At 36.7% G+C, this 144179-nt stretch overlaps 10 protein-coding genes across 15 annotated transcripts; 5 read left to right on the top strand and 5 right to left on the bottom strand.

Moving 5' to 3' along the window:
• Positions 1-21324: 21324 nt before the first annotated feature.
• On the bottom strand, positions 21325-22716 carry LOC110805422 (protein FAR1-RELATED SEQUENCE 5-like). The gene is made up of 3 exons (XM_056841612.1): positions 22346-22716; positions 21498-21987; positions 21325-21408 (listed from the first exon to the last, which is right to left on the bottom strand). The coding sequence occupies exons 1-3, from the start codon at positions 22714-22716 to the stop codon at positions 21325-21327; spliced, it is 945 nt and encodes a 314-aa protein (XP_056697590.1).
• Positions 22717-37151: 14435 nt separating this feature from the next.
• LOC110805426 (uncharacterized) lies at positions 37152-42394 on the top strand. Of its 4 annotated transcripts, none has more exons than XM_056842995.1 (3): positions 37152-38449; positions 41231-41541; positions 41673-42394. In XM_056842995.1, the coding sequence occupies exons 2-3, from the start codon at positions 41358-41360 to the stop codon at positions 42227-42229; spliced, it is 741 nt and encodes a 246-aa protein (XP_056698973.1). In that variant the 5' UTR covers positions 37152-38449; positions 41231-41357; the 3' UTR covers positions 42230-42394. The 4 variants fall into 4 exon arrangements, 3 of the variants coding, with proteins under 3 accessions (XP_056698973.1, XP_056698971.1, XP_056698972.1); XR_008932440.1 differs by having other exon boundaries at positions 37160-38449; XM_056842993.1 differs by having other exon boundaries at positions 37160-38449; positions 41231-42394.
• Positions 42395-43389: 995 nt separating this feature from the next.
• On the bottom strand, positions 43390-46496 carry LOC110805427 (uncharacterized protein At1g65710). Of its 2 annotated transcripts, none has more exons than XM_022011031.2 (2): positions 45115-46496; positions 43390-44593 (listed from the first exon to the last, which is right to left on the bottom strand). In XM_022011031.2, exons 1-2 carry the CDS (start codon positions 46351-46353, stop codon positions 43634-43636), a joined length of 2199 nt encoding a protein of 732 aa, XP_021866723.2. In that variant the 5' UTR covers positions 46354-46496; the 3' UTR covers positions 43390-43633. The 2 variants fall into 2 exon arrangements, with proteins under 2 accessions (XP_021866723.2, XP_021866722.2); XM_022011030.2 differs by having other exon boundaries at positions 43390-44596; positions 45115-46495.
• Positions 46497-50769: 4273 nt separating this feature from the next.
• On the bottom strand, positions 50770-66720 carry LOC110805428 (homeobox-DDT domain protein RLT3). 2 transcript variants are annotated; one of them, XM_022011032.2, is made up of 18 exons: positions 66358-66720; positions 65330-65704; positions 63592-63650; positions 62819-62974; positions 62589-62711; positions 62380-62442; positions 62087-62300; positions 61404-61504; positions 60699-60785; positions 60402-60533; positions 60143-60283; positions 58052-58174; positions 57494-57934; positions 55662-56066; positions 54927-55544; positions 52764-52868; positions 52423-52627; positions 50770-51317 (listed from the first exon to the last, which is right to left on the bottom strand). In XM_022011032.2, the coding sequence occupies exons 1-18, from the start codon at positions 66533-66535 to the stop codon at positions 51265-51267; spliced, it is 3579 nt and encodes a 1192-aa protein (XP_021866724.1). In that variant the 5' UTR covers positions 66536-66720; the 3' UTR covers positions 50770-51264. The 2 variants fall into 2 exon arrangements, with proteins under 2 accessions (XP_021866724.1, XP_021866725.1); XM_022011033.2 differs by having other exon boundaries at positions 62380-62439; positions 66358-66719.
• A 17482-nt stretch (positions 66721-84202) lies between these two features.
• LOC130459801 (uncharacterized) lies at positions 84203-109017 on the top strand. Its single transcript, XM_056827354.1, has 10 exons — positions 84203-84591; positions 87026-87071; positions 87165-87247; positions 107264-107353; positions 107511-107564; positions 107706-107789; positions 107894-108010; positions 108102-108164; positions 108295-108381; positions 108687-109017. Exons 6-10 carry the CDS (start codon positions 107716-107718, stop codon positions 109015-109017), a joined length of 672 nt encoding a protein of 223 aa, XP_056683332.1. The 5' UTR covers positions 84203-84591; positions 87026-87071; positions 87165-87247; positions 107264-107353; positions 107511-107564; positions 107706-107715.
• A 24-nt stretch (positions 109018-109041) lies between these two features.
• On the top strand, positions 109042-113350 carry LOC130471468 (uncharacterized). The gene is made up of 9 exons (XM_056841611.1): positions 109042-109175; positions 109272-109435; positions 109523-109702; positions 109861-109867; positions 110030-110369; positions 110455-110607; positions 111054-111812; positions 111902-112162; positions 112957-113350. Exons 1-9 carry the CDS (start codon positions 109126-109128, stop codon positions 113341-113343), a joined length of 2301 nt encoding a protein of 766 aa, XP_056697589.1. The 5' UTR covers positions 109042-109125; the 3' UTR covers positions 113344-113350.
• Positions 113351-114126: 776 nt separating this feature from the next.
• Positions 114127-115899, top strand: LOC130459800 (uncharacterized). Its single transcript, XM_056827353.1, has 5 exons — positions 114127-114260; positions 114346-114523; positions 114610-114738; positions 115153-115356; positions 115614-115899. Exons 1-5 carry the CDS (start codon positions 114175-114177, stop codon positions 115737-115739), a joined length of 723 nt encoding a protein of 240 aa, XP_056683331.1. The 5' UTR covers positions 114127-114174; the 3' UTR covers positions 115740-115899.
• Positions 115900-116733: 834 nt separating this feature from the next.
• On the bottom strand, positions 116734-117933 carry LOC110798054 (protein FAR-RED IMPAIRED RESPONSE 1-like). The gene has a single exon (XM_022003183.1). The coding sequence runs from the start codon at positions 117931-117933 to the stop codon at positions 116734-116736; it is 1200 nt and encodes a 399-aa protein (XP_021858875.1).
• A 1305-nt stretch (positions 117934-119238) lies between these two features.
• LOC110805425 (protein FAR1-RELATED SEQUENCE 5-like) lies at positions 119239-126081 on the bottom strand. The gene is made up of 11 exons (XM_056841610.1): positions 126043-126081; positions 124066-124153; positions 123210-123742; positions 122804-123117; positions 122506-122727; positions 121463-121547; positions 120149-120240; positions 119911-119924; positions 119812-119835; positions 119379-119455; positions 119239-119286 (listed from the first exon to the last, which is right to left on the bottom strand). The coding sequence occupies exons 1-11, from the start codon at positions 126079-126081 to the stop codon at positions 119239-119241; spliced, it is 1536 nt and encodes a 511-aa protein (XP_056697588.1).
• A 6896-nt stretch (positions 126082-132977) lies between these two features.
• On the top strand, positions 132978-134624 carry LOC130471467 (uncharacterized). The gene has a single exon (XM_056841608.1). It carries the CDS (start codon positions 132978-132980, stop codon positions 134622-134624), a length of 1647 nt encoding a protein of 548 aa, XP_056697586.1.
• Positions 134625-144179: the final 9555 nt, after the last annotated feature.

Here is a 144179-nt window from a genome sequence, read left to right as displayed (position 1 = left end):
ATAACGTATTTTCCTTGTACATCTTCTTCAATTGCAGAGATGTACTCTTTGTTGATTGGCGTGGGTACTTTAGGGTACAACCCGATCTCAATCTGAGAACCTTAGTTACAAGTGCTTCATCTATCTTGACCTTGTAATTGGGCCTTATTTCTAATTCTAGAGTCTCATGGTCCAACTTAGAAGTTATCCAATACCCAAATTTTGGATCAATGTTTCTAATTCTCATGAACAAGAGCTCCTCTAATCCCATATCAACAACCCACATTTTTTGTTTCCCTGTTAAATTTGATACCAGATTTGCAAAATGACTCAATCCAAAACCCATTCCTAGGATCTGAACAGATACAAGTAAGTTCGGTCATAATATATACAAAACACTTTATATCCAAAATAGAATTAGATCAAGTAATTTGACTTAAAGGACAAAGTAAATTATACATGGCCTAATTTTGTTAGTCATCTAAATCCTTAATCCATTTACACCTCCCCCTATATGGATCTGCTTTATATCCCGCACTAATGCTTGACTAATAATTTGTGTAGGTATGGTAATTAATTGTTATTCAATTTTGTTGTTATTAATAAATTAAATATAGAAGTACCAAATTTAAATAACAATTACCCTAGGTTTTTTCTGTGTTGGATTCGTCTGCGCCGTCGACTTCCTTTTTGGGGTGTCCTTTGGTTCGTCTTCTCCGTTTTTATGTTGAACAATTAGATGAATTACTGGATTCGTCATAGTCAGTTCGACTAGATTGTAGAAGTCGTCCGGTTCTTCAATGCACTGGCCGTCCTCCTCGAGTCTTTCAATCTCCGCAACAAACCAGATCGTATAATCACCACTGCAACCCAACTTTGTGATGATGTTCTTCAGAGTTGGTAGGTTCAATCGTTTCTTAGGCACTGCGTACATCTCCGATAATCCATTTTCGTATTCCTTAATTGGGTGGAAAACGAATTTGCCGTTGTACCAGAAGTTTATACAAACAATTGGAGACTCACTGCAGATCTTGTTTCAGTAAATTGTACTAATTAAACACCAAGTATTGATTGTAAATTAAACTCAAAATAAAATTGTTCATTGATAAAAATCTGGAAAACAAATACCTGATTTTCTCCGCCTTTGTGAGAGGCCTTGTGGTCATTCTTATTTTCTTATGTGCAAAGGACAAAAATTTGTTTAGTGCGATCTTGTTTTTGTGATAAAGTTGTTGTAAGCCCAGACACAAATGCGCAAATATGCTAATGTAAAGAAAATGGTGACTCAAAAAGCAACAAATATTAAAATTCAATAATGTAGAAACGTGAACCGATTTCATTTAGATTCGAATACCAAATAACTAAACCGTCATACAGGAATTTTAAAAAAACACACGTAAGGTTTACAACGACTAGGAATCTTTTACTCTACTACATGAGAACATTGAGTTTCAAATCGTAGAAATCTTAGCCACTTCGACACCTCAAACATCGTCGGTGAGGTCAATCAAGTCAATCTTCTTTTGCTTCCCTTCTTTAATCAAGTAGTCAATTTCCTCAATAGGTTCTCGCTTTAGAAGTCTGTTATCCGCTTTAGCAGTGTGTATTATTCTATCTCCGTTATTATTTGGTTCAATGTTTCTCCAATCGAAGTGCTCTAATAGATAAGAATCCCTTTCTTCCATAAAAACTTCACTGACCTTTGGAACGTAGTAAAGGTCACTCATCACCTTAGACGTCTCGGAAGGCCCAAGGCGATCAATGACGGCCCTCATGAACATCCTCCATTCGATCTTGAACCTTTCCTGTTCAATTTCGACAGCCATATATTTGGACCAACGTCTTGTTGCTGGGACGACTACAAAAGTAAACGTGATCTGTTAGTTAAAATCATAATGAACACGAATTCACATCAAGTTACTGAAGAAATGAAACTCATACCTTTCCCATTCACTTTGATTGATGTCTGAACGTCTGCCTTTCCCTTTCCCTTGGGTGTGTTAGACACTTTACGCACTCCTTTAGCCATTACTAACTTGTATGATTAATGAACTATGTGTGGTTAGGTTTTGCTTTGCTCTTTTGTTGATTGCTCTTGTGGAATATGATTATATTTTTGTAAAGGTCTACTTATAAGTAGTGTATAAAATGGGAGGTGAATGTCAGACATTGTATCTCCAAAACGGCGGGAAACTTTATACAGAGTTGTTGGTTTACTTATATTCATTATCCTTGATTAAAATTATATTTTGTGTGTGAAAGGTTAAAGAACGGTTTTTTCCTGGTTTATACTAATTAAATCTACGTTTTATCACAATATTGCCATAACCATTATAGATGGTTTTGTTTCCCGCCATTATTCCTACACACATTACTTCTAAAAGGAGGTAGTTGTACTAGTTAATGATAAATAATTAAAAACGAAAACATCAAATATTTAATTTAAGTACTTACTTAATTATTACGGTATAATAATTAATTAGTATCTTTAATTCATCTTTATGCCTCAGAAAAAATTGATATGGAACACAAATACGAGATTGACGAAAAAGACTCGTGAGCTTGAAATAGACTTGTGTTCTAACAACATTCACGGTCTAGTTTGCAAAGCCTCGTGTCATTGAAATAGAGTTATGTTCTAACGTATTAGGGTTACATGGTGGATCGGCAAATGCGACATTGACGTTCAAGTTCGCAAAGACTCGTGTGTGGGAAATGGTGTTAGGTTCTAACGTATTAGGGTTACATGGTCGATCCCCAAGACATACATGTACGGTCTATTTTGCAAAGACTTGTGTTCTTGAAATAGACTTGTGTGTTCTAACAACATTGACGGTCTAGTTTGCAAATCCTAGTGTGCTTGAAATAGAGTTATCTTCTAACGAATTAGGGTTACATGGTCGATCCCCGACACATACGTGTAGGGTCTATTTTGCAAAGACATGTCTTCTTGGAATAGACTAAGGTTTTAGCGACAATGACGGTGTACTGTGCTAAGATTCGTGTGTGGGAAATGGTGGTAGGTCCTAACGAATTAGGGTTACATGGTGGATCGGCAAATGCGACATTCACGATCTACTTTGCAAAGACTTGTGTTCTTGAAATAGACTTGTGTGTTCTAACAACATTGACGGTCTAGTTTGCAAAGCCTAGTGTGCTTGAAATAGAGTTATCTTCTAACGAATTAGGGTTACATGGTCGATCCCCGACACATACGTGTAGGATCTATTTTGCAAAGACATGTGTTTAATTAAACGGGGGTAGGTTATTACCAACGACTGTTACAAGGTAGACTAATGTTATTGATTAACATATTTAATTAATGGGGGGAAATGACGCTGTTAATTTATTAATAATACATATATTTATTTCAAATTATACAGATTTGAGTTTAACATACCACTAAAACTATCTCTAAATTATAAAAAAAAAATTAAAAAAAATTTCCACCTACCAACTAGATTACTCATTTCTTACTTTTCGTAAAGTTTTGTTGGGAAGAACCGAAGTTTTGACCCCCAAACCTCATTTGGGTTAAAACTTTTGGCAACTTTACTCAAATTCATTTTCAAAATTCTAGTTCTCAAAATAATTAAACTCCTTCTATCACAAATTGCTGAGGTTTGGGCTAATTTCGTGGGCATACAAACATGTAAGTTCGGTAATTTAACATTTAATTCTGCAGTTGTGGCATTGTTTTCATAGTTTTGTCAATTTGTTCCTCTGTAGTAGTTCCTCGGATGTTAGATGTTGAATGTTAAACAATTGACAGGGAAGACCACCCAGATTTAACAGCCGGAGTGAACTCCACGTTTGGGTTGGTCGAAAAAAAGGCTGTGGAAGTTGTGGCAGCTCTACCAGCAGCTCAGCCCGGTAAAGGGCCCGCAGGCCCGAGATCCGATACTTCCAAGGACCATTCCACTTCAAATTTGGTGCCCAACTCCGACGAAATATCAAACACAAATTCACAATGCGAGCTAGATAAAGATCAACAAAACACTGACGTATTGCATGAACCCAACAAGGAGCCCGAACCTGACCCAGTTGAAAGAAACTCCGAAAATAATGTTGACACAAATTCAAACAAGACCCAAATTCATGAGGAAAACAATGTGATAAAGGAAGTTGAAAGAAGATCAGACTGTAATCCGGCCGATGCGACCCAGGAAAGACTTCCCAACGAAGAGCTCAGAAGCGAAACAGGAGAAACACCCAAGGTACAATACCAAATTTACTCTAATTTGTACTGAAATAAGTTTAAATTCGTTTAAATTCGTATGTTAATGTAGCGTAGTTAACTGTAGTTTATTCTTGGATTGTGATGTATTATTAGCTAATTTATAACAACATTTGAACAACATAATGAAGGTAGTGGACAATATTTCTATCGTAGCTGACGAAGTAGATCAGGTAATTCGGTTAGACCCTTACCAAATTTAATTTTTATTACAGTATAAAAACACCTGGACATAGTTCTTTTTGCCCTGTAATAACCCCAAGTCTATACTTGCTTCCATTCAATTCCTTCTTCCTTATAGGACATCATTTGGGAAGATATCGGACAATTTGAGGAAAATGAGTTAGATATGAAAATCAAGAACATAAGCAACTACCTTTTGAACGAGGATGATGTGGTTAGTTGTTTATGAACTTAGTTGTAATGGTAGATTAAACACATAGATAACTGGAATTTATCATTACAAACATAATTACTATAGTTTTTTGGTAAACACGTAGGAGTACAACCAACCTGAACGAACAACACAATCTACAACAAATGTTAATCCATATAGTGCTGACTCGAACACCCAATCAAGCAAAGGTGAACGTAGTGATCAATTGCAAGACAGTGTTGACAATCAAAATGATAAGCCAACGAGGAAAAAAAGGGGACGACCACCATTGACCGCAGAGGAAAGAGCAATTAGGCCAAAGCCTAGTGGAACATGGAAGCCAGGGGGACCTGGACGACCACCTTTAGGAGAGGGTCAAAGTAAAGCAAGTAAACAGGTATATTTGCTGGAACAAAGTTTATTTTAATTTCATTGTTTATAAACTACATATACTGACCATGTACGGATACAAATTGCAGAATACATCACTAAGGGTCTACCCGTCCCTTGTGACAGACATGGTTCTGTCGTTGTGCCCCATTCGACGGGACTGGGTAGAGGATGCTGGGTTTGGGTCAATTTTGGATTTGAAAATCAATAAAGTAGATAGGAATTTCATTACTTGGTTAGAATCTAGATGGGATTGGAAGAAGCAGGTGTTACGAATACGTGACGATTATGAGTTGATTATAGATGAGGAGATGATATCATGGATTACGGGACTACCAATAGGGGAGGATGACTTCCCGTTAATGAAACTGGATGAGGATCTGGTGAAAGAGTTTGAAACTATTTATGACATGAGGAAAGGTATACAGTACACCAAAGTGTACAACTTATGTGTGACTGAAGTTAATGATAAATTTTTGTTCTTGCGACATTTTTTGTTGCTTACCTTTGGATGTCTTTTCTGCATGACTAAGTACAATTTCATTAGTCCAAAATTACTACCCATACTACAAAAAACTTATGTTCGTGATCCAAACGCGTGGAATTGGTGTGGGTTTCTATACCGTTGGTTAACTGGGCGTGGTAAGGAGCAAGGACGTGCCTCCGCATTCATTTTGATGGTACGTACTTAGTGACACATTAATTGGTGTGCGTTCTGAATATAAATAATGCTACATTCATTTATGAGATGTTTTTCGTTTGGTAGATTGCATACCTGGACAGAATTAAATATTCAAAAACTGCAAAGGCATGGAAGACTGATAGTCCAAGACTTGGGGCATGGAATACGGACGATGTTAAAGCCGTAATGAACCTTGACAGGGGTACATATGGTAAATTTGGGTATGCACAGGTAATAACAATTACATTTCAAGTTTATATATTACGTGCTACATAATTCAACAATGAATGACATACAGTACTGTAGGTAGTTCGTGATGTGGTATACGGCGAAGAGTATCCGGGAGGAAAACCTTTGACCCGTCGTCCTTGGGATGACCGTAAGGGTAAAAACAATGCCGGAAAGCCAAGACCGCCCCCAACCGAATTGTTGAGAGTATGTCAATCTCAATGCAAAGATGGTGCGAGGCAGAGCATCCCTAGGAAGGTAATAATTTATTCGACTGTGTACCAGGGTTCAAGGGTTGTGCTAGTTATTCATATGGTAAACATGATTGCCTTTCTGTATCCTTTCAGGCAAAGAATGGATCCGCAGGTGACTTAAATGAGAAAGTCATGGCAAGTCAGAATACGGGTTTGAGGGAAAATGTAGAGCAAGAACATGTTGGACAAAACGTAAGAGACGTTGAAGTAGAGGTAAATCAACCAGATGAAAACCCTGTTGCGCACGATGTGAGTGCGAGGCAACACACTGATGAAGATGCAACCGAATCGGATGATGACTTGGTCTCGAAATCTGGTGTTCAACCGACAAGGCGATTTGATCCGATTCAGAAATCCATTGCAGCTATTATATTAGATCGTAAAAAGTTCAGTGAGCAAGTGTTGTTCAAGTACAACAACGTAGCACTAACACGTGGATTATTGTATGATTCTTTTAAGAGCAAGGGAGAAATAGGACGTGAGGTAATCACTTATTTTTCATACGAAATTCCTGTGTTGTGTATTGCAAAACACATGTTATAAACCTACCAACTATACTTTTTGTTTGTTAGGTCATGTCTGCATGGTGTGCTTGTCTGAACAAAGACATCGCAGAAATGGTGTTTATGAATTCGTACGTGGTCAGCCCGGTAGAATTGGTAAGCCTAAGCCTAATCGACTACTGAGTTTTGTTTTGGGACTGATGTTAAACAACTAAGAAAATTTTCTATTGATGTATTAGTGTGCATTATATGAAAGCTGCGACCAACCATCAATGAAATTTAATCCGTTGCATTTGAAGAACATGGTGGACAAGGTCATGGTTGACATGGCTTTGGGATTTAATTTAGAAAAGATCAATGAGGTAATAGAAATTACTATTCACTTATTCTTCGTGGGCAAAAAGTTAGAATGTCAATTAATCTGATTAATTTCCCGCAGCTTTATCTACCCATAAACACGGCTGGCCGATGGTACACGGTGAGGGTAAACAAGAAATCCTCACCAGATGCAGACGATGGTCGAATTTGCGTTTATGACACGGGCAAGAAATCACACACAATGTGCAGTGTGTCCGCGACTATAGTACATATTTTGCTGAAATTATTCGCTACCGTGCAAGTACCTTTGGGATTCCACAACAACGAATGGGATATATCGACATATGTTGTAAAATTGGTAAAGAAGCCGGTGGAAAAAACTCCCTTCGACAAGGGGCTACTGTGTATGGTTCGTTTGTTCTCGGTCGTGGAAAGTGTAGCGGATATGATAAAGGTAACAGGTTACACTACATTTCTATTCAAACTTAACTTTTTTTTGGCAAGTAAGAGAGCAATATATTAATAGAGCTCCAAGGTTACACCCAAACTTGGAAGGCAAGACACCTCCAAGAAAACAGAAAAGGCAGCAGCCTGATAAAACCTAATACATCACACCTAGGAGAAACAAAAAAGAATTACAAGGAAGAAAATCAATCCCTATCTGATTGCTTTACCCTCTTACTTATTAGGTTCTGAACTCTACATTTCACATCAGACTGAACTCTTTGCACTGTGGACTGAAAAGTAGGCACTGTCATATCCCAAACAGCTGTATTCCTGGCTCTCCAGATGTGATAGACCAAAGCAGCCATAGTGGTATAGGCCACCTTCCTTCTGAAGTCCCCTTTGCAGGATCTTCTTATCCAGATCATAATCTGTCCCATGTCAGATTTGGTACAATGCAACCCCAACCAATGCAACAAGGAAGCAGCACAGCTAGCACTAAAAGTGCAATCACAGAAGAGATGTTTTACAGTTTCATCATTGTTGCCACAAACAGGGCAAAGCTGATCACACAAACTTAACTTTTACTTGTACTAATACGAGTGCATTTTTTCACATGCGCAGCTATACGAAACAAATGCTAAACAAGTGAAGAACTACATACTCGGCCGTCTTGTGGGGAGTTTCTACAACGAGGTTAACTCCAATCAAGTGTTGGACATATTAACCAACAAGATCGGATAAATGGCGTTATGTATTACGAAACTATTTTCCGTTGGTGTTTACATTCATTACTCTCTTGTGAGCCTAAACTCAATACAAATTTGTAGACATTAATTTTATTTAACTTTGATAATTCTATGTGGACCCGATTGATACATTTAGGCGAATTACTGCAGGTTTCTATTGTTTACTTAAAAGCCTTTTCCATTTTTTAACTTCTATTAACGAGGAAGTATTTAACTAAATACCATCTTATTAATAGTTGAGTAATTGATTAAATATAACGTGTGTGTAAATAAATGACTAGTGTATGACTAGTGTATGAAATTGTGACCTATATTTTTATTTTGGGGACCATTATACAGTGTGACATAAAAAAATCGGTTTTTTCATGAAATGCCCCCGAGGTTTAAAGAAATTCACCAAATACCCCTGCACTTTTCATAATACACCAAATACCCCTAATTCAAAACTTAATACACCAAATACCCTTGATGATGTCATCAACTCCTAATCAACCCAATTAACATATAATTAACCCGTTAAACTCCAATTAGCACATGTCTTTTTCCTTTTTCTCTTCCTATTCTCTTTTCTTTCTTTCCTACTTGCTTCTTCCACCTCTGTATCTTCTCTCTCCTTCCCACATTACCACCAATCCACCATAGAAACCACCCGACACCATTTCTCGCCTACTGCTGCCCGCCGACCTCGCTCCAACCACCATCCCATCTCCATCTCGTTTCTCATCTCACCCATTCCCTTCTATTTCTCTCCCCACTGCCATGGAACCACCATTGGAGTTAGTTTAAGCTTTCTCTCTCCTCCATGTTGAACCTTCAAAATTCCCCAATTAAAATTCACAATTCTCCAATTGGATTCCTCAATTCTCCAATTAAATTCCCTAATTTCTATAAGAATTAAATAAACTCAATTCTAGAAAAAAAAAATTGGTAGATAAACAAAAGTAAAAATCTGGACCTAATTAAAGAGACAAGATGAACAAAAGATTCTGATTATAAGATGATGATTCCAAGAATTCAAGATGATGATCCTAATTATAAGATTGTTGTTGACCTTGCCGTAAACAAGCTAAAAAAGTTATCTTCCCTCCTTGACCACACTGTTAGGTTATGATACATATGACAATACATAAATCATGCGGAAAAAACCATAAAGCCAGGAAAGCATATTATTTACACATAATCATTTAGCATAGTATAGATGCATACACTTTGTAGCGTGCCTTCCCTAGCTGCGCCCGAACCGAACAAGAACAAGTCTTTAGGACTCCAAGTGTCGTCCCTCCGTAGATAGTCCACAGTACGTCCGGATCCGCCTCAAGATTGACCAACTAGAATCGCCCTTAAGGTGCTTAGGAATTTTCGGCTATTAGTGCAAGAGAGTGGCTGAATTTTCTTTCAAAAACTTACCCTTTGAATACTTCAATCGTACCCATAAATTGTGACCCTAGGCACTTATTTATAGGAGTATGGAAAAGGAATTGTAATCCTACTAGGATGTGGATTTGCTAATTAGAACTTTATTAGGACTCTAAATAACAAAGCATATCTAATAGGATTAGAATTTTAATCTTTGCACAAATCCTAATAGGATTAGGATTTCCCGCACACGCATCGTACAAGCCGTGCACCCGCGCAGGCCTTGCGGCCCACGACAGACGCACAGCCCATGTGCGGTGCTGCGCGCGCGCGCCCTTGGCTGGGCCTGGCCTTGCACTGGGCCTGGTCGAGGCGTGCGGCTCGTTGGGCGATGGCCTGGCTTCGTGCTGGGCCTTCGTCTAGCGGGCCTCGTCCGATGCTAATTCGTACGATACGCTTCCGATTAAATTCCCGATTCCGGAATTCATTTCCGATACGAACAATATTTAATATTTCCGATTCCGGAATTAATTTCCGTTTCGAACAAATATTTAATATTTCCGTTTTCGGAATTATTTTCCGATTCCGATAATATTTCCGATTCTGACAATATTTCCGTTTCCGGCAATATTTCCGATTCCGGCAATATTTCCATTTCCGATAATATTTTCCGATACGTACCATGTTTCCGTTTCCGGCAACATCTACGACTTGGATAATATTTATATTTCCGATACGATCCATATTTCCGTTTCCGGCAATATCATCGTTTCCGGAGTATTCATTTCTTGCTTGTGACGATCTCAGCTCCCACTGAAACCAAGATCCGTCGATTCCGAATATCCATAGATAGAGTATTTAATGCCATTAAATACTTGATCCGTTTACGTACTATTTGTGTGACCCTACGGGTTCAGTCAAGAGTAAGTTGTGGATTAATATCATTAATTCCACTTGAACTGAAGCGGCCTCTAGCTAGGCATTCAACTCACTTGATCTCACTGAATTATTAACTTGTTAATTAATACTGAACCGCATTTATTAGACTTAACATAGAATGCATACTTGGACCAAGGGCATTATTTCCTTCAGTCTCCCACTTGTCCTTAGGGACAAGTGTGCATTTCCTAATTCCTTTGTCGCTCGATGCTTGCTCTTGAACATAAGGTAAGAGTTGTCATCCTTATTATGTCCAGAGGTGTTTCTCGGTTTCAGAGTTCAACTGATCAAATAAACAGATAATCATAGCCTATGATTCATCCGAGCACGGCCATGCATTTCACAGTTTCTAGCTCTCCGAGTGGCCTTGTACAACTTTTAAGCATCTCATCCCGATTTATGGGAGGACAATCCCAATCTTGCGATCTTGAGATTAGACTTCGTTTGATAGGTGATTACCTGAGCGTTGCCTTTAAAGCCTCCTTTTACGGTGCGACGGTTGGTCAACGTCAAAGCAACCAGTTCTCAAACAAGTAATCTCAAATCACTCAGGTATTGAGGATTTAGTGTCTAATAATTTTAATGAAATTTACTTATGACAGATTTTCATCTCTTACAGTAAAGTTTCATAGGTCTTGTCCGATACTAGTCTTCCCAAAGTAAGTATCTATGCAAATGATTATGACATTGCCATGTCCACATAGTTCAAGAAACAGAACTACTAGTCATCTTGCATTCTAATCGTCTAACGTTTTCTATGCGTCCAATTTTATAGAAAACTCCGACTAGGGACCATTTTCAACCTTTGACATTCAAGTTCACTTGATAGACATTTCTTAGTCACAGGACTGGTCCTGACAGTCTATCTTGAATATATCGTCAAATTGAAGGGACTCATCATTTAATACTAAACCAAGATTAAATGGAATATGAAAATACATTTCATATATGATAAATGTTCAACCCCATTGTTTTACAACCATGGGCCTCAAACCCATCTTTAAAACAGTTCATGGAATTCAAAGCTATGCTTGATTTCCAGTGCTACAACGTGAGTGTTGCTTCTCACTTGTTGCATAGGTTTAGTTATCACGCTTTACCAATCTTAACATCCTTTTCATCGAATGTTCTTCGAGATATGATGATAAGAACTTTTGAGTATGTTTATTTTGTGATCTAGTCTTTCTTGCTACATTAGTGGTTCTAGGCATTTTGCAATGAAGAACCATTAAGTCAACAGACATGTGATCTTCCCATGTTCAATGAAGAACTCATATAAACAACTCTATTTTATTGCTTCTTAGGCAATAATTACTTTTACTTCAACTGTATAGGTTGCTAGTGATGCTTTGTTTGGATCTACTTATCCAAGCAGTTCACAGATATGTGGAAGACTCTCCAACTATATCTTAGAACATAGAAATTATTATTTTAATTTCCCACGCAACAACTCATGGTCTTCAATCCATGTTTCCATTTCAAAACACGATGCTCTTTAGCTCTTCCTTGTCAATGGTTAACTCCAAAGGGTCTTGCTTGATCCTTTGCCAGTGTTTATGCGTGTAACATCAATATTTAGCATATCTTTATTTCCTTGAATCAAGAACTATTCCTATGTACCTTTTCAAGTACCATAAGTGTTCTTGATCTCAATCTAGTTGATCTTCACTTAGATCAATAGAGATTGATATATGTTCGTCATGCCTAAAGTCATACGATACGATTTTGGCGATCCTCATATTATATTATATACATGATAAATTCTTTTGCAGAATAATTCCCAATTGAATTCTATTCATGTAACTTTAGCTTATTCAGTTACAGTAGATACTGAATCCAACTAAATTCTTTGACATATAATATAGGTGAAGAATCTCATTAGATTCTTTGATGTTTAACTTAGTAAATGCTTATACATAGTTCAAACATTCATTACTTAGATTTATTCATATGGATCGAATATCTCCAATGGAGTCGTTCGTGTTTGATTTAGTAAATGCCATTACTAAACAATATCAAAAGATCTTTGTAAATAGATCTTAATACCCAGTATGTACTAAGTTTCGCCTTGGTCCATCATTGATGAATAATTTCAAACCTAAGTCATTAGAATTTGAATGTTATTTCACAATAGAGAGATATGTGTGATACACATAGGACCAAATAAGTTTTACGTACTCCCACTAAACTTCTTATATATCTATAAGAATCATGTATATTTTATGAAACTAAAATGCTTATTAGCTTCACTAAAATACAGTTCCAATTCCCAATTGCTTGCTTAAATCTGTACTTAGATTTCATAAGTTAGCATTCCTTTTCAAGCATTTATTTGGATCCACAAATCCTATGACATGCCATGTACATAGTTTTCTTCCAACATTTGATTGAGGAATACGTTTTGTCATCCAATTGTCATATGTACCAATATGCAATCATTGCTTGAGTTATAGACTTGAGCATTACGATTATGCATGAGGTTTCAACACAATCCATGCCATGAATTTGCTTGTAACCTTTAGCAACTAATCTAGCTTTGTGTGTGAACACAATTCCATGTTTGATGGTTTTTATCCTTAAAACAAACTTGCAACCAATAGGTGTGAAACTATTCTTGCAAATCAACAAAATTTCAATTTTGTCATCAAAACATTGGTTATGTTTTATGGCCTTTAACCATCTAAAACATTTGAGTCTATATATGGCCTCTAACCATTTTAGGGAATCTGGGTTTCGTCATAGCTTTCTTACAGGTCACAAACTCATTAATAGTTTGACTGCAAGTTGTAGGTTTCTTCACTATTAATAGAAGAATCTCATAGTTTCATTGACCTGAACTCTATGCCTACTTGGGTATCAAACAATAGAATATCAACAGGCACTTTGAGAGTCCTTTGAATATTCTGTTCTCCTAGAAGCACTTGTAAAGTCTTCTAAGAGATGTCTATTCTTTAAAGCCACTTCTAAAGTCCTTAAAGAATACGTGTTCGGATTTTCTAAAGAACTTCGAAAATCCTCCGGAATGTCCGTCTATGTTTGTTGTTCGCCTCGAAGACTTTCGAGGTCTATTTTCTCCCACTTGTCATTTTGGAAACGAATCTCCAAAAGGACATCATTTCGAGCAAACAAACATTATGTTCTCAAAAATTCGTGGTAGAAACAATACCCTTGTGTCTCATTTGAATAAATCACAATGAAACATATATCTATACTTGGGGCCTTAGTTTGTTGAATAACAAACACTAAGCTCCCACTGAGTTTAGGAACTCTTTAGATATATTATGAAAAGATATTTTGAAATTACTTTTCAATAGCTTTGACGAATTTGGTTTAGTTTGGTGGTAGTTGAGCATTTTGTTTTAGAAATTATAGGAAAAGTCTTTATGATCCATCATTGATCAAATCAAGTACTAATTGACTTCGATTATTCCAACTAAGATATGCCATATCTTATGGACCTAGATTGTGAAATTACAACACACAATCATTGATGATCATATTTGGTCTCAAGTAATCATCAACATGATCTAACCTAGATCTTTATGATTTCTTGCCAAGTGGATTTTATACTTCTGAATCTTTGAACTAGCCAAACAGATTCAACTTATATCACATTTGAGTAAATAAACCTATATTCACTCAAATCCATGTGAAATAATAAAGTCATAAAACCTTTCTTTAGCTTTGAACTCTATCGTCTAGGCGTTCTAACAATAGTTCATATTCTTTGTTACTTTCAACAAGTAAGACTAGCTTGTCTTAGTTGATCTAGAAATCAACCAACTTTCAAAAGTCCATTAAAATAGAGCTTGTGAATGTTAACTTGTTGACATGGTCTAAGCAACAATGCCAAAGATTAGTGGAACTCAAATCAAGGGTTTGATTTGAACCTAGTAAAGTTTTTATTGTTAAAGAGTTGTTTGTTTTAATCAAGCAAATTGACTCAACCCGTAAATGACCATTTCATTCAAATAAACAAACAAACAAGAATTGTTTTTGTTCTTCTGAATGTGAGTCTTTCTGTGTTTGAAGCAGAAATTTAGGTATGTTGATTATGGAACAAAATAGCCATTTAGTTCCAGCCTTGAAAGGACTTAAAACAACCTAGATGACCCTACAGCTAATGTAGCATTACCATGCTTCATTTCCCACTTGTAGGCCATTAGTGTAGCCTAGCTTCCATTATTTGAGTTATTACCGAAGTAAGAACCTCAAGCGGTATATGATACCAAGGAAGTTTGATTCCTAGGTCACTTCTCTTTAAACATAAACTTATAGGTAGAAACGGAATTGTAAATTCCTGTCATCTGTTCCTTTGTTTTCCTATTTCTTGTACCCTTTCTTATAGTCTTAAGAATTGAATTCTTTAGTGTTGACTTTTATACTTTGTTAGACATGTCCAATGTCACCAACAAGGTTCTTTACCATTTTAATTTATGTTGAATATTTTGTTTCAACTAGATGATCTTACTAGAAGCTTCTAAAGTTCTCTAAGCATCGATCTACTCGAATGTCTAGGGACTAGACTCATTCGAGAATTAAATGGAAAAAATATTTTAGGTTGTTAACCATTGGTAAAGCTGAGCGTTTAAACTCAATGCTTTATGATCTCAAAACTACATTGTATTTTGAATTCACAAGCACCAATTGGTTTGCCATTCGATTTTGATATTCGAAAACAACCATAAAAGTCGCTAAAAGAAACGTACATTTTAAATTGCTCATTTTCTCTCATTTCCGTGAATCGTTCTTGGATTCACTACCAATCGAGGAAATTTACTGTTACCTTTCTAAAAGGATTTACTGCAGTGCAAGATATTTAATTATAAACAATAATTAAAACATACATTGAAGCATGCAAAGTCTAAACATTTATCATGAGTAATAACTTGAAAATTAAAGCAATCATGCAATTTCAACAAGTTATTAGCATTTTATTCGAATTTATTGTTCCGGCAGGTGTGAATAAAATGATTCCAAGATCCTAAAATCATTGAAGAATTAAGCACAGTTTGTCGAATTAATCCTAAAACATCTTAGGTAAGCAAAAGCCTTTTGCTAATAGTCTAGAAACTATTCTTGGTTGATAGGTACGTCTAAGAACTTATTAGGTAAACCTATCGATTTTGCCACGACATAAAAGGACTCCTTACTTATATCGTTGAGTTTCACCAAAACTTACATGTACTCACAATTATTTGTGTACCTTGCCCCTTTAGGACCAATAAGTAACACCTCGCTGAGCGAAAACTATTACTAGATTGATGTAAAGGATATCCAAGCAAGTGTATATTTTGGCATGGCACCTTTTAACTCAATTTTTAAGTTTGGAACTTAAGGCTCTTACTATGTTGGTTAGATTTTAAGTGAACTAAAATCCTTAATCATGCAACATAATCAAGCTTTGATCTCATGCATATTTAAGACATATTTAAAGCAATAAATAACTTAAAGCATGCATAAGATAAATGTGATCTAGTATGGCCCGACTTCATCTTGAAATTTTAACTTCAAAGTCCGTCTTGAAAATCTCCGTGGGAGGCACCATTTTCTTCAAATAGGATAAGCTATAATTAAAACTAATTACAACTATTTGATGGTACGCAGACCATATTTGAATTGAAAAACAACTTTGGTACTTTAGACCAATTACATTCAAATTAATGGTACGCAGACCATATTTTCTATCCTATTTGGGCCATACTAGTCATTTCATAACCTGCAAAACAGTACATATACAATATATACCATTCACCCATTCATTAACATGAATGGCCCACATAGCTGGTTAGTAAAACACATTATGCATCACGTAAATATTTGCAGCAATTAATCAAGGGCACCAATAATCTACCAATTATTCAGTCCTTATTAATTCTAATCAAGTTGTTTTAACCTTAAGGATTTGTAGACCTAATCAAGAGTTTATGACTAAAAGGGCTCCCACTTAAACCAATAAATTCATATGCTTTACTAATTTTAAACATAAAAATGTATTTCTAGTCTAACCGGAAACATACAAATTTAATTAAAATTTAAAGCTCATATAAATTTATAATTGAATCCATAAATTTAATTTAATTTCAGTCGTATTTAAATTAATTCATGATTTTAATTTTAGTAAAATAATTAGAATAAATAAAATTTATTATAATTATAATATTCAAAATTAAAATCCAAGAAAACAATTTAAATTATTAATTTTAAAATTAATTAAAATTACGAAAACTGAAAATTTCAAATTAAAATTTTAAAACGATCTAATCGTAACGCAACAACCCCACGCAACGCACAGCTATAGGCCACACGCACGCAGCCGTCGCTGGCCATGTGCGCGCAGCCCATGCGCTGCGTCGCATTGCAGCTGCATTCCATTGCAAGGCATCCGAGGCATGCTTGGCCTCTGGCTCGCTGCGCGCCTGTCGTCGTCGCACGCGAGCTTGCGCACATCGCACGAGGCAGTGGCATGCGAGCTGGCGCTCGCTGCGCGCGAGCGATCGATGCTGGGCGTAGCACTCGTGGCACGCGAGCTTGCGCTCGCTGCGCGCTAGGCAGTGCGCGTTGTGGCGCAGCTTGCTTGCTGCCCACACGCGACTGCTCGTGCCTTGCTCTGGCCCTCGCCCATTCGCCCATCGCACACAGCCCACGACACAAGGCAGGGCTGCTGCCTTGTGCTCGTGCACTATGGCCTTGCTCATTGCATTCGTACCGCATGGGCGACGAGCTCCCTTGCTCGTCGTCACATGCCCGCACTATACAACACCCCTTAAGGGTAACACGTAGTGTCCATTGCTTTGTGCGTGCAAGTTATATGAGCGAATCGCATAAAAATTTAAAATTTATATTCAAAATTAATGACAAATTAATAAATAATATTAATTTCATAATTTTAGGGCGAAAAATCGAAAATTTATTATTTAATTGATTTCCGATTAACATGGATTCAAGTCTAGGTCATAAAAATTTAAAATTTAACATAAATTTACAATTTTATTGGTGGTTTTTAATCATAGGTATCTAATTAAATTATAACTAATTATGAAAATCAAATTAATTCTAAATTATTCCAATTTTCAACAAATTAATCATAATTACAAATTAGATTGCATAATTAACAAGGCTAGGCATTCAAACTTGTTAAACATATACAGTAGGTCAATCAAAAATTCAAGATTAATCAACAAAAATCGCAAATATTTAATTTAACATCTTAAATTTACGAAATTTTGCATTCGAAAAACTAAAACCTCCGAAAAGTCATAGTTAGGCTTCGAATTTGAGAATTCTGGGTTCGGCCGAAAAACACTAATTTTGTCAAAATTTTAGAATGCCTTTTACATGCGGAATTGACACAAAAATCACTCGATTTGGATGAGTAACGAAGAAACTGACGAAAAACTGCGTACGTATAATTAAATAAACGCAATTTGCAATTAATTAACAATTACGAAAATTAATCACCCCTTTTAATTCTTGCAAATTTGTAATATTTAACCATGTTCATGCAATTTAGATTATGAAAATAATAAGAGGCTCGTGATACCACTGTTAGGTTATGATACATATGACAATACATAAATCATGCGGAAAAACCATAAAGCCAGGAAAGCATATTATTTACACATAATCATTTAGCATAGTATAGATGCATACACTTTGTAGCGTGCCTTCCCTAGCTGCGCCCGAACCGAACAAGAACAAGTCTTTAGGACTCCAAGTGTCGTCCCTCCGTAGATAGTCCACAGTACGTCCGGATCCGCCTCAAGATTGACCAACTAGAATCGCCCTTAAGGTGCTTAGGAATTTTCGGCTATTAGTGCAAGAGAGTGGCTGAATTTTCTTTCAAAAACTTACCCTTTGAATACTTCAATCGTACCCATAAATTGTGACCCTAGGCACTTATTTATAGGAGTATGGAAAAGGAATTGTAATCCTACTAGGATGTAGATTTGCTAATTAGAACTTTATTAGGACTCTAAATAACAAAGCATATCTAATAGGATTAGAATTTTAATCTTTGCACAAATCCTAATAGGATTAGGATTTCCCGCATACGCATCGTACAAGCCGTGCACCCGCGCAGGCCTTGCGGCCCACGACAGACGCACAACCCATGTGCGGTGCTGCGCGCGCGCGCGCCCTTGGCTGGGCCTGGCCTTGCACTGGGCCTGGTCGAGGCGTGCGTTGCTGCGTGCGGCTCGTTGGGCGATGGCCTGGCTTCGTGCTGGGCCTTCGTCTAGCGGGCCTCGTCCGATGCTTATTCGTACGATACGCTTCTGATTAAATTCCCGATTCCGGAATTCATTTCCGATACGAACAATATTTAATATTTCCGATTCCGGAATGAATTTCCGTTTCGAACAAATATTTAATATTTCCGTTTTCGGAATTATTTTCCGATTCCGATAATATTTCCGATTCTGACAATATTTCCGTTTCCGGCAATATTTCCGATTCCGGCAATATTTCCATTTCCGATAATATTTTCCGATACGTACCATGTTTCCGTTTCCGGCAACATCTACGACTTGGATAATATTTATATTTCCAATACGATCCATATTTCCGTTTCCGGCAATATCATCGTTTCCGGAGTATTCATTTCTTGCTTGTGACGATCTCAGCTCCCACTGAAACCAAGATCCGTCGATTCCGAATATCCATAGATAGAGTATTTAATGCCACTAAATACTTGATCCGTTTACGTACTATTTGTGTGACCCTACGGGTTCAGTCAAGAGTAAGCTGTGGATTAATATCATTAATTCCACTTGAACTGAAGCGGCCTCTAGCTAGGCATTCAACTCACTTGATCTCACTGAATTATTAACTTGTTAATTAATACTGAACCGCATTTATTAGACTTAACATAGAATGCATACTTGGACCAAGGGCATTATTTCCTTCACACACTAGTACACCAATTGAGCGCAAAGACTCATCCACGACCATAAACTTCTCATCTTCACCAGCGATTTCAGCGACTAACTCATCTCATCTCTAACCGGTGTTATCGACGACGTACAACCGTCGATGTATTCGGGATTTCAAATTACCCATTTGTCTTGTGTCGACCCAATTTGAAGCTAACAGCAATCTCAACATCATCCCTTGTTGCACCAACTTCTCGGTGAGCGGTGGTGCAGTAAACGGTGGAATACAGAGGAGAAAAAAAGGGGAGGAGAGAGGAAGAGGGATGACCGGGTTTTTCTTCGATTGAGCTGAGCTGCGAGACAAGGAAGGAAGCAGAAGGAGGGAGCTGACAATGAAGGCGGTGGTGGTTAATGGCAGAAGGGAGGGAAGAGAGAAAATAAATGGGTGGGTTATTGGGTTATTGGATAGGTTAATTAGGTTTGTTAATGGGTGGGTTGAGTATAGGAGTTAATTAGGGATTAATTGAGTTAATTATATGTTAATTGGGTTGATTAGGAGTTGATGAAGTCATCAAGGGTATTTGGTGTATTAAGTTTTGAATTAGGGGTATTTGGTGTATTATGAAAAGTGCAGGGGTATTTGGTGAATTTCTTCAAACCTCGAGGGCATTTCATGAAAAAACCGTAAAAAAATGTGTGTGAAATTTTTTTTAGACAATTCTTCAATGATAGCGAAAAAGGATACGAGTTCATGAACTCAAAACAGTGCAAAATGGATTAGGATTAACATCACAAAATACACTGCCCAACAAATGGGTTTAATGGAAAAACAAAAACTATTATTTTCCCAGCGGCTACAACAACTAAACCTCCAAAACATATACGTAGCAATCTCAATCAATTACAACATAAGAGCAGCTACAATGTCATTCGACCTCCAAGTCGTGTACGCCATTCGTATGTATCGTAATCAAAAGTTTGAGATATATCTTCAGATAAATTAATTTGAGAACTTTCGGGAATGTCTTCTAGCACAGGTCCATTGTAGTAAGGATGCACACGTTCATCGTTGACGTTATTTGCATGTTCTTGCCTAGCCCAGTAGCTAGGAATATGCTCATACATTGACCCGATAAGTTCCTACAATGAGCGTAAACCTGATTAACTTATAGTGGTTCAAATAATAACCTAATAAAGTACTTATTAAACGACATAAAAGTACCTCATTGGCTGCAATCTCAGCGTGCGTACATGCTTGTTTCTTCTTAGATTTGTCGTAAATTGAACAAGGTCCTTTCTTTGGCCTACCAACATGCCTCTTATCAACCGGGGTTTTGATAACATCAGCTTGAACCGGTTGAACCGTCCTTTTTAGAGCGCGCTCGTTACACTCTCTTGGCCTTAACCTACGACGACCAAACACATTACGTGCTTCTGGATCCCACCACATAATAGACGTATCACCTTGGTCACCCGTTTTTCGAATACCCACCGCATCCTCCATTTTGAGCCTAACAATATCAGTAGCTTCCGTATACAGCTTGTATGCAACATCATTATGCATGGCCAATTCTTTCAAATAATTGTGCCTTAAAGATAGCTCTTTAGCTTTTTCTAGCCGTCTTGATTCCTCCGGATCATAGAATGAAACCCTCAAGCTCTCATAAGACCTAACTTGCTTCCTCCATCTATCTAGCATATATTTTTCCGGTATAAATTGAAAATCCTCCACATCCATGGCTTTCAGTATATGCCTACATAGAATACCTCTAAATTCAAACAACTGACATGAACAACTTAGCTCTCCTTTAACCTTATCAACTCTAACACTGTAGCTTTTGAACCGTTTCCTCCAATGAGGGGAGGTCAGTTTCTCGTCAGCTCTATACAACAAAAGTGATCTTGCATCAATTTTGGTAACATTTGTGTGGGTTAAACCTTTACGCTCACACACAATATCAGCAAACATCTCGTTGGTGTACACCTTATGGAAAACTTACTCGGCTAACACACTCTTGTCAACATCAATTTGTGGAGGCTTATCTATACAATCAAAATTATCCTCCTTTTCTTCCTCTGCCTTTATATTCATACAAAACTCATAGTTTTTAATGAACTGCAATAAACCACATTCTAGGTCTACTTGAGTTTTGAAGTAACGATTCATACCTTCACTTCGCTGTGTAGATGACATTGCATTCCGGCCCAAAATTGGCCTCTATTGTAGGCTGGTGCCCAATGTCGACGGTTTTCGTACGCATCCAACATCCACCCCTTACGTTGATTATATGTGTCCATCACAAGACACCATGCCTCGTCAAACTCCGCGGGATCGAGCATATCATGAACGGCCGTTCTAATAAGTGTATCAATGCTTTTCCATTCAGCAAGCTTGCCAAGGTTCCGAGAGGCATTCTGTAGCACGTGCCACAAACAAAGCCGGTGTGGAACACCTGGGAAAACTTTGCTTATTGCCTTACCGATTGCCTTGTCTTGATCGGTTAAAATGCCCTTCGAAGGCTTTCCCATGCACTTCAACCATTCCTCAAAAACCCAAACAAAAGTTTCAGTATCTTCATGTGAGATTAAAGCGGCAACGAATACAATCGACTTCCCATGGTGGTTGACGCCAACAAATGGGGCAAATGGCATGCGATACCTGCTTGATTGAAAAACTTAATTAATGTAATATAATCATCATGAATACACTACCACATAAACAATTATATAAGAAATGATAATAAAAATGAACACATATTTGATTAACGTTAGTGATAATCAGCATGCAAACAAACATGCATAAATATAAACAAAATAGAAACACACGTACTTATAACAACACAACCAACACATTAACCATTAACACATCCTAATTTCGGCTAACCTAGCCTCCTCCGTCCCTCGGGACCAACAAGGGGTAGTACAGGAATATGTAGGGCTGGTGCCAACAGTTCATCACGTATATTACAAAAAAAGTTAGAGTATACCAAATTAACAAAACCATTATGCTTGCGTACCTATTGCTAGAAAAGGTGGTGTCGAAACTAATCACATCCCCGAAGTATTTGCAAGTTCCTCTGCTACGCGCGTCGGACCAGAATGCATTCTTTAAAATGCCTTCTTCATCTTGTTGCATAGAGCTATAAAAATCGCTATTCAATTCTCGTTGTGATTTGAAATACTTTTCAAGACTGGCAGCATCTCCTTCCTCGAACATTGTTTTACGGCGTTCAACAGCTATGGCGTTCCTAACATCCCTTTTGTTAAACGTAATATTATCAAAACCACCTTTTTCAATAAGCTGAGTACCAAAGTTTCTACTCAAGCTCACACCCCCCTTATCATTTATCATTAGCCTATCAAAGGCAATGCTCCTGTAATTAACCATCATTCGGCTACATTCGGGGCTAAGAGGGTGATTATGCTGCAAAAAACAATTAACTACTACAAACTCTCCATTTTTAAATGAACCATATGAAGGAAATAATGCCCTTGGTCCAAGTATGCATTCTATGTTAAGTCTAATAAATGCGGTTCAGTATTAATTAACAAGTTAATAATTCAGTGAGATCAAGTGAGCTGAATGCCTAGCTAGAGGCCGCTTCAGTTCAAGTGGAATTAATGATATTAATCCACAGCTTACTCTTGACTGAACCCGTAGGGTCACACAAATAGTACGTAAACGGATCAAGTATTTAATGGCATTAAATACTCCATCTATGAATATTCGGAACCGACGGATCTTGGTTTCAGTGGGAGCTAAGATCGTCACAGGCAAGAAATGAATACTCCGGAAACGATGATATTGCCGGAAACGGAAATATGGATCGTATCGGAAATATGAATATTATCCAAGTCGTAGATGTTGCCGGAAACGGAAACATGGTACGTATCGGAAAATATTATTGGAAATGGAAATATTACCAGAATCGGAAATATTGCCGGAAACGGAAATATTGTCAGAATCGGAAATATTACCGGAATCGGAAAATAATTCCGGAAACGGAAATATTAAATATTTGTTCGAAACGGAAATTAATTCCGGAATCGGAAATATTAAATATTGTTCGTATCGGAAATAAATTCCGGAACTGGAAATTTAATCGGAAGCGTATCGTACGAATTAGCATCGGACGAGGCCTGCCGGACGAAGGCCCAGCACGAAGCCGGGCCATCGCCCAGCAAGCACGCGCGCAGCCAAGGCAGCGCCCAGGCCTACCGCAAGGCAGGCCCAGCGCGCGCCAAGGCCACGGATGCGTGGGCCGCGCTGCGTGGGCTGCTGCTCGCACGCGCATGGGCAGCCCTTGTGGCTGCCGTGTGTGTGTGAGTTTGTGCTCATGCGTGATTCCTAAATCTACAAGAGTCAGTGTATGATTAAATTTCTATTCCTATTGGATAAATTAATTAAATAGAATTCATGTAGGATTCTAATTTCAATTAATTCGTATCCTACTAGGATTACGATTCCTTTTCCATAACTCTATAAATAAAGGCCTAGGGGTCATTATTTATACAACAAGTTTTAAGTATTCAAAACTAAGATTTTTAAGCAGAAAAATCAGCCAATATTCTTGCCTACCTAACCGAAAATATTAGAACCTTAAGGGCGATTCTAGTTGGTCAATCTTAAGGCGGATCCGGACGTGCTGTGGACTATCTACGGAGGGACGACACTTGGAGTCCTAAAGACTTGTTCTTGTTCGGTTCGGGCGCAGCTAGGGAAGGCACGCAACAAAGAGTATGCATCTAAACTATGCTAAATGATTATGTGTAAATAATATGTTTCCTGGCTTTATGGTTTTTCCGCATGATTTATGAACTGTCATATGAATCATAACCTAACAGTGGTATCAGAGCCCCTTATTATTTTCATAATCTAAATTGCATGAACATGGTTAAATATTACAAATTTGCAAGAATTAAAAGGGGTGATTAATTTTCGTAATTGTTAATTAATTGCAAATTGCGTTTATTTAATTATACGTACGCAGTTTTTCGGCAGTTTCTTCGTTACTCATCCGAATTGAGTGATTTTTGTGTCAATTCCGCATGTAAAAGGCATTCTAAAATTTTGACAAAATTAGTGTTTTTCTGCCGAACCCAGAATTCTCAAATTCGAAGCCTAACTATGACTTTTCGAAGGTTTTAGTTTTTCGAATGCAAAATTTCGTAAATTTAAGATGTTAAATTAAATATTTGCGATTCTTGTTGATAAATCTTGAATTTTTGATTGACCTACTGCATATGTTTAACAAGTTTGAATGCCTAGTCTTGTTAATTATGCAATCTAATTTGTAATTATGATTAATTTGTTGAAAATTAGAATAATTTAGAATTAATTTGATTTTCATAATTAATTGTAATTTAATTAGAAACCTATGATTAAAAACCACCATAAAAATTGTAAATTTACGATAAATTTTAAATTTTTATGACCTAGACTTGAATCCATAACAATCGGAAATCAATTGGATAATAAATTTTCGATTTTTCGCCCTAAAATTATGAAATTAATATTATTTATTAATTTGTCATTAATTTTAAATATAAATTTTAAATTTTTATGCGATTCGTTCATAAAACTTGCACGCACGAAGCAATGGACGCTTCGTGTTACCCTTAAGGGGTGTTGTATAATGCGGGCATGCGACGACGAGCAAGGGAGCTCGTCGCCCGTGCGGCACGAATGCAATGAGCAAGGGCGTAGTGCACGAGCACAAGGCAGCAGCCCTGCCTTGTGTCGTGTGCCACAAGCAATGAACGAATGGGCATGGGCGAAGGGCGAGCCAAGGCAGTCGCGTGTGGGCAGCAAGCGAGCTGCGCCACAACGCGCGCTGCCTCGCACAAGGGCGCGCAGCCTCGCGCGCAGCGAGCGCAAGCTCGCGTGCCACGAGCGCTGCGCCCAGCATTACTCGGGCGCACAGCGCGCGATGTCGCCCGCCCAGCGAGCGATGTCGCGCCCCAGCGAGCGATGGCTCGCGCGCCCAGCGAGCGATGTCGCGCGCCCAGCGAGCGATGTCGCGCGCACGCACTGCGAGCGATAGCTCGCGTGCGATGAGCGCTGGCGCGCGCAGCGAGCATCAGTGCGTGCGGAGGCTTGCGATAGGGAAGCAGCAGCTATGCGACGAGCGCATGGGCTGCGCGCACATGGCCAGCAATGGCTGTGTGCGTACGGCCCATGGGCGTGCAACGCGTAGGGTGTTTGCGTTACGATTAGATCGTTTTGAATGTTTAATTTGAAAATTTCAGTTCACGTAATTTTAATTAATTTTAAAATTAATAATTTGAATTATTTTCTTGGATTTTAATTTTGAATATTATAATTATAATAAATGTTATTTATTCTAATTATTTTACTAAAATTAAAATCATGAATTAATTTAAATACGACTGAAATTGAATTAAATTTTTGGATTCAATTATAAATTGATATGAGCTTTAAATTTTAATTAAATTTGTATGTTTCCGGTTAGACTAGAAATACATTTTTATGTTTAAAATTGGTAAAGCATATGAATTTATTGGTTTAAGTGGGAGCGCTTTTTAGTCATAAACTCTTGATTAGGTCTACAAATCCTTAAGGTTAAAACAACTTGATTAGAATTAATAAGGACTGAATAATTGGTAGATTATTGGTGCCCTTGATTAATTGCTGCAAATGTTTACGTGATGCATAATGTGTTTTACTAACCAGCTATGTGGGCCATTCATGATAATGAATGGGTGAATGGTATATATTGTATATGTACTGTTTTGCAGGTTATGAAGTGACTAGTATGGCCCAAATAGGATAGAAAATATGGTCTGCGTACCATTAATTTGAATGTAATTGGTCTAAAGTACCAAAGTTATTTTTCAATTCAAATATGGTCTGCGAACCATCAAATAGTTGTAATTAGTTATAGCTTATCCTATTTGAAGAAAATGGTGCCTCCCACGGAGATTTTCAAGACGGACTTTGAAGTCAAAGCTTCAAGATGAAGTCGTGCCATACTAGATCACAAATATCTTATGCATGTTTTAAGTTATTTATTGTTTTAAATATGTCTTAAAATGCATGAGATCAAAAGCTTGATTATGTTGCATGATTAAGGATTTTAGTTCACTTAAAATCTAACCAACATAGTAAGAGCCTTAAGTTCCAAACTTAAAAATTGAGTTAAAAGGTGCCATGCCAAAATATACACTTGCTTGGATATCCTTTACATCAATCTAGTAATAGTTTTCGCTCAGCGAGGTGTTACTTATTGGTCCTAAAGGGGCAAGGTACACAAATAATTGTGAGTACATGTTAGTTTTGGTGAAACTCAACGATATAAGTAAGGAGTCCTTTTATGTCGTGGCAAATTCGATAGGTTTACCTAATAAGTTCTTAGACGTACCTATCAACCAAGAATAGTTTCTAGACTATTAGCAAAAGGCTTTTGCTTACCTAAGATGTTCTAGGATTAAGTCGACAAACTGTGCTTAGTTCTTCAATGATTTTAGGATCTTGGAATCATTTTATTCACACCTGCCGGAACACATAACTTGAATAAAATGCTTAATAAACATTGAATTATGCATGTATGCTAGAATTTAAGTTTATTAAGAGAAACTGTGAATGGTTATTTATTTGTTTATTCTTTTCAATTGTAGTTTTAATATGGCAAACAACAATCAAAACATCATCATGGGTTCTGAGCTTATGGTCAAGCTGAACCTGACAAATTTTCTTGAATGGGAAGCTAAGCTAGTTGAAATAGTCAAACTCAATGGACTTGAGTATGTACTATCACATCCCATGCCAAGCTACTATGCCAGAGACATGACCCCTGAGAGATTTTACGCCTGGGATGCGGATCTCAAAAAGGTTATGAGTCTCATGCTGAACAATATCCCTGATGATTGGGCTAGAAGGTTTGTAGCCTATGAACCTTTTACGCTCATCAAGAATCTGAGGGATATCTGTCGTGGAAGTACGGAGGACAGGGACCTGAACGTCCATGAGTTGATTGAATCAATGTCTGGTCTAAAGGTTAGTTCTCCCAACAGGTGTTATAGGATGGAGGTCCAAGAAACACATGTTCAGCTCCTTCGCACTAAACAGAGGGTAGGCGTCCCACTGAGGTTCCATGTGGAACTTATGTGTTCATATTTTGATCGCCTAAGTCTACTAGGAACACCAATAAGCGAAAGGATGGCAGTCTCTGTCTTGCTCAATTCACTACACAGTGGGTTTGGTCGCTTCAAGCAACAATACCTAAGTGAACCAAGAGAAGAAACAGTTGCAGAATTTATTCACCTTGTCAGAAAGGCTGAAATAGTACTGGACTGTGAAGCCAAAGATTTACTCAAGGCTAGAAAGAGACCATTCAAGAAAGGTGGAAAGTCCAAGGGCAATGCTAAATCAAAGCAGGACAAGTCCACATCAAGCTGTCTTTATTGTGATGGAATAGGCCATTACAAAAGAGAATGTCCAAAGCTAAAGGAAGATCAGAAGAACGGAACAGTCGTTCCATCTTCAGGTATTTTCGTTATAGACTGTATACTTGCTAATTCAACTTCTTGGGTATTAGATACAGGTTGTGGCTCACACTTATGTTCCAATCCACAGGGACTAAGAAGAAGTAGAAAGTTAAGCAAGGGTGAAGTCGACCTACGAGTGGGAAATGGAGCACGGATTGCTGCATTAGCTGTAGGAACTTACTATTTGTCGTTGCCCTCCGGGCTAGTTTTGGAACTGGAAGAATGTTTCCATGTTCCAAGTCTTACTAAAAACATCATTTCAGTTTCTTGCTTAGATGCTAAGGGATTTTCCTTTATAATAAAAGACAATAGTTGTTCGTTTTATTTTAAAGAGATGTTTTATGGATCTGCTAGATTAGTCAATGGACTTTATTTATTAGATCACGACAAACAAGTATATAACATAAATACCAAAAAGGCCAAAAAGGATGATTCAGATCTCACCTATCTGTGGCATTGTCGATTAGGCCATATAAACTTGAAACGCTTAGAAAGACTTCAAAGGGAAGGAATTCTAGAACCATTTGACTTAGAGGATTATGGTAAATGCGAATCATGTTTACTTGGCAAAATGACAAAGCAACCTTTCTCTAAAGTTGGAGAAAGAGCAAATGAACTATTGGGTTTAATCCATACAGATGTATGTGGACCAATGAGTACAAATGCTAGAGGTGGTTTCAGCTACTTTATCACTTTCACTGATGACTTCAGTAGGTATGGTTATGTCTACCTAATGAAGCATAAGTCTGAATCCTTTGACAAATTCAAGGAATTTCAGAGTGAAGTAGAGAATCAATTAGGCAAGAAGATCAAGGCACTGCGGTCTGATAGAGGCGGTGAATATCTGAGCTATGAATTTGATGACCATCTGAAAGAATGTGGAATTCTATCAGAATTGACTCCTCCTGGAACACCACAATGGAACGGTGTGTCAGAACGGAGGAACAGAACCTTGCTAGACATGGTCAGGTCAATGATGGGTCAGGCCGAACTTCCATTAGAATTTTGGGGACATGCACTAAATACAGCTGCACTCACTATAAATAGAGCTCCGTCTAAAGCTGTCGAAAAGACTCCATACGAATTATGGTTTGGAAAGCCTCCAAATGTGTCTTTTCTTAAGATTTGGGGATGTGAAGTATACGTCAAACGATTAATTTCAGACAAACTTCATCCAAAATCTGACAAATGTATCCTTGTGGGCTATCCAAAGGAAACAAAGGGGTATTACTTCTACAATACATCTGAGAACAAGGTGTTTGTTGCTCGAGATGGTGTCTTTTTGGAGAAGGATCACATTTCCAAAATGACAAGTGGGAGAAAAGTAGACCTCGAAGAAATTCGAGTCGAACAACAAACTCTAGAGAATGCTCAAGATGACATTCAGGATGAAACTCAGAGATCTTTAGAAGAATCTGGTGAGAATCATGGTCAATCTAGAAATGTTACCCCGCGTAGATCGCAAAGATATAGATCTCAACCGGAAAGGTACTTAGGTATTTTGACGAACGAGAGCTATGACGTTCTATTACTTGAAAGTGATGAACCTGCGACTTACAAGCAAGCTATGACGAGCCCTAGCTCCAAGCAATGGCAAGAAGCCATGCAATCTGAATTAGACTCCATGTCTGAAAACCAAGTATGGGATTTGGTCGATTTGCCAGATGGCTACCAAGCCATTGGAAGCAAATGGGTTTTCAAACTGAAAAAGGACAAGGATGGGAAACTTGAAGTTTTCAAAGCTAGATTGGTTGCAAAAGGTTACAGGCAAGTCCACGGTGTGGATTACGATGAAACCTTTTCACCAGTTGCAATGCTAAAGTCTATTCGAATAATGTTAGCAATCGCTGCATATTACGATTACGAAATATGGCAGATGGATGTCAAAACTGCTTTCTTAAACGGCGTTTTAACAGAAACTGTGTTTATGACACAGCCTGAAGGTTTTGAGGATCCAAAGAATGCTAAAAAGGTATGCAAGCTAAAGAAGTCAATCTACGGATTGAAGCAGGCATCCAGGAGCTGGAATATACGTTTTGATGAAGCAGTCAGTGACTTTGGTTTCATCAAGAACGCGGACGAATCTTGTGTATACAAGAAGGTCAGTGGGAGCAAAATTGCTTTCCTAGTATTATATGTCGACGACATATTGCTTATCGGAAATGACATTCCTATGTTGAACTCTGTCAAGATTTGGCTTGGGAAATGTTTTTCGATGAAGGATCTAGGAGAAGCACAGTACATATTGGGCATCAAGATTTACAGAGATAGATCTAAAAAGATGATTGGACTTAGTCAAAGCACTTATATCAATAAGGTGCTTGATAGGTTCAAGATGGCGGACTCCAAGCGAGGCTACCTACCCATGTCTCATGGAATGACTCTAAGCAAGACTCAGTGCCCAAAAACACTTGATGAGCGTAGACGAATGAATGGGATTCCATATGCATCATTGATTAGTTCAATAATGTATGCTATGATATGTACACGCCCGGATGTTGCGTACGCACTCAGTGCTACGAGCAGATACCAGTCAGACCCAGGAGAGGCGCATTGGACTGCTGCTAAGAATATTCTGAAGTACCTGAAAAGGCACAAAGATGACTTCCTGGTCTATGGTGGAGATGATGAATTAATTGTTAAAGGCTATACGGACGCAAGTTTCCAAACCGACAAAGATGATTTCAGATCACAGTCTGGGTTTGTCTTCTGCCTCAACGGAGGAGCAGTAAGCTGGAAAAGTGCTAAGCAAAGCACCATTGCGGATTCTACAACTGAAGCGGAGTACATTGCTGCACATGAAGCAGCAAAGGAAGCTATATGGCTAAGGAAGTTCATAGGAGAACTTGGTGTAGTCCCCTCCATTAAAGGACCAATAGCCCTGTATTGTGATAATAACGGAGCTATTGCACAGGCAAAAGAGCCTAGACACCACCAGAGAGTCAAGCATGTACTTCGTAGATTTCACCTTCTACGAGAGTTCGTTGAAAGAAAAGAAGTCGAGATAAGCAAAATTGGAACTGATGACAACATATCAGATCCATTAACTAAACCTCTGCCGCAAGCGAAGCACAACTCGCACACTGCAGCTATGGGAATCAAGCATATTGGAGAATGGCTTTGATGTCTCTGTTTAATGTTTTAAAGTTTTAGAGTTTAAATCTTTGTAAAACATTATTGGTTAATCATTCACAATAAATGAAAGGAATTCATTTTTCCATTTAATTTGTGGTTTATTAAATGATGAGTCCCTTCAACTTGACGATATATTCAAGATAGACTGTCAGGACCAGTCCTGTGACTAAGAAATGTCTATCAAGTGAACTTGAATGTCAAAGGTTGAAAATGGTCCCTAATCGGAGTTTTCTATAAAATTGGACGCATAGAAAACGTTAGACGATTAGAATGCAAGATGACTAGTAGTTCTGTTTCTTGAACTATGTGGACATGGCAATGTCATAATCATTTGCATAGATACTTACTTTGGGAAGACTAGTATCGGACAAGACCTATGAAACTTTACTGTAAGAGATGAAAGTCTGTCATAAGTAAATTTCATTAAATTATTAGACACTAAATCCTCAATACCTGAGTGATTTGAGATTACTTGTTTGAGAACTGGTTGCTTTGACGTTGACCAACCGTCGCACCGTAAAAGGAGGCTATAAAGGCAACGCTCAGGTAATCACCTATCAAACGAAGTCTAATCTCAAGATCGCAAGATTGGGATTGTCCTCCCATAAATCGGGAAGAGATGCTTAAAAGTTGTACAAGGCCACTCGGAGAGCTAGAAACTGTGAAATGCATGGCCGTGCTCGGATGAATCATAGGCTATGATTATCTGTTTATTTGATCAGTTGAACTCTGAAACCGAGGAACACCTCTGGACATAATAAGGATGACAACTCTTACCTTATGTTCAAGAGCAAGCATCGAGCGACAAAGGAATTAGGAAATGCACACTTGTCCCTAAGGACAAGTGGGAGACTGAAGGAAATAATGCCCTTGGTCCAAGTATGCATTCTATGTTAAGTCTAATAAATGCGGTTCAGTATTAATTAACAAGTTAATAATTCAGTGAGATCAAGTGAGCTGAATGCCTAGCTAGAGGCCGCTTCAGTTCAAGTGGAATTAATGATATTAATCCACAGCTTACTCTTGACTGAACCCGTAGGGTCACACAAATAGTACGTAAACGGATCAAGTATTTAATGGCATTAAATACTCCATCTATGAATATTCGGAACCGACGGATCTTGGTTTCAGTGGGAGCTAAGATCGTCACAGGCAAGAAATGAATACTCCGGAAACGATGATATTGCCGGAAACGGAAATATGGATCGTATCGGAAATATGAATATTATCCAAGTCGTAGATGTTGCCGGAAACGGAAACATGGTACGTATCGGAAAATATTATTGGAAATGGAAATATTACCAGAATCGGAAATATTGCCGGAAACGGAAATATTGTCAGAATCGGAAATATTACCGGAATCGGAAAATAATTCCGGAAACGGAAATATTAAATATTTGTTCGAAACGGAAATTAATTCCGGAATCGGAAATATTAAATATTGTTCGTATCGGAAATAAATTCCGGAACTGGAAATTTAATCGGAAGCGTATCGTACGAATTAGCATCGGACGAGGCCTGCCGGACGAAGGCCCAGCACGAAGCCGGGCCATCGCCCAGCAAGCACGCGCGCAGCCAAGGCAGCGCCCAGGCCTACCGCAAGGCAGGCCCAGCGCGCGCCAAGGCCACGGATGCGTGGGCCGCGCTGCGTGGGCTGCTGCTCGCACGCGCATGGGCAGCCCTTGTGGCTGCCGTGTGTGGGTGAGTTTGTGCTCATGCGTGATTCCTAAATCTACAAGAGTCAGTGTATGATTAAATTTCTATTCCTATTGGATAAATTAATTAAATAGAATTCATGTAGGATTCTAATTTCAATTAATTCGTATCCTACTAGGATTACGATTCCTTTTCCATAACTCTATAAATAAAGGCCTAGGGGTCATTATTTATACAACAAGTTTTAAGTATTCAAAACTAAGATTTTTAAGCAGAAAAATCAGCCAATATTCTTGCCTACCTAACCGAAAATATTAGAACCTTAAGGGCGATTCTAGTTGGTCAATCTTAAGGCGGATCCGGACGTGCTGTGGACTATCTACGGAGGGACGACACTTGGAGTCCTAAAGACTTGTTCTTGTTCGGTTCGGGCGCAGCTAGGGAAGGCACGCAACAAAGAGTATGCATCTAAACTATGCTAAATGATTATGTGTAAATAATATGTTTCCTGGCTTTATGGTTTTTCCGCATGATTTATGAACTGTCATATGAATCATAACCTAACACCATAAACAAACACTTTGCATCCTGTAACATTAGACCCCTCACTTTTTTTAACCGCTCCCTTCTTGCATTTTAATCTTATTCGTTGCATCATATGCGCCCTAGCCTCAAGATCTCCTATACCTTTTTTACTAACACCCTTATCCTTATACTCTTTCTTTAACTCATCACTACTCACAAACATCTAAAAACCTTCATTATAAGCATAACGGTGACAAAATTCACTAAATTCAAAACCCGGAATCAAAACGCATTCCTTCTTTAGGGGGTTGCGACGTAGTAAAATTCACAACAGTACCATCTTCGGCCTCTGGTTCACCATTTAGGTCTATACTAACCATTTCACTGTAAAATACATAATCAATTAATACAATTTCCAGATTATTAAATAAATCATACATATTATATTAAATACTCGGCCATCTAATTTATAAAATACTACTGCAAATATTAATGAGTATTAATACTACATACGCATTAAATAAATTACATTTGTATTACATACACAAATTAATAAATTAATTAATTGCTGCACATATTCAAAATCCCATTGTTTTCTCCGCCCTTCCAAATTAAACGCATTAAACCAGATTTAGAGGAAATACAGAAGATCTGATAAACTCTAAATACACATTCGAGAATAGATTATTTGATAAACCATACGAAAAAAAACATATAGATATACCCAAGAATCCAATTGAATGATTCTATTTTAAACAAATATATCACAATGATATATGCTATAGAAATATAAGGGAGTTTCATGAAAAATTACCTATTCCCAGAAATGTCGAGTTGAATTTTTGTTTTTTTTTTTTTTTAGGAATAGGTTACAATATTTGGGCGGGATTTTTTTTACAGAGATTTGGGCGGTTTTTTTCGCGCTGTGGAGTGCAACAATGGCAGAAAGGGTGAACATTTTTCCCCCTTAAAAAGGGTCTTTCCCCCCTAAAATGAAATTTTTTTAGGCTGACATGTCCTTACCTGAATCAGGGTAAGTCCAGTCAGGTTACCCCCAGGGTAACTGTATCATCTCCCGCATAAAACACTGTTTTACTCTGTATATGGTTGATTGTCATTTAATTGAAGCTTGTGTGGCAGTCTAGAAACTCCAGAATTAGCGTGATCATTCCTTTATGCTTCTGTTATGACTTACTCCCTCCATTCCTTTTTGTTCTTCCCATTTCCTTTTTTAGCATTTCTTTTTGTTCTTCCCCTACTGAATCTTTACTATTTTTGGCCATAGTTTTTTTTACCAATTTACCCTAAGATTCCCCACTATTTACCAAAAAAACCCTAAGATTCTACCCTTATTCCAACATAAATTCACCACTTTCCTTATTTTATTCATTCCCTCTTCCCAATTCACCCATCCCTGTCTTCATCTCTCTCTTCTTTTCAACCGACCCTTCTCTTCTCTCTCTTCACTTCTCTGATCTTTCCTCCTTCACTTTTCTCTCTCCCTTCCTTCCTCCTCTCACTTTTCTCCCTCTCTGGTCGTTCCTGGAAATGCATATTCAAACACCTCTACTTCAACAATGAATATGCATATTGTAAGCAGTCAATCTACATTTTCCATCATCCTCTCCCATTTTTTTCTCTCTCCTCCAAAATCTCTCTGTTCTTAAGATCTATATGTGAAATTCTAGATCGCCGCCACCACTACCACACCTCCGCCACCGCCACCGCCACCACCCTCTGGAAAAATCCGTAGAATATATATTATGGCTTTAGATGGTGAAAGTCAACTATGAAAACTCTAGATCTAGAGTTTTCATGGTCGAATTTGACCTTTAAATCCTCAAATTTGTGATATTGAGATCAATCGGGTATTAATTTATTTTTGTGTTCATATTTCAAATTTTTAGGGTTGCTTTTTGTCGAAATTTTGGGTTAATTTTCTCGAATTTCTGGGTTTAATTTTGGGTTGAATTTTCTCGAATTTCTGGGTTTAATTGGTTGAATTTTGGTCTTACTCATATGGTTGTTATTCCTCTTGACCTTGTCAAATGTAATATGCAGGTATACAAATTTTTGGTTTTGATTTTGGATTTTGATGTTTTGGTTTATGCTTTTCGTTGGATCTTTTGTTGATTTGTTGTAGATCTTTCAGATATGCTGTTAAATGGATTTATTGTGGATTTATAAGAAATTTTACATCTGAGATCTGTATTTTGTATTGAATGAGGTGTGATTAGGCTATACTCCGTAATTTTCTAGATTTGACGTCAAAAAAGAATCAGATAGAAGTTGGAAATGAGTTTGTGCAATTTCGCTATGATTAAGAGTTCATTTTGCTTGTGATTGAGCTTAATTCAATTGTTTACAATTAATGTGAAATTTGCGTGTGATTTCTTGAAAGATTAAGAAAAATGTTTGGCTAAAGAAGTTTGACGAGACAAACAGGGCTCAAAAATTCACCCAGATTAAGAAAAATGTTTGGCTACAGATTTTTTGTTATTAATAATAAAATATCTCCCATTTATCTTATTTCTTTAATATTTTCTCTCTCCTTACTTTATTTTAAATATAAAATCTCTTACACCCAATCATTATTCTTACACCCAATCATTACTCATATCTCAATACAAACCTAAGATTCAGTTTTCTTAAACCACACCCAACATTCTTTAGGGGAAGAACAAAAGGGAATGGAGGGAGTATAAGGGGTCACTACCACTATCGCCTATTAGCACTCTGAACTGTCAAGTTGCACACCTGGTGTACCACTATGCCAGTAATCAGGTCAGGCTCCAATTCAGCACTCAACTTTGTACGTAGTAAACATGACAATCTGCACCAAAATGAAATACTAATAGCATAGGGACTCCTGCAGGTAATGAGAAGCTTAAAACGGTAAAAGATCAACATGTGAAATTACAATCATTATTTCCAAAGGAACATATTTCTTAGAGCAATTATCCCACCATTTAGTGTGCTTTTGTAACCCGATTAATGGCTAATAGCATTTCACTAAGATTGATAATCATAGTATCAGAAACATGGGGAGTGGTAGAACAGGCTCACAGAATTGTGCATCTCATTTAGTCATTTCTAGCATAAGTACAAACCCTCTTTCACACAAGGTAGCATATGAAATTGGAAGAAAAAATCTTTAAAGTGTGACTGTCCAGTGACCACTACAAAGTCAAGCAAATTATTAAGCAAGTTGCATTATGACAATCAATCTCCAACAAATAAATAACTCTACACATAGGTTTCACTATTAGTCATCCAACCTAAGGCTAAGGCTAATTTAATTTTATGGAGTACTTAAATATCATCACTAAATGCTTGGGTAATAAAGCTGTCCGATTTTCACATAAGATAAGATAAGATAAGGGTCAATAAGTTTAAATGACGCCTTTTTATAACTTCAAATAAGGATCAACAAGATAAATTCAGATAAGATAAGTTAATGACCAATAAGATAAGATAAATGAAATTCAGGTAAAGAGAACGGTAGCATAGTGACATATTAGACTCACACCATGTTGGATACACCATGTTGGTGTAGAGTGAGGGCGGAGAGGCTCATCTCAGAGATGTGTTTTCAAACACATATCCAAGAGCTTAGCGGTAATTTCACCATTATTTTGAAAACTTTTGAGTACCATATTTGAGAAATGAACACTATCTATAAACTTATAAGTAGCATTTTTGAGCTTATGAATACCATTTTTGAACTTATGAGTACCATGTTTGAACTTATGAGTACCATATTTGAACTTATGAGTACCATGTTTGAACTTATGAGTACCATATTTGAACTTATTTTTCTCTGCCAAAACATAACTGAAATTGAAATATAGTTCTTCGGTGTAGAGTAGGCAGGACCACGATTGTTGCAACCCAAACCTCTATGATGACGGTAGTGGTACTTGACTGACGCTGGGTCTAGGCTCACAGAGTGAGTCACAACTTGTCTTTCCACCCAAAAACTCCATTGTTTCCAACGGCCAAAAAAGTAAAACATAATTTCAAAAATGTAGTATTAACGGCTAGATTTCTTGTTCTCAATAATCAAATACCAATTCAGTTTCCCATTTTCACTTGTTCCTCTAAATTATATCTCTCTTTCTGCTTTATTATTTCCAGTTATGGATTCAAATAATCCGAATCCCAGAATTCCTCCAAACCCACAAACAACTCCAAATACAAATTATTTACATCTGCTTCAAAATGTTCCCAATCCTAATTTCCCACATCATCTAAGCCAATATAATATGAATCATTTCCAACATAATCAAAACCACCCTAATCCGAACCTCCGACCTTATCCAAACCAAACTCATCCCAATAATTTCCAACATAATCAAAACCACCATTATCCAAACCTCCCAAGTTATCCAAACCAAATCCATCCGAATAATTTCCAACATAATCAAAACCACCATAATCCAAACCAAACGCATCCAAATAATTTCCAACATAATCAGAACCTCCCACGTTATCCAAACCAAATCCATCCGAATAATTTCCAACCTAATCAAAAAAATTCGATTGGTAATTTTCCTAATATTCCCATCCAAAGTAATTCACAACCTAATCAAGACTATCACAATCCTTACTTTTCATATCCAAACCTAACCCATCCGAATAATTTCCAGCCTAGTCAAAATTTTCCCAATCCTATATTCCCTAATTATCCAACCCAAACAAATTCAAATAATCTCCATCCTAATTTCCCTGATTATCCAATCCAAATGAATCCAAATAATTTTCAGCCTAATCAACATTTTAGTTTTCCCCCAAATTTTCAAATGTATATGCAAAACCTGGAAAGTGGTCCAAATTTTCCACACATTGCAAACCAAACAAATGAAAATTGTCCAAATTTAGCACATAATCCAAATCATACTAATTTAAGAAACCCAGAACCAGTGTCAAGTAGTTCAGATAATGCAAATTTAATTCCTTGTAAAAATGTTCCTCTACTTAGAAATGAAGAAGTTTGTCAAGAGCAAGTTGACCGTATGCTTGAAGCCAAACTTGAAAGTATGGTTAACGATGATAATAGTTCAAGTTCGAGTTCGACTACGAGCTTAATTTTAAATTGGATGGTATCCGATTTTATTTTGGAAAACCGTATTATGGGATTGATTGAGGATATGATCCTCAGTCTTTTGAGACAACACGTAGCATCGATTACTCAAAGGTCCAATTCTAGTTCTGATGACGATGACGATGACGATGACGATGACGATGACGATGACGATGATGAGGACGAGGACGAGGCCCAGAGCAAAAACGAGAATGTAAGTAAAATTATTATGTACGGACTAGCCTGTAGCCAATACGGGCATGAGAACATATTTTGAATGTTATCAGAGAGGCTGAGAGGGTAGTCCGATGAAAATAGGGACGATTTATAGGGTAGTTGAATTTGGTTTATTGTAGGTACTTTTCATATACTACCTTCCTTTAATAATACTTGCATCATTTTTTTTGCACCTATTCTGATGCGATTTTTTAAACGTTAATATCTATAATTGCGTATAAGTTAAAATTATAAAAAATTGATATTTGAAATCCTCTAATTAGTACTCCCTCCGTCCCAAAATTATCTTCCTGCTTTCCTAAACGAGCGTCTCAAAATTATCTTCCTGTTTCTAATTATAGATGTACTAACTTTTCACTTTACCTTTGTTTGGGACCACTAAAATTAAAAAAAAAAAACAAGAAAATCTAATTTAATAACACAAAAATCAGAAAAAGAGGAGGGGACCATTTGATGGGAAAAATGACCCCATATGACCTCTATTTGTGTTGAATCTGTGTGCTTTAAATCTGAGCATTTTGATTGGTTGAGAATAAATATTATTGTATTCTTATTGGTTAAACTATTTTGATTAGGATCCATGTGCAAAAGAGGAAGGGACCATTTTGCTTATTCCAACACAAGTACAATCCAATTATTAGACTTATCCACTCCAAATATTTTTCTTAAAAACTGTGAAATTGGTCAAACAGGAAGATAATTTTGAGACGGAGGGAGTATGAATTTAACAAGATCGCACTTGATTATGTATTTTCTTATATAATGGTGACAAAATGATTGTCAAATTTCGTTGATGAATAATAGTGTACAAATAAGCTGATGGTTGAAGCCCCAAGATTAGATTTATCCTCTATCACGAAAGTATTGCAAAAAGGAGGTAGAATGTGTAGTTGAATTTTGGCAAAGCTTATAAGTCGTACGTTTTCAATTGAGAATGCCGAAAAGCCACCTATGTACGGAGCAGATATTATAGTTGCAATTGTTTGATTTCAAGCAACAGATATGAAAAAGGAATGAGAAATGCCGAAAAACCACCTATGTATGGAGCAGATCATTAAAGTCGCTTTAGAAAACTTCATATTCGTCAATATATCATTTTCGTTTAGGTATAGACTATAGAGGAATGCTTACAAGCTTAAGAATTAAGATTCTTTCAAACAATAAAGTCATAACATTTTACTCCATAAGTCAAGTAGAACAAACACCGGAGTGCCATATACGAAGTACATGATTCAACAAACTAATACTCCCTTTGTTTTTCTTAATGTTAATTATCTTTGGAATCTAAGACAATCTAATATAATTACACTTGTCACATCACATGAATCTAACTTATATGAGTAGGGGTAGGGGTAGGGGTAGGGAGAGAAATGATTAAGGATTAATAGAAATAAAAGCAGGTACCGAACCAGAAATTATATATAGGGCGTCCAAAACTTAACTCATACTTTTTATAACCATGAAAAATAAAAATAAAATAAAATAAACAATTATAAATGTGAGGGAGCTAAGATTTGAACCTTATACCTCCAACGTCTATTTAGTAAGGTAAAACAAATGCTATTATGAGACATGTGCTATTATTGTACATATTTAATATTTAAACATATCATGGAGGTGCCATGACCCCCGGCAGCCCCCTCATTTCGCCCCTGAATAAAAGGTTGGTTGGGAGTAAACAAATGGTCAACTTGAATACTTACGAGGGTATAATGGGGATAAATGTTAGACAAATACGAAAAATTTCAAAAGGAACTAGTAAGAAAAATACATAATTATGAAAAGAGGACTAACATTAAAAACGGAGGGAGTACAAAATAAGGTCGGGTGATAGATTATTTACGGGGTGTGCTCAAATAGTTGTGTGTCACATTTCTCAACAACAACTTGGATTATTAAGATTACTCTCTTTAATGAAAAATATAAGTTTAAGATTAGTCTCAAAAGAATTCTAATAGTAAACCACAATTGTTGATTGTTTAGATTTAGCTTTTAAAATTATTAAAATATTCACAAGCATTTTCCTAGGAGATGTTATCTAGTAGCAACAACTTTGTTCTTCCTATGTCAAAAAAAAAAAACATTGTTCTTGTTTTTGCCAACACATCTGCTAGATATAGGTCCTAGTTGAGGAATACTTTATGAACATGTTAACAAATTAAAACCTAATGAGACTAAAGTAAGTTAATTTTTCTAGTGTTACTAAATAAATTTTACTTACCTTTTACCAAAGTGAAAAACTAGTTGATTCTTTTGTTGATTGTTTTTTAATTAACGACGCTTCGTTGAAATCACAGTAACATTCAATGATACCCGTTAATATTTAATATCTCTTTGTGTCCTATGGATTCCTGGAGCCTGTGTTTCTTAATGAGTATGACATTTGGTTGGTTGAGACTTGAGAGGTTGCACACTAACAGAAATTGAATTTACCCTTGCCGTTGTTAATGCAATTAAAAGGACAATATTGATGAATACTCCCTCTGCTACATGTTATAAACTAGAGTACATACTATTTTCAACGGGTTTTTCATGAGATACCCCCGAGGTTTAAGTTTATTCACCAGGTACCCTCGTTGTTTCAGTAATCCACCAGGTACCCCTCAGGTTTCATTTTCTCGCATGACTTAACCCTGCCGTTAAGTGGCCGTTAGAAACTTTTTTTCACCAGGTACCCTCGTAATTTATTTCACCAGGTACCCCTGAGGTTTCTTAGTTTTTCACCAGGTATCCTTATGTTTTATGGTAATTTCACCAGATACCCCTGCTCACCAACGGCTACTTTTTTAAAAAAAAACTGGCTGGTATGGAACTGCATTCCATAAGTCCATAAGTCTTTCTGGGTTGCTGCAAATGCATACAACCCATATGTGTACAACAAGGCAATGGAGAAGATTGCCAAAATTGATCCAAAGGTTGTTGATTATCTGTCCCAAGTGCCAAAGCAGTGGTCAAGGCACAAGTTTGAACCACAAGTGGTTTATGATCACAACACCACCAATTTTGTTGAATCTTTCAACGCTTGTACCAAGCCTTTTAGAGACATGCCAGTGTACACTCTGATGGAAGGTAAATGTTCTATCTTTACTGCTTTTTACACTGTGGTTGCATATGTTTTACACCACCCCTGTCCTTTTTATTAATACATTTTCTGTTTTGCTGCTTTATTTTGTTTGTGCTTGGATGCTTGGATCTAATAGAGGCTGGGAGTTGGTGTATGAAGAAGATTGGGTCTAGATTTGGCAAGGCTATAGAAATGGGACCAAACCAATTGACTGAATATGCTGCTGGGGTATTAGAAGAGAGGAGTCAACAGTCTAGGTTTTGTTCTGTAACAGCTGCTGTGGGAGGGGAATATGAAGTGAAAGAGGGGGCTGTCAAATACCCTATTAAGTTAGATGCAAGGACTTGTGGTTGTGGAGTATGGCAAATATCTGGCATACCTTGCAGACATGGCCTTAGGGTTATTTACCACCAAAGACTTGAGGCTACTGATTTTGTGTCTCACTACTTCAAAGGGCAAGCATACAAGTTAACTTACTCAGAGCACATGCACCCCATGCCTGACCCAACCCAATGGCCTTCTTTTGACCTTTCTATTATCCTCCCACCACCCATGAAGAGAGCATCAGGTAGACCCCCTAAACTGAGAAAAAGAGGTAAACATGATACTAGAATAAAAAACATTAGAATGCCATTTTTTATAGCTCCATGCATTAATTTCTTTTGTTGCTCGAGTTTCTTCTTCATTTGGTGAATTTCTTCATTCAAGCTTCTATTTTCTTCAATTTCTCCTTCCTTTGTGCTACCTTTGTTGTTTCTCATTGGCAGTGGTTGCTCAATGCTTCCCTTGCACCACTTGAAGTTGTCACATAAATCACACTTGTAATATAGTTTTTGAGGATTTTTCATTGTTTCAGAACTTCTTATTGCAAATTTTTTCCCACATATGTTGCATGTTTTGTTTGGAACTACAACGTATGAGGATTCATACGTTGTAGAGGAAGATTGAGATTGAGAATATGAGCTCATTTGAAAGTGAGTTGGGAAATAGGGAAAATATGAGTTGGTTAATGGGAAGAACAGAAAGTTGTAGTGAAGAGTTGCTGATGCTCCCCCTTTAAATAGAGAAGGCTCACCAACGGCTAGTTTTTTTAGCCGTTGGTGAGCTGGGGTATCTGGTGCAATTACCATAAAAACATAAGGGTACCTGGTGAAAATCTATGAAACCTCAGGGGTACCTGGTGAAATAAATTACAAGGGTACCTGGTGAAAAAAAGTTTCTAACGGCCACTTAACGGCCACTTAACGGCAAGGTTAAGTCATGCGAGAAAATGAAACCTGAGGGGTACCTGGTGGATTACTGAAACAACGAGGGTACCTGGTGAATAAACTTAAACCTCGGGGGTATCTCATGAAATATCCGTATTTTCAAAGGTTAAACTTTCATTATTGATTTATTCCGTGGTATCAGCAATTTAAACTAGGAAAGCGCCAATCCTGCATTTCCCAAAAACATAATTGATCAACCACATAATGCATTTGCGATTCTGTGAAACAAATTGCTTACCTCCATGCAACAAAATGTTGCATGATATTCATGCCTGATGCCTATTCTATATATATTTGATATACTTCACAGTGAAGCAACTATTTTGTCTACCTTGCCGCTGGACCAGATGTATTGCCTTTCTTTAGCAGCATACTACATGTTTTTCAACCCATGTCAAGTATTTTATTTCCTCCTTATTACTGTTTCTATCTTTGTACTCCATCTATATCCATTCAAAGCATGTTCAAACTTTGCCGGATGAAGAGCATTTGTATTATCTACTTCTTCCACAAACACTCCCTAATCACTCTTCTACATATTGCTGCTAGAAAATCTTAATAATACACATAGATACAGGTAGAGAGTCTTTGGGAACTTTTTGGTTCATTCTTGTATTTAGACATAATTTATTCGGGACATTGACATATTCAAAATAACCCGATAAAAGCCATACCGTAGAGGAAAATCTTCTCTAAACAATCTTCAAGAGAGGCTAAAAGGGAAAGAAAAAAAAAAAAGAGTTGCAAAGTATGCAACTACTTAACAGACATAATAATCTTTGTCCTAGAGTGAAACTAAAGCAAAAACACTGAATTTTTTGGGAACAATTTACATTGAGGCAGCAGCTGCTTTCGATGTTGATGGAATAGGACCTTTACCGGCAATTGTCCTAACACGAGCTGATCCTCCTTTGCTGAATTTCCTCTCAGATTCCTCATTGATCACACCAGCATATTCAGATATTGCGTGTCTCTGAAATCCAACAACAGGACTCAACTCATCTCGACTGTAAGACTTTGAAGTCCAACAATCAGTGGAATCAGCTGATGTTGGTTCCCAACTTGAAGAAGAAACCCAATTATGCTGACTTCCACCCACATAACTATTACTACCAGAAGATTCCTCATCATCAAAATCTCCACCTTTCATCCTTACTGTAACATACTTGTGTAAACTGGGTTCCATTAAATCATCACCAACTTTCACTTCAGATTCAACAAAGGGGTCTTTAGACTCTACTGCCCTCTTGTTACCATTAGTTTTCAAAGAGAAGTTGGTTTCCCTTGGGGTTTTTCGCCTGTCATCAGACCCTGACCCGGTCATGGAGTTGAGATCTGCCACAGCTTCAACGATTGAGCATGCTTTGCTGACACATGGTGGGAGTGTCAAAGGAACATCAATGTTAGAATTCACAGCATTTGCATTTGAACTTTTCTTCTGATGGAAATTCTGAATGTCTTGAAGGAGTAGAGAGTTATAGTCATTAGCCGGGGCTAAAAGTGCCTCAACACTGATGTCAAGGTCTCGTGATCGCCTTGCAGACCTACTTCTCATCAATGTTTGGGGTATTTTCAGAGTCTCAACTGGAGCTAACATTGCATCATACTCACTTGCATCTAATTGCCCTCCCTTACCCTCACTCATTTGCTCAACATTAGGAGTTGGAATCTCATTCACTCTGCAGTAATTTGTTTTTGTAACCTCATAGCCGTCAGCCCCTCTACTGCTACTTCTTCTATGAGACCCTTGGCCAGATACTTTTATATTGTTTGTCTCTGCATATTTATTCTGCTGCATCACAATTTACAACAGGAAGCTGTTATCGGCTTAGCTTTAATTAAGGGTATGATGCAATTAAGAAAAGAAATTACACTTAAAACTTCCCATAACCTGAAAGAGAGTCAATCAATACTGCACTGTTTATTGATCAACTCTGCCAAATATATATATATATGAGTAGTAAAGATAGAAAAAAAAAAAAAAAAAAAAAAAAAAAAAAAAAAGGCACCCCAAATCTTACTGAGAGTGTATTTTGAAACAAGTTACCCATAAATATGCACAAAACATTTCACAGAATAGTAAATTGAATACTTTTCATACTTTCCACAACCTGATCTTGGTTCAATAGAAGTCCCAAAACTTGTTCTGTATCCTAAATCCTTAATCTTTTGTCCGAGGTAATAAGCTAATCAATCATGTAATTTAACCAACAGGTACATATCAGCTGCCCTAAATTCTAACAAGTATTAAAAAAACAAGAATTGAATAACATAAGAAGAATTAGAGGAAAAGAGAAGCAAGAAATATACCTGAAATCCAGAATTAATAGGCTGCTTAACAACCACAACATCCTCCTCAATCTCTTTCCCTTTAGTGACTGCCCTCTTGTTAGAAAGAGGATGAAATGGAAGGGAATTAATGTCAATCTCATTCAAAGGGGTTCTTCTATACGGAGAATGTTCAGCTTTCCTTGATCCATTCCGACTCAACGACACCGCCACCGGCTGCTGCTGTTGCTGACCATTCCCATTCCCTTGGTTGACCCCTCTTACAGGAGAATGAGCCCTTGCAGGTGACTGAGACCGCGGCGAACCCACATTCCTCTTCACCAAAACCCTTTTCACATTCCCATTCCCATTCCCCCCATCTCCTGCATTCCCATTACTGCCTTTTTCCACTGACAGTGAAGTCACAGTTGCAGGTACAGACACCAGTTTCCCAGGCCTAACACTCCCATTCACATTCCCATTACTGTGAGTCATAGGACTCTCTGATCTTCTTCCAGGAGACCTACTAACCCTTCTTCCATTACTCTGCGACCTCTCTCTACTCCCTGACCTTTGCTGCTGCTGTTGTTGCTGCTCCCTCTCCCTACTCCTACTCGGCGTCGTCCTCCTCCGATTCGACCCTCTGGAATGCCGCCTCCTCGACCTCTCATCCTCATCATTGTTCAACCCCTCAATCAATTCCTCATTCCCATTCCCTTTCCTCTTTGACTCATCTACACTATCATTCTCTCTATCGAAATCAAAACTCCGCTTCGACCCCGAATACCTCCTTCCATGCCCAGCATTCACAACCCCTTTCCCGGAAGAACTCCTACTCAGCCTACCACATTGAATTAAAATAGCATCCACTTCTTCCTTAGTACAACTAGAAGTCCTAACAACCTGCCCACTCGCTGCAGCTGCCAGTATATTTCTCCCAATCTCTTCGGTTTCTCGACTCGGCTCGCTCGATTCCGTTGTAATGGATGCCGACCCATCCGAATCCGGGCCGGCGGGACGCCTGTCATTGCTTTTCCGGTGTTGTATAACAAAAACCTCCTTCTTCTTCTTTGAATATGTCTCACTTCCTTCACTTTCTCTCTCCTGCTCCGCTTTCGGCTCCGGTTTAGTCTCCAATGCTGTCGCTACTTGAGTCTTAGCCTGCTCCAATTTCACAGGAACAGTGAGGTTTTGAGTATTTTTTGGATCATTTTGTTGGATTTGGGAATTAGATAGTACAGATTTTGAACATGGGTCCTTCTTGCTCAAACAACATCCCATTTTTAAGCAACAACTTGTTTAAGTTTTGGTGGGTTTATAAGATTAAAATCCAAAATTGAAGAATAAAAATGAGAGAATTAATGGTTGATTAAAGTAACATAATGACGAAGAAGACTAAAAGTTGGTGGGGGAGGAGCAATATGAGAGGTACAGAAGAACAAGATTTCAAATAGATATTGGAGGAGAGAGAAAGGCACAGTTTTCAAGTTGGAGAGGAATTCAAATTTTGGGGGAAAGGCGGGCAATGTAGCCGTTAAAGAAAAGCAGATTTGGTTTTTTTATTTTAATTTTGTTTTTCTTGAATAATTTAATTTGAACAAAAAGATTGACAGAAATTCGTATTGTTTTCATAAATGTGAATTTTTTTTGTCATGAGGTTACAAAGTGGTTTGGTTTGAATATTTTTTGTCATGAGGTTACAAAAGATTAACGGCTATTTTGTGCATGTTACATTAGTTGGGAATTTTGGCTTTTGCTACAACAACAATCTTCCAACTGGGTTAGAGCTGTTAAAAAGGTTACTCGAGTCGGGTCTGGGTCTGGTCATCTCGGGTCTCGGTTCATAATCTGGTCGGGTCGTGTCGGGTCATTTTATCACCGGGTGCAGGTCGGGTTCAGGTCAGGTTGAAAATTTGTCGGGTCATGTCGGGTTATTTTTTCATTTCGGTATAGGTCGGGTTCGGTTCGAGTTCGGGTCGGGTCTTTTTCTAATCGGGTACAATTACAGGTTCGGGTCTTAACGAGTCGGGTCAAGTTCGAATCGGATAATTACCGGGTTGGTTAAAATTCAGGTCGGGGTCACTATAGAACACGGGTTAAGACCGGGTCGATAGCTATCAGAATTAGTCAAGTTTTAAGCTTATAATTAACTTTTATAAATTTAGTTAAATTTGGTTTAACGCTTTTCACTTGTTCTAGATTAGGTAATTATAAAAAATATATTAACTTGATTTAAGTTATTATTTAGTTAGGTCAATGACAAACCGGGTTGTCAACAGGTCGCGTAAATTCGGATAACGGGTTGTCGCGAATTTAGTCAATAACCGGTTTCATCGGGTTATAATCGGTTTCGGGTTGACATCGGGTCGGGTGTTGAATCGGGTTCGGGTCATTTTTCGGTCGGGTAAGCTGACTCAGTTTTGTTATCGGTTATATTTCGGTCGGGTATCAGGTTCGGGTCCGGGTCATGCATTAACAGGTCGAAATCGGTCATCGGTTTTAACGGGTTGGATACGGTCGGGTTACGGGCTTCCTATTTTAACAAAATTTCGGGTCTCGGGTCTGATCCGGGTCCTTAAAAATACAGGTCGGTTCAGGTCGGTTTCTCGGGTCGGGTCAGTTTTTGACAGCTTAGAGAATCCTTATTTCTGTTATATTTTTTTCAATTTAAATTTGAGCTTGTCCAACTGGGTTCAGGTCCTAATGGTCTATGGGTGACGTTGGGTATGAAAAAAAGTAGAGCTTTACCCCACCCCATAGGATCTAAAATTTATAGACCCATAACCAAGTTTATGGGTAGCGTTCGACGTGATCTCAGTAGGATCATGGACTACTGGCTTCTCCAGTGGAAATGTATAATTATTGCAGGATAAAAGAGTAAGATGATAAATTAAATCAACTAATAAGATTTACAAAAATAAATTTTCCATTAGGATCCCATTTGGTTTGTCATTCAAAATAAAAATATTTTCCAAGAAAAATCAAGATTTCGTTAGTTTTCATTTAGTTGGTTCCTTACAAAATAATTCTTTAAAAAAATTGAGTAGATAAGTGAGGATGGATGGAAAGAGAGGAGCGTAAGGACAAAAAAAGTGAAAAGGTAATTTAAATTTCCTTTCAATGAAAAAATGTATTCCATTCTTTAGAGCAGGGGCGGATTCAATTAACAAATAGAGGGGTTAATTGACCCCACTTAAATTGTTAAATTTTGCTAATTTTCTTTATATTTTTTCAACTTTGGTTATAAAAGTAACTACTTGACCCCACTAAAATCTGTATTTTTTATTGGCAAATTTGCAAAAAATGACTTTTTATGACCGAAATTTTACGAGAAATGACCTTTTATAATTTTTTTTGCGAATACACACCTTAACGTAATTTTTTTTGCGAAGACACACCTTAACATTATATTTTTTTGCGAAAGAATAACAAATGGTAATTTCCGGCATTGACTTAGTGTTTCCGGCGTTGACTTGCACGTGATGTGCACGTGTGCCTTATTTTTTTTGCTATCCACACCCCATTTCCCTCTCAAATTGGAAGCTTTAAAGAAGAGGAAGGAGGGTGAGGATGTTTGCTTCGATGGCGTTAACCTCGTGCTTTGTGACTACCGGTGAGCTTGCTTCTTTCATTTTCTTTTTCTGCACATTGTTTTAGGGTTTTACTTTCTCCATTTTTAATTCAATTTTGTTTAATTTGGTGTGGTAACAGGGATAGCCCTAAGAGCTAAGGCGTACCATCCTGCTTGTGTTAAACGAGACGAGTCGTTCTTTCGCCGAAGCATACGATATGGAACTGTGGTATGTTATTGTGTTGGTTAATTAAGTGGGATAAAAGCCCCCCAAGATCAACAAATTTTCCAAAGATTTTACCAAATTTGGTACTTTATGTACAATTTATTTTTCTGGAAACTTCAATTTTTTGACAAATTTGTAGAAACCCAAAAAATTAAAGAACATAATTGAAATTAAAGCTGATTAAAAATCGAATCTTTGTGAAACGAAATTTTCATAAATTTTTTTACTAATGTTGAAGATTTTGGATCTGTAAATAGAGAGAATTAGAAAGATAAAGATTGAGGAGAGAGAAAGAAAGGAGGGGGGGGGGGTTGAAGAAGAAGGAGGAGAATAGATTGGGGGGCAAAGGAGAATGTACCTGATTCCTTGTTAAATTTAATTGCAGAGGAAATCAAATTTTTTTTCAACTATTCCTGGGGTTGGGGAGGAAGAACTTAGTTCTCTGGGAAAAAAATTCGATTTTTTTTAAGCTTTAGGTTTTAAAGCTTCCAATTTGAGAGGGAAATGGGGTGTGGATTGCAAAAATAAGGCACACGTGCACATCACGTGCAAGTCAATGCCGGAAACTACTATTTGTTTGTCTTTCGCAAAAAAAATTAACGTTAAGTTGTGTTTTCGCAAAAAAAATTATAAAAGGTTCATTCTCTCAAAATTTGGGTTATAAAAGGTCATTTTAACAAATTTGTCTTTTTTATTTTGCACCACTAAACATTTTTCCTAGATCTGCCACTGCTTTACAGAGTTATTGAAAAACTATTTCACATACCTTAATAACATACAACCTAAAATAATTGGAAAGGGAAAATTATTTTCTTGGAAAACATTTTAAACAAAACTACACTCCCTCTATATTACTCCCTCCGTATTTATTTAAGAGATATACTTGTCTTTTCTGGCCTACACTTGCCATTTTTAGTAACTTATCAACTCCACAATCTAATTAAATAATACATCTTATTTACCCTATGTCCCACCACCATATTAAACAAATAATTTCAGAACTACACTCCACCCCCACCCCCTAAAATGACATTGTCCCCACTAGTTTTACTTATTAAAATATCTATATAACCCCACTTGTTTTATTACTTTATTTCATTCAATTTTTCTTCTTAATACTCGTACCCGGCCAATTGTATTCCTTAAATAAATACGGAGGGAGTTGAAGTTTTTTGTATCAATATTTAAGGATCCTCTATATTCAAAATATTACAACACATATGAACTTGTACAAAAGAAGAGTGAAGATAAATGTGCCAGTGTAGCATCAATAATACATACTCTCTCTGTCCCTTAATACTCGCACCGTTTTGATTGAACAAGCTTGCCAATGCACAACTTTGACCACCAATATCTTTAACTCTATTATAAAAACTTATAAAAATATTAATATTTTATAAATATATATTAAGATGAAGCCAACAATATTTATATACTAACATTTATTTTCATATACTAGAAATAAAATAGTGACAAAATAAATTATGTGAATAGTGCAAAAAGTCAAAACGGTATGAGTATTAAGGGATAGAGAAAGTAACTACATAAGAAAGAGTACTACTTTAGGAGGCTTTTCATTCTCTTTTCTAGAGACCCGGTTAAAGTAATTGTTTTTGTGTTTTAACTATAGATAATAAATTTCTATTTTATGAACCAAAACCTGACATAGACAAGTCAAATGACCTGTTTTGCTTACATGGTGCACAATCATCCTGTTCAAATGTTAAGAGAGTGGGAAGAGACGGGGAAATTAGCAATAGAAAATATTCAAGTTTGTACTCAAGATAAAAGGGAAAAAAAAAAGGAGCGACGATCAAAAGTAAAAGAGCCTGGGTCAAACAACGAAATTATGTCTCAAACTCTCAAAGTTAAACAGCTCTATAACTTGGACAGTACTATATCATGATCAACAAAAAAATCACCTTCATTTATTTATATGTATAACGAACACACGATCGTTGTGTCATGACAAAATAATATGACACTCAGCTTCAAAATTTTGGTATGCTTTAGAGCATTGTTCTACAGAGAAATCATGGGTGTTGAATTATGGATGCTTGATTTCTACTCTAGTGTCGTATACTATAAACTAGTTTTACAAGATAATTGTGGCGTCGATCACCGACTCACCACAAGCTTCTAAAGTTCTATCTGTACACACTATCTCTTTAGCCAACCTGCCCAAAATATTCAAAATAAATTAAATGAGCGTCAGCAACCCTTCTCCTCTGTACAAGATACCCGCAGCCTTTACCATTTGAACTTTCCAAGCCTCCGAGCTATTATCCAAAAGGGTTCTCTTGTAGAATCGTAGAGAACATAGCCTTTTTCCGGGTCTGTCTGCCTTTTGTAAAGGGAAATAAATCAATCTTCTACCAGGCCAGCGGTGCACATCTCAGTCATCATCATCAACTGAAACCATTACCGGGGCGGCTACTAAGTTCTGGCCTGGAATAAGCAAGTTAAATATGGCTCAATAAAACTATGTAAATGAAACCATAACATACTGAAACATAGATGAAAAGACAACACATTATACAACACAGGAGAAGTGTATGCAATTCTCAGGGATAAACAAGTGCACCATCCCTCGAATGTCTTTAGCAAGTCTTTCACGCATTAGTAGGTTTTAGCCTGTTGACTTTATCAAACATCTTCTCCCACTTCAGAGCTGTTGTTTGATGAGATATGAACTTGAACTCTGAGCTAGCTTCTTAAAGGAAAATTCTAATAGAATCTGGCTGCTTTTTTTTATTTTTTTACTTATTAACGAATAACACCCCGTATTCCTAAGTGAAAACCCCGAGTTGGACACAGCTTTTCAGCTAAGGAGATGAATACAATCAACTAGACCAACAATCAATTAACAACTAGCAGCCCATTGATTACCTAATTTTACATCAATCTTTGCAATCAAGTATTTGTTCTTTCACTGGCAAGTGGCAACTTTCACATTACATCACTCAGATAAAAAGCTTCAATTTTGGCCCCTTTACACAACTGTCACAAATTCGCTAGAATTATTAGCAGAAAACTAACCGCGACACGGAGACTATAATAACAACATTACCCCAGTAGGCCACTAGGCCTAATGAGAAGGCAACTGATATGAGCAGACTCTTAATCCTGAGAGTGAAGAGGTTGACAGCTAACTGCATAGGTCTATACTTTAGCAGACTCACCGACATCCAAGCACACACATACATAAGGGGAAAAGAAAATCAAAAAGATAAGCAACGAAAGATTGACTAGGATTCTTAATTTAGGATTATAGAACCAAAGCTAATAATAATGACTTAATTAAAGGAATGGTAGAAGAAACATGAACCATCCTTTACTAAGAAACTAGAGAAGCAGAGAGCACCTTCCTATAGTAATTCCTTATGGGTTTTTAGGGCTTAATATGAACATCTAAATCTAACCATCTCTGCAGTCCTTCGAAGAAGAGATGCTAGATACATGTGATGCACATCCATCTAAAAGACCACAATATCACTTGAACTAGCAAAGGGCGAAAAAAACTGAGGAAAAAAGAACTTATTAACTAGCATACCTTTAGCAGTTTCAACTATTTTCTCGTCCAATTGCAAAGCAATCATGGCATCTAATTTTACCAGCCAGAGTGCAACAGCAGATGAAGTTTGGGGCATAGTTTGAAATTCTGCAACAAAATCTTCAATTGTATACTTGCATTTATGTGTGGCAGTGAATTGTGACACCCAATCCACATTAAGGGAACCAACAAAATCACCTAGAACCTATTACATAAATACCAGAGAAACAATCAGTAGCAAACAAACATAATTAAATTTGAAAAAGATGCACCAGTAATATTGATACCAAGTGAACAGAAAACAAGAAAGCAATAGATCAGAGAATAATTAAATTATATACCTGTAAAAACTCGTGTAAAGAAGAGGTGCGTCTGAGCCTCCGAACCCAAAGCTTGTAAGCAGATTTTTTCCATCCCCCAATCAGTGCACTCTCTGGCATAATCAACTGTAAGACAAATGTTAGTTTGGAACCATAATGGTGGTTTATTTGACCCCAGAAAAATGATCATCAGCCAAAGGGACGTCTTTGTTAAATTCAGAACAGATTTCAGTAATGGAATAAATAAATCAAATAAGAAGTGTTACGAAGGTGGAGCAGAATTCTAACAAATTAAGCAAAGAGAAAGGGGAAATGAAGAATGCCCAGCACATGTTACAGTTGAGAGCGCATACCGGGATTAGTAGCCTACCGTATGAGGCTATGATCATTGGCCCATACAGCAAAAGGCCCACCCGATTCAACAAATAAGCTAGACTAACACAGCCAATCGTGGAATCCTATCATTCCTCAATCCTCTCTAATCAACCCACCCAGACACCAACACAACAGTGAAAATTAAGGCCACCACGATATTGTATGACCTACAGAGCTCTTAAAACGCGCATAATAACCCTGAAATTCCAAAACACAAGTTGGGCTATTCCAACTTATTCAGAAATACTAAGGCACGGTTTGGATAATGCAAGGGAGAAGAACCAAGAACGGAATTCTGATTTTTTTTGTTTGGTTCAACCAGACAAGTTAATATTTGTTTGGCTTCTGCCGGATTAAAGAATGGAACCACTATGTCTCCTCTCTTTCCTCCGAAACCACCATGGCTCTTCTCATCACCGCCATCCTTTCTGTCATCCTTCTTCCATGCAATTGCAGGTATGGGCATAGGAGGGTTAGACATAGAAAGAATGACAAGTAAAAAAAACCATTAGTAAGCCAATCCATCCTTTTTTGTTGAAAACTTGAGATCTCGTCAAGGAAATAAACTAAAGGGTACCCAGCAGATTGCGAAGTTCCCCCAAGTGTCACTCATAATTATTCTTGCATGAATGGAGATGTTCCATGAAGTATTATTTCCACTGCCTTCAACTTTCTGAGAATCATCATATGATCCACAGTTTCTACAAAGATCCACTAGACTATTTTCCTATTACTCTATGAACTGCATATACTCATGCTCCTAGTCCTAGTACAAATGTACAATATTGCCAAAGGAACTTTAAGTAACACAGAATCTATCACTCTTCAATCCTTAGCAAGGAAATCAGTTATGTACTCCTCTGTCCCCCTAAGATTGTCCCATTGCATTTTTGGGTCAAACTTGAAAAATTTTGACCATGAATTCTCACTAGTTTGTAAAACATAATGTAATCCCATGTGGGGTCTTATTAGAATCATTTCAATGTAAATTTTTAGATTTTCAACTTTTTATAATTTTTACATGGGTTGAATTAGAATATTTATGATTTAATCGTGTCTTGGAGATCGTGAAAAGTCAAATTGAGCAACATTGAAGGGACCGAGGGAGTAGTGAATAATATTGGTCTGTTCTGGGTGAGAAAATTTGAAAAGAAGGGAAAGCGAAGAAGATCATTTCCTCATTAAAGTTGATCATTTTTCCTAGTTTGGACGCTGTGTTGGAGAAAAGAGGGAAAGGAATAGGCGGGAACCATTATCCTTTCCTCATTAATGAATTATACCGTTCCAAAAAGTGGGAATATTTAAAAGGAAAATCTTCCCTTTACCATCCCCTTCCCTCTTTTTCTTTCCCTTTCCTTTCCCTACAAAACTGTTGTCTAAACATACTAATAAATTAGAATTTAAACTTTTGGAACTCGTGCTGTGGTGGATGCAAGGGAAGAAAAGGTAAATCTAGAGCTACAAATTAGCCAAATCAACATGCAAACTATCTGAAAGAAACCAATGAAATCAATATATACCACCTAATATCTGTTTAGAAGAAGTAAATGAAGTGTCTCATTATTTCAAAATGTAGAGCCTAGACCAGAAAAATGAATGTCTTTCAGACACCGCAGGACTGCACCAACCAGTCCACGCAATATGCATCTGGAACTTATTAATGGAAAACACAATTGAATCAGGCCTTTCATGTTGTAAATACACAAGTTTAGCCAAAGCTGAAAAACGCAACTGTAGGTAAAATAATATATTGGCCCAAGACTAAAGGTCAAATAATAAGTTAGACCACTTAGACCAAAGGTAACATACCTCAATCACATGGATTGCAGCTTTGAGAGCCTGTAGTTTTGATGGCAACACTTTATGCATCGGACAGATATCAGCATCTTCAGGGGCATGACATGTAGCCACATGGATAGCGTACTTTTCTTCAAGATCCAAGTCAAGCTCAAATGTAGTATGACATGTCTTACAATGCCTTTCATCACGCCAGTAAAGATCATTACAACTTCCACATCTTGTCCACGAATCAAAAAATGACCGCTTTCCATGTTTAACAGCATGAAGAATGGAGTAAAAGTCATTCCATATCCACGAGTCATAAGCTTGAAGCCGCTCATATTTCTGTTTTTGCTGTTCTGCCTTTTTTCCAACTATGAAAGGTGCAGCATCAGATGATGTTACAGCATTAAATAAAGTCTCACCCAACGACAAATTATCTATATCAGATATGGGTGACGGGCTATCTTCATTGATCCTGTCTATCTCAGATAGACCAGATTGTGCTGACTGGCTGCCGCTAATATCAATTGGTATCCTGCTCAACATTTCTTCAACAAGAAATGGCATACGCTTCTCCAGTGATGCCAGAAGGACAGCTTCCCTCCTACCTTGATCATTCAAAGAATCCAGCAAGTCACATAGAGCCTGCAACCATAATCAACAGAAACATATTCAAGATATAAGATTTGAAAAAGAAAAAGAGAAGGAAAAAGAGAAGATGCAACTTATACAGGGAAAATAAAAAAAAATATCAAAGGTCACCTCTTCACTATCAATCACTTGCCACTGACCATCATCAGAAGACTCTACATAGACTCGTTTATGTCCAGGATCATCAGCATCACAAGGACCCAAGAAGAGCCAATATCTATTATACCTGCGATCAGAACCCAGAAAAATAGATTGAATTGGATGTAGATCATCTCCATTTCCTGCTCCATTAGAACCTTTTTTCTTGCCAGAATATCTACACTCTTCAGACATCATTGATAACACTACTGATGAATCAACAGCATAAAAAGCTGAAGAGAAACGCCCGTTTTCTCTATCATCGCCGCAGGATGAGATATGCAAGCTAGGTCTCTGTACTGTTGATCGCTTAATTTTTCCTCCAGACCCATGCTGATAAGTCCTTGGAACACAGTCTGCAATTGCTGCCGATGGATCCTACAACGCAATTCCAGATTCAAGTTCATTCATTATTATTACCCCATTGCCTCAAAGAGGCTCCCGCAAGAAGCGGGGTAAGGGGGGTCGGACGTACGCAACCTTACCCTTGCAATTGCAGAGAGGTTGTTTCCAATTGACCCAAAAGCAATTCCAGATTCAAGTAAATGCGGAAAATCTTCAAGAAATAGCCATGCAATATACATACGTCAACCATCTCTACTATGGTTATTAGACACCTAAAGTCCACAAAGACTAAGAACTGCAAAAAAATAAGGCGATCAAGTGATTGTTGATCTTCTATTGGAATTGACTAAGTTTAGGCTCAATAGGAGTGATTAATTTATGTATATTTGAATTGTGGTAAAACAAGTCTTTTGAGTGTTAGAATTGCAGTCACACTAAACAGAAGGATTACGAGTCTCAACTAAAATATAAACCGTCCATACAACAACAGCATCGTACTGCTTAGCAAAATTAGGCCTTCAGTAAAGACATCCAAACATCATGGACTGCCAACACATTAAACATGTTCAGCATCCGATAGCATTCTGGTAAAACAAGCACCATATCTTTCAACTATCAGCCATCAGATCTAGATAGTGCAAGATACAAAAGGAGAGAATTGCCATTCTAAATGCAGTCATTTTAATCTCATAACTCGTATTTATGCCACAACTATCTACCTAATGTAACCTTCACCAACAAGACAACACGTTTCGGGGAAAAAAGTGGAACAAAAATCATACAGAGAAAAACAATAAAGACCTGAAAGGTATTTACAAGGCATTAACCCACAAAGCAAAAACTGTTATGAGATAAAGAATTCATTAAGTTATTCCTCACTTCTCTTATTTAATTATAAGTTAAATTATTGACGAAGATATATTCCTTATAGCTACAATTCTAATTTAAAACTCCTACCTCATAGGGAAATGGTTATTTTTAGGTTCAAAACAAGGGTACACAATTTTCCAACCTCGCAATTCGCAAATTTAGAAGTTCTACATGTGATACGATAATGTTCATCATTTTCAAGATATTGAAAACAGATGGGAAGGGAAATACTCATAGCAACCATGATTTAGAATGTACAAAATGAATTTTCTGCAATTAACTGCGCCGACGAGTCGACAGCTATCTTCCTGAAACAACACGCCTTATAAAAGGTTATGGCCAGGCAAACTTTTCAAACTCTTAAGAATGAGATTGCAATTAATATCGTGAGATGGCTGTGTACTGTTGCATGATAAGTTGAACTCGTAAAATACAATGAAGGTTGTATTGTCGGGGAGCAAGGCAGAAAACTTGTGGATAGTTGTGTGGCATTTGACAAGGAACAAAAGCAAGAAACTTACAAAAGTCATCGAAAAAGGAAACAATAAAGATCAGATGTTATGGTGCAAATCTAAATCACTACAACTTACCTCCATTTTAATGCTGGATCCTGCACTTACAAGATCAACAAGAGCAAGTAAAGTATTCAGCTTCTCCTCAATGCTTAGGTCCGAATATTCTCCCTCCATCAAACCTAACAGCCATGACTCCCCGGGGTGACTTTCATCTATGACAGAAGAAAGACTAGATGGATTATTTTCAGGATACTGATGGCCCATATCAGGCCTTGAGGAAGATATTCCAGAGTCACACTCGGCATTAGTGCTATGGAAACTCCTCGATCCATCGTCAATGCTTCCATTGTCATCGTTATCCGACAGAGTATCTTCGTCTTTCTTCATGATTGATGTTAAACGTAGACGATATGTAGATGACGAGATTTTTTCAAATAAAGTAATATCACTGGCCAAAATTGAGCAAATTGAATCTTCAAGTTCATCATCTGTTTTTTCCAGATTCAAGTCCACTATCTTCAAGACAAATACAAAATTCCGTCATTCAGTATCACGTATTTCACAAAAGTGACACATTTCTACTGTCTACATCATATAGATGAGATTCGTGTAAAGCAACACACATAGACGGACCTGCGAATATTTTGCCAACTCATTGACCTTCATTCCCTTGTTTTTTTGCTCAAACAAAATGCTAAAAAGTGTTCCCTTCAACGTATCAGGGTGAAATCCACACCTGGCCATATGATCTGATTCCTGAGAGAGAAAGAAAATATTTATATCATTATGCATTGATTCTTGAATGCATATATGCTAAAGGACTAGTAGATAAAAGAGAGATACGACCATGTGATAAACGCATGCATCTAAACACTAAAAAGCTCTTAGAGAACCGACCTCAAGAAAACAAAAACGAATATGGAGTATAGATTACACAGCTTCGACTGTGCAAGATTTATGCTAAGCAGAATCAATCATATACAAGTAATACAAGTATACAACATCAGCATCACTTCGCAGTTGAAGGCCATTTTTTAAAAGTGGCTCACAAAAAATGCTTGTGAGAAGAGACAGTCAAATGACTCAGATCTAATTATGCTTCCAGTTTAGACTTCACACCTATATCCGGGGCCGAAACGCAGCCAAAAAGGGCAGCAAGAAAGGCTCTCACCCCAACCCCCACACACACATGACACACAAAAAACATATTCTTGCTCCTTCCTTTTGCATTACTCCGTATTTTTAATGTATACCCTTGGCATGCACTTTAATGAAGAGATTGGAGAAGGTAAACAGAAATTAATTAAAGTAACTTCAACAGTAGTCCGAGGAAAAGGTTGGGTTATTAAGTATAAATTTATTTTAATCAAGTTGTACGTTTACCATCTCCATTGTCTTCCTTAAACTTCATGGCAAGAGGATATAAAAAAAACGGAGAAGGTATATAAAATGCCATTTTCATACAATTTTGACGCACAGATGGTACCCAAAGGCAGCCAAGAATTGTCATATGATGTATGAAACTATGAATGAATGGTAAACAAAAAAGTAACAGTTCCAGATGCTAGAGATGTCATCTGTCATCATATCACAAGTACGAAGAATGGTGAGGCACTAACTCCAAAAGAGCATGCCAATAATCAGAAAGAGTCGTTACAACCAAGACGTCAAAAAAAAAAAAAAAAAGAAAGAAAGAAAGAAAGAGGCTACCCCTCTTTTTTAGCAGTTTGTCATAACACAAAGTGCTACTTCCTTCATTTCTTAATAGATGCACCATTTTGACTCTGTAATTTGTACTCCTCAAGATCAATCTCTTGTTTCCGTTATAACAAACCAGTTTGTCATAACACAAAGTGCTACTTCCATTGTTTCTAATAGATGCACCATTTTGACTTTTCACACTATTCATTTAATAACTTTGACCACATTTATTACTAATATGTAAAGGCAGGTTTTGTAATTTTTAATTGTTATTGGGTTAATCTCAAATATATATTTTCAAAATATCCAATTTTATAATTTTTATTAATATGTAATTAAAGATATTGATGGTCAAAGTAGTATACAAATAGTGTAGAAAGTCAAAATGATGCATCTATTGTGAAAAGGAGGAAGTATGTACTAACTTTTTCAATTATTTTATACATCCACTACATTCAGATGGCAAGACATTCTAATTTGATACTCCCTCTGTATTTAAATAGGAGATAAACTTACCATTTTCGGCCGTATTTAAATAGGAGATAAACTTACCATTTCCGGCCGTATTTAAATAGGAGAAACACTTGCCATTTTTAGTAACTTTTCAACCCCACCATCTAATTAAATAGTACTCCAACCCAACTGCCACATTAAACAATTAATTTCATTAACCCCCCACCCCACACCCCTCCAAAATTTAGTAGTCCCCACTTATTTTACTTGATTAAAATATTTACCCCAACCCCACTTGCTTTATTATTTTACTTCATTCAACTATTTTTCTTTAATACCCGTGCCCGGCCAAGTGTATCTCCTATTTAAATACGGAGGGAGTAACATATAATTTTTAAGAAGCGAAAATAGTTCAAAATAACAATTATTCAAAACAAAATCAAATTATATTATTCAAAGTAGAAACCTGAGACATCGCTCGAGCTACACACTAGTATAACACTAAATTTAGAGCAACAGTGCATTGGAAGCAATGTAAATTCATCTCATTTATTATGAAACAGCACACACCTTGGGAAGACATCCTTTACTTTGGTTACTATCTTTTGATCCAAAGCCAGCTGTAACTAGGATTTGTCGCAATATTTCGGTCCATGTCAGAGGGTTTAGAGATGTCTTCCAAAGGTTCACAGCATAATCTTGTGTCCCAGCCTGTCACGTAATTCATGAACAATAAGCTAGTCTATCTTTTCTGAGATTCACAAATACAAAAACATGATGCAAGTGCACATCATGCGGAAACGGAATTCCTCCCCTAATTAAGACTCACCATACGAAGCAAATTTAGAAACATGCCATTTTTATTTGAGTGAATGGAAGTTCCATAAGAAATCTCCTTTTGAATATCAGACAGCAACAGACCAAGGAGGCACACATGCAATTTCCCCAGTAATGAGGAATCCTGAAAGCCATTTAGAGAGCGACAAAATTTAGCTTTTGATATCTCAACTTAAATTGAGATGCAAAACATGGTATGCTATAAAAGCAAGAAGAACGTGAAGCAATTTAAATCGAGAACCATAATGTGGTAACGGTAAACTGCGTCAAGGGAAACAGAGCAACTCACCTTATCGCAGAATGCCTCTGCAAACTCATCAAGGTTAAATGGACAAAGATCTAGTATTGCAGCATAAGTATACAGAAAATGGAAAACCTGTTCACGGAAACAACATTCATCAACACAAAGTTCAAAACATCTGAAACTAATAAAGCACAACGATCAGAATCATAGCAAAAATCTCAGCATATTCCTTTGCATTTCTTTTTCTTCATTAGGGAAACTAAACAAATTAATAAACAAAAACCAATAAGCATAAAGCGCCTAAAGAGGTAGCAAAAACGGTACAAGATCAAGTCAAAATTTCACTTAGGTTAGGTAGCAAAAGCGTTGCAAATGTGTAACTTCTCAATAAGACTACAACAAAATGCTCACTAGGCACCATAGCAGCAGGCATTTAAAAACATAACCCTAAAACCCCATCATTATCATTACCCCATTGCCTCACAAAGGCTCCCGCAAGAAGCGGGGTAAGGGGGGTCGGACGAACGCAACCTTACCCATGCAATTGCAGAGAGGTTGTTTCCAATTGACCCAAAAGCGATAATGGGACGACAACTGGAGGACCATCTTCTACTTCATGGAAAGGAAGCGAAGAGGTTTTAAGAGCCATTTTGATTTAGTCCATTATGATTTAACCCTAAAACCCCATAATATGCAAAAAGAATCTCAAACATACAAATTTGGAGAGAACAATCAAATAAGACAAGATACCTTAAAAAGTTTCTTCTCAAGCTCCAAGGATGAATTCCAAGGGTGCATACAAAGTGGCTTTCTCATTCTAAGAGCATCAGGGGGGAACTTAGGAAGAAGACCTGTTTTACAATGAAGCATTGATAGTCGATAATCGGAGGGAAATAAATACTCATATACTCTCTTATGTCCCAACAAAAAGGGCATAACACTTGAGTTTGGGCGGAGATCAGAAATAGTTGTTACATACATAATAAAAAAATTAACTGGAAAAGGGTAGATAGAGAAAATAAAAAAGTAAGAGAGAATTTTGATGGAGAGAGAAAACAAGATAAATAACTATGGGCCCATTTGGAATCAAAGCTAGTTTCAGTTTTAACATGATATAGGCTCAACAATCAACTTAAAATTAGTTCTACTTGTCATGTCAATTCTGAAATAAACACACAAAATTAGAAACTACTTTTTATGGTTTTCAGAATTTTAGAATAACTGAAACCTCAAAACGCTAACAAACAGGCCTTAAGTTATTCGTTTAACTTAATTAAAAAAATGTTAAACAACAAAAGGGAAAGCAAGGTTCTGTTTGGGACATCCAAAACAGTAAGTGTGAGCTGTGAAGATCTATCTGTACCAGATAAAGCAATCAGTAGCCACGCCAGCCAGTATTTTAAATTTTAGGGGGGGGGGGGGAATAAGCAAACCTTTGCAAAGCGAACAGCAACCATTCCCAACATTAGCAAAATGACCACCACAAGTTAGTGGGTTTGGTCCAGCTTGGAGCTCCCTTAGCTCAAGCTCCTCGTCATCCGCCTTCGCAGAGAATGAACAGAGATTTTCATCATATCTTGATAAATCCAAAGCAATTTTGCAACAATTTCTTTGTGCCTTCTGAATTTCTTTCTGAATAGATTCAACCTGATATATGTGACAATAAAGTTAGTATTCCTGGCGGTACTAGTACAAGAATATTCCATGCAAAATCCAACAAGTTTACCTTTTTTCGACGAGGAGGAGGCTTCTTTTTCTCCTGAACTTTATTCCCTGACCGTCTCACCTGCTTGAAGTAAAAGAGAGAGAAAACAAATAAATCATTCAATACTTTCTTAAATGAATCAATCTCGTAGGTCGTAGCATTGATTTGCCAGCTACAAAGAGAGTATTGCACAACAACAAAAAAATCCAAAAGCTCGATAGACCACATACAGCCGTAGGTTTCCGTCTCTGTGTTCTCCTCTTGGAATCAGGATTCGCCAGCTGTGAAGCAGTCATAAATCCTTTGCCCATGCCGTGTCTTTTTCCTGGTTGACTATTTTTACGAGGAAGCATCTATGAAATGGAACAGAAAATGGTACAGATAGAAACGTCAAAAGGTTGAGGGGGGAAAACAAAAAGCCACTCAACTACCAAGAAAGAAAATTGACAGGTTCCAGCACCTTCCCCCGTTTAAGTGCTCCATCATTATCTCGAAAAGGAGCATGAGAATTAACCAGCTGCAAGACTGACATCAAACCTTTACCCTTTCCATGTTTCTTCATGGGAATTTTCATTCGACTACATTGCTCAGTGTCTAAAACGGATGATTTCGTCACCTGAAATTGAAGCAAGTCCAGAACTAAATGTCATGTGAATCCTTCTTTTCAGACTTTTCTTTGTTGTCAACTTTTCATGTGATGCGTTATCCTTGAGGGAATCCGTACTGGGTTTCCACTTTTCTGTCATGTACTCATGTGTTTCTTTTGGGGTTTAGAGGGGTTAAGGAACAAATCTGAAGAGGCTTAATGATTTAACAGCACTTTACAGTGCTTATGTTGGAACAAAATTCACTTATCTTTTCAAGAGCCACCTTATCTTGTGATTTGGTAGGTGGGTAGAATAACCTAAGTTTCTTGTAGGCTAAAATAATAGATAGGGCAATTACAAGTAAATTCTAGAGTTTCAAAGGTGATGATTAACTCCAACAGTTGCTTTGGTTTGAGGATCGATGCCTTCTTACTTTGTAATCTTTGTTGGATAAGAAAATAATGTATATAACATAGGCATCGGAGAGTATAAAGAAAGTGGACAAGTCATCCTTGGAACAGCAAACAAAGATAACAATTAACTCATTTTTCATATTTTACCAAATGCAAAAACAAAATAAATAGAAATTCCCAGTCAGACAATATTCCATAATCATTCTGTCTAAATCAACAAAATGTGGCCTTACCTTCCTTCTTTTAAAGGCCCTTTGTTCACCTTGACTTGCAGCCTCACAACATCTGCTACCTGGTTAACACCATGAAGTGAAATAAAAGATTAAAATCAGGAGGGGAACAGGGATTTAATTACAAGATTCATACAAAATCTCTATAAATGATAAACCTCATCTTTGGGTGCTTTATACATGAATGAGCAAAAGAAAAATTATAGTAACGGATGAATAAGACAAACAGCTATTGCTTGATTTGCAGCGAGAGTAACATGGATTTAAATTTACTGTTATCTCCTCCATTTCCTTTTTCATGGGGAAGGAAACATTGAAATTCAGACATCTAAAAGCAATTGACCACAGTAGAGGATGATGAACGCTGTATATATTGAAATGGAAAAACAGATAAGAAGGCCTATTTTGTAAACAATGGGTTATTAAACCTAGGTCGTTTCCTGCAACCAGCAGTCCAGCACCACATTGCTAAACATATCCATCAGCTTATTTTTCTTATTCCCAAGACAGCAATTAGCAGTTAATTTCCAAGTTACTAATAATTAGAAAATAAACTTAAAATTCTTCACGCAATTTTATTTTTAAAAAATCTTTACTGTAATTACATTTCAATCAAAGATAAAAGTAAAATACTAAAGAAAGAAGAAAAGGCGAGGAGCTCGAGAACATGAGGAATCTTCACATAATGGCTTACTTTCCTGACTGACCGAGTGGTGCAAGAAGATCCAAATTCCAAACTCTAAAAGCTTCCTTCCACTATACAAGAGTTGTCACGTGATATTTTCACAAGATTCCAGGGGTACTTTCTTCAGGCTACCTCCAACTCTATAACAGAAAGGCTCTATATTATGAGAACTGCTCACTTAGGAATTTGACACAGTTTACTTGACATAACAAAAGCCACAGGAAGAGCACCTACCTTATTCTACCTTCTCACATTATTAATCTTTAAGTTCGCGTCCTAATACAATTCTAGTACTCTCATCTTCTTCATCGCTTGTATTCACTGGCTCACATTAAGTATTTTCAGGTGAAACTGGAGTTTTAGTCAATTTATTGATAACAAGAGGAACGAGAAAGGGACTCGTGAGTCAAGATTACCTCCTTGAACACCTAATAAAATCACTGCTATACTAGGAATGCTAATCAGCTACAGAACATTCACCAAATTCGTCATCTGGAGTCATTTAGAGACACAAAAACCTACGCAAAAAAACTACAAAAATAGAAATAGTAGTTCTCTGTTCTGACTTTGAAGAGTAACAAGACAGCAAGAAATTAATAAGCGAGGAGCCAAAAATTGTGTCAGACTATTCATTTGTATAATAGTAACAAGAAACTATGCCAAGAAGAAAAACAGAATAGAAAATATATACTACATAGATAGCTAGAAAAAAAGGTGCAGAATAGGGGAATTTGAAGATCTACCTCAAAAAAGGCTTTAAAGATTTATCCAAATGGACACCAAGACAGAAAGCATCAGAATATAAAAGAAATATAATATAATCAAAATATGCAGGGAGAAGTTCATCAAACCCTATACCCTAATGAGCTTTGTTTACCAAAATAAGTGATAACCGCGCCTAAGACCAAGGAAAGAAACTATATGCAAAAAAATCTAAAACCACAACAAAGCCAAAAAGTACTTTCCATGACTAAAAAGATTGATTCATTAGATTTGCCTTGGAAGAAAAAAAAATGAAATTCAACAAAGTCGTAGCTTCAAACAGCAAGGACCAACCTGCAATGCCGTTACTGCCTTGGAACACTGTATCGGGAAGAGGATCAAACTCAACACCAAGGGGCGGACCATCTTTCCTGAATATCTTCATAAATATATAGTCTGGAGAATATAACATATCCTGCACGAGACCAGGTTTTCTTGTACAACTCCCATGCTCTCCTGGCTCCAAACTTGATAAATTCTTCTTTTTCTTCATCTTACTCTTCCCCTTATCTGTCCTCTGTGCAGACCCATTCCCTCCTTGAATATTTCTAGCAGCATCTTGCTTATCTCTTCGACGACGCTCAATAAACCATCTTCTCACTTGCTCACAAGTCAGGCCTAAAGCCGAAGCATAGTCCTCCAGTCTACTCTGTGTTGGGTTCTTATCATCTGTTCAATGAATCCCAAAACTATCATCAAATCACTACTCCCCGTAATTCACCCACAAAAATAAATAACAGCTCAAACAGTATTCAATAGCCAACCAATTTATTCGAAATAAGCAAAATTTAGAGTTCTGATTTATACTTTTAACTAATTCCTTAAAATAGCTTCATTACTAATTAATTCAAACGTAAAAACCAAAAATAAAAATCAATAATGGCACAGTTTGCCTGAGCACGAACACAAAAGTGACAGAAAATGAGTGCACAAGCTAGAATAAACATTCTCCTAAAATACTAATTGAAAAGTAGATTTCTGGAAATTGACGTGAGTACATGACTTACTCATCCATATTAATACAAAAATAAATAATAGAATTGTGGAGATTGTACTGGTAACTAATTCCTCAAAATACAGCTCCGTTACTGATAAATCCCAATCGAATGCTGCGCATTTCCAAGGGCAAAAAAGTGTAGAAATTAAGCAAACCAGCTAGAATTAACATATTCCACGAAATGCCAACAGAATAGAAAAAGTAGAGTTATGGCCATTTTCATGAATAATTCATCAATTATAGAACAACTACCAAAATTACAACAAAAACAGAAATGAGTGACAAATTATCAATTAATTATCCTCAAATTCAAAAAAAAAATTACCAGAGAACAAATTCTCCAAAGTCTGTAGCTGGAGAGGAGTCTTCCGCAACAAATTAAAACCGACATCATCGTCGTTGTCGTCACCGTTGTTGTTGTTGATGACGAAGTCAGTGAGGCTGGTGGTAGGAGAGATAGTGAGAGGTCCATGGTAATGGCGAAGAAGGTGGGTAGTAGCCATGGAGGTTGAAGAAATTCAACGAAGAAAAGATGAGAATGAAAATGGTGAAGTTGTAGGAAGTTTCATAGTTTCGCCATTTTTAATGTCATGATAATTTTGAAGGAAAAGGGGTTTGTTGTTGCTCGGTGAGTGTTTAGGGTTTAGGGATTTCAAAGTAGGGGTTTTACATCATCTGTTTTCAGGTAATAGGGGAAAATATCTCCTCGTTTTTTCTATCTTTTTTTGCCTGCAAAAATAATAAGCTGGCCACATAAAATAATATACGGAATTACGGATATACCCCTAATATGAGTAAAAATTGAAGTATAAGTGTTTTTTTTTAATACTCCGTAGTTAAGAAGGAGGGACCCTACTGACCAGCACCTAACATAGGTTAATTACCGCTCATCTACGCAGGTTATTACTTGTCACTCTCAAACATTTTGTAGGTAATGGGGCTCGATAAAGGTGAGTTCTCCACCAACTTAGCTTGGTTTTACAATGGAGAAAGTCTCTGGTATATTACATGTCAATCAATAATCAAATCAATTATAATCAATCAATAACTATATGCTAAAATTCATTCCAGGAATGACATGTGTCATCTCCTGGTGAGTTCTTAGTATATTTTTATTTCTAACTAGCTCTCGAGTCCATTTAAAGAACGGGCAGTTGTATAATTGTATTGTAACTTGTTTACCTGTTCTTTAAAGTTCCAAGTTTATTAAGGACTTCCTCCGTTTCTTATTAGTCTATTAGATGACACAATTTGATTTCGCCACTATTCGCACAAGATCATTTGACTTCCTTTTATGATTTATACTTAAGGGAAAAACATAATTATGTTAAATTTTGTTAGTTTCGTCTCAATGAAATTAGGAAAATTTGTTTAAAATAGTCCAACCTTTTGGGGATTTTCCGTTAATAATCCAACTTTTAAATTATTATCTAATAATCCAACCTTTGTACCCCATTAACTTTGATTGTACCCAACCGGTCACCAACCCGAAACAGCAGGTAACATGTACATGTGTCATGTAACCATTTGCTATAATTTTTTAAAACAAAATAATCTCATTTTTTCTTCTTTCTTTTCTCGTTCCTCCATTCTTCCTTCCTCCGTTTTCCTTCTTCCTCCACCGCCACCTCTGCTTCCTACTTCCTTCACTACCGCAAACCCCCCCCCCCCCCTCTCTCTCTCTCTCTCTCTCTCTCTCTATTTCCCCCTTCTTCCTGTATTAATTAATCTCGTGGCCATTTTAACCGCCGGTTAATATTGGCTAAATGGTATTGATTTTTTGGCCAATTTTGAAAGGACTATGCTTAATTTTGTAGGGAACTTTGTTTAAATTTTTGGGGGGATTGTTTTGGTGTTTTAGGTACTTATTTATTCAGTTAAGTATTAGTTTTTGGGAATTTGAGCCCTTACTATCTGAGGTTTTGATGGAATCAATACATTTTAGTAACTTGAACTCATTTCTACTGACCGATATTGTTGTTTGTTAATTTTTATTGGATTTTTATCTATTTTGTTGGTAGTTTTGTGAAATTTCAAAAGCATTAGTCACTTGATTGAATTTTTTTCTTTTTTGGGTGTGATAATGCTACTTTGAGGTTTGATGATGTTGTGATTTTTTATTTATTTTTTGATCTGTTGACTGACATATGTTTAAAGGAGGATGGAGAGAAAGTTAAATTGACTACAAAATTTGACCTCAAATTTACAGATGGAAAAGGAGAGAATCTGGTGAGCCTACATATGTACAGGTTGCTTGTGACTCTGCGAGGGAAGCTTGAAGCGACTTGATATCGATTGCATTGACCATCCTCCACTGCCACCTCTTTTTCCTCCTTGTTATGGTGGCTGCTCAAATTGTTTTGGTTTAATTAATGGAGAAAAAAGGGAAGGAAGGAGAAAGTAGAAATAAAAGGGGTTGAAATTAATGGAGGAAGGGGTATAAATTAATGAAGGAAGGAGGCAAAATTTTTAAATAAAAAATAAAAAATTGACTTTCTTAACATGTTGTAAGTCAAATGGGTGCAATAAAAATTATTGGGATATGAAGGTTAGATTATTACATAATAATCCAAATGTTGGATTATTAACGGAAACTCGTCAAAAGATTGGATTATTTAAAATAATTATTCTTATTTTTTAAATATCAAATTGTTATAAGTTTTCTTATCCATAATTAAATATATTAATGTTTTAAAGAGTGTATTGGCAAACATGCCTAAAGAATTGTAAAGAACATAGGAAGTGTGATTTAAATAAAGGTGAAATGTGAAGGTTGGAAAAATATATAAATTAAACGGTAAATTAGTATTGGTAAAGAGGGAGATGGTGTGGAAGAGGTTGAAAGAATACGTATAAATTAAATGGTGAATTGATGTTGAATGAGGAAGATGAAATGGAACATGTATTGGAGCTATAAAATAGAAGTAGCAAACAATTTAGTTAATCGTGCAGCCATGTTACGAGAAGTTCGTCTTCGTTGTCTGGGCATTTCGCGATGGGTTGAATTCTGCTACTCTACTCCAGCCAGATTGTATTATGGAGAGCACACGTTATGGTCGTCTCAAGGGGTGCAGCAGGGTGATCCCCTTGGTCCTCTGCTCTTTGCTTTGGTTTTACATGTAAGGTTATGATACATATGACAATTCATAAATCATGCGGAAAAACCATAAACCCAGGAAAACATATTATTTACACATAATCATTTAGCATAGAATAGATGCATACTCTTTGTTGCGTGCCTTCCCTAGCTGCGCCCGAACCGAACAAGAACAAGTCTTTAGGACTCCAAGTGTCGTCCCTCCGTAGATAGTCCACAGCACGTCCGGATCCGCCTTAAGATTGACCAACTAGAATCGCCCTCAAGGTACTATTATTTTCGGCACTTTATAGGCAAATGTGTGACTGAATTTTTTCTCTCAAAAACTCACTTTGAATACTTTTAAACTTGTGTTATAAATTGTGAGCCCTAGCCTCATATTTATAGCGGTATGGAAAGGGAATCGAAATCCTATTCAGATACAAATTAATCAAACCTAGAATCCTACAAGAACTCTAATTTAATTAATTTATCAAATAGAATTAGGAATTTAATCATTAACCGAACTCTGCATGTTTTAGGAAACGTGCACGAACACAAACACTTGCACACACACGCACGACAGCCACGATGGGCCTCATGCGTGCGCGCGAGCAGCAGCCCACTCAGCGCCCGCGCGCGCTGCGCGCTGCGCGCGCTGTGCGCGCTGCGCGCTGCGCGCAGCCTGCTGGGCCTGGCCTTGCTGTTTGTGCGGCGCGCTTGGCTTGCTGGGCGATGGCCTGGCTTCGTGCTGGGCCTCGTCCGGCAGGCCTCGTCCGATGCTTATTCGTACGATGCGCTTCCGATTAAATTTTCCGATTCCGGAATTCATTTCCGATACGAACAATATTTAATATTTCCGATTCCGGAATTAATTTCCGTTTCGAACAAATATTTAATATTTCCGTTTCCGGAATTATTTTCCGATTCCGGTAATATTTCCGATTCTGACAATATTTCCGTTTCCGGCAATATTTCCGATTCTGGCAATATTTCCATTTCCGATAATATTTTCCGATACGTACCATGTTTCCGTTTCCGGCAACATCTACGACTTGGATAATATTTATATTTCCGATACGATCCATATTTCCGTTTCCGGCAATATCATCGTTTCCGGAGTATTCATTTCTTGCCTGTGACGATCTTAGCTCCCACTGAAACCAAGATCCGTCGGTTCCGAATATTCATAGATAGAGTATCTAATGCCATTAGATACTTGATCCGTTTACGTACTATTTGTGTGACCCTACGGGTTCAGTCAAGAGTAAGCTGTGGATTAATATCATTAATTCCACTTGAACTGAAGCGGCCTCTAGCTAGGCATTCAGCTCACTTGATCTCACTGAATTATTAACTTGTCAATTAATACTGAACCGCATTTATTAGACTTAACATAGAATGCATACTTGGACCAAGGGCATTATTTCCTTCAGTCTCCCACTTGTCCTTAGGGACAAGTGTGCATTTCCTAATTCCTTTGTCGCTCGATGCTTGCTCTTGAACATAAGGTAAGAGTTGTCATCCTTATTATGTCCAGAGGTGTTCCTCGGTTTCAGAGTTCAACTGATCAAATAAACAGATAATCATAGCCTATGATTCATCCGAGCACGGCCATGCATTTCACAGTTTCTAGCTCTCCGAGTGGCCTTGTACAACTTTTAAGCATCTCATCCCGATTTATGGGAGGACAATCCCAATCTTGCGATCTTGAGATTAGACTTCGTTTGATAGGTGATTACCTGAGCGTTGCCTTTATAGCCTCCTTTTACGGTGCGACGGTTGGTCAACGTCAAAGCAACCAGTTCTCAAACAAGTAATCTCAAATCACTCAGGTATTGAGGATTTAGTGTCTAATAATTTAATGAAATTTACTTATGACAGATTTTCATCTCTTACAGTAAAGTTTCATAGGTCTTGTTGTTAGGTTATGATACATATGACAATTCATAAATCATGCGGAAAAACCATAAACCCAGGAAAACATATTATTTACACATAATCATTTAGCATAGAATAGATGCATACTCTTTGTTGCGTGCCTTCCCTAGCTGCGCTCGAACCGAACAAGAACAAGTCTTTAGGACTCCAAGTGTCGTCCCTCCGTAGATAGTCCATAGCACGTCCGGATCCGCCTTAAGATTGACCAACTAGAATCGCCCTTAAGGTACTATTATTTTCGGCACTTTATAGGCAAATGTGTGACTGAATTTTTTCTCTCAAAAACTCACTTTGAATACTTTTAAACTTGTGTTATAAATTGTGAGCCCTAGCCTCATATTTATAGCGGTATGGAAAGGGAATCGAAATCCTATTCAGATACAAATTAATCAAACCTAGAATCCTACAAGAACTCTAATTTAATTAATTTATCAAATAGAATTAGGAATTTAATCATTAACCGAACTCTGCATGTTTTAGGAAACGTGCACGAACACAAACACTTGCACACACACGCACGACAGCCACGATGGGCCTCATGCGTGCGCGCGAGCAGCAGCCCACTCAGCGCCCGCGCGCGCTGCGCGCAGCCTGCTGGGCCTGGCCTTGCTGTTTGTGCGGCGCGCTTGGCTTGCTGGGCGATGGCCTGGCTTCGTGCTGGGCCTCGTCCGGCAGGCCTCGTCCGATGCTTATTCGTACGATGCGCTTCCGATTAAATTTTCCGATTCCGGAATTCATTTCCGATACGAACAATATTTAATATTTCCGATTCCGGAATTAATTTCCGTTTCGAACAAATATTTAATATTTCCGTTTCCGGAATTATTTTCCGATTCCGGTAATATTTCCGATTCTGACAATATTTCCGTTTCCGGCAATATTTCCGATTCTGGCAATATTTCCATTTCCGATAATATTTTCCGACACGTACCATGTTTCCGTTTCCGGCAACATCTACGACTTGGATAATATTTATATTTCCGATACGATCCATATTTCCGTTTCCGGCAATATCATCGTTTCCGGAGTATTCATTTCTTGCCTGTGACGATCTTAGCTCCCACTGAAACCAAGATCCGTCGGTTCCGAATATTCATAGATAGAGTATCTAATGCCATTAGATACTTGATCCGTTTACGTACTATTTGTGTGACCCTACGGGTTCAGTCAAGAGTAAGCTGTGGATTAATATCATTAATTCCACTTGAACTGAAGCGGCCTCTAGCTAGGCATTCAGCTCACTTGATCTCACTGAATTATTAACTTGTCAATTAATACTGAACCGCATTTATTAGACTTAACATAGAATGCATACTTGGACCAAGGGCATTATTTCCTTCAGTCTCCCACTTGTCCTTAGGGACAAGTGTGCATTTCCTAATTCCTTTGTCGCTCGATGCTTGCTCTTGAACATAAGGTAAGAGTTGTCATCCTTATTATGTCCAGAGGTGTTCCTCGGTTTCAGAGTTCAACTGATCAAATAAACAGATAATCATAGCCTATGATTCATCCGAGCACGGCCATGCATTTCACAGTTTCTAGCTCTCCGAGTGGCCTTGTACAACTTTTAAGCATCTCATCCCGATTTATGGGAGGACAATCCCAATCTTGCGATCTTGAGATTAGACTTCGTTTGATAGGTGATTACCTGAGCGTTGCCTTTATAGCCTCCTTTTACGGTGCGACGGTTGGTCAACGTCAAAGCAACCAGTTCTCAAACAAGTAATCTCAAATCACTCAGGTATTGAGGATTTAGTGTCTAATAATTTAATGAAATTTACTTATGACAGACTTTCATCTCTTACAGTAAAGTTTCATAGGTCTTGTCCGATACTAGTCTTCCCAAAGTAAGTATCTATGCAAATGATTATGACATTGCCATGTCCACATAGTTCAAGAAACAGAACTACTAGTCATCTTGCATTCTAATCGTCTAACGTTTTCTATGCGTCCAATTTTATAGAAAACTCCGATTAGGGACCATTTTCAACCTTTGACATTCAAGTTCACTTGATAGACATTTCTTAGTCACAGGACTGGTCCTGACAGTCTATCTTGAATATATCGTCAAATTGAAGGGACTCATCATTTAATAAACCACAAATCAAATGGAAAAATGAATTCCTTTCATTTATTGTGAATGATTAACCAATAATGTTTTACAAAGATTTAAACTCTAAAACTTTAAAACATTAAACAGAGACATCAAAGCCATTCTCCAATATGCTTGATTCCCATAGCTGCAGTGTGCGAGTTGTGCTTCGCTTGCGGCAGAGGTTTAGTTAATGGATCTGATATGTTGTCATCAGTTCCAATTTTGCTTATCTCGACTTCTTTTCTTTCAACGAACTCTCGTAGAAGGTGAAATCTACGAAGTACATGCTTGACTCTCTGGTGGTGTCTAGGCTCTTTTGCCTGTGCAATAGCTCCGTTATTATCACAATACAGGGCTATTGGTCCTTTAATGGAGGGGACTACACCAAGTTCTCCTATGAACTTCCTTAGCCATATAGCTTCCTTTGCTGCTTCATGTGCAGCAATGTACTCCGCTTCAGTTGTAGAATCCGCAATGGTGCTTTGCTTAGCACTTTTCCAGCTTACTGCTCCTCTGTTGAGGCAGAAGACAAACCCAGACTGTGATCTGAAATCATCTTTGTCGGTTTGGAAACTTGCGTCCGTATAGCCTTTAACAATTAATTCATCATCTCCACCATAGACCAGGAAGTCATCTTTGTGCCTTTTCAGGTATTTCAGAATATTCTTGGCAGCAGTCCAATGCGCCTCTCCTGGGTCTGACTGGTATCTGCTCGTAGCACTGAGTGCGTACGCAACATCCGGGCGTGTACATATCATAGCATACATTATTGAACCAATCAATGATGCATATGGAATCCCATTCATTCGTCTACGCTCATCAAGTGTTTTTGGGCACTGAGTCTTGCTTAGAGTCATTCCATGAGACATGGGTAGGTAGCCTCGCTTGGAGTCCGCCATCTTGAACCTATCAAGCACCTTATTGATATAAGTGCTTTGACTAAGTCCAATCATCTTTTTAGATCTATCTCTGTAAATCTTGATGCCCAATATGTACTGTGCTTCTCCTAGATCCTTCATCGAAAAACATTTCCCAAGCCAAATCTTGACAGAGTTCAACATAGGAATGTCATTTCCGATAAGCAATATGTCGTCGACATATAATACTAGGAAAGCAATTTTGCTCCCACTGACCTTCTTGTATACACAAGATTCGTCCGCGTTCTTGATGAAACCAAAGTCACTGACTGCTTCATCAAAACGTATATTCCAGCTCCTGGATGCCTGCTTCAATCCGTAGATTGATTTCTTTAGCTTGCATACCTTTTTAGCATTCTTTGGATCCTCAAAACCTTCAGGCTGTGTCATAAACACAGTTTCTGTTAAAATGCCGTTTAAGAAAGCAGTTTTGACATCCATCTGCCATATTTCGTAATCGTAATATGCAGCGATTGCTAACATTATTCGAATAGACTTTAGCATTGCAACTGGTGAAAAGGTTTCATCGTAATCCACACCGTGGACTTGCCTGTAACCTTTTGCAACCAATCTAGCTTTGAAAACTTCAAGTTTCCCATCCTTGTCCTTTTTCAGTTTGAAAACCCATTTGCTTCCAATGGCTTGGTAGCCATCTGGCAAATCGACCAAATCCCATACTTGGTTTTCAGACATGGAGTCTAATTCAGATTGCATGGCTTCTTGCCATTGCTTGGAGCTAGGGCTCGTCATAGCTTGCTTGTAAGTCGCAGGTTCATCACTTTCAAGTAATAGAACGTCATAGCTCTCGTTCGTCAAAATACCCAAGTACCTTTCCGGTTGAGATCTATATCTTTGCGATCTACGCGGGGTAACATTTCTAGATTGACCATGATTCTCACCAGATTCTTCCAAAGATCTCTGAGTTTCATCTTGAATGTCATCTTGAGCATTCTCTAGAGTTTGTTGTTCGACTCGAATTTCTTCGAGGTCTACTTTTCTCCCACTTGTCATTTTGGAAATGTGATCCTTCTCCAAAAAGACACCATCTCGAGCAACAAACACTTTGTTCTCAGATGTATTGTAGAAGTAATACCCCTTTGTTTCCTTTGGATAGCCCACAAGGATACATTTGTCAGATTTTGGATGAAGTTTGTCTGAAATTAATCGTTTGACGTATACTTCACATCCCCAAATCTTAAGAAAAGACACATTTGGAGGCTTTCCAAACCATAATTCGTATGGAGTCTTTTCGACAGCTTTAGACGGAGCTCTATTTATAGTGAGTGCAGCTGTATTTAGTGCATGTCCCCAAAATTCTAATGGAAGTTCGGCCTGACCCATCATTGACCTGACCATGTCTAGCAAGGTTCTGTTCCTCCATTCTGACACACCGTTCCATTGTGGTGTTCCAGGAGGAGTCAATTCTGATAGAATTCCACATTCTTTCAGATGGTCATCAAATTCATAGCTCAGATATTCACCGCCTCTATCAGACCGCAGTGCCTTGATCTTCTTGCCTAATTGATTCTCTACTTCACTCTGAAATTCCTTGAATTTGTCAAAGGATTCAGACTTATGCTTCATTAGGTAGACATAACCATACCTACTGAAGTCATCAGTGAAAGTGATAAAGTAGCTGAAACCACCTCTAGCATTTGTACTCATTGGTCCACATACATCTGTATGGATTAAACCCAATAGTTCATTTGCTCTTTCTCCAACTTTAGAGAAAGGTTGCTTTGTCATTTTGCCAAGTAAACATGATTCGCATTTACCATAATCCTCTAAGTTAAATGGTTCTAGAATTCCTTCCCTTTGAAGTCTTTCTAAGCGTTTCAAGTTTATATGGCCTAATCGACAATGCCACAGATAGGTGAGATCTGAATCATCCTTTTTGGCCTTTTTGGTATTTATGTTATATACTTGTTTGTCGTGATCTAATAAATAAAGTCCATTGACTAATCTAGCAGATCCATAAAACATCTCTTTAAAATAAAACGAACAACTATTGTCTTTTATTATAAAGGAAAATCCCTTAGCATCTAAGCAAGAAACTGAAATGATGTTTTTAGTAAGACTTGGAACATGGAAACATTCTTCCAGTTCCAAAACTAGCCCGGAGGGCAACGACAAATAGTAAGTTCCTACAGCTAATGCAGCAATCCGTGCTCCATTTCCCACTCGTAGGTCGACTTCACCCTTGCTTAACTTTCTACTTCTTCTTAGTCCCTGTGGATTGGAACATAAGTGTGAGCCACAACCTGTATCTAATACCCAAGAAGTTGAATTAGCAAGTATACAGTCTATAACGAAAATACCTGAAGATGGAACGACTGTTCCGTTCTTCTGATCTTCCTTTAGCTTTGGACATTCTCTTTTGTAATGGCCTATTCCATCACAATAAAGACAGCTTGATGTGGACTTGTCCTGCTTTGATTTAGCATTGCCCTTGGACTTTCCACCTTTCTTGAATGGTCTCTTTCTAGCCTTGAGTAAATCTTTGGCTTCACAGTCCAGTACTATTTCAGCCTTTCTGACAAGGTGAATAAATTCTGCAACTGTTTCTTCTCTTGGTTCACTTAGGTATAGTTGCTTGAAGCGACCAAACCCACTGTGTAGTGAATTGAGCAAGACAGAGACTGCCATCCTTTCGCTTATTGGTGTTCCTAGTAGACTTAGGCGATCAAAATATGAACACATAAGATCCACATGGAACCTCAGTGGGACGCCTACCCTCTGTTTAGTGCGAAGGAGCTGAACATGTGTTTCTTGGACCTCCATCCTATAACACCTGTTGGGAGAACTAACCTTTAGACCAGACATTGATTCAATCAACTCATGGACGTTCAGGTCCCTGTCCTCCGTACTTTCACGACAGATATCCCTCAGATTCTTGATGAGCGTAAAAGGTTCATAGGCTACAAACCTTTTAGCCCAATCATCAGGGATATTGTTCAGCATGAGACTCATAACCTTTTTGAGATCCGCATCCCAGGCGTAAAATCTCTCAGGGGTCATGTCTCTGGCATAGTAGCTTGGCATGGGATGTGACAGTACATACTCAAGTCCATTGAGTTTGACTATTTCAACTAGCTTAGCTTCCCATTCAAGAAAATTTGTCAGGTTCAGCTTGACCATAAGCTCAGAACCCATGATGATGTTTTGATTGTTGTTTGCCATATTAAAAACTACAATTGAAAAGAATAAACAAATAAATAACCATTCACAGTTTCTCTTAATAAACTTAAATTCTAGCATACATGCATAATTCAATGTTTATTAAGCATTTTATTCAAGTTATGTGTTCCGGCAGGTGTGAATAAAATGATTCCAAGATCCTAAAATCATTGAAGAACTAAGCACAGTTTGTCGACTTAATCCTAGAACATCTTAGGTAAGCAAAAGCCTTTTGCTAATAGTCTAGAAACTATTCTTGGTTGATAGGTACGTCTAAGAACTTATTAGGTAAACCTATCGAATTTGCCACGACATAAAAGGACTCCTTACTTATATCGTTGAGTTTCACCAAAACTAACATGTACTCACAATTATTTGTGTACCTTGCCCCTTTAGGACCAATAAGTAACACCTCGCTGAGCGAAAACTATTACTAGATTGATGTAAAGGATATCCAAGCAAGTGTATATTTTGGCATGGCACCTTTTAACTCAATTTTTAAGTTTGGAACTTAAGGCTCTTACTATGTTGGTTAGATTTTAAGTGAACTAAAATCCTTAATCATGCAACATAATCAAGCTTTTGATCTCATGCATTTTAAGACATATTTAAAACAATAAATAACTTAAAACATGCATAAGATATTTGTGATCTAGTATGGCCCGACTTCATCTTGAAGCTTTGACTTCAAAATCCGTCTTGAAAATCTCCGTGGGAGGCACCATTTTCTTCAAATAGGATAAGCTATAACTAATTACAACTATTTGATGGTTCGCAGACCATATTTGAATTGAAAAATAACTTTGGTACTTTAGACCAATTACATTCAAATTAATGGTACGCAGACCATATTTTCTATCCTATTTGGGCCATACTAGTCACTTCATAACCTGCAAAACAGTACATATACAATATATACCATTCACCCATTCATTATCATGAATGGCCCACATAGCTGGTTAGTAAAACACATTATGCATCACGTAAACATTTGCAGCAATTAATCAAGGGCACCAATAATCTACCAATTATTCAGTCCTTATTAATTCTAATCAAGTTGTTTTAACCTTAAGGATTTGTAGACCTAATCAAGAGTTTATGACTAAAAAGCGCTCCCACTTAAACCAATAAATTCATATGCTTTACCAATTTTAAACATAAAAATGTATTTCTAGTCCAACCGGAAACATACAAATTTAATTAAAATTTAAAGCTCATATCAATTTATAATTGAATCCAAAAATTTAATTTAATTTCAGTCGTATTTAAATTAATTCATGATTTTAATTTTAGTAAAATAATTAGAATAAATAACATTTATTATAATTATAATATTCAAAATTAAAATCCAAGAAAATAATTCAAATTATTAATTTTAAAATTAATTAAAATTACGTGAACTGAAATTTTCAAATTAAACATTCAAAACGATCTAATCGTAACGCAGACACCCTACGCGTTGCACGCCCATGGGCCGTACGCACACAGCCATTGCTGGCTATGTGCGCGCAGCCCATGCGCTCGTCGCATAGCTGCTGCTTCCCTATCGCAAGCCTCCGCACGCATTGGTGCTCGCTGCGCGCGCCAGCGCTCATCGCACGCGAGCTATCGCTCGCAGTGCGCGCGCGCGACATCGCTCGCTGGGCGCGCGACATCGCTCGCTGGGCGCGCGAGCCATCGCTCGCTGGGCGCGCGACATCGCTCGCTGGGCGCGCGACATCGCTCGCTGGGGCGCGACATCGCTCGCTGGGCGGGCGACATCGCTCGCTGTGCGCGCGAGTAATGCTGGGCGCAGCGCTCGTGGCACGCGAGCTTGCGCTCGCTGCGCGCGAGGCTGCGCGCTCTTGTGCGAGGCAGCGCGCGTTGTGGCGCAGCTCGCTTGCTGCCCACACGCGACTGCCTTGGCTCGCTCTTCGCCCATGCCCATTCGTTCATTGCTCGTGGCACACGACACAAGGCAGGGCTGCTGCCTTGTGCTCGTGCACTACGCCCTTGCTCATTGCATTCGTGCCGCACGGGCGACGAGCTCCCTTGCTCGTCGTCGCATGCCCGCATTATACAACACCCCTTAAGGGTAACACGAAGCGTCCATTGCTTCGTGCGTGCAAGTTTTATGAACGAATCGCATAAAATTTAAAATTTATATTTAAAATTAATGACAAATTAATAAATAATATTAATTTCATAATTTTAGGGCGAAAAAATCGAAAATTTATTATCCAATTGATTTCCGATTGATATGGATTCAAGTCTAGGTCATAAAAATTTAAAATTTATCGTAAATTTACAATTTTTATGGTGGTTTTTAATCATAGGTTTCTAATTAAATTACAATTAATTATGAAAATCAAATTAATTCTAAATTATTCTAATTTTCAACAAATTAATCATAATTAATAATTAGATTGCATAATTAACAAGACTAGGCATTCAAACTTGTTAAACATATGCAGTAGGTCAATCAAAAATTCAAGATTTATCAACAAGAATCGCAAATATTTAATTTAACATCTTAAATTTACGAAATTTTGCATTCGAAAAACTAAAACCTTCGAAAAGTCATAGTTAGGCTTCGAATTTGAGAATTCTGGGTTCGGCAGAAAAATATTATTTTTGTCAAAATTTTTAGAATGCCTTTTACATGCGGAATTGACACAAAAATCACTCAATTCGGATGAGTAACGAAGAAACTGCCGAAAAACTGCGTACGTATAATTAAATAAACGCAATTTGCAATTAATTAACAATTACGAAAATTAATCACCCCTTTTAATTCTTGCAAATTTGTAATATTTAACCATGTTCATGCAATTTAGATTATGAAAATAATAAGGGGCTCGTGATACCACTGTAAGGTTATGATACATATGACAATTCATAAATCATGCGGAAAAACCATAAACCCAGGAAAACATATTATTTACACATAATCATTTAGCATAGAATAGATGCATACTCTTTGTTGCGTGCCTTCCCTAGCTGCGCCCGAACCGAACAAGAACAAGTCTTTAGGACTCCAAGTGTCGTCCCTCCGTAGATAGTCCACAGCACGTCCGGATCCGCCTTAAGATTGACCAACTAGAATCGCCCTTAAGGTACTATTATTTTCGGCACTTTATAGGCAAATGTGTGACTGAATTTTTTCTCTCAAAAACTCACTTTGAATACTTTTAAACTTGTGTTATAAATTGTGAGCCCTAGCCTCATATTTATAGCGGTATGGAAAGGGAATCGAAATCCTATTCAGATACAAATTAATCAAACCTAGAATCCTACAAGAACTCTAATTTAATTAATTTATCAAATAGAATTAGGAATTTAATCATTAACCGAACTCTGCATGTTTTAGGAAACGTGCACGAACACAAACACTTGCACACACACGCACGACAGCCACGATGGGCCTCATGCGTGCGCGCGAGCAGCAGCCCACTCAGCGCCCGCGCGCGCTGCGCGCTGCGCGCGCTGTGCGCGCTGTGCGCTGCGCGTGCTGTGCGCGCTGTGCGCGCTGCGCGCTGCGCGCAGCCTGCTGGGCCTGGCCTTGCTGTTTTTGCGGCGCGCTTGGCTTGCTGGGCGATGGCCTGGCTTCGTGCTGGGCTTCGTCCGGCAGGCCTCGTCCGATGCTTATTCGTACGATGCGCTTCCGATTAAATTTTCCGATTCCGGAATTCATTTCCGATACGAACAATATTTAATATTTCCGATTCCGGAATTAATTTCCGTTTCGAACAAATATTTAATATTTCCGTTTCCGGAATTATTTTCCGATTCCGGTAATATTTCCGATTCTGACAATATTTCCGTTTCCGGCAATATTTCCGATTCTGGCAATATTTCCATTTCCGATAATATTTTCCGATACGTACCATGTTTCCGTTTCCGGCAACATCTACGACTTGGATAATATTTATATTTCCGATACGATCCATATTTCCGTTTCCGGCAATATCATCGTTTCCGGAGTATTCATTTCTTGCCTGTGACGATCTTAGCTCCCACTGAAACCAAGATCCGTCGGTTCCGAATATTCATAGATAGAGTATCTAATGCCATTAGATACTTGATCCGTTTACGTACTATTTGTGTGACCCTACGGGTTCAGTCAAGAGTAAGATGTGGATTAATATCATTAATTCCACTTGAACTGAAGCGGCCTCTAGCTAGGCATTCAGCTCACTTGATCTCACTGAATTATTAACTTGTCAATTAATACTGAACCGCATTTATTAGACTTAACATAGAATGCATACTTGGACCAAGGGCATTATTTCCTTCATTACAACCCCTGTTTGTAAAATCAGGGATGCTTTTGATGTATGTCTTCAGGCATGGTATTTGGATGATGGCTTTATTATTGGTGACACCTTGGTGGTTGGGAAGGTTCTGCAGTTGATTATGGAGGACGAGCCTTGTCTCGGGTTACATCTTAACGTGGAGAAGACCGATGTTTTCTGGCCTACAGAGGACCCTCGAAGCAGGCTTGTGGGAGTCTTTCCCCCTGATATTTCTCATCATTTGCATGGTGTTAAGTTGCTAGGTGGTCCCGCTAGTTCTAATCCATCTTTTAATGGTGAGCTTGTGATGTAGAGGGTGACCAAGACCATTGGGCTTATGGATAAGGTTGCTCAGCTTGATGATCCTTAGTGTGAGCTATTGTTACTTAGGGCATGTACCGTAGTTTCTAAACTCTACTTTGCTTTGCGTACCTGTCCTCCTTGTATTATTGAGGCGGCTCAGCGCACTTTTGATGAGGCTCTTCGATCTGCCTTGGAGCGTATTGTAACTGCTTTGGGGCCTGGCTTTGGCGATTGGCAGTGGCATCTTTCCACCTTACCTTTTTCTTTTGGCGGACTTGGTGTTTATTCCGCAGGTGATGTTCGTAATTATACTTTTCTTGCTTCTCGATTGCAGTCTTTTGGTTTGCAGAAAAACCTTGTACGACATGCTGGTATTGTTGGTCCTGGTCGAGTATTTGAGGATGCGTTGAGTCTATTTAGTAGAACAGTGGAGTATGACATTCTGAGTAACCCTAGTGAGGTCGCTGCCCCTAAACTCATGAAGAAATTGGCAGATATATATTTCACAAAGGTTACTGCATCTGTAGAACCCACTTTCTCTTTATCTTCTCGACAGTCGGCGTTGTGGAAATCACAGCAGGGAGATCACACCTCTGCTTGTCTTCGTGCGGTCCCCATATCAGGTTTGGGATAGACGATGAATGCTAAGGCTTACCGATGTGTGTTGTGTTATCGGTTGGGGGTTCCTTTGTTCTCTGTTACTGCGCATGTTCTGCTTGTTCCAGGGTCTTTGCGGGAGACATCTTTGGTGATCATGCGGTGTCATGTGCTGCCATGGTGGGTATTAAACATCGGCATAATGTGATTCGGGATACCCTTGTTCATATTTGTTATCGGTCTGGGATTTTGGCACGGAAAGAGGTTGATATTGGTCTATGTGGAGGGAACGATGGAGCTCTCCGACCAGCTGACGTGTTGCTCTACTCTTGGGATCGGGGCTGTGATGTGTGTATTGACTTGATGGGATCATCTCCTTTGACACAATCTGGGTTGTCTGGCTTTGCTCCTGGCCGGGTTGTGACTAGACCTGGTTATCGGGCGGGGCGGGTCAGGGTCGGTGCGGGTCAAAAGAGGGTCGGGTATTGAAAGGGTCATTTTTAGCGGATCGATAATGGGCGGGTCAAAAGCGGGTCGCGGGTCAATAGCGGGTCATTAGTGGGCGGGTCAATAAACGAGCAATGAAAAATGAAAAATAAAAGAGTCATGTGCAAGTACAAGTAAATACGAATCTATACACGTAATTTTTTGTATCATTGCTATTTTAATTTTCAAAATAATTGTAGTATAAGTTTGAACCTATAATGACCCTGTCCAATAAAGGCCCTGTCCAATAAGAGCCCTGCCCAATAAAAGCCCTATTAACTTGACCCTAACCCTATATCCATTGGACTACCCTGTCCAATAACCAGGTCTAGTTGTGACTGATGCGACTGTTCGAAAGCGGGTCAAGTACGAAGCACGTTGCAGGGCCATTGGTTATGGCTTTCTTCCGTTCTCTTTCTCTTCTTTGGGGGAGCTGGATAAGGATGTTGTTGCGTTGTTGAATCGGGTTCAGAATTTTTCTAAGACACAGGACATTGGAGCTCGTGCTGCTGCTCATATTTTCACCAGGATAGGTTTTGCTATAGTCAGAGGAGTGGGGCCCAGATTGTATCTCGTCTTTCAACTAACTATTTGTAAAATATTTGACTTTGTTAGCATTTGATTTATAATAATAAAACAAAAAATTAAAAATAATAATAGTTGATGGATAAAAGGAGAGGAGGACACATGTCACCTAATCATCAACGGTTTTGCTTTTTAAATAATAGATATAGATAGATTTATTAAAAAATATATAATATGAAAATAAATATTTATTAAAGGTTTTAACATATCCTAACAAATATGATATGCCTTTCATAAGATAATCAAATAATTTTACGAAATTCTACATCATACATTATACGGAAATAATCAAAATTATTATTTTTTAAAAATAAAACCTCGACAAGTTAGGAAACGAACCAATTCTTAAAATATTGCATCAGTCAATTTTGGTCATAATAAAATATAATACTCCCTCCGTCTCGGAATACTTGAACCGGTTTGACGGGCACATAGTTTAATACAAAGTAATTGACTTATTATTTAATTAGATCGTAGTTGATAGTGGGGTATTTTTTAATATAGATAAGGATATGTGTCAACTTTTTAAAGGGAGTAAGGGGGTAGGGGGAGAGCCAGGCCCGGTGGTGGCCCTGTGCATTCTGGTCAATAGCACAGGGCCACCAAAAAAAATAGGGCCCATTTTCGCAGCCCAACTTACATACTTAAAAAAAAAAAAAACTTTAATTAAATGAATGTTCTGGCCTGCTAATCAGTTCAGCAATATATTCAACTTCCCAGCCACGCTTTCGTTTCTCAAGATTCAACGCTCCATTCACCGCTACATTAAATGCTTCATTCAATCAGCATCTCCCTTAAGTTACTCCTTTCCAATATTATTTCAAATTCCAATAATTCTAATCAACAATTTTCATTAAAAACTATTAAATTTCAATGGAATAACCGAAAAATTTATCTGAATTTTCATCAGATATTCAATACAATAGAAGAACTAAAGAATTTGTTATCAATGGAACCAAATTTTTGGCAAATTAACATCTACTTTCATATCAAAGGGCTATTTTTTTATCCTCTACCGAGTATCAGAACCGAGTATTTGTTTAGTATTAGAAAGGAGTGAGATTTATGGATTTGTTGAAGATGAAGAACAAAAATCGCATAGGCAAAGGTATTTTCATGCTTATCAATTATCAATTTATGAAATTAAAATTATTTTTCTTTTTAATTTCATTTTTTTCATGGTTTAATTTCCTATTAATTACAATTTTACAATTTTTATAGTTGTAAATTACTATTTTTTTTCTTAATTTTGTGCTTGTCAAACAATTCAAACCCAGCTTTTTTTTTGTTTTTTTGTGAAAGATAGGGGATGAGCCCCTTCAAGTAAAAGGGATACAAGACAGAAGCAGCAAGCTAATTAAACGTTCAAGGCAAAATAGGAAAATAAAAAGCAGGAAATAAACTACACTACTTCTACAGCAAGCTAATTATCAGTGTTTGGGTTTGATAATTTCAAAAAGTGTCATGTCAATTTTGGTTTGTTAATAAAAAAGTGCGATATATGGGTTTGATAATTTCATTACGGAGTATTTCGTAAACACTGATAATTCCATAAACAGTGACAATTGATATTAACACTGATAATACTACGGAGTATCTGATTCAAATTTGGGTTTAATATTTAAAAAGTGAGATAATCAAATTTGGGTTTGATATTTAAAAAGTGCGATAATCAAATTTGGGTTTAATGCTAGGGGCCCATTTTTTAGATTTGGACAAAATAGAACAGGGCCTCCAAAATGTTTAAGACGGCCCTGGGGAGAGCGCATGGGACCACAGAATGACACGTGAAGGGGGGCAATTGATATAATATTTATAAAAGTTTATCATTTATAGAAACAGTGTAAGGAATACGGGACGGCTTTATAAGAAAAGCGGTACAAGTATTTCGGGACGGAGGGAGTAATACATATAAATATTGCACCGGGTATATGGGAAAAAAAATAACTAAATAGACTTAGGACTATTTCATCCCAGCATACGGAAAGACAAAAAAACTTAGGACTATCAACTTATGAGTATTTACTAAATTAAAGGAAATATCTAATTTGAATATATTATTGACTTTCATTGCGTATCACAATGATATTTATGGCAAACATTATTGACAAAATATATGTATATTACTTAGGGATGTCAATGGGGCGGGGCGGGGCGGGGCGGATGCGGATGTAGGTCCCTCCATTCCCATCCCCACCTAAAATTTTCATCCCCATCTCCGCCCCATCACCCATGGCGGGTACAAAATTCATCCCCATCCCCGCCCCAACGGGTGTAAGCTAAAATCCATCCCCGCCCCGCCACCCAACTGGGTATCCACCCCGTCTTATCCCCGCTTCATACCCACGCTAATACCCGCCTAATTTTTCTTATTTAGCAAACATTTGCCATATATACGGAGTAATCAAAGTTAACTATAGAAAAAAAATACCTTATGACTAAAGTAACCTATATAATCGAAAAAAATACTCGTCATAACAAAAAAAATCCAAACAAAAAACATAAAAATCTCACCTAAATTTATATTATCACCTAAAGATGCAAATAAATCAAAATTCACCCCATCACCCATGGCGGTTATGAAGCGGGGGGAGTGGGGATGGGGCGGAGCGAATGGGGATGGGGCGGGGCGGGCGGGGATGGGGCGGGTTCAACACAAAATCCACACCCGCCCCATCACCCATGGCGGGTACGATTTTTATACCCATCCCCGCCCCATCACCCGCCAAACCCACCTCCATCCCCGCCTACTTGGGGCGGATGCGGGGCGGGTCTCCCGCAAAACCCGCCCCACTGACATCCCTAATATTACTAGAATAATACTCATCTCACATCTTTTTTACGGAAAACTAACAAATATATTTAACAAAAAGTTATGAAAAAATTAATTCATGAAATATATATACTCCGTACTATAATGCATGTTTTTCAGATTGCTCAAAAGTTATAATTTCTTATGTTTTTCTTATCATAAATTTATAATCAAATTAACTCATGAAATAATTTATTTTCAATTTTATAGCCTAAATATAATTTTTCTAACAATATATATATATATATATATATATATATATATATATATATATATATATATATATATATATATATATATATATAGGGGACGGATCCGGTAAGAACACTCCCTTATGTAAGTACACTTCTTATATAAGAACACCTTCTACACCATTGGATTAGAATCAAATCAATGGCCACGATCATCCCAGCCACTGCCATAATGGCATGATCGTAAATAAAAAAAAACGGATCAAAAATATATAAAAAAAAAATAAAAAAATTTCTCGTCAGTTGCCATAACTTCCACTCTCTCACCATTTTCTCTCTCCTCAACCTCCCACTCACTCCCTACAACGGACGAAAAACCGCTCAAATACTATCTATTTAATAGAATTCCGGCAGAATTATTGCAAAAAACAACAACAATTCATCATTCTATACTTTAATCACGCTTAATCAAAAAAATTGCAACAAAATCGCAAAAAATTTTGAAAGCTGAAAATTGTACGCAATTTCGGTGGAGTCAGGTGACGAAAATGCGATTGATTCTTCGAACAACTGCGAAAATACAAGGTTAGTGATAATCTAACAAATTCATATAGTTTAAATGTTTCGTTAATTTCAATTAATTTTTTAATTTTTGTTGCTTAATTTTGAAATATTAAGGAAAATCGAGCACATGCAAAGCGAGGAAGCTCAACACGCAATCGAATCTAGTGTCAATGCTCCTTAGAAAAAGCTACAAATACGTAAGGATTTCAATTTATTTGGAGTTTCAAATAAAGAAAATCGACTAAAATTGTTATTCTAAACATGTTCTAATGTTAAATTTATGTTCAAAATAAAGTTCTACAGTTAATTGTCATAATTTAAAGTTTTTATACCAGATCTGTTATTAAATATGAATGTTCTAATTTTTTCCGCATGTTCTAATAATATTAAGACATGTTTCAAAGTTTTTATGATGTTCAATACATCTTTTAAGCATGTTCTAATGTATGAATGATGTTCTGAGGCAAGTTCTAAATTTAAAAGTCATGATTGAATGTTTTAATGATGGATCTGGTGGTAGAGAAAGAATGTTCGAAAAAAATTCCATGTTCTAAAGATGTTAAGAATGTTCTAAAGTTATTCGAACATGTTTCATTGTTTTGGGCCAACATCTGCTTTATAAAACAAAACTTTTAAATTTGGAGCATGTTCTAAAGGTTTTAATCATGAATGAATGTTTTAGAAAATATTCAAATTGGTACATTATGTAGACACCTACTTTTGTCCCCGTTCCCGCAAGGGAAAGGTTCGATGATGAAAGCATAAAAACTCCACTTGACAACGCATCTCCTATAAAATAAACGAATCTCGATTCCCCATTTCATTTTACTCGAAACCTGCTATTTATGGAAACATGCTAAAAATAGTAACTGCCGTAAAAGGTAGCTTCTAAAAGTGGCAAATCATAAAAGATAGAAACCTGTCAGAATTAGGTGTTGCACTCCAACATAAATCCTAAATGAGATAGAAAACCGCGAGAATCCTATTCCTAATAGGATTCGGAAATAAGAGTTACGTATTAATTAAAATCCTAACGAACCTAGAGTTCGTAACGGGCCCAGACGCATTCCGTCACAAAACTGATACGCGCTAAAAGACTTGAATTAATCTCAAACTCTACGGATTTTAGGAATCCGAATCTGACTAAACAAAACTGCCCAGACCCTATTTTCAACGCCTGGCTCTGGGCGCCGAAATCATCGGCGCCCAGGCCTGGGCGCTGAAAATACCTGGGTACGTCTCTTTTCCTAATTCTTTATGGATTAGAACTCTGCAATTCTATCTTTCCACGAACTCTTCCCTATAAATAGGCCCCTAGTTTCGACGTGAAACAACACACAACAACACATAATATATTCTGAGTATTGACTATAAACCCCTTAGCCTGAGCCTCTCGCTGCAAAACTGTTCACGCGTTCTGTCGCAATCGATCCATAAATCGAACAGAACGTATCCTGTCCCATAATTGAGATTCGTTAAATAAAAAGGAGAAATAGCAAAGTCAAAGTGGTTAGTTTTCTGAGAACCGTGACGCACCTCTCAAGGGTGCGTCGTAATGTGTCCCTTTTCGATGATTTAACTGCTTTCCTCGCCCTTTTTATGAACTGTTAAACTAACCTAATCTGATTGTTCTATCATGCCTAACAAATATAATATTTTTGGGAAATCGGATTATCATGCTAGGTCCCTTAATGCTATTTAAATCAGATAATCACGATCGGATTAGTATTATATGTTGCATATTGCTAAAATCAACTCAGATTAGTTTAATAGTTAACGCATGTCCCTTCAATTATTTATGCTGAGCTAGTAAGGATATCCTGCCTCTGGAGTTATCGACGAGCGAATTATTCCTCTCGGTAGTTACAGTCCCCCGAACCCTCAATCTCTACCTTGCGGGTGTATATTGAGAGATCCCCACACCAGGGATCACAGGGGAACCTACGGCCATCGTGGTCAAACATAATTGCACTCCCTTTATGTCACGATAACCGGGTTTTGTCAGTTTTTCTCATTGTCGTTAAAAACTGAATGGCGACTCCTATATTACTAGTCAATTGGGTGTATACTCACAGGAAATCCAATTACACTTGATTGAATAAAAAGAATCGTCACACCCACGAGGGACAAGGTCACGCATTAGCCTCGCGCTTTTTCGACCCCTCACAGTGGCGACTCCACTGGGGATAGTGAAGGAAATACTCGTGCTTGTAGGTAATCAAAATAGCCGAAGGGTGAAACGATCCTACCCCGCGTTTATTTCCCCATCAAGTTGGGACGACCTGAAAATCAACATATTAATGTGAACGGGCAGAACATCATAACGAATCTCGGCTCCCTCGGGAGTTGGGACTAAGGATACCTTTTTTCGCCAACAGGGGGGTGCATACGCCGCGCATGTTTCCCACTCGGTACTTGTGCAGGTAGTACACCTATCCCGAACCCAATCGCTCGCTCATTAGGTCCCTCTCGCCTGCATGCCCCCTTGGCTTGCACTTGCGGGTTGGCCTCTTGAGCGAAATTCGTCTGTTGAAGACACTACCTCGACCGGGGCATGTGTTGGATCTACGATAGAAGCGGTACCAAGCCAGGCGCAAATAAACTACCCATAGAAACCTATCATAAACTACGTGGCATATTTAATTTTCAAATCCATGTTTGTAATGTAGTTATGTGTAGCGAAATATGTGATTGTGTGTGACAAACTATCCTAGAAAACCAATGACCTTAAAAATTGCCCAAACATTCATAGACTAATTTGCCAAAGAGTTATAACGAAGCACGTGTTCCGCAAACCCGAATGATCGCCACAAAATAAGCGACACTCGGGATGGCCTATAACGAATCCCACAAACGCTGTTGAGCGTGAAGGACGTTATTAGGCAAGCACGCAAATCGAAGTCGCATAAACAGAAAACAGAAAACGAGAACCAGCCAGGGACGCATTTTTCAACGCCCCTGGCTGGGCGCCAAAATTTCTCACGCCCACTCCTGGGCGCTGAAGTTGCTGCTTGGCTTTCTGGTCAGGCGCAGCAGCTTCGGTGCCCAAGCAAAAAGAAAGTACGTAGCACAAAAAATGTTCATCAAAAGAATTGCTACGAGGGTGTAAGAAAAGCACTCGATTTCAAAAGACGACTCGCGAAAAATTAATAACTCTTTGTGTCGTCGTTAGGCCTCCTACGACGGCAATGCTCGGCACCAAAACCGAACATGCTAACAACTATGAATGTCACACAGGCAAGTGTTTCGAAAATCCAAAGAATGACCAAAATAAATAAAAAAACCCAAAAAAAGTGTACCGACAGAAGAAAGAGCGAAAAAGTGAAAAACCAATTTAGAGAGTCGAAGTCTAGACTAAGTAATGCTTGAAACTTTGGGAACCTAAACTTTAGCTTATCTTATGCCTAGGACCGGTCCTGCCACTTGGTGCCGATCAGGGAATCAACGGCTAGTGCGTCTCGAAGATACATCACCAACATCAGGTTTAGTAACTCCAAGCTCCGTCCGTCGTCCCTCATTTCAAACCTTGATTCGCACCTCCAAACATGTCCATCGAAGATTTGCGAGACCAGATGGTCCAAATGACCCAACTCATGGGCCAACTGAAAATGGAAAATGAAGCCTTAGCGGCTGCGCAAGCCAAAAATGACCTCGAAAACGAGAAGAGGATTGAAAAAATGGTCCTACAGCAAACCATGGGGAGCAAATACTTCTCCCTCGAGCCTGAACCTTTTTTTGGCAAATTACCAGAAAAGTTCAGTTCATCTGACTTACCAAAGTTCAAGGCCACGGATAACCCCCGTGATCATCTACTGAGCTTTGTGAATACCATGAACTTGAAAGGCGTGGACAAGTCCATGTACCTACCTGCCTTTCCTTTGTCTTTGGAACCTGTGCCGCTCAAATGGTACTATCACCAGGACCCTAAGCTCTTCCCCACTTGGGAAGACTTTGTCAATGTCTTCATCAAGCAATACTCGTCGAACATGGATTTCCAAGTCACCATGCGCGAGCTGGAAGTTCTCTTCCAAAAGAAAAATGAGGGTTTCACAACCTACTTTGCTAGATGGAGGGACCAGGCGGCCAAACTAATCAATAGGCCTCCCGAAACAGAATTGGTCCAAAAATTCATTGACAACTTGGACCCGGCTTACAGACAACACCTTAGGTACCTGGGACTCGACACTCTCAAAAGGGTTTATGATGTGGGAATAAAAATCGAGGACGACCTCGCCAAAACCATACAGAGCAAACCTGCATATAAGACCAACACCTATAATCGGGGTAACACATCCCAAGCCCAAGAAGTCCATGCTGTAGAAGAGGCTCCTGCCCGAAAATACCCTGTAAGATGGGTCCGAGACCGAAAGTTTGCCCCACTCGGGTCAACTTTGGTACAAGCCTTTGAAAGACTAACCAATCAAGGAAAGTTGAGACATATAGGCCCCACCCGTGACCCTCCTGTCAAAAACAAATATTGGGTCGAAGGTACTTACTGCAAATTCCATCAAGGAAATGGGCATGACACTGAAAACTGCTGGAATCTAAAACATACGATCCAGGACATGATAGAGGATGAAGTGATACCTTTCCCTAACGTTGGCAAACCCAACAACAACAAGAGCCCACTCGGCTCTTGTCACATCTCTCTCGACCAACCAGAGAATTTCGACCCCACGGTGTATATTACACCTCAAGGTGCACCACTCGCTGTGGTACCTATGGATCGAATCGAGGGGGAAGTGTGCGGTGTGTGGAACGATGATGCTGAAGATATTTACCTATCTCAAGTCTCGGGCCAGGACCTCTTCACCGAAACTTGGCCCGGGTATGCTCTCATTGACACCACCCCTCAGGAGCCCGAGGTCGACAACCTCACCCGATCCGGAAGGATATACCAACCGGATATTCACCCACCTCCTATGGACGACATCCCGGTTAGGCAAACTCCTGAGAACGGGCGGCACGCCACCGTCGCGGAAGTCATTGAAAATCCTCTCCTGAAACAACTGAAAAGAACCAAGGCTGAGATTGCCATCTGGGATCTTATGTGTACTTCAAAGGAACATCGCGAAAAGCTTATTCGCTCACTTGACCTCATCTCAGTACCCACAGATATCACACTTGACTCATTGGTTAGCCATGTCACGAGAGATGCCGGAGAAAAGGCTATAGTTTTCACTGATAAAGACTTACCCAAAGAGGGGGGTGCTCACAATAAAGCCCTTTACTTAGTGGTTGGATGCAAAGGACAAAACATCCCCCTAGCGCTCGTAGATAATGGTTCGGCGGTTAATGTCTGCCCATTGCGAACTGCCCATTGCTTGGGGCTGGGAAACGACGACTTCCAAACCTCCACGCAAGGGGTACGAGCTTATGATAACTCCCGAAGGCCTGTATTGGGAAAAATCAACCTTACCATACAAACCGGGCTTGTGGCACGCACCACGGAGTTTCAAATAATCGACATCAAGCCCACTTTCAACCTCCTCTTGGGGCGACCTTGGCTCCATGACTTAGGAGGTGTGGCTTCTACCTTGCACCAAATGGTTAAACTTAACCATAACGGGGTAATACTAGAAATCCGCGCCCCTCCTCCCGACGTCAGTTGTACTATGGTTGGAACGGCCGAAACTGCAGATGACCTTTATGGGTTTCAAATGGAAGAAACAATCCAGTTCATCGAAGATTATGATCCGGCATTCCTAGACCCGCATGCATCCCGAGTCATCCCTAGAATGATGTTAGCTCAAGGTTATTTCCCAGGAACCCCATTGGGCATAAGGAAGAAGGAATGCACATTCCATCCTTTTCCCGACAAATCTACTCCCTTTGGCTTAGGTTATGAACCAACGGAGGAAGATATTGCTGACCGCCTATCTAGGCTACGCCTTAACAAAGACAAACAAACCACCCTCCTTCCCCCATATCAAAGGACCCTTAACGGGATGTTTGTTCGGGAAGGAGAAGAACACCCATGCTGTGATTTCCCTGAACCCCTCGTTCAGGATGGCTTGCTAAAACCCGGATTTGAAATTTTCCATGATTGCCACACCTTGGATGAGGCACCCCACCTCACCAACACTAAAACAGCTGAAATATTGGACAACCAGGCTCTATGGACATTGTTTAACGAATCGAGGCCTATGGAGAACGAGACTGTGATGACTACCCTAGCTTTACAAGATGAAGGTTTCGATCCAACCCGGTTAATCTCTCCTGCATCAACACCAAAAGAGGTCGGGAACGGATGGGTGAAGACATATCAGTGGGTCAACGCAAAAGGAATGGGATTCAAGATGAGTACCGGTGAAGGACCAAAGTTTTATGAAAACTAAACCCCAGGCTTGAGCCACATAGAGCACCATTAGTAAAAAGCGCCTAGTAGTTCTTTAGATTGATAGAAAAAATAATAGAGACTTTAGATAGTCCTAAGGCCCTTTAGAATATGGGTCAGTTTTATTTCAGTGTGTTTTCCTTACTTTCCAAATCAATAAAGGCGTAATATTTTTCCTAAAAATTTTATTCTAACACTAAATAAACACCAAATGTACTTGCAAAATAAAAAAAAATAATAAAGAAGCGACCCACTATAGGCCCAACAAACAAAGCCCACTCGGTTTTGAAATAATGCCATGTGAACCAGTTCCCGAAACCCACAAAATAAACCACACTATCCCATCCTCAAAACCCAAAAGGCCAACCAATGTCATCATAAGAGTCAATCCATGCAACCCAAAATCAAAAAGAAATCAAAAATTTAAAACGAATGCAAATGTTACCAAAAAAATAAATTCATAAAACATAGAATCCACCAACAGCGGTTTCACATAGATTCCATCATACCCTCCACAAAGATCTTCATAAGTTCTGCACCCTAACTCCATTTTCAAAACTGTTTTGAGTCACCAATAGAAAAAATTAATCTGGACAAAAATGCGTTTCACGCTAACAGTAAAAAAACCTCCAAAATAGCCTCAAAATTAACTTTAACTACGAAGCAAAATATCAAGGCACAAAAAACGAAGTAGAAATAAAAGCAAGAACATGTGAAGCAAAAACGTCAAAATTGACCGCCCAAGTTATTTTCAGCGCTCAGGGCTGGGCGCCGAAATTTCTGACGCCCCAGCCTGGGCATTGAAACTCTCTGCCTGCCAAAAGTTTTCCTTTTTTCGAAAAGTGCTCGTCATTTTTTTCGCACACAACGGAAAAATAACGAACACTTGGGGGGTACAGTACGTATCCAAATAGGTTTACCAACAAATTGGTCGAATTTTACGCAACCTATGGAAAACGGCAGATGAAAATGGCAAATACTTCACTCATTTGACCGATTAAGTAATATGTTTCCACTTCAGGACATATCTACCGAAATCCGGCATACTAGAGCTTATTCTAAAGCTAAACTACGCGCGACCTGATTCTGACAACATACGTAGGCAATCCTTACCAAGGATTCGGTCCAAATAATAATAAAAAAATTATATTCTTTGTGTAAAAAAGTGTTAGACATATAAACAAAATTGAATGGAGACTAAAAATACGCCTTTATTAAAATATAATAAGAAGGAAAACAAAGTGCTAGGAATAAAAACAAACACAACTGAAATAAATAGAGGGCACTTACACCCTAGCAAAGAACTACACTACTCTAGTTCTTCCGGATCATCAAATAAAGTCTTGAAGAGAGCGATGTTCGCAGGATCTACCCCCATAGTCTTCTGCGCTGCCCCAATATCAATCTCCATAAGAACTGGCTCCTGGACACTAACTTCCAAAGATGCCAAAGCTTTAGAAACATTCTCAGTTATAGCCCGCTCAGCCTCAAGGGCACAAACGGTGGTGGGAGAAGGATTACTATCATCAACTGGACTAGCCACTGTTTCTACAGGCGGCTGAGCCTTCCTAACCCATACATTGTTCCGGCGACGATCTCCGCGAGAGTTTGCATTTCTTTTAACAACAGCAGGCCCCTTCATGTTAGGCATCTTTTTAGGCCTGACACTGGAACGGGGAAGAACTTCCTTTCGCTTTCGATCAGGACGAGCTTTCACAGTCTTAAAACTATAGGTACGAGGTCTGGCAGAATCAGCACCCTCATACTTAACACGAATACGAGGAATCAAAAGCTCAGCCGGCTCCCCATTACGAGCCTCGGTCCTCACATCCTTGTCATCGGAACTCATCCACAACTTATAGTTTTCAGAAAGACCCACAAACCCATTTGTAGCTACAGCCCAACGCGGGAGACCATCATAATACCTAGCCCACGCTAAGACCCGTGTTTGTGCAAAGGTCGCTACCTTAGGTGGTACCGTATCAGAAAAGGGGATAGTCTGCCTTAAACCATATTGACGCATGACTCGGTAAGGGAAAATATAAATGGGACAAGATAGCCCCAACAAAGAAATATAAACCGATACATCAGACCCCCCTGTCATAGTAGTCAAACCCCACCATGGTACCACCCACTTAATATAACAAATGCCATAAGTAAAAAAGGAGGTCCATTCGGCCTCGTCCTGGCCTTGGTGCAGGTATTTTCGGTTACCCAAAGCTATAGGGCGATAATGTTTAGGATCGGCAGGAGCTTCCAAAAGTCTAAGCCGTTCCGCAAGCCAAATCTGCAAAAACAGGTACGATCGAATCAAAAGAATGAAAAGAAAGAAAAAAGGTTCCTGGGGCGCAGTTTCAACGCCCAGTATCAGGCGCAGAATATTCCAGCGCCCAGCCCTGGGCGCTGAAACTCAGCCCCAGGAAAAAAGAAATATATAAAAGTGGCGTATGTGTGCGCAAAGAAAGAAATAGATTACCTGCAGTAATAGGGGGCTTCCCTTAAAAATTTTGGATTTGGCATCCTTCTTCAGCTCATCCGCACTCAGCAAAGTCTCAGCAACAACCAACGGCATAATAGAATAGCAACTTTCCATCTGGCTAATCAAGGGGATCAGCCTTATGTCACCGAACTCACCATTATTATTCGACATCAAATAATGATTCAACAAGAAAAATACACTCGAATGTTCAATTTTTGTTCGGTCATATTCTTACTAGGCCTAAAATGATGTTTTACGAGTTTTGCCAAGTTAACCTTATCGTCTACAACAAGTTCAGCAAACATGTTATCATCTAGCCCTAGGAAAGCCCTTATGGTTGTTTTACCCTCTTCAATAGTGCCAGGGGTAACAGGAGTAGCATTAGTAGGATAACCAAGGATCGCAGCAAATTCATCAGGCAAAGGACATATTTCATTGCCCCGAAAGGAAAAAAACATGATGATCGGAGTCCCAAAAGTTTAGGGCAGCATGCAGAAAATTATAATCAATATTAATTTATTGTAAGCCTAAAAGTGCCTCTAAGTGGTATTCTTTTAACAAAGCTTTTTCTGTGGGAGTAAGGGCTCGTAGCCAACGCCTAACAGTCCGTTGGAGTGAGAAAGTAGGGATCGACATGGCAAAAGCAGTAAATAATTAGAGCACAGCAAAAAAGAGAGAAAGAATTTGAGAGTGGTGGAAAATAAGGACGTACCTAGCCCCTATATATAGCTGAACGCACCCAATAAACATCCTGATCCCATTCGGAAACGTGTTTAGAAATCCGAAAATCAAATATTACCAGGAAAGAACTTTCAGCGCCCACCTCTGGGCGCCGAAATTTTTAACGCCTGAGCTTGGGCGCGGAAAATGCAGCCCAAGGCCCAGGGTTTCACAAAAACACGGAATAGGAAAGGACTTAAGACCGTGTTGCTAAAACACGAGGCCCTATTACAAGTAAGATCAAGCCCAAAGCACCTTTAGCTCCCAAATAAGCAAAAAAATAATAATAACAGTGAAACTTGGTCGAAACTTAGACTCATCTCAGAAAACTCTCGTGTACACTTTTCAAAAAAAAAGCAAGTTAAATATCATGGGCATTCTTCGAAACACCAAAAATATGTGTCGTTAAGTCATTGGTTTTCCAAATAGAAAATGTCTGTCTGTCAAAGGGATAATCCGGGCCAAGCCAAAACCGGATGTCGCCTGAAAGCTAAAGTCGCACTCCACGGCTTCACTAAAAATAGCACACTACTATAGGAGGTCGCTCGCACATACGAGCGTGACCCCAAACATGATTACAAGACGCGAAAAACAACCGACGAGCCCCAACACTTGGGGGCTCGCGAAAAGTGGACTCCAACAGGGAGCGCCAATCAGAATCACATTCCCAGACTGCGCCACGCACCATAACATGTTTGGATATCTCAAAAAATATCGTTAAACAAAAATATACACAGTGTGGACCCACTTATAGGACACATCTAATCAGGAAATATTACGACCCACCAACAGGTTGTAATCACCAAAAGATCTTCTACATAGGCAAAATAAGAAATTCAAAATGGGCTCGCCCACCCTCAGCGGGCGGGGTCTGCGTCACTAGCCGCGCAGGTCCTCAGTTTCGAAAAATAAAGTCTTCAAATTTAAAATAGGCTCGCCATCTTCAGCCGGCGTGGTCTACGGCGCAAAGCACGTAGGTCCTTATTTTCAAAAAAAAAAAAACAAAAAACAAAACAAAATAAAATTTCAAAACAGATTCGTCCACTTCTATCGGACAGGGGGTCCACCCTCAGCGGACAGGCTCGCCATCTTCAGCCGGCGGGGTCTACGTCACAAACCGCGTAGGTCCTTATTTTCAAAAACATCAAAACAGATTCGTCCACTTCTATCGGACGGGGGGTCCACCCTCAGCGGACAGGCTCGCCCACCTTCAGCGGGCGGGGTCTGCGTCACTAACAGCGCAGGTCCTTAGTCGCTGCAGCGATAACTTTTATCGGTTTTCCCTTTTTCCGAAAATCAAAGGATCGGTTTTCCCTTTTTCCGAAAATTAAAGGATTGGTTTTCCCTTTTTCCAAAAATTAAAGGGATTGGTTTTTCGTTTTTCCAAAAAAGAGCGATGTGCTGGATTTTCCTTCGTTTTACGTCCTATAAAAACAAGGGGGTTTTCTCGTTTAGCTAGCCCTTAATTTTCGGAAAAAGGGAAAACCGATCCTTTGATTTTCGGAAAAAGGGAAAACCGATAAAAGTTATCGCTGCAGCGACTAAGGACCTGCGCTGTTAGTGACGCAGACCCCGCCCGCTGAAGGTGGGCGAGCCTGTCCGCTGAGGGTGGACCCCCCGTCCGATAGAAGTGGACGAATCTGTTTTGATGTTTTTGAAAATAAGGACCTACGCGGTTTGTGACGTAGACCCCGCTGGCTGAAGATGGCGAGCCTGTCCGCTGAGGGTGGACCCCCCGTCCGATAGAAGTGGTCGAATCTGTTTTGAAATTTTATTTTGTTTTGTTTTGTTTTTTTTTTTTTTTTGAAAATAAGGACCTACGTGTTTTGCGCCGTAGACCCCGCCGACTGAAGATGGCGAGCCTATTTTAAATTTGAAGACTTTATTTTTGGAAAACTGAGGACCTGCGTGGCTAGTGACGCAGACCCCGCCCGCTGAGGGTGGGCGAGCCCATTTTGAATTTCTTATTTTGCCTATGCAGAAGGGCTTTTGTGATTACTACCTGTTGGTGGGTCGTAATATTTCCTGATTAGATGTGTCCTATGAGTGGGTCCACACTGTGTATATTTTTGTTTAACAATTTTTTTTTTTTGAGATATCCAAACATGGTATGGTGTATGGCGCAGTCTAGGAATGTGATTTTGATCGCGCGCCCCTCGTTGGGGTTTATTTTTTCGCGAGCCCCCAAGCACAGGGGCTTGTCGGTTGTTTTTCGCATCTTGTAATCATGTTTGGGGTCATGCTCGTATGTGCGAGCGACCTTTGTAGTGGTGTGCTACTCTTAACAAAGTCGTGAGGTGCGACTTTCAGCAATTTTCAAGTCGAATGAGTATGGCAGGGCCCACTAGAAGTTAGGGCCTTTTTTGAGCATGGGTACATTTTTGGCGCCCAGGCCTGGGCGTTGAGTACCGGTGAAGGACCAAAGTTTTATGAGACTAAACCCCAGGCTTGAGCCACATAGAGCACCATTAGTAAAAAGCGCCTAGTAGTTCTTTAGATTGATAGAAAAAAATAATAGAGACTTTAGATGGTCCTAAGGCCCTTTAGAATATGGGTCAGTTTTATTTCAGTGTGTTTTCCTTACTTTCCAAATCAATAAAGGCGTAATATTTTTCCTAAAAATTTTATTCTAACACTAAATAAACACCAAATGTACTTGCAAAATAAAAAAAATAATAAAGAAGTGGCCCACTATAGGCCCAACAAACAAAGCCCACTCGATTTTGAAATAACGCCATGTGAACCAGTTCCCGAAACCCACAAAATAAACCACACTATCCCATCCTCAAAACCCAAAAAGCCAACCAATGTCATCATAAGAGCCAATCCATGCAACCCAAAATCAAAAAGAAATCAAAAACTTAAAACGAATGCAAATGTTACCAGAAAATAAATTCATAAAACATAGAATCCACCAACAGCGGTTTCACATAGATTCCATCATACCCTCCACAAAGATCTTCATAAGTTCCGCACCCTAACTCCATTTTCAAAACTGTTTTGAGTCACCAATAGAAAAAATTAATCTGGACAAAAATGCTTTTCACGCTAACAGTAAAAAAACCTCCAAAATAGCCTCAAAATTAACTTTAACTACGAAGCAAAATATCAAGGCACAAAAAACGAAATAGAAATAAACGCAAGAACATGTGAAGCAAAAACGTCAAAATTGACCGCCCAAGTTATTTTCAGCGCCCAGGGCTGGGCGCCGAAATTTCTGACGCCCCAGCCTGGGCGTTGAAACCCTCTGCCTGCCAAAAGTTTTCCTTTTTTCAAAAAGTGCTCGTCATTTTTTTCGCACACAACGGAAAAATAACGAACACTTGGGGGGTACAGTACGTATCCGAATAGGTTTACCAACAAATTGGTCGAATTTTACGCAACCTATGGAAAACGGCAGATGGAAATGGCAAATACTTCACTCATTTGACCGATTAAGTAATATGTTTCCACTTCAGGACATATCTACCGAAATCCGGCATACTAGAGCTTATTCTAAAGCTAGAACTACGCGCGACCTGATTCTGACAACATACGTAGGCAATCCTTACCAAGGATTCGGTCCAAATAATAATAAAAATTATATTCTTTGTGTAAAAAAAGTGTTAGACATATAAACAAAATTGAATAGAGACTAAAATACGCCTTTATTAAAATATAATAAGAAGGAAAACAAAGTGCTAGGAATAAAAACAAACACAACTGAAATAAATAGAGGGCACCTACACCCTAGCAAAGAACTACACTACTCTAGTTCTTCCGGATCATCAAATAAAGTCTTGAAGAGAGCAATGTTCGCAGGATCTACCCCCATAGTCTTCTGCGCTGCCCCAATATAAATCTCCATAAGAACTGGCTCCTGGACACTAACTTCCAAAGATGCCAAAGCTTTAGAAACATTCTCAGTTATAGCCCGCTCAGCCTCAAGGGCACAAACAGTGGTGGGAGAAGGATTTCTATCATCAACTGGACTAGCCACTGTTTCTACAGGCGGCTGAGCCTTCCTAACCCATACATTGTTCCGGCGACGATCTCCGCGAGAGCTTGCATTTCTTTTAACAACAACAGGCCCCTTCATGTTAGGCATCTTTTTAGGCCTGACACTGGAACGGGGAAGAACTTCCTTTTGCTTTCGATCAGGACGAGCTTTCACAGTCTTAAAACTATAGGTACGAGGTCTGGCAGAATCAGGACCCTCATACTTAACACGAATACGAGGTATCAAAAGCTCAGGCGGCTCCCCATTACGAGCCTCGGTCCTCACATCCTTGTCATCGGAACTCATCCACAACTTATAGTTTCCAGAAAGACCCACAAACCCATTTGTAGCTATAGCCCAACGCGGGAGACCATCATAATACCTAGCCCACGCTAAGACCCGTGTTTGTGCAAAGGTCGCTACCTTAGGTGGTACAGTATCAGAAAAGGGGATAGTCTGCCTTAAACCATATTGACGCATGACTCGGTAAGGGAAAATATAAATGGGACAAGATAGCCCCAACAAAGAAATATAAACCGATACATCAGACCCCCCCTGTCATAGCAGTCAAACCCCACCATGGTACCACCTACTTAATAGAACAAATGCCATAAGTAAAAAAGGAGGTCCATTCGGCCTCGTCCTGGCCTTGGTGCAAGTATTTTCGGTTACCCAAAGCTATAGGGCGATAATGTTTAGGATCGGCAGGAGCTTCCAAAAGTCTAAGCTGTTCCGCAAGCCAAATCTGCAAAAACAGGTACGATCGAATCAAAAGAATGAAAGGAAAGAAAAAAGGTTCCTGGGGCGCAGTATCAACGCCCAGTATCAGGCGCCGAATATTCCAGCGCCCAGCCCTGGGCGCTGAAACTCAGCCCCAGGCAAAAAGAAATATATAAAAGTGGCGTATGTGTGCGCAAAGAAAGAAATAGATTACCTGCAGTAATAGGGGGCTTCCCTTAAAAATTTCGGATTTGGCATCCTTCTTCAGCTCATCCGCACTCAGCAAAGTCTCAGCAACAACCAACGGCATAATAGAATAGCAACTTTCCATCTGGCTAATCAAGGGGATCAGCCTTATGTCACCGAACTCATTATTATTATTCGACAGCAAATAATGATTCAACAAGCAAAATACAAGGGCTCGAAGGTTCAATTTTTGTTCGGTCATATTCTTACTAGGCCTAAAATGATGTTTTACGAGTTTTGCCAAGTTAACCTTATCGTCTACAACAAGTTCAGCAAACATGTTATCATCTAGCCCTAGGAAAGCCCTTATGGTTGTTTTACCCTCTTCAATAGTGCCAGGGGTAACTGGAGTAGCATTAGTAGGATAACCAAGGATCGCAGCAAATTCAGCAGGCAAAGGACATATTTCATTGCCCCGAAAGGAAAAAACATGATGATCGGAGTCCCAAAAGTTTAGGGCAGCATGCAGAAAATTATAATCAATATTAATTTGTTGTAAGCCTAAAAGTGCCTCTAAGTGGTATTCTTTTAACAAAGCTTTTTCTGTGGGAGTAAGGGCTCGTAGCCAACGCCTAACAGTCCGTTGGAGTGAGAAAGTAGGGATCGACATGGCAAAATCAGTAAATAATTAGAGCACAACAAAAAAGAGAGAAAGAATTTGAGAGTGGCGGAAAATAAGGACGTACCTAGCCCCTATATATAGCTGAACGCATCCAATAAACATCCTGATCCCATTCGGAAACGTGTTTAGAAATCCGAAAATCAAATATTACCAGGAAATAACTTTCGGCGCCCACCTCTGGGCGCCGAAATTTTTAACGCCTGAGCTTGGGCGCGGAAAATGCAGCCCAAGGCCCAGATTTCACAAAAACACGGAATAGGAAAGGACTTAAGACCGTGTTGCTAAAACACGAGGCCCTATTACAAGTAAGATCAAGCCCAAAGCACCTTTAGCTCCCAAATAAGCAAAAAAATAATAATAACAGTGAAACTTTTTCGAAACTTAGACTCATCTTAGAAAACGCTCATGTACACATTTCAAAAAAAAAGCAAGTTAAATATCATGGTCATTCTTCGAAACACCAAAAATATGTGTCGTCAAGTCATTGGTTTTCCAAATAGAAAATGTCTGTCTGTCAAAGGGATAATCCGGGCCAAGCCAAAACTGGATGTCGCCTGAAAGCTAAAGTCGCACTCCACGGTTTCACTAAAAATAGCACACTACTATAGGAGGTCACTCGCACATACGAGCGTGACCCCAAACATGATTACAAGACGCGAAAAAACAACCGACGAGCCCCAACACTTGGGGGCTCGCGAAAAGTGGACTCCAACAGGGAGCGCCAATCAGAATCACATTCCCAGACTGCGCCACGCACCATAACATGTTTGGATATCTCAAAAAAATATCGTTAAACAAAAATATACACAGTGTGGACCCACTTATAGGACACATCTAATCAGGAAATATTACAACCCACCAACAGGTTGTAATCACCAAAAGCTCTTCTACATAGGCAAAAAATTCAAAATGGGCTCGCCCACCCTCAGCGGGCGGGGTCTGCGTCACTAGCCGCGCAGGTCCTCAGTTTCGAAAAATAAAGTCTTCAAATTTAAAATAGGCTCGCCATCTTCAGCCGGCGGGGTCTACGGCGCAAAACACGTAGGTCCTTATTTTCAAAAAAAAATAAAAAATAAAAAAACAAAACAAAATAAAATAAAATTTCAAAACAGATTCGTCCACTTCTATCGGACGGGGGGTCCACCCTCAGCGGACAGGCTCGCCATCTTCAGCCGGCGGGGTCTACGTCACAAACGGCGTAGGTCCTTATTTTCAAAAACATCAAAACAGATTCGTCCACTTCTATCGGACGGGGGGTCCACCCTCAGCGGACAGGCTCGCCCACCTTCAGCGGGCGGGGTCTGCGTCACTAACAGCGCAGGTCCTTAGTCGTTGCAGCGATAACTTTTATCGGTTTTCCCTTTTTCCGAAAATCAAAGGACCGGTTTTCCCTTTTTCCGAAAATTAAAGGATTGGTTTTCCCTTTTTCCAAAAATTAAAGGATTGGTTTTTCGTTTTTCCAAAAAAGAGCGATGTGCTGGATTTTCCTTCGTTTTACGTCCTATAAAAACAAGGGGGTTTTCTCGTTTAGCTAGCCCTGAAAATGAGAATCTTTAAAAACGTTTTACCTCGTGATTGGGCTTGGCCAGGCCCAATTACAATTTCGAAAACATCTGTAGTTACTCCCAATGATAAAGTGAGGGAGTTTTCTACGCATCTTTAGATCCTTCCAATGACAAAGTGAGGAAGTTTCTATACTATCAGTTGACAAATCCCAATGACACGTGAGGGATATGTCGACACTTCAAGTGATGACCCTTAAGTCAAATGTTATCACTCGGGGGCTCGTGAGACCTTCGCAAAACAGGTCACATACACCATGGCTTGTGTGACGCACTCCGTCTAATACTTTGACCATCGTCTTACTCCAAGACTCAGTCAAAGTGGGGGCTAACTATAGACACCTACTTTTGTCCCCGTTCCTGCAAGGGAAAGGTTCGATGATGAAAGCATAAAAACTCCACTTGACAACGCATCTCCTATAAAATAAACGAATCTCGATTCCCCATTTCATTTTACCCGAAACCTGCTATTTATGGAAACCTGCTAAAAATAGTAACTGCCGTAAAAGGTAGCTTCTAAAAGTGGCAAATCATAAAAGATAGAAACCTGTCAGAATTAGGTGTTGCACTCCAACATAAATCCTAAATGAGATAGAAAACCGCGAAAATCCTATTCCTAATAGGATTCAGAAATAAGAGTTACGTATTAATTAAAATCCTAAAGAACCTAGAGTTCGTAACGGGCCCAGACGCATTCCGTCACAAAATTGATACGCGCTAAAAGACTCGAATTAATCTCAAACTCTACGGATTTTAGGAATCCGAATCTGACTAAACAAAACTGCCCAGACCCTATTTTCAACGCCTGGCTCTGGGCGCCGAAATCTTCGGCGCCCAGGCCTGGGCGCTGAAAATACCTGGGTACGTCTCTTTTCCTAATTCTTTATGGATTAGAACTCTGCAATTCTATCTTTCCACGAACTCTTCCCTATAAATAGGCCCCTAGTTTCGACGTGAAACAACACACAACAACACATAATATATTCTGAGTATTGACTCTAAACCCCTTAGCCTGAGCCTCTCGCTGCGAAACTGTTCACGCGTTCTGTCGCAATCGATCCATAAATCGAACAGGACATAACCTGTCCCATAATCGAGATTCGTTAAATAAAAAGGAGAAATAGCAAAGTCAAAGTGGTTAGTCTTCTGAGAACCGTGACGCACCTCTCAAGGGTGCGTCGTAACGTGTCCCTTTTCGATGATTTAACTGCTTTCCTCGCCCTTTTTATGAACTGTTAATCTAACCTAATCTGATTGTTCTATCACGCCTAACAAATATAATATTTTTGGGAAATCGGATTATCATGCTAGGTCCCTTAATGCTATTTAAATCAGATAATCACGATCGAATTAGTATTATATGTTGCATATTGCTAAAATCAACTCAGATTAGTTTAATAGTTAACGCATGTCCCTTCAATTATTTATGCTTAGCTAGTAAGGATATCCTGCCTCTGGAGTTATCGACGAGCGAATTACTCCTCTTGGTAGTTACAGTCCCCCGAACCCTCAATCTCTACCTTGCGGGTGTATATTGAGAGATCCCCACACCAGGGATCACAAGTAAACCTACGGCCGTCGTGGTCAAACATAATTGCACTCCCTTTATGTCACGATAACCGGGTTTTGTCAGTTTTTCTCATTATTGTTAAAAACTGGATGGCGACACCTATATTACTAGTCAATTGGGTGTATACTCACAGGAAATCCAATTACACTTGATTGAATAAAAAGAATCGTCACACCCACGAGGGACAAGGTCACGCATTAGCCTCGCGCTTTTTCGACCCCCTCACATTAGGAATCCGAATCTGACTAAACAAAACTGCCCAGACCCTATTTTCAACGCCTGGCTCTGGGCGCCGAAATCATCGGCGCCCAGGCCTGGGCGCTGAAAATACCTGGGTACGTCTCTTTTCCTAATTCTTTATGGATTAGAACTCTGCAATTCTATCTTTCCACGAACTCTTCCCTATAAATAGGCCCCTAGTTTCGACGTGAAACAACACACAACAACACATAATATATTATGAGTATTGACTTTAAACCCCTTAGCCTGAGCCTCTCGCTGCGAAACTGTTCACGCGTTCTGTCGCAATCGATCCATAAATCGAACAGAACGTATCCTGTCCCATAATTGAGATTCGTTAAATAAAAAGGAGAAATAGCAAAGTCAAAGTGGTTAGTTTTCTGAGAACCGTGATGTACCTCTCAAGGGTGCGTCGTAATGTGTCCCTTTTCGATGATTTAACTGCTTTCCTCCCCCTTTTTATGAACTGTTAAACTAACCTAATCTGATTGTTCTATCACGCCTAACAAATATAATATTTTTGGGAAATCGGATTATCATGCTAGGTCCCTTAATGCTATTTAAATCAGATAATCACGATCGAATTAGTATTATATGTTGCATATTGCTAAAATCAACTCAGATTAGTTTAATAGTTAACGCATGTCCCTTCAATTATTTATGCTGAGCTAGTAAGGATATCCTGCCTCTGGAGTTATCGACGAGCGAATTACTCCTCTCGGTAGTTACAGTCCCCCGAACCCTCAATCTCTACCTTGCGGGTGTATATTGAGAGATCCCCACACCAGGGATCACAAGGGAACCTACGGCCATCGTGGTCAAACATAATTGCACTCCCTTTATGTCACGATAACCGGGTTTTGTCAGTTTTTCTCATTGTCGTTGAAAACTGAATGGCGACTCCTATAATTACTAGTCAATTGGGTGTATACTCACAGGAAATCCAATTACACTTGATTGAATAAAAAGAATCGTCACACCCACGAGGGACAAGGTCACGCATTAGCCTTGCGCTTTTTCGACCCCCTCACACATTAATGTTCAAAGCATGTTCTAAGCATGTTCTAATTTCAAAAGATTGTTTTAAGGAAAGTTCTAAATTTCAAAAGATTCCATGTTCTAAACATTTTAAGAATGTTCTTATGTCATTGCTACACATGTTCTAATAATATAAATACATTTTTGAATGTTTTCATCCTATTCTAAACATACATTAATATTCAATCCATGTTTTAAGCATGTTATAATGTAAGAATGTTGTTCTAAGGCAAGTTCTAAAATTAAAACTAATTATTAAATATTATGAGATAGATATATTGTACAAAATTTACCATGTTCTAAACATTTTAAGAATGTTCTTATGTCATTGCAACACATGTTCTAATAATAAAAATACATGTTTGAATGTTTTCATCCTATTCTAAACATACATTAATGTTCAATCCATGTTTTAAGCATGTTCTAATGTAAGAATGTTTTTCTAAGGCAAGTTCTTAAATTAAAACTAACTATTAAATATTATGAGATAGATATATTGTACAAAAATTACCATGTTCTAAAAAACTCTATAAGTGTTCTAAAAAATATTACCATGTTCTAAACATTCCAACATGTTTCATTGCCTTAACATATGATCTAATTTTATAAAATGGATATTTTAAAATGTTTGAGCATGTTCTAAAGTTTTTTAACATTATCTAACAGTGGGATTTATGTAAATATTCTAATATTTTTTCAGCAAGGAGGATGACATACACTACGAAAAGGTTGATAATGCAATTGTTTCAAGTCTTCATACAAATCCTACAGAAGAAAATATTTCAGAAATGTAAGAAAATAAAAGTTTATTGAGTGACAAAATAAATACTGTATGTTCTAAATGTTATTTAAAGCATGTTTTAATGTTATAATGCAAGTTTTAAAGTCATGCGTAAAATTTTCAAATATTATCATGCATGTTCTAAAACATATTTAATTGAAAACAGAGAAAAAACAGAAGAGGATGTTGCCAAAACAGAGGAGGAATGTGACATTATAAGGTAATTTTCCAGAATTTAAATTATAATATATTTGCAAATATTTAGAACATAAGAAAAATCTTAAGAACATGTCTTCTGCACTTTGATTTAGTATACATATTTTCTGATCATTTAATATAATTAAATACAATTTATTTATAGGAATGAGAATATGAAAAGAATAGACGGTGAACAAGAGACCGTGTTGCAAACAACTTCAACTGAATCAACAATTTCGATTCAAAAGTAAGTTCCAGAATTTTAGTTCATCATAATATGTTCTTTAATAAAATTATTAAATATTCTTACCGCATTTTCTTATGTTTGAAAATGTTTTACCAATATGATAGGAGTGTTCCTGAAATTGAATACAATAGAGTCCCTCAAGCGAAAGAAAGGATTAAACATACCATGAAATTTACTACGGAAGAGGTACAAACCACTTCTGAAGTAATTCCAATCAAGAGGTAATAATCCTAATTAAATTTAACAATAGGAACAAATAAATTCCAATTTAAAAACATTTACTAACAAATGTTTAAAACTACAACTAAACAGGAAAGAAAAAGAAAGGATCATAGTGAGGATTAAAAATCCACAAAAGGAAAAAATAAATCCTAGGTATGCTGCCTATGTTCTAAATGTGTGTCTCTTATGTTCTAATTGTTAATTACTTGGAACTTGTTTAAATGTTCATACATTATAATAAAAAATTATGTTCTGATATTTGGAATAAATTATAATCATTTAGGGGTCAACCACCAAAAAAAGTTACATTGAAAATTAAAGGTGATGTTCATGGAGTGAAGGCGGCACCTATATTGGACAATGATCAAAGGTAATTATTTTTTATCAAAATATTAACACATTCAAAATACTTGAAAAACAGAACTAATTTAGTTTGATTTTAAATTTAAATCAAATGAATCAATGTTATTTTTATCTGTAATGTATGTTCTAATATTCAACACTTATGTTCTAATATTCAACACTTATGTTCTAATATAATACACTTATGTTCTAATATCATGGACTTATGTTTTAATTATTCTATCCTATGGAATAATTTCATATATATATGTTTGGATTTAGTTGTATGTGTGTACTAATAGAGTGTGCAATATGTAATAATTTTTGTTTAAGGAATGAATCGGAAAAGTTGGAAGTAACAACTGAGAATAAAGAATCTGAGAAGTTGGAAGATAACACAAAAGAGCATGAAAAGGAAGAGATGCCCCTGAAAAATAAAAAAGAAACAGAAAATGCCGAGGCAGAGCCAACAAAATCAGAGGAAAAGAAGGAAGAGAAGACAGAAGCTGATGAGTTAAGGCTGCCAACTGTTACAACTCATTCAAATGAGTTAGAAGCAAAAGAGCATGAAAAGGAAGAGATGCCCCTGAAAAATAAAAAAGAAACAGAAAATGCTGAGGCAGAGCCAACAAAATCAGAGGAACAGAAGGAAGAGAAGACATAAGCTGATGAGTTAAGGCTGCCAACTGTTACAACTCATTCAAATGAGTTAGAAGCATCATCTTCAGGAACAAAAGCAATTACTGAAGAAAAAGAAGATGAGGAGTTAGAAATGGCAATACAATTAGCAATTATAAACTCGTTGGAAAACAATGATTCAAAGTAAGTCAAAGATCCAAAGATTTAATCTAATTTTAATTTAAATATATATATTTTAAGGATGTAAAAATATAATTACATATGTAATATATGTTTCAGGAATGAATCCAACAAAGAAGAAAAAGATGATGAACAAGTTCATTATGATAATGAAAAGGAACAGGAAGAAGACCTCGTGGAAACTGAAAATGATGAAACAGATGATGAAGAAGTTGGTGATGAGGAAAAGAATGATAACAGTGACAGAGAAATACCAAGAATAGGTACAGGGTACGTTCTAAACTTAAACAAATATATTTTAGTAAATTATTTAAATTATAAGAGAATAAATTTTATACATAAATTAACAGGTGGGAGAATGTTAAGAAACCAACTGGTTGCCCAATGGAGAAAAAGGATTCCAGGGAGGAGGATGATAATGCAGAAGATGATGAAAATCAGAACACTGACGATGATGAAAATCAAAACGCAGAAACTGATGAAGAAGAGAACGATGAGAATAAATCTACAAACCTCAAATCAACTTCAAGGTATGCAATATCAACTAATTAATTAGAACATGGGTAGTTTATATATATAATATTTTGCATTTTCTAGTTCTTTAGAAAATATTATAAACAAATACAACACCAGAAAGATTAATTAGAACATGTGTACACTAAGTTAGATCATAAGAATATTTAATTAGAACATGTGTAAACTTAGTTTTAACATATAAAATATAATTAGAACTCAAGAATAATTAATTAAACCATGTGTTAATTGAATTAGAACATGATTAGTTTAATTGAGAATTTAGAACACATTAACAACTCATGTTCTAATATAAATTATAATGCATTTTTACTGTTTAACAGGCAGGAAGTAATCGAAGAAGATGAGAACATTAACAATGATGAAATTGTTGCATCTCCTCCGAAAAGAATGAAGAGAAAAAGCGTCGCACCAAAGACAAAAGTGCAATCAGTGACCATTGAGAAACAAGATGAAGATCCGGTGGAAAAAGACGATGAAGAAACAGATGATGATATACTAATTAGTCAGTTCAGAGTGGCAAGGACACAACCACCAAGAAAAAGAACAAAAAAGAAAGAGAAAAAGGATGAAAAATATGTTGAAAAAAGAGGAAAGGGAGTGGTACAGAAAAAGGCAGCAAAGGCCTTGGGAACAAGAACCCCAACAAGAAGAAGCTTAAGAGTACAAGAAAGTGTAAAAGCTGTTGAAGAAGAGGAGGAAGAGAGAGAGATTGTAAAGGAAACAAAAAAGGAAAGTTGGGAGAAAGCCCCGTAAAACAGTGAAGAAAGAAGAATCTGACATCAGTGAAGAAGATGAAGAAGATGATGAAAATTATGAGGCAGATGAAGAAGAAGTAGAAGAAGAAGAGGCGGAAGAGGAGGAAAAGCCATTCAACAAGAGAAAGAGACAACAATTAGAGGTAACATTTAAAATATTAAAAATTCTTCATAATAAACTAGAAAACATAAAAAATGGTAGAAAAAGGCAAAAAAATAAAAATTAGAACATCTTAATAAAATTAGAACACAAGAGACAGTAATTCAAACATGTGTTCAATGAATTAGAACATAGAAATATTAATTAAAACATGTGTACAGTGACTTAGAACATAAAACTAATATTTAGAACACATGCCTGATTAATTAAAACATGTGTAAATTTAATTAGAACATAATAAAAAAAAATATTTACATGATGACTTAATAATTTAAAACAAAGAAAGACCTTATGTTCTAATATATAAATGAACATAATTACATTAATTAAAATCCTAAATTATTATAATAAGTAATAAGTTTACATGTTCTAAACTATGAATGATATGTTCTATTACTGATCAACATATGTTCTATGTTTTTTTTACAGATTGTGACAAGAGCAGAAAAAAACAAAGGAAAATTAAGGAAAATCGAAGAGGATGATGATGATTATCTGGAGATATTGGAGGTTGATGAGGATACAAAGCCGATTGTTCCAAAGCAAAAGAAAAAGGTGGTGTTGTATCAGAAGATTCCCCCAGCGCAATTGATAGAACTTATCAAGATAATGCCTGACGAGCACAAGGAAGCTGTCAGGAAAATTGGATTTGGGGGATTTCTGAGTCTGAGCATGGCAAATCCCAATTCAGCGTTGGCAGATTACATAGTGTCAAGCTCAAATGTAGATCGACAGTCAATAGTTCTGCCTGGAAGTGGTGAAATTTTTGTCACACCTGAAGATGTTCATCAGGTGTATGGTGTACCATTGGGAGGCGAAGAGATTGTGGAGCCAGAAAATGAAGACATTGATGATAATTATGTAGAGTTCTTAGCAACATGGAGGAAAAGTTTCAAACTGAAGAAGGGAAGCCCAACAAACTTGCCACTAATTTCTAGAATAAAGGACCTGATGCTTGAACCAGTATCCAATGAGTTCATTTGGAACTTCGTCATTGCTGCAGTGAACTCCTGTATGAGATCAACCAACAACCCACAAGTATACATCAGATTCATGTACAGCTGTATGAACACAAACACGATTGCTAATCTGGATTGGAGCACGTTTGTGTACAGACATTGGAAGAAATCTGTTTGTGAATGGAAAGCCGGAACTTCTTTCTATACAGGACCTCTACCATTCCTCTTGGTAAATATTTCTGTTTCCTTTTTTTAATGTTCTTTTAATACTTCCTTAATATATTGAATAAAAAATAAATTTTGTCATAATATGAACAGGTGTTGTACTTCGATCGATTACAAAGAGGAGGCCAACAAGTACCAAGACAAATCCCACTTTTAACAGTGTGGAACAGAGAAAGAATGACAAACAGAATTGCCATTGAAAAAGCAAGGGGATTTGGTCAAGGTATAGTGCTGAATCGCATAGGAGCTGAGCCAACTGTCCAAGAAAATGCAATGCCCGAAGCCGAAATCCCAAAAAAAACAGAAGCAACAAATATGGCAGGATCTTCTTCAAATGCAAAATCTGAAATGATGGTAAGAACATTCATTTAGAACATGTTGGATAATGCAAAGAACTCATTCAAATGAAAATTAGAACATGAAAACAATAAATTTGAACATACATAAAAAAACTATAGAAAATATGAAAAAACAAAAAATAGTAGAAATGTTTGCAACTTGTTAAAAAAGGGTTATGTTCTAATAAATGTTCTAATGATGAATACTTATGTTCTAACTTTCAAAATTTCTTTATACTCATGTTTCTTTAATGTTTAAAATTTTTAAAGTAATAATACAATGATATATACTTGTATTCTAAGATATAAATTTCATAATACTTAAGTTTGTCAAATGTTCTAAACATTCCTTAGTGTGTTCTAATTATGTATGCTTATGATCTAAGGTTTCAATATTCTTTATGACCATGTTTTATAATGTTCTAAGTTTTTAAAGTAAGAATCCAATTATAAATACTAAAGTTCTAAGTTTTAAATATTCATAATACTTAGGTTTGTAAATGTTCTAAACATTCCAGTATGTGTTCGAATTATGCATGCTTATGTTCTATGTTTTAAATATACTTTATACTCATGTTTCTATTATGTTCTACATTTTTAAACTAATATTACAATAATAAATACTTGTGTTCTAAGTTATATAATCATAATAATTGACTTGTCTAATGTTCTAAACCTTCTTATGTGTGTTCTAATATATTATACATATGTTCTAAGTTTGACTATCTTAAAAACTAAATTAAAATTATATGTCCTGAATAGAAATATGAAATAAAATAAAATATTAATATATTGTTTACAAAATTATAGGAATTTTTGGAAAATTTTGGTACATTGGCAAAGACGCTTGCTTCGAATGTCAACGAGATGTACAACATGCTAGACAAAGCAAATGAAATGTTTAACGAGGCTGATACAACAGACAAAATGCATAGCCTAGTTGAAAACATTTGGAACAAGTACACCTCTAAGAAACAAAAGCTGAGCCAAAACAAAGATGAAGAAGAGCCAAAAAACAAAACCCCATCACTTATAAGCCAAGATCAGCATCTGTTTGACGAGCCTGGTTTCATGGAGGAGTTGGATAAGTTAATGGCAAATGCATGGAATATGTATCATGAGCAAAAGGCCAATGAAAACAAGAATCAAAGAACTCCAACTGAAGCACAGATACATGAAACAGTGGATCATCCATAGTATTTCAATACTCCAAGGCTAGACATACCAACTCCAAAGTTCAGATTAAGAACCCCAAGCCCAGAACCTGAAATTCCTTCCAACTCTGAAATTCCTTCCAATTCTGAAATCAGGAAGCCTGCCAATAAATCTGCATCAAATGAAACACCAGAAACCACAAGGATTGAAATTGCAAAATACACAAGCTTCAACTTACTATCGCCCTCACCAACCAAAAAAGGAGAACAGCCTGAAAATGCAGTGGATGAACCAACTTCTGAAAATTTGATGAAAATGGCTGATGCAGCAGCTGAGGAAAGCGAGAAAGTTATGAACAGTGGAGATGCAAAACAGAAGGGCAAGGAACAGATTCAAGGGTAAAGTAATTGTGTTAATGTATTTTGAATGAAATTTTTTGAAAAATTATGTACTTTAAAAACAATATATTTATAAAAAATATTTAGAACATAAGTTTTAAAATATTATTTTTGAACATGATAAAGAATATTTAGAACATATGCCTTAGAAATTTGAACATAATATCCTTTGTTTATTAGTAATTGTATTTATGTATTTTGGATGGAATTTTTACGAAAATTATGTATTTTTTAAAAAATAGATTTATAAAAAAAAAGACTTCTAGTCTTTCCAGTTGAAAATCACAATTAACATGTTATTGTAGAACATGAAGCGCATTATTTGGAACATGTGCCTTAGAAAGAAAAAACATAGTTTACTTTGTTTAATAAAACTGTTTTCTAATAATAAATAAATATTATTGTGTTAAACAAGGAAAAAGGAAGGGAAAAAAGGAATGTGGATAGACTTCCATTGAACTTAAGGTCTCCTTTCATGATTGAAAATGAAAGCAAATTCAAGAATGTTGAAGAAGGGTATAGGAGGGTGGCAGAGTATGCATTTGCTGAAGGAGATATAACGTAAGTTTTAAAGTACATGTCTATTAATGTAAGTTAAACATTTAATATTTTTAATCTAACAAATAATAATAACTGTCATTTATAGGGAGATCTTGTATTATGACACCGTCACCACAATCACTAGAGAAGATATACATACTCTGGCAGCTAAGGAACATCTCGTGAACAACATTATTGATGCTTATTCATATGTCCTAAACATGGAAAACAAAAGGAGGGGTGTAGGGAAAACAAACAGATTCTTTTTCTCCACACAAATTTACGTAAGTGTATTACATTTATATTTAAATAAAGTTATATGAATAACTTATCACTAATGAAATATCTAACACTGAGTTTAATTTTTCAGCTTACACTATGCACAAAGACGTATTTCAATGCAAAGGATACACAAGAAGAGAGAATGGAATTTCTGTTTAGAAGGATGGAAACAGAGATGAATCATGCAGGAGTGGACAGCTTCAAAAATATACAACTGGTAAGCTGTAAACTTATACTTGATAGAAACCTTAAAACCATAATGAATAAAATTTGAACATAAAGAATCTAAAGTTAAAACATGTTAGAGAATGATTAGAACATGAACATAGAACCTGAAAATTTATTTCAGTTTAAACTGTTAGATAATATGAACATAGCACCTAAACTGCCATTTATTTGACTGAACATGTATTCATGCCTGTCGTAAATGGAGCACACTTCTACCTACTTTGCGTGAATTTCTTGGAAAGCAAACTTGATCTCATCGATAATAGACCATTGCCGGCAAAGATTTCGTTCTTCAAGAAATATGCAAATGAACCAAAACAAATGGGAATACATTAACTTATTCTATTATTTTAATTATAAAATATAATAAAAAAATGCAATTAATGTTTTTTTTCTTACTCAGTTATGGGGGTTTGCAAAAAATTTCTGCCATATCGACAAGATTCAAAGCACAGAGTATGTGGAATCATTTAAAACTCGGACAATTAAAATGCCATGGAGAAGCTTAAGCAACAAGAATGATTGTGGAGTGTTTTTGATGAGGCACATGCAGACATATGAGGCAGAAGATGCAGAAAAATGGGAATGTGGACTTGAGAAAGACAATGTAAGTATTCTTTTTTTCCAATATGAATTCATTTAAGAACAAGATAAAATAGTTTAGAACATGTGTGACACACATTCAAACACAAGACACTCTGTTTTAGAACATAGCATAAAATAAAACAGATGAACAAAAAAGAACAAACAACAACAAAACAACAGAAATAACAAAAAAAATAGAATGGAAAACATATTTTTCCCACAATATTGTACATTCAAGTTACAAACATTGTTTCTAATGTTTTTTTTGGTTATTTGCAGATTGAAATACTACAAAAACTGAGGGTAGAATATTGTGGGAAAATATTATCATCAAAGCTGAATGACGAGCATCATGCAATTTCAATGAAGTCGAGGAAATGGAAGAAAGAGATGAGAATAGATTAGATTAAATATGATTAGACTAGAACTTTATTATATAATACTTTGATTTGAAGGTAGTTTGAATTACAATTTCTGTGTGTTCCTTTTTTAATTTGAACCAAGGTTATGTAGTCTAGATAATATTTGAAAAATATTGTGTGTGTTGATTTTCACATGTTGTTTCGGATAATATATGCATGTTTTGATTTCTAAAAATAGATTTATCATAAGTTCATTGCGTGTTTATTTACTATTAATTTAATATGTTTTAAACATATATTGGCAACTTCTAATAGTAGCAAGATATGTTATAATAGAAATTCTGATACACAAAACAATATTTTGAACCCGTAGTCGTCCTATGTAAAACAATGTTGAAATATCTAAAGTTAACTACACATGTTCTAAAACAAAAGGATATGTTCTAAGATGATATGAACATGTTCTAAGGAATAAAAATTATACAAAATTAAATCCAACTACAGAAGGCAAACTTTAAACAAACAATATTATAGAGACCAGTAATTCATATGTAAAATAAATATTTCAGAAAAAAAGAACAAAAAAATTACAAAGTAATAAATGTAAACTTAAAAATAACATTTGTGTTCGTAAAACAAATAAATTATACTATGGAATAAATAAATAAAAACAAAAAAAGAGTATCTAGCCTCCAAAGAAGTCAGTGAATATTTTACCTACAAAAAAGAAAACAAATAAAAAACATTAATATTTAAAATAAGAAAAAAAAACAGGAAAATATATAGAACATACAGTACCTGAATATAGAACACAAGGCCTCTTTTCTAGAACATTAAATATTAAACAACTAGAACACAGATACCCCTGAAAAATCAAACACATCTTTAAATATTTTAAACACAGTAGTATAATATATAATAAAAAAAAAAAAAAAACAAAACTAGAACATAAAAACAAAACATTAGAACATTAGGCAACATATTTTTGAACATAAAAAAAAAAAAAAAAACTTAAACAAACAACAGTACTTACATTTTTACTTTTGTTTTTCGGGACAATTACGAATATCATGGTAACCCAACTTCTTACAACCTTTACACAACCTCTTCTTCTTTTGACTTTGTTCAATAGCTTTTTCTTTATCACTCTTCAACCGTTTATCACTTCCACTACCTTGAACATGAACCCCGGTTCCTTTGTTCTTTGATACTTTAGGCGGTTTGATCAAAATTTCACTAGGAACACCAGCTCCAATAAGCAATTCAATATCTTGAGCTTTGCTAGAAACACTACCACTCAATCCATCAACAATACTACTTTGAGATTCCAAATCTAACCTCAATGATCGTAGATTATCCACAAGAGCACTTAGTGTCAATTCATTCCCTTGAGCCAAACTCACACAAGAATGAATTTCACTCCACAAATCATTCAACAATCTCTTCCTATCTACAACTTGAACACATTGCTCCAACTCATTCCCTTCTAAATCAAAAATCGTCTTCTTACATGCCATTATACTCCACCGGTTAAGCACATAAGCATCAGGAATTTTTTGAATATGTTTTGCCTTCCAAACCCAAACCATATGCCTACAAGGAATCCCTTGCCTTTCAAATGACTTGCATAAACAACTAGTATCAAATGTTTCAACATTAAAAAGAACATCAAACTTACGGACACGACAACCTTCACCAATAGTATAAACATCCAATCCAAATTCTTTCTTAAAACTATCAAGCCCACAAGAGAAAAGAGCTGATTCAACCTTGTCTTGAAACTCATAAAAAACAGTTGTCGTGTAAACTTCAGAAGCAAATTTCTCTATGGAAGAACGTGTTTTGCATTCAGGATGTTTATGTTTAGAAGAATTATCATTTTCACCTTGAGTATGGCGTTGAGCATCCAAAGAACTTTCGAATCTCATGTAAAACTCAACAAGGGTAAGATGTGGATTAGTGAACTTAGTATAAAAGTTATTCTCACTCTCTGACCTTGATGTGGTTCGCATAATACCACACAAAAATAAATCCCTAAAATAAGCCGGAATCCACATTTCACGCTTCTCATAAATTTGCAACAACCAGTCATTGTTTTCCAACTTAAATTCACTAATAACCTTAGCCCACCTCTCTTCAAACTCAGACGGTTCAATCTCTTCACTCCAAACAGCTTTGCAAATCTTTTGTAGAAAGTCAGAATCTGGTGGAAGATCACGACACACTTTATCAGGCATCTTTTTCATACACTACTACAAAAATGGGCAAAGAGACCCACCCAAAATGGCCAAAGAGACCTCCTTTAAGGGGGTCTCTAGATGGGGGGGTCTCTTTTGAAAAGAGACCCCCCATCTGGAGGGGGTCTGTTTGTTAAAAGCTAGAGACCCCTTACGTAAGAAATGAGGTCTGTTAGGCAAGTCATGGGAAAAATATTTTAGAAGCCAAAGAGACCCGTTAAGAGAGATATGAGGTCTTTCTTTTAAAAAATTCAGACCCCATATGTAAGATATGGGGTCTCTTTGCTCTTTTTAATATTTTTATATTCAACAACTTCAGACCCCATATGTTAGATATGGGGTCTCTTTGAATTATTTTTTTATTATACAAGAGACCCTTTTTCATACCTAACGGGTCTCTTTTTAATTTTTGTTTTAAAAAAAAATCAGCAAAAACGAGCACCGCTGCTATGCGAACTACACATACTAAATAATACGAAGTAATTATGTAACAATTCAACAATAATTCCACAATAACACATATTATTACCAAAAACATATATTTCTCACAAGTAATGCTTCAATTGTAATCTCTTAAAAGGCAAAAATCTTACATCAATTGTAATTTCCAAAAACGTAAAAGATACATCGTAATTTCCAAAAAGGTAAAAATAACAAAACAATGTTCCAAAGTCTAATCATTCACACCGATTACCAATATCTGGAACCAAAACCAAAGCTCACTAACCTATTCCCATACCATCATCTTTGTTTTCTTCATTTGTTTCTTGCTTGAGCAATACTCAATCCACATGTCTCTCCTCATCAACATTTTCCGATGTATAAAACTGTAATAATTAAGCAAATGCAAAGTTCCATAATCATTAACAAAATAGGTAAAGCCACAACAACGAACTGTTTATCAACCTCTGATAATTAGAATTATTGAAAATTTATCATTAGCATAGTCAGAGAGGCCTCTTTGCCACATCTTAGAAACAAAACATAAACAAAGAGAGAAGGAATTTATGCCTAGTCCCTTTTGGTTGATTAGTTAAGTTAGAAATGAATAATTTTATCAATTGTTATGGTATCACATCTACTGGGTGCTACACAAAATGAGGCCCAAAATTTAAGAGACTAGAGTAAATTGGCCTGGTTCCATGTGCAGTTAGATTTTCGATAATGTTCAAACAACCAGACATATGTCCAGCACATCTAGAACTCGGGCATTTAAAGACCGCTGAGAAGAATATTCTTTTATTTTCTTTATTAATTAAACAATATCATTATAAATTTATGTGAAGCTTAGCTCAACAACTATCTCTACGGGAATGGGAGGGGTTGGAGTTGGGGTTGGTCAGACTTGAACACCTGATCATTTCACATCTCCGCATCAAAAAATAATTCAATATCCAGAAAGAGTAGGGATATTCAACATTCTTAGGGTTGATTAAAACACTTACCAAAGCTTCAACGTGATCCAGAGTTCCCCACCTTTCACTATTCCACTGTTGAATAACTCCTGAAGGGCCTCGCCTGCCTAAAAACAACCTGAATTAGGCTTATCTAACCATTAAAACTTGGCAAATACAAAATACTCCTCTTTCTCAAAATAAATGCCAAATTGTTGTCAATAAAAAAGTTAAAAAGAAATCCAACATAAATCAAGGCATTACCACCCATATCTATCTCCATTGAAATCAATACAAGGCAACTAAAAAACAACAAACGACCCAAATGTAATGCTCAAACACAATACCAAATAACAAAAGAAAGTATTTAAGCTAATTACCAATATAAACTCTTTTTCATACAACATAAACCATCTGCAGCCAATTCTTTATACTATAAATATCTCCCCGTTAAGTGTTCCTCAGAAAATCATCACAAACACACCTGATTCTTCAATAGTAGCACACACTGTTGACACAACACATAGCAGTAATTAACACTCATATGTATTTAATGATCCTAGAATCTCAAACAAACCAATACCTTTAGAAGAGACCCTGAGAAAAAGTTATCACCCTATCATAAACACAACAACTGCATAAATTAGAAACTAGATAGAGTATAAAGGACTAAAAACTGTCCCAGGCCAGAAAATCAATTCAATTTTTGACACATTGTTAAAACACGATGATCATTGTTGACATTCAAGAAAACATGTTCTATAAGTGTCAACTTCCCATTTCAAAAAAATATTAACACATATGTATCCATCAGTAGTCACCATCTCCTTGCCGTTCGGGGATCAAGCTCACCACCAAGCCATATCCCTGATTCCCTACCTTGAGCACCATTCTTTTCTCCTGCATCCGTAACCTAATACCAATAAACAAAAAACATATTTTATGTTTTCAAATTTGAGAGAGAGGAGTTTGTGTTTCTTTTAAATATATAAATTTTTGTTGGAGCATGGTATAAGAAAAGTTTGGTCAACTGAACATATAATAAGGAATGGAGAAACTTGTAAATATGCTTTTATATTTGCATATTTTTAAGTCCAAAACAGCCTCTAGCTTAAGACGCCCTGACTCTCTGAGGGAGAGGCGCACATAAGTTTTTAACAACTTTTACGGTTCATTAGAGATCTTGGAATTTCCTTGATGCGCCTTAGTTTTTTTTATACATTGGCTTAAGAAGAGACATACTCCCGTAGTACCAAATAAAATTACAAATGTTACCGGGTGAATTTTTTTAATAAAACTAAATTGGCAAAATGTTCTGCTAAAAGCAAAAAAAAAAAAAGTTGAGCATACATCAAAGTAATCACGGAAAAAGTACTTTTAGTAAAGAATCTTTTATGATAGCTAGTGATAGTATATTCTAAATTTCTTCATAAAGATACAACATATTTCTTAAGAAATTTGTAGCCAAAATTACCAAATTTGCTCAAATGAAAAAATAAAAACTGTATCGTGATTCAGGGTGGAGGGAGTAAAATCTTTTACAGGAAAATATATCTTTTATCCAGCGCTAGTAATCAAGGGTATGGTGGAAATATTTCGGTATACCCGTTTCCCTTGTGAATTTCAGAACAAAAAAATGCAGAACACTAGAGAAATACCATAAGCAGAACAATACTGAATTTTTCCACAAACTGATCTAATTCATATTTTCTGGAACTGAGTTTCAGGAAGGAAAAGACGGCCTTTTGGATCCCTCATTGTTCATATCTCAAATCACTTCCAAGAAATAAAATATGGCAATCCAGGAGAAAATTCTTAAGGATAACTCAAAGCTCTTCAAGGCATTAGAGACTAGTTCTCATTCAATGGCATAAGCACACGACTACACTGATTCAACTTTATTATAACAGGTTAAATATTCAGTAGTATTAGAGTTCATAAAACTTATCCTACCCTTGGTGCATTGATATATTTAATGAATGAAGCAAATTAATTGATCCCTATGCAAGAGAAATGACACTTTCAATCTGCAATAGTTATGCAAATCATATCTGCCAGATATATTCAATAAAAATCTAACAATTATCAAATTCATTTCCACATGAAACACTGAAGCCAAAGCCCTTTCAAGAGACCATTCCTAACTGATCCTTGAAATTAGCACAAACATTGTAAGTGAAATATGAAATCACAAATTCAGGTCTATACACTACACTGCCTCTGAAAAATCATGTTACAGTATCAAAGAATATTGTATGTACTATGTAATTGCAATCATGGTACGAATCATGCCGATATTTTCTTTGCATCACAGACAATAAAACATATGGTGTTCACAACACAAATGTTCACTGATAAAAGACGGGGCACAACTTTTCACAGTAATGAAATGAACAATCTCTAATTTGACAATCGCGAAATCGACAAGAAATCGAAAGCATAACAAATCCAGAACCAAAGATCTACAAAAGCAGATCTAAATCCGAAATGCATATCAACAAAACCCTAAAAATATCCCCATAACTTCTTAACCAAAATCAAATCAAATCATATTTATTTTCTTCAGAAATCGAAAACAGTAAAAATAATTAGATCTTACAGTAATAAGAGATTCAATGTTCTAAACGATTGACCACGAATTCGTCGGTGGTTTGAAGGCTCCAGCTCCTCTGGAATTGGGGGAAGTCTGAGCTGCGAAAACAGAATAGGAGGCGTAGTAGACTGGTCGACAACATGGTTTGATAGAGATGAAGGAGGAGAGGGAGAGGGAGAGGGAGATGTGAAGTTGGGAATTAGGGAAAACGACGTGAGTTGTGAGGAGGGGAGGAGGGGATAGAGCACAAAAGTACCTAAAAAGCGTTCACATTTATTTATTTTTTAATTTAGGATTAGAAAAAGAGACCCGTGTTTTACTTATTAGGTCTTTATCTTCTCTTTTGTTTTTCCATGCGCCATATTCAGTGGGCCCAGCGCAAATTAGAGACCCGTTGCTTTACTTAAGGGGTCTTTCTCCTTTTAGATTTAGTGAGGTATGTGGGGTCCAGTACACATAACAGAGCCGTTATCACTTAAATTAGATCTCTTATATTAAAGAGACCCGTTATGTCGTTCAACGGATCTTTTATTAAGGGTCTCTTTGACTATTTTTGTAGTAGTGATAATATGCCACATGCAAAACCGATGCTCTGTAGAACGAAAGACTTTGGGAAAGGCAACTTTCATTGCAGGATCTTCATCAGTAATCAAACAGAGAGGCTCATTACCTCCCATTGCCTTCACAAATGTTTTAAAAACCCACTTAAAAGACACTATATCCTCATTAGATATAAGAGCAGCAGCAAAGGTAATACACTTTTTATGGTGATCAACTCCAGTAAACGGCCCAAATATCATATTGTACCTAGGAAAAAAACAGAGCAGTTTAGAACTTAAGAACAAAACATTTAGATCATAAGGCATAAAGAATAGAACATTACATATTTGTTGAAAAGGTAGTATCAAATGAAACCATATCTCCAAAAAGAGCATAATTCTTTCTACAAATAGGATCTGCCCAAAAAGCTCTACAGAGTTGATCTTCTTCATCTAACTCATAATCATAAAAAAACGCACTCCATAATAACTTTTTATTCAGAAAATTATTGATAAACATTTGTGCATCAGATCCTTCAATTAATGCCTTCAAATCTCTCTGAATTTTTTTGAAATCTTGCTTAGATGCACCAACATTGTCATATGATCCAGTTAACTCCTTCATTATTCTAAAAGACTTCACTGGACCAATGTTAACCTGTGTAAGGAAACAGAACACACAATTTAGAACATACACAAAATATTATAGAACATAGGAAGGAAACATTAGAAGACAAGAATAAAAAACACCTTTGAATTACCAATAATAATGTTCTTATGCAAAATACTCATTTTCCTCCCATGCTTATGAAATTTGGCACAACCAGGAGTGTATAGAGGATGATTATGTTCTTCTTTGAAGTATGTCACAACATATGATCCATTAATGTTTTTCATACACATTTGAGCACCACAACCAACACGAGTAAGCATTCGCCTTCGTGTAGAACGAGCCTTGTCTGATTTATCTTCAACAGCTTCCACAACAGGCTTACGAGACGCCTTAAAACCTTCTTTATTACATACAACATACTGGAACGCCACTACACCAGTCTTCTTCCTTCTTGTAGTAGTAATTTTTCTAGAAGTGAAACCTGAAGCAGTAGCATAAGCTTTATAAAAGGATAAACCTTCCTCGGGATCTTTAAAATTCATTCCGACAATAGGTTTTAACTCCTCGGAACAAGAGGGAATCCATTCTTTAGTACCACCAGGACTCAATGAAGTAAACACTCTAGGAGTACCAACAGAAGAACTTGATGGTTCATTAACAATAATTCCAACTGCACAACATAGAATAAAATAAAAAATTCAAACTAGTGCATAACATATGCAGAACATAAAAACAAAAACTTAGAACATGAGATAAAAACAAAAACTTAGAACATGAGATAAAAACTTTAGGAAATGAAATTAAAAGTTTAAAAAATGCAAAAAACAAGTAAGGAACATAAAAACAAATAATTAGAATAAAAAACAAATGTTACAATATGAATAAAAGTACAGACAAATGAATAAGATCTAAAGAACATAAAAAGAAATATTTAGAACATGATTGAAAAAACTTAGAACATCATCAACAATGAAGGCGAGAATTAAATCATACCTGATTGAGTAATTGATGAACTAGAAACATGAGATAACATATCAACTTCAGCAGAAGCCATAAAAAATAAAAATAGAGCACAATTAACCTGAAATATTAAAATTAAGAATAATAAGAGATTAAATACAAAACAACAACAAAAAACAAACACAAAATCAAACAAAAACAATTTAAAAAAAATAAAAAGCTAGAAATCGAATGAAAATCAAAAGAGGACAAAGTTCTAATCAAAATATGAAAGTTCATAATCGTTCAATTGAGAATTAGGAAAAAGTTCATAATCGGAACAAAATCAAAAGTCGAATTCAAATAAATACAAACAACAAATAAAGAAATTCAATTAGACTTCCTTCGACAATTGCTGAAATTCTGGGAAAAAAATTGATGAACAAAATCGATAAATTGAGAATAATCAACAAAATTTGAAATCGAAATCCGAAATTCAAGGTAAAACGCAGAAGATTTAATAAATTTGATGAAGAGTCCGAATTCGAAATCCGATTTGTTTCCTTCGTATTTGATTGAAGATCGCTGCGCGAGAAGAGGAGAGAGAAAGAACCAAAAAAAATTTAGAGAGAGAAAAAAAATCGGAAAACAAAAAAAAGAAGGAAAGAAAAAAAAACTTCATGAAATTTACAAAACTTGCCATTAGTAATGAGCAAATCTCAGCAGTTAGATTAAATAAGATCCAATGGTTAAGAAGGTGTTCTTACCATAAGGAAGTGTTCTCACCGTAAGAAGTGTTCTTATGGGAGCCTTCCTATATATATATATATATATATATATATATATATATATATATATATATATATATATATATATATATATATATATATATAGGGTCACCCTCCAATAAGAAGATCATTAAAATGAGAAGAATGAGAAGGAATTATAACCGTTTAAATGTTTTAATCTGACGGATGACATTAGCTCGTGTAAAACAACAAACAAGTTGAAAGACAAAACTAAACCCATCCAATAAAAAATAAAAAACGGCAGGACCATTTTCTCTCTCATTGTTCTTTCCTGAACTTCTTCTTCAATTCCATGGCAGCATTATTTTATCTCTCCTCTTCCTATATTGCTTAATTTAAATACAAAATATTACATCAACTTCAATCAAACTAAAAAAACCCAATTATATTTAATGAAAAATGTCCACATTTCCTTTTTCTCCTTCCTCAGTCTCTTCCATGTCTATTCAACATTGAATTGGTTCTAATCTGCAATACGGTGGAGCTCGAAAATGGTTTTCGCCGTTAATTTCTCCCCATGTACTAGCTGTACGTGGTTTGAGTTTAATGGGGCTAATTGAAGATTTAAATCCGGCCACTTGATTTGTTTTATTATGAGATCCAAATTGCTCTCTTGAAACTCATAAACACGACAAAAATGGCGACAAAATAATTCCCAAACTGTTGTGTTGTTCTACTTTATATTTGCTTATTTGAACTTGTTTTGCTCATTTGTACTAAATGAGTAAAATTTTTTCCTCATTTGTACTAAATGAGTAATTGTTTTTGCTCATTTATACTAAATAAGTAAATTGTTTTGCTCATTTATACTGAATGAGCAAATTTAAAATAAAGGAGCAAATCCGTTGTATATACTCTTCCGCCATTGTTGAATGGGTGAAGTCTATCATGTCATCACGTGCTAGGTAATGATGCATTATTGTTGGATCTTAATTTGAATTTGCAAATTATATTGTGGCGTCATGTATTCATGGATGGATGATTCAGGAGAGAGAAAATGGAAGTACGGGATGAAGAAAATGCGATTGAACGGAGATTAAGGAGAGAGAAAATAAGAAAGAGGTGCCATGGATGGATACTTGGGGAGGAGAGAGAAAATGGAGTATGAAAGCTGGAAAGATGGAACTCTGGAATTGACGTACAGTAGTACTCTGTAATTGAAGGCGAAATGGGGGAAAATAAAAGAAATCAGATTTAGTTTAGAGCTGTTAGATCCGATTACATCCAACACATGACATTGCTTCTCATTCTTCTCATTCATTTTAAGTCACTTTCTCATTTGAATATATATACCACGGGATATACGGTTTGTTTTCGATTTTTGTGTAACTTCATTATTACTTCATCTCTATTTCAGAATTCACGTATTGACCCGACAAATTTAATTTAATATTGATACAAGTGAGATACTTGATAATTTAAGTACACTCATTGGAAATTTAAAAATAATAAATGATTGAAGAAATGAGTGTAAAAGTATACAAAAATTAGAATGAAAAAAAAAGTCGAAAGTAATAATTGTGACTCTTAAAAAATACGGATGGAGTATCTTGTATTCAGGATTTTTAGGCAAAATCTTTGCAAATCTGCAATGTTAAGCTATCCACAATCTCTATTCTATAAAGGAACTTCTGAGGTCATAATCGTAAATGATATTTTGGTGTCCCTTATATAATAGTCTAAAATGCCCCTATTACTTACAAATAATATTAATTGTAAATAAAATAAAAACGCATAATTAGTCAATCAAATTTAATACTATATAAAAATTATATTACATTAATTATACAATAAGATAAAAAGGCATAAAAATATTAGCCAACCAAATTTAATCACAACAGAGAAAAAGTCAAAAGTAAAAAAGAAAAGTTACAATCAAACATTTAATCAGAGCCGAATATACACCTTATTAATCGCATAATTTATTTTTTGCTTTTAAGTATCTTATTATGCCACATTTTCATTTTGACATAAATAAATCATATTTTAATTTAAAAATTTTAAATAAAATTCAATCAAACAAATATATGGAGTACTCCGTAATAAAAATCCATCCCCCAATTATTTTGATTTCTACTTTTTCTGTATATAGCATTTCGAATAATTGTTTCTATATAACATAGTTTTGCTTTTATATACATCTTCCCACGCATCGCGTGCATATAAAACTAGTTCTTACTGTTAGATACTGTGTACTCCCTCAGTTTTTATTTACTTGAATCACTTATAAAAAATGAGTGTTTTTATTTACTTGCATTATTTTATAATTTCTCTCCCCAACATTTGATCCCACTTGTTAATTCTTTATATTTTCTCCAAATATATTTTGCACCACTTATCTAAAAGTTTATTCACCCCACTTGTAGTTTTTACAATAAAAAAATTTCACTTGTATTCTTTCACGGGCCACCTAAAACAGTATATATGTCCATGCAAGTGATGAAAAACGGAAGGAGTATAATAGAGATATTTTTGTAACCATCTAAAACCAAAAAAAACCCTTCATGGCATGGTAAATACTTATGTAAAAGAAAATTAAATTAGTCCATCATTCTATTGATGTCCTATTCACCTTATTTTCACTTATCATGTTTAATAAGATAACATAAGATAAATAAGGGCCAATAAGTGTAGATAAGATAATACTCCGTATAAGATAAGTTCAGATAAGATAATATAAGATAAGTTCAGATAAGATAAGATAAGATAATGGTCAATAAATTCAAATGACACCTTTTTATAACTTGCAATAATGACCGATAAGGTAAAATAAGATAATATAAGTGACATTCAGGAGAAGAGTAGGATACCTAAGCTAGTATATCCCTTCTAGGAAAAAGCACCACAATCCTTGTTTGTATAACTAGTTAAAAACCATGTACTTATAAATGATTTTTGCATAACTTTTGAACATGTATAGTAATCCTCCATTTAACCTAAACAATGGGACTCATATTTCACAATTTTCACCCTTTAGTACCATTTACCTTTTTTTCACCTTTTACGATCTCAAACTAACTTTCCGGCAAGTTAATCCAAGACTAACTCAACATTATATTAACCACAACAACCACATGTGTATACATATATAAAAAGAGTTAAGCTAAAGTTTGCGGTCTAACCTTTACATTTTTCACCTTGGAGGACCTACACTTTTTTGTCACCGTTTGGCACCTCAAACACGAACTATAGTGAGAAATGTTATAAACAATAAAAGAAATTAGATACAAAAAATACAAACAGAAGAAATATAATAAAAAGTTAAAAGTAAAATAAAGTCTTAATTAACTCTTGCATTTTCTCCGTTAATACTACGTTTTATCCATGTCTAGTTTTCAAAGAATTTGGGAAGTAATGTTGAAATATGATTCAACTCATTCGTTAAACACCATGACTAGCATCAATTTACAGAGCACGCCGTAAAATAGCTAGAAGAAAATGAAGACAAATACCGAGTACCTAACAGCATCACCAAAAAAATATGAGATTAATTTAATTTCATTAAATTTCTATCGAAGAATACGAACTCGGAACCTAGAAATGGTGCGACCTTAAGTTCATATGAATAATCAACAATTTTTTGGTTAAATCCGATTGAAGATGGTAGATGAAGATAATTTACCAATTTGGGTGAAAATGAAAAAAAAGGGTCAAATTTTCGACAGAAGAACAACGAAATTCAATCAAGAATCGCTATCAACCCAATAAACATCTAACCCGTAAATTTAATAAACGAATGTGAGTTTGAGGGGAGCCGTTGATTTTGTTGGTGTTTTTTTTAAAAAAAATAAAATCCGCAATGACTTTGTTGACTGCTTTTAAGAAGGGTGTTGAAGATTTTAGGGAATGTGTGAGATTCCTTTGATTATCTCTAATGAGCGTTGAAAATATGATTTTATTAGTGATAAATTTGACGTTAATTGCCTGGTTTGAACTTTTTGTTTGATTTAAATGGTGATTATGATATGAGCTTAGAGTGAGAGATTTTGAAAGACAAATTTGAGGATATATGGTGATGAAAAATGGAATTGAATTTAGGAGAAATTAATTATAACGACATATTAATTAACATCTAATCTAATTTAAACATATCTAATCTAATTTAAAAAAAAAAATTGGAATTAGACATTCATGCTTTAAACAATAACAATTTAATTTCTTTCCCTAAAATATGTTTTATTTTCATTACTAATCGGACACACTTTCTATGCTTGTGCCAAATACTTAATTCTCATTGGTTAATGGTTGGCATTGATTTATACACAAATTAACCATCCAGTAGCTGAGACGTGGATCTTTACCAAGGGATTAAATTTGTAATCAAGGGGACTAACCTTTTGTTTCCTTGTGTTAGTTTTGACCGGAGTTAATGGTATGTCTGAAACGGTGAAAAAAAAAAAGGTTTAGATTTGATCCCAACCTTATACTTAACGGTGAAAAACAAAGTTTAGATGAAACAGTAAAAATTTTAAAAGGTGAGACCCCAACCTTATACTTAACTCGTAATTCCTCCGTTCTTTTTAAGATGACACAATTCTTTAGGCATGTTTGTCAATGCACAATTTTAAACATTAATATATTCAATTGTGAGTAAGAAATTGAGACGAATCTGATAAGAACCCACATGACAATGTTTTTCTTAAGTATAAATCACAAAAGAAAGTCAAAATAAATTATGTGAATATTGTCAAAATCAATTGCGTCATATAATAAGAAACGAAGGAAGTTTTAATTATGGATAATTTTACAATGATTACAAGATGAAAAAAAAGTAATCCCTGTATGCAATTAGAATCATTCTCAAAAAGTTGAGATTTGTTGACCAAAAACACTACCAAATTAAATGTAGCCATTTAGAAGTTTTTCCCCACAACTCACATGCATTCGCGATGAATAATGATGCAGTTCAAGTCATCAAATCTTTATGCAAGAAAATCTTAGAAGCAAACGACTACACAATGTTTAAGAAGCCTCTTTTCTTGGCAGCAGAGTTAGGAGTGCAAGAAGTTGTTGAAGAAATTTTGAACTCGTACCCTGATGCCATTTCGTTTAAGGATGATGATGGCCACAATTAAAATATATTTGGGCTCTGGTGTGGGATCTATGGCTACAAGAACATGCCAATAGGGATTAAGGTTGGAGCAGAAAGAAACATTTTGCACCTGGTGGCAGAATCGACACCTTCTGAGTTCTGACAAGCTGACTTCTATTTGCGGTCCTGCCTTAAGAATGCAATATGAACTTAGATGGTACAAGGTATGATCCCTCATAAGTCATAACACATACTTGCATTACATGAACACATAAACTTTCATGCATATATTATATATACGCTGTTACCTTTCTATACACTGTAGTCTAATATATATACACATGCACAAGTCGATCAAAGGAAAACAAAAAGTTTGTTTCACATATTTCTGTATGCAGATGGGTTAAGCTTATTCCTGTCTCTCTCTGCAGTGTTGATGTTCATGTCAATACTTGCATCAGGTGATGCTGAATCTGACTTTCTATCTTCCTTGCCAAACAGGCTAATCGCAGGTCTCCTTTCCCGGCCCTATTGTTCTCTCTTACATTTATGGTCGTAGCTTTTTGGGCAGCATTCCTTCTAGCAACTCAGAGTCAGTTAAGATCTGTGCCTAGCTATATACTGTTACAACTCACCTATATTCCGGGCTTCTTGTTCTTGTATCTGCTCTATCCTTTGCTATCTCAAATGATTAAACTAACATGGTTAAACTGTACCTTCCGCCATCGATCTACATGTTCTTTGTCTGCCAACCCAAGAATTTTGTCATTTCTTCTTTGGTGAATTGGTGGGTGTATGTAAAGATAAAAGCGACCAAATTTGTTTGTTGTTTAGAGATTGCTGCTGTACAACTCAAGGAGACTCCGCTATTTGCATGCTTCAAGTTATGGAAACTAATTACAGGTGATGGAGTCTAAGTAAGACCTAGGATGTACATGGGATGAGGTTGTGCGTGGTGATTGGTGGTTGCAGGACGAGGGAGGGATGATGAACTATTACCAACATTTTGGTGTACCAAGTTATGTTTTACACGAAGAAATGCATACGTTAATTAACAACATCAAGAACAATAGTACGTAACTTGTTGCTGGAGTGTCTGCTTACCGCACTTTCTAATGGTAACTTCAACCACCTATATATGGTTTTAAAAAAGCTTTCTTTGTTCGACTCCATTCTATTCTTATGCATGTTTGTATAATTTGTCAAACTATTGTTCAAGATGAACAATTGTATTATGTGTAGTAGTGTATGTTTTGGACAATTACATTGTCGATCATATTTGTCATATTAGTTAACGTTTGTCTAATCTATGTTTGTCCGGCCACTTAATCAACCTACTTTTACTGCTTGTTCTCTTCACTTGGTCTGGTCTGATTTATTTAATTTCTGGTCTGATTTATCTAGTTTCTGGTCTAATCTTGTTTAATGGTTCTTTGTGAGTGTTTTTTGTTTCTTCTAATATGGTCCAGTCTAAATGTACCTTTACGATTTACAAAAAACTTGTGAATTTCTATAAAAGACACCTCAAAGATTACTCCTCTCTAGAAGCTTAGGGCCTGTTTGGCCAAATTTCTTAAAAGTAACTTCCGTTTCTGACAAGTAATTTTGCAGAAACTGTTTCTAGAGAAACACTTATGAGAAATAGAATTATTTGACCCAAATTTTAAGAGTGGTTCTTAAAAAAAAAACAATTTTATATTGTTTGGCCCATTGTATATGCTTAGAGTTTTAACTATCTTTTTTCTTTAAATAAAATAAACTAAACAATTTGTTGAACAATTAGATATTTTCGATTATCATAATCATAACTGCTGCATTAGAGCATCAATAAGGGGAGACTCTTATTTTAGTGACTCTTAGTCTCTCTCCTATGTCCACATAAGCTTCAACTTTAAATAAGAGCCCCTCCCAAAAATTGTGGAAATGGACCAACTCTTAATACTAGCTCTTATAATATTGAGTTATTGACAACACAACAAAATTTTACAAGTGTTCAACCGGAAAAAAAAATAAAAAAAAGTTCACAAATGTTAAACATTAGAGTTTACAAAAATAAATAATCAATTTCTTCCCTTCTTTGTTTTTGAGAAGAAAGATCAATTTCCTCCCATCTTTGATAATCAATATCACGAGTTTAAGAATTGAAAAAATAAATTAGCACAATGAGTTAGTTTTCATCTTTGATTATTAGGTGAAATCTCCTGTGTCAGTACAGCACCACCACCAAGAAAAACTAACAACCTAAATCTATCCGCCATGGCTTCCAACATGAACCATCGTTTACAGTTTTAGGGTGCGTTCTGTTCAACTTATTTGACCTGAATTTATATGAACTTATCTGATCTTATCTGAACTTATCTGATCTTAACTTATCTGAACTTATCTGAACTTATTGGAACTTATTGGAACTTATTACATATAATAAATAATAAATAATTAATAATTAATAATTAATAATAAATAATAAATAATTAATAATTAATAATAAATAATAAATAATAAATAATAAATAATAAATAATAAATAATAAATAATAAATACTCCCTCCATTTCTAAATGTTGTATCCATTTGGAATCTTGGGGGGGTTTTTAAGAAAAATAGAATATTGGTTTGTATGGGTATAACTGTAATGATTGGGTGTAAGAGAAATGATTGTGTGTAAGAATGTGTAAGAGATTCTTTTTTAAAGAATAAATTAAGGAGAGAGAAAATATTAAAGAATTATGGGAAAGGGGATATTTTCAATTAATTAATCAAAAATCAGAAAAAAAAAAAAAAAAAAAACTGATTGAAGTGGGGACCAAAGTACATGAGTTGGATTTATTTCATCCAATGAGAGTTCAGCAACAAAATAAAAAACGGAGGGAAGACTTCCCAAATTGGGAAAGTCCACTTCCCTCTTTACACTTCCCTCCAAAAACAGATTTTCAGCCAAAAGTTTTCCCTCCAAACTTTTGGCTGCAAATTTTCCCTCCAAACTTTCTACATTTACCACACACCCTTTATAAATAGGCCCAATTTCTACCAAAAAACCCTCATAAATTCCAACTGTTTTCAGATCAGTTACAACAACAAAAAACCAAAGGCAATAAATGCACTATAATTAATCAGCAAGGGGACATTAATGGCTTCAGATCAAGTGGAGGACGAGTTCCTCGGTTTTTCCGATGATGAAGGAGACGACACGAAGTCTGATTCAGATTATGATGATGATGAGGCAACCCAAAATGCTGAAAGTGAAGTAAATGCTCATCAAATTGGGGACTTTGAGCATAATCAACAATTGCCAGATCTTAATGAAGTGGGACAAGAATATGCACATGAATGTGAAGTGGGACCACAGCATACATCAGGTATATCAGATAACCACTCAGTTCCATTTTTGTTTGATTTGAACATGCCAGCACAACAAGAGTTCCCACCATCTCCGATTCATCAAACAGAAACAGAGCAAAATCATCATAAGCCTAGAACCCCAAGGATTAACAACGAATTAAGGTTGGAAATCTTGTTGTTCCTTCTCTTAAGAAAAGAAAAGCATTCAGATGAACTCATTCATGGGACAAATAGGCAGGCTGTTATAAAGTTTGGTTACACAAGGAAGACAATTAGACTAATATGGCAGAGAGCATTGGCACATAAGGCAGCCATGGATTCGTATTTCTATGATAGCAAATATCACAACTGTGGGAGGAAGAGAATTCAAGTAACACATGAATCTATAGCCTCCATAGGCATGGGGGATAGAACAACCATTATTGATCTTGCAAGGATGCTTAATTTGAGTCCCACAACAGTTTGGAGAATGGTGAAAAGAAAACAGATAAAACCACATTCAAGTCCCTTGAATCCAGGCATTTCAGAAGAATGCAAGATGGCAAGGATGAAGTGGGTACTTGGTCTCTTAATGGACTACTCAATACCAAATGATCCCACATATTACAGCATGTATGATTTCATTCACATCGATGAGAAATGGTTCTATCTTACACAAAAAAGTCAAAGAGTTTATTTAGCAAACAATGAACCATTTCCACACAGGAAGGAAAAATCAAGAACTAAGATTCCAAAGTTCATGTTCATGGCAGCAGTAGCAAGGCCAAGGTGGGGACAAGATGGGAAGTGTGAGTGGGATGGGAAACTTGGTATATTTCCATTCACAGATGCAGTGGCAGCAAAGAGAACATCCAAAAACAGAGTGAAGGGGACAATTGAGACTAAACCAATCAAGTCAGTGAATCAGATTGCAACTAGGGCCATGCTAATCAACTACCTAATCCCAGCAATTAAAGAGAAATGGCCACCACATGAGGGGGAAAAGGTGATATACATCATTCAAGACAATGCAAAGGCACACATTTTGCAAAATGATCAAGAATGGCAGCAACATTACAAGCAAGATGGGTTTACATTGATATTGACTCAGCAGCCAGCAAACAGTCCAGATTGTAACATATTAGACTTGGGGTTCTTTAGGTCAATTCAATCACTAATGCACAAAAAGATGCCTAAAACAGTTGAAGATTTAAGTGGTGCTGTGACTGAGGCATATAATGAACTGCATGCAAAGACTCTATCTAATGTGTGGATGTCACTTCAATATGTTGGAAATGAAATTTTGAAACACAAGGGGGACAACAACTACCAACTCCCACACAACAAGAAAAAGATTTTAGAAGATGAGGGGAATCTGCCAGAACAAGTTAAGGCCCCAAGGTGGGCTGTGAATGAATGCAAACAACTTGTTGATGAATGGAGAGAAAATCAGTGAAGTATAGAGCAAGAACGAGAGATTACTTTTTGTGTTTTGGGAACATGTTTTAAAGGTTACAAGAACAAATAGAATGTCACTTTTGTAAGCTTGAATGAAAGCATCACATGTATTTAAAACATTTTGGAAGCAACATATCAACTGGAAGAATGAATGAATCAATGTATTGTTGTTAATCTTTAGTTTTTGTCCATCATACTCACATTCATGTACTTATTCATGTACATGGCATAATCACATATGAACTCAGGGCATGCAAAATCATAAGGGAACATGTACATGGAAGCAAGAACATGGCAACAATGCACAAGGCAACAATAACTAGGTAATCACAATTATAGTTTAGTTTTTGTTCATCATAATCACAATCATGTTTATTATTTATAATTGTAATTGAAACACAAAACATCAATTGAATCAGTCAGCCATTCCTTAAACCATGAAGGGGACATCTTTATGTTTTCAAGGCAACACATGAATTCATTTTCAAGCCAAGGAAAAGCATGGGGACATGTTGTTCTCAGTTTGTCTTTGTTCATCATCATTGAATCCTATACTTTAATATCCTCCTCCCAAATGGAGTGAATGACTAACACAAACAGAAATGGGAAAGGAAAGTCACTCCATTTGACAGAGGATACTAAAAGTTTAGGAAACTCAGGACATGCAAAATCACAACTTTGAACACATCGGCTTCAAAATGGAAAGAATGCATATCACATCATTTTCAGATGGAAAATCTTCCCACTTTGAAACCGATGCGTCAAAAGATGTAATATTCGAGTTACTAAACCATTTCATCATTGAACAACTCATAAAAAACAAGGCATGAGCAAGGCAGCAAATGCAAGGTAGTTAATTACAACATACTTAGAAAGTCATATGCAAAATCACTTCTCTAAACACATCGGCATCTAAGTGGAAAGAATGCATATCACATCATTTTCAGATGGAAAATCTTCCCACTTAGAAACCGATGCGTCAACAAAAGTAAATTTCGATATGCTTAAACCAATTCATCATTGAACAAAGCATCAAGAACAAGGCATCATGTACATAGAAGCAAGTACACACAACTATCTCAGAATGTCCCCAAGCATCCCTCACACAAACCCCATCCACTAACACTTAGCTCCTGAGAAGCATTATTCATGCTAATGGCGCATGAGTGTTAATGGAATATAGGGTTTGAGTGTCAGCAAATGAAGACTCATCATAGATGACTCAAAACAAATAACAAGGCAGCAATGGACAAGGCACAACCATCTCAGTTAGGTTGATTTACAACATATATTTAGTATGTTTCTAAATTTTAACAACCTCATCACCCTTTCACAAAAGGGATTACATGATCACTTCTTCGTTTGTGAAATGAAATTTATCCCCTTTTGTAAAAGGGGACGAGGGAATATGTTAGAAACCAAAATCTAAGATAATCAACAATTACATCACAGATCACAATGATCAAACTCACACATGGGACATTAGCAAACATTAGGGTTTCAATCTCAGAGTTGTTGAATAGCATCATTGATCTATTGTATCAATATTTTCTCAACTTTAACATCCTTTTTGCCTAACGAAATGATTGATATTCACTACTGATCATGTGAAATGACAATCACTCCATTAGACAAAAGGAGTTAAAGGACAAGTATTGAAACATAAATCTCAGGATATCAACCTATAACATCATTGATTATCATTAACACCACAATCAAACATGTTGTTTAAGTGTCATGGTGGTCCTTCCAAAGGGAATTGACAAATTGTGAACTATCGCATTGGATATTTAACAATAAGTCAATCCCCTTTGAAGGACCACCTAACTAACAAAAGTGAAACATGCATGACATCAAAATTCATCTCAGATGTCCCCAAGCATCATTGAAACAAATTCAACCTACACACACTTAGCGCCTGAGAAGCATCATCACTGATACTAATGGCAGCACGAGTGAGTGTAGGTAACTTGAATTGTTTCTCAGCATATGAAAGACTTATCATCGATGTAACATAACAAAGGTACTTAAGGGGACAACTAAAAACTAAATATACAAGACATGTATTGCCTCTCCCGTCTAATGCCAGTTTATATGTAAAGGATTCAATTTCATTGTTTCCTAGGACATTGAAACTGGCAAAAGACCGGAAAGCCATCACAAATCATGTAAATTTTGGTCTCAGATGTTCCCAAGCTTCATTGAAGCACACCATGTTCACAAACCATTAGCACACAAAAGCCTCATACAGCCTACGGCTGGATGCTAATGGCGCACTGTGGTTTATGAAACATGGATAGTTTCTCAGCACTGAAAGACTCATCACAGACCTCATTCAAACCCTAACATCACACACCAAGCACTCAGGAAAGGCAAACAATAAGAGGAGACTTTAATGAAACTGTTTTTTTCCAATCACATGTTAAAATTTTATTCATAAACCCATCCCATATGCTTTCACCCCTCTCAAGGCAACACTAATCAACCAGCAAACATATCACAGTTGACAATCAACAAACAGATCACAGTTGTTAACCAACAAACAGATCAGTGGGTACATAAGGTTTTATACCAATATCACAACAATTTTTAACAGGCAACATTTTTAAAACCAGCAAGCACACAAGGCAACATTCATCAATCAACAAGGCAACATGTTTCAAGCAACAAGGCAATAATAGAGGACATGAATACACTCCAAGCCCTATAACATCATCAACAAAACAACAACACCCCTTGCCAACAACAGATCACAGTTGTTGGCTACTCCACCTTATGTCTCCACAGCTAACCAGCAATCCAAATATAATTAAAAGAGGGTTTATAGAAGACACACTTATCTCTAAGCATCATCAACACCTTTAGGAGGCTTTTTTTTTTATTTCATCTTCCTTCACGTTTGGGGACAAAATCGAACATTGCCCATCAGAAACCTCTGGACCAACAGTTGTGTTCTCACACTCACCCACATAGTATAGGTCGAATGAATCAGACTGATTGGGTTCCTTGCAATCAAGAGGGGACATAAAATATGTTTAATATATTTCAGATCATCACAAACATTCATGGGATTTATTATTTAAACTGAACAAGATCATCATAAAAAGATCAAGTCACAAGATCATCATACGAAGACCATCATACATGTCTGAACAGAACAACATCACCAAAGAACAACCACGGGATTCAACATGCAATTTAAAGAACATGCAACATGCAACTGAACTAGATCAACTTAACAAGATCAAAGAACAACATCATCAAAATAATCATGGAATTGAACATCCAAATCAACCGAAGCAGACCAACATTCATGGTATTGAACATGCAATTTAAAAAAGTCATAAAATTCGAGAAAAATCAAGGGATCTCTGACATGCAATTCGAAATCTTCATCATTTAACCAAAAAAAATCAAGGGATCTCTGACATGCAACTCGAAAACTTATCATTTAACAAAAAATATCAAGGGATCTCTGACATGCAATTCGAAAAATTATCATTTAACAAAATAAATCAAGGGATCTCTGACATGGAATTAGAAAACTTCATCATTTAACAAAAAATATCAAGGGATCTCTGACATGCAATTCGAAAACCTCATCATTTAACAAAAAAAATCAAACATTTTTTGGACATGCATGATGAAATCAAACTAATTCATGACAATACAATAAGATCAACATTTTTCGGACATGCATGTTGAAATAAACCGAAAACAAATGAACCAATGTTAAATCTCAAAAAATAACCAAAAATCATCAACAAATCAAAAAAAATCATAAAAATTCACAATAAATCACAATAAATCAGAACATGCAGAGTAACCCTATTTTTATTATAAACCCTACGTTTCAACCAAAAATCACATATTATCTCCAAGAAACACAAAAAATCCCAAAAACAGAGTAAACCCTAATTAACTCGAAAAATCAGGAAAACAACCCAAAAATAAGTAAATATACGTCATCAGATTCGTCTCCTCCAAAGAATATATTTGGACTCCACCTCTTCACCAGGCTCCACTTCCATTTTCTCAAACCAAGCTTTGAGATAATTTCGGGTACTCGTGTTCTCCTTCTGGGCCAACCTCAAATTATTCAGATACTCGCCAGAATACGAGTGGTCGTTGTTGGGACAATTGCATTTCGAGCCCCAATCACAGTTTGGGTCAGGAATTCGTTGCCCAGAAGTACCCACCGAATTACTCGGAAGATATTTGGAGGAAGAGGATCCCATTCAGAAATTAATAAAACCCTAATAAAACTCCGATTTTATCCCGCAAAAAAATTTCACCAGAGAATCGATTACCAACCGGGATTTGGGACGACAAAGGGGATAAAACTAGAGGGGATCTCACCGGAATGTGGTTCCGGTTAAAGTTTGAGAACAAATTTGAGCGAAAAACCCAAAGATCTGAGAGATCTCACCAAAAAAATCGAAGAACAGGGGCGGAGAAGGTTAGGGTTTTTAGAGAAACAGAGAGATTTCTTGAGGAGAGAGAGGGAGACAGGAGGAGAGAGAGTTAAGAAAAAGAAAGGGATCCGAAGAGAATGAGGAGAGAGAGGGTGAGAGGGACGGTTTATAAGGAGAGAGAGGGTGAGAGTGACGTTAGGGTTTTATTAATTTAATTAGGGAGGTGGGTGGGTTAAATGAATAAAATGTTATGGGTTGGGAAAATTAGGTGGGAATATGGGTAGAATCTTTAGGTATTTTGGTAATTAGATTGAAATGTAAGGGTATTTTAGGAAAAAATGTATGTCCAAAAATAGAAAAGATTCTAAGTGGATACAACATTATGAAACGACTAAAAAGGAAATGGATACAACAAAAAGAAACGGAGGGAGTAATAAATAATAAATAATAAATAATAAATAATAAATAATAAATAATAAATAATAAATAATAATAATAAATAATAAATAATAAATAATAAATAATAAATAATAAATAATAAATAATAAATAATAAATAATAAATAATAAATAATAAATAATAAATAATAAATAATAATAATAAATAATAAATAATAAATAATAAATAATAAATAATAAATAATAAATAATAAATAATAAATAATAAATAATAAATAATAATAATAAATAATAAATAATAAATAATAAATAATAAATAATAAATAATAAATAATAAATAATAAATAATAAATAATAAATAATAAATAATAAATAATAAATAATAAATAATAAATAATAATAATAAATAATAAATAATAAATAATAAATAATAAATAATAAATAATAAATAATAAATAATAAATAATAAATAATAAATAATAAATAATAAATAATAAATAATAAATAATAAATAATAAATAATAAATAATAAATAATAAATAATAAATAATAAATAATAAATAATAAATAATAAATAATAAATAATAAATAATAAATAATAAATAATAATAATAAATAATAAATAATAAATAATAAATAATAAATAATAAATAATAAATAATAAATAATAAATAATAAATAATAAATAATAAATAATAAATAATAAATAATAAATAATAAATAATAAATAATAATAATAATAATAATAATAAATAATAAATAATACCTAGTAAATAATAATAATAAAAAATAAATAAAAATTAACATAATAATAATAATAAATAATAATATTAATATTCATTATTATTTATAATTATTGCAACTTATTGGAATTATTTGAACTTATTGAAACTTATCTGAATAATAATAATAAATAAATAATCATAAATAATAAATAATAAATAATAAATAATAAATAATAAATAATAAATAATAAATAATAAATAATAAATAATAAATAATAAATAATAAATAATAAATAATAAATATAAAATAATAAATATAAATAATAAATAATAATAATAAATAATAAAATAAATAAATAATAACACTAAATAATAAATAATAATATAAATAATAAATATAAAATAATAAATAATAAATAATAAATAATAAATAATAATAATAATAAATAATAAATAATAAATAATAAATAATAAATAATAAATAATAAATAATAAATAATAAATAATAAATAATAAATAATAAATAATAAATAATAAATAATAAATAATAAATAATAATAATAAATAATAAATAATAAATAATAAATAATAAATAATAAATAATAAATAATAAATATTAAATAATAAATAATAAATAATAAATAATAAATAATAATAATAATAATAATAAATAATAAATAATAAATAATAAATAATAAATAATAAATAATAAATAATAAATAATAAATAAAAATATTAATATTAATAATAATAAATAATAAATAATAATATTAATATTAATTATTATTATTATTAATATTGCAACTTATTGGAACTTATTGGAACTTATTGAAACTTATCTGAACTTATTGGAACTTATTGGAACTTATCTGAACTTATCTGAACTTATTGGAACTTATTGAAACTTATCTGAACTTATCTGAACTTATCTGAACTTATTGGATCTGAAACTTATTTTTTTAAGGTGAACAAAACGCACCCTTAGACTTTTAGATCTCAAAAATCGGAGGAGACCAACAAAAAACGAAGAAGGCCGATCGACAATTTATAAATGATGGTGGTCAGCACAGTGGGCTGTGTGGGAAATTGGTGGTGTTCTTAAGATCTGCTACTATAATTCTTGGTGGAGGAGAGAGAAAGGTTTTTGGTTTTGCCATTGAAGGTAAGGAAGAAGATGACATCAAAAGTGTTTTTATTTGGACATGTAAGAATTTTATGAATTGTGTGAGGGTATAGTTGACCGAGAAAAAGCTTCATTTAATAGAGAAAAGGGCTCCCCGAGAAGTTGGTTTTAGAAGCTTCACTAGTATAGTACCCGTGCGATGCACCATTTATAATCTAAATATTAATTTTTTTTGAAATTTGGTAGACAATTATCATCAAAATAGAGTTTCTGATATTTTCCAAATAATAAATTATTAATAGTGGATAAATTTATTATTGCTTGTTTAGTATCTTACTTATTAAAAATGTTTAAACAAATAAGTGTATATAGATTAATTTTTTTCATTCTCATGTGGATAAATTATTAATAGTGGATAAATTTATTATTGCTTTGTTCGACTCCATTGTATTCTTATGCATGTTTGTATAATTTGCCAAACTATTGTTCAAGATGAACAATTGTATTATGTGTAGTAGTGTATGTTATGGACAATTACATTGTCGATCAGATTTGTCATATTAGTTAACGTTTGTCTAATCTATGTTTGTCCGGCCACTTAATCAACCTACTTTTACTACTTGTTCTCTTCGCTTATTCTGATCTGATTTATCTAGTTTCTGGTCTGGTCTTGACTAATTATTCTTTCTGAGTGTTTTTTGCTTTTTCTGATCTGGTCTAGTCTAAATTTACCTTAAAGATTTGCGAAAAACTTGTGACTTTCTATAAAAGACACCTCAAAGATTACTCCTCCCTGAAAGCTTAGTTATAAATTCAGAAAATTAATTTCAAGGAAATTAATATGTATGAAAACGTTTTCTTACCTGGTAAACTTACTCTTGAATTTCGCAATTAGTTTTAAATGCTAGTTTACTTTTACTACTTGTTCTCTTCGCTTGTTCTGATCTGATTTATCTAGTTTCTGGTCTGGTCTTGACTAATTGTTCTTTCTGAGTGTTTTTTGCTTTTTCTGATCTGGTCTAGTCTAAATTTACCTCAAAGATTTGCGAAAAACTTGTGACTTTCTATAAAAGACACCTCAAAGATTACTCCTCCCTGAAAGCTTAGTTATAAATTCAGAAAATTAATTTCAAGGAAATTAATATGTATGAAAACGTTTTCTTACCTGGTAAACTTACTCTTGAATTTAGCAATTAGTTTTAAATGCTAGTTTATTTTTGCTTTTCATATTATTATTATTATTATTATTATTATTATTATTATTATTATTATTATTATTATTTTAGCCCCTCATTATTATTATTATTATTATTATTATTATTATTATGGGAAACCACCAAAACGTTACAAGCTTAACAAGCTACAAAGATCAAGTAAACTACAAGAAGTTGGTGGGGAGCCGAGATACAATCTGGGCCCCCACTCCTCTAGCTATGGCGAACCCGATCCTGCTGAAAATGTGGGCAGCTGCCCGTGCCCCTATGTCTTGAGCCCTGGAGTACGTCTGGACCCGTTTCAGCAACGAAACAGCCCCTTTCTCTAACTCCCCAAAAGAAGAGAAGGAAAAAGGAAAGAAACCGTAACCTAAAGCCCTACAACGTGCCGCATACTTAACCTGCTTCCGCTGCGCAGCAACCGCCACAACCCGACCCGGAACGAAGTCTGACAACCCAGATTGCGTCATAGGTGAAGACCCAGTCAAGTCAACACACACATCTACACCGCCATCCCAAGAATAAAGCAATATATCTGCAGGACGAAGAGCTCCATCACTCTCACTAGTCAGCCCAACATCAACCTCCTTACGAGCAGAAATCCCCGACCGATAGCAAATATCCAAAAGGGTATCACGAACAACATTATGTCGATGTTTGATACCCACAATCCCAGCACAAGACACGGCATGATCCCCATAAATGTCCCCGTCGAAAACCCGAGAGCAAGCAGAACACGGCGTCGAATCAGAGAACAACGGAATACCCAACCGATAGCAAAGAACCGAACGATAAGTCTTACCGTTCATAGTCTGGCCTAACCCCGAGATGGGGACTGCCCGCAACCAAGCTGAGGAGTGATCCCCCTGCTGAGATTTCCATAGGGCAACAAGACGTGAAGATAAGGAGTAGGCGGATTCCGCATCAGCAATAACCTTCGTGAAATATATGTCTGCCAATTTCTTCATGAGTCTGGGGGCAGCGATCTCACTAGGGCTACGCATAAGGTCGGTCTCCACGGTCCTGTTGAAAAGACCAAGAGCATCATCAAAGGCCGGTCCCGGACCTTCAACACCTGAAAGCCGAAGAAGCAAATCCTGCAAACCAGAAGACTGCAAACGGGATGCAAGAAAAGCATAATGCCGAACATCACCAGCTGAATAAACACCCAATCCTCCATAAGAATAAGGCAAGGTGGCAAGGCGCCATTGCCAGTCACCAAACCCAGGTCCCGAAGCAACCACGATGCGCTCTAAAGAAGCCCGCAGAGCCACATCAAAAGATAATTGGGCCGCTTCGAAAAGATGAGGCGAACAAGTGCGCATAGCAAAGTATAGTTTAGAAACTCCAGTACACGCACGAAGAAGCAACAACTCACACTGGGGATCATTAAGCTTGGCTACAGCATCCATCAACACAACAGTCTTCGACACACGCTGCGAAACAACCGCCTTACAAAAAGAGGAATCCGTACTGACTGGGCCACCAAGCAACTTAACACCAAGCTCAGGACGAGCAATATCCGTAGGAAAGACACCCTCTAGACGACAACGTGGGTCCTCCGAAGGCCAGAAAACCTCCGTCTTCTCAACATTAACATGGAGACCTAAACGAGGACCCTCCTCCAAAATCAACTCCAAGACCTGTTAGGTTATGATACATATGACAATTCATAAAT

Source organism: Spinacia oleracea, chromosome 4 (assembly GCF_020520425.1).
Source record: "Spinacia oleracea cultivar Varoflay chromosome 4, BTI_SOV_V1, whole genome shotgun sequence".
In the NCBI taxonomy this organism is placed as follows: Eukaryota; Viridiplantae; Streptophyta; class Magnoliopsida; order Caryophyllales; family Amaranthaceae; genus Spinacia; species Spinacia oleracea.
Note: the sequence above shows the minus strand (reverse complement) of the source record. Positions and strands in the feature narration are given on the sequence as shown.

What these genes read in the sequence shown, in the direction of transcription:
- LOC110805426 (XM_056842993.1), top strand. Translation starts at nt 37,292, where the DNA reads ATGGATTCAAATAATCCGAATCCCAGAATTCCTCCAAACCCACAAACA. An exon ending in CCCAGAGCAAAAACGAGAAT is followed by an intron (nt 38,450 to 41,230) that starts GTAAGTAAAATT and finishes TAATTTCACCAG; the next exon opens with ATACCCCTGCTCACCAACGG.
- LOC130459800 (XM_056827353.1), top strand. Translation starts at nt 114,175, where the DNA reads ATGATTGAAAATGAAAGCAAATTCAAGAATGTTGAAGAAGGGTATAGG. An exon ending in TTTGCTGAAGGAGATATAAC is followed by an intron (nt 114,261 to 114,345) that starts GTAAGTTTTAAA and finishes TGTCATTTATAG; the next exon opens with GGAGATCTTGTATTATGACA. An exon ending in TTTTCTCCACACAAATTTAC is followed by an intron (nt 114,524 to 114,609) that starts GTAAGTGTATTA and finishes TTAATTTTTCAG; the next exon opens with CTTACACTATGCACAAAGAC.
- LOC110805428 (XM_022011032.2), bottom strand. Translation starts at nt 66,535, where the DNA reads ATGGCTACTACCCACCTTCTTCGCCATTACCATGGACCTCTCACTATC. An exon ending in GGGCCTTTAAAAGAAGGAAG is followed by an intron (nt 62,975 to 63,591) that starts GTAAGGCCACAT and finishes CTTCAATTTCAG; the next exon opens with GTGACGAAATCATCCGTTTT. An exon ending in CAGAGGCATTCTGCGATAAG is followed by an intron (nt 60,534 to 60,698) that starts GTGAGTTGCTCT and finishes AATGGCTTTCAG; the next exon opens with GATTCCTCATTACTGGGGAA.
- LOC110805422 (XM_056841612.1), bottom strand. Translation starts at nt 22,716, where the DNA reads ATGGTTAATTACAGGAGCATTGCCTTTGATAGGCTAATGATAAATGAT. An exon ending in ACCACCTTTTCTAGCAATAG is followed by an intron (nt 21,988 to 22,345) that starts GTACGCAAGCAT and finishes TCAATCAAGCAG; the next exon opens with GTATCGCATGCCATTTGCCC. An exon ending in ATCTACACAGCGAAGTGAAG is followed by an intron (nt 21,409 to 21,497) that starts GTATGAATCGTT and finishes ATGAATATAAAG; the next exon opens with GCAGAGGAAGAAAAGGAGGA.
- LOC130459801 (XM_056827354.1), top strand. Translation starts at nt 107,716, where the DNA reads ATGAAAAGAATAGACGGTGAACAAGAGACCGTGTTGCAAACAACTTCA. An exon ending in GAAGTAATTCCAATCAAGAG is followed by an intron (nt 108,011 to 108,101) that starts GTAATAATCCTA and finishes ACAACTAAACAG; the next exon opens with GAAAGAAAAAGAAAGGATCA. An exon ending in AAGGAAAAAATAAATCCTAG is followed by an intron (nt 108,165 to 108,294) that starts GTATGCTGCCTA and finishes ATAATCATTTAG; the next exon opens with GGGTCAACCACCAAAAAAAG.
- LOC110798054 (XM_022003183.1), bottom strand. Translation starts at nt 117,933, where the DNA reads ATGCCTGATAAAGTGTGTCGTGATCTTCCACCAGATTCTGACTTTCTA.
- LOC110805425 (XM_056841610.1), bottom strand. Translation starts at nt 126,081, where the DNA reads ATGAATGAGAAGAATGAGAAGCAATGTCATGTGTTGGAT. An exon ending in TTCATCAATTACTCAATCAG is followed by an intron (nt 123,743 to 124,065) that starts GTATGATTTAAT and finishes TATGTTGTGCAG; the next exon opens with TTGGAATTATTGTTAATGAA. An exon ending in ACTACCTTTTCAACAAATAT is followed by an intron (nt 122,728 to 122,803) that starts GTAATGTTCTAT and finishes TTTTTTTCCTAG; the next exon opens with GTACAATATGATATTTGGGC.
- LOC130471468 (XM_056841611.1), top strand. Translation starts at nt 109,126, where the DNA reads ATGGCAATACAATTAGCAATTATAAACTCGTTGGAAAACAATGATTCA. An exon ending in TTGGAAAACAATGATTCAAA is followed by an intron (nt 109,176 to 109,271) that starts GTAAGTCAAAGA and finishes TATATGTTTCAG; the next exon opens with GAATGAATCCAACAAAGAAG. An exon ending in CAACAAGAAGAAGCTTAAGA is followed by an intron (nt 110,370 to 110,454) that starts GTACAAGAAAGT and finishes GTTGGGAGAAAG; the next exon opens with CCCCGTAAAACAGTGAAGAA.
- LOC110805427 (XM_022011030.2), bottom strand. Translation starts at nt 46,353, where the DNA reads ATGGGATGTTGTTTGAGCAAGAAGGACCCATGTTCAAAATCTGTACTA. An exon ending in CTATTAATTCTGGATTTCAG is followed by an intron (nt 44,597 to 45,114) that starts GTATATTTCTTG and finishes ATTGTGATGCAG; the next exon opens with CAGAATAAATATGCAGAGAC.
- LOC130471467 (XM_056841608.1), top strand. Translation starts at nt 132,978, where the DNA reads ATGGCTTCAGATCAAGTGGAGGACGAGTTCCTCGGTTTTTCCGATGAT.